Source organism: Microcaecilia unicolor, chromosome 1 (assembly GCF_901765095.1).
Source record: "Microcaecilia unicolor chromosome 1, aMicUni1.1, whole genome shotgun sequence".
In the NCBI taxonomy this organism is placed as follows: Eukaryota; Metazoa; Chordata; class Amphibia; order Gymnophiona; family Siphonopidae; genus Microcaecilia; species Microcaecilia unicolor.
This window is the reverse complement of record NC_044031.1, coordinates 765,283,222-765,427,400: the sequence shown is the minus strand read 5'-3', so window position 1 is coordinate 765,427,400 and position 144,179 is coordinate 765,283,222. Positions and strand designations below refer to the sequence as shown.

The 144,179-nt window shown below is 46.4% G+C and overlaps 2 protein-coding genes across 2 annotated transcripts; one reads left to right on the top strand and one right to left on the bottom strand.

Annotated features, from left to right (window-relative positions):
* The first annotated feature begins 20,827 nt into the window (after window positions 1-20,827).
* Window positions 20,828-41,998, top strand: SNAPC5 (small nuclear RNA activating complex polypeptide 5). The gene is made up of 3 exons (XM_030190461.1): window positions 20,828-21,024; window positions 30,906-30,992; window positions 41,602-41,998. The coding sequence occupies exons 1-3, from the start codon at window positions 20,935-20,937 to the stop codon at window positions 41,713-41,715; spliced, it is 291 nt and encodes a 96-aa protein (XP_030046321.1). The 5' UTR covers window positions 20,828-20,934; the 3' UTR covers window positions 41,716-41,998.
* An 8,822-nt stretch (window positions 41,999-50,820) lies between these two features.
* On the bottom strand, window positions 50,821-136,536 carry MAP2K1 (mitogen-activated protein kinase kinase 1). The gene is given in 12 exon segments (XM_030189790.1): window positions 50,821-52,076; window positions 53,669-53,714; window positions 58,678-58,739; window positions 67,144-67,208; window positions 77,126-77,321; window positions 78,203-78,327; window positions 84,776-84,827; window positions 92,057-92,134; window positions 97,658-97,804; window positions 107,353-107,409; window positions 107,411-107,564; window positions 136,320-136,536. Coding segments are annotated over 12 exon segments (1,176 nt in total). The 5' UTR covers window positions 136,400-136,536; the 3' UTR covers window positions 50,821-51,962.
* Between the last annotated feature and the right edge of the window lie 7,643 nt (window positions 136,537-144,179).

Genomic DNA, 144,179 nt, shown 5'->3' with positions numbered 1-144,179 from the left:
AAAAGGGATTTTTGGAGTGGGGGTTTTTTTTTTTAACAGGTGAAGGACGTCCCTGACAACTTTTTTTTTTTTTTCTTACGATTCTTTCCTTTGACCCAACGAGAGTTGTAGACCTCCTGTTAGGTTTTCCATGGTAAGGGGATCGGAAAACGGTTGTGCATCTCATTATGATAGCCTTGCAATAGCCTTTGGATCATCTGCATTCTGTTTTCCTTAGCTACTACCGTGATCGGAAAATGCCTCCGAGAAGCCTTTAGTGCATGCCACTGTTTACTACTTGCTCATTAATGGCTCGTTAAGTTTAGTGCATCTGGCCCTTAGTATATTGAGCATCAGCAGTCTGTACCAACCCTTAGACTAGTGATGTCACTGACAACTCCTACCTCCATCTGTTGGGTGGGAAGGTGCACAATTCAGTTGTGGACTGGTATGGCAGGATTCAAGGAAAGGAAAGCAACAGGTTTGAAAAAAATTCACCTTACCCAACTGTTTCCACCATGTATAATTTTTCATTTCCTTTGCTGTAGGTAGTCCTGATAAGTGTTTATATGTGCCCCTACTAATGGTTGAGTCCTGTGCAGCTGTGACCCAGCCAGTAATTCAATTCAAGCGTCTGCTACTAACCTACAAATGTACTCGATCTGCAGCCCCTCCTTACCTCTCAACCCTCATCTCCCCTTACGTTCCTACCCGTAACCTCCGCTCTCAAGACAAATCCCTCCTTTCAGTACACTTCTTCACCACCGCCAACTCCAGGCTCCACCCTTTCTGCCTCGCCTCTCCCCACGCATGGAACAAACTCCCTGAGCCCATACGCCAGGCCCCCTCCCTGCCCATCTTCAAATCTCTGCTTAAAGCCCACCTCTTCAAGGTCGCCTTCGGCACCTAACCTCTACCCAAGAAATCTAGACTGCCCCAACTTGACATTTCGTTCTTTAGATTGTAAGCTCCTTTGAGCAGGGACTGTCCTTTTTTGTTTATTTTGTACAGCGCTGCGTAACAGTAGCGCTCTAGAAATGTTTAGTAGTAGTTCTCAGTCACCCAGCAGATGATAGGTGAGCTCTGTAGCCCAGATGCCAAACAGGTTTGGGAGGGGTGGGGGGGTGGGAATGAGCTCTGTTTGGCCCGATTTAAAAAAAAAAAATTTTTTTTAATTTTTTTAAGCCCTGGTGAGAATTTGCCTTCCCTCAAAAACAAAAAAAAACTTTTGGAACAAAACCCAACTTTTTTTTTTCTCCTCTCCCTATTCTTTTTAAAGCCATCTCAAATAATACAAGTACTATGCAGGAGTTGCATAGTTTAAAAAAAAATTTTCTGCTGAAACGAATACATCTCCATCATTCTCACTTCTGATTAGAAGCAGTTTTTGATAGTGGTCCCAAAAGTACTAAGATTTAAAGTGACAGTTCCTCAGCAATCCTCCAAGACCGTTCAAGACACTTGGGTTATGCACTTCTACCAGCAGAGAAGCAGCATGGAACAACGGAGGACAGGCACGTGCGGCACCCCCCTGGGGGGGGGGGGGGGAGGTCCGTGCTGCACCTGGGGGGCGGGGCGCATCGGCGATCTGCCCCGGGTGCCAGTCCCCCCAGGAACGCCACTGGCTAGCTCAGTGGGAGTTAAGCGCCCACAGGTGCATATTTCGGAGCCTATGGAGATACTTTCTCTGCCTGGGTCGGAGGTTTGGAGTGACCCAGGAGAGGAGGATCTCTTAGTCTGAGGATCAGGATGGGCTAAGGCCTGGGGAAGATTCTTCAGTGGTTCGCATTTTTCATAAGTAGGAGGAGTTAGAGCTCATTGATCAGGTGATCTCTACTTTGAAGTTTGCTCCGGCGGTCACTCCCTCTGTGGAGGGACCCCAGGTAGATCCCTTGGTTAAGGGGATTCGGAGAGCCTCCTGTTCCTTTCCCATGAATTCAGACATTAGAGACATGGTTTTTCAGGAATGGTCTGTGCCGGAGGCTGTAAGGTGTCTAGGGCTATGGCGCGGCTGTATCCCTTGCCTCCGGAAGATTTGGCCCTGCTGAAACCACCTACGGTAGATGTGGCGGTTACTAAGGCTACGGCCATTCCAGTGGATGGCGGTGCAGCCTTACGGGATCCTCAGGATAGGAAGCTGAGTCCTTTCTGAAGCGCAGCTTTGATTTGTTGGCTTTGGCCTTGCAAGCCTCAGTGTGTGGGGGCTTGGTAGCCAGAGCTTGTTTCCGTTGGGCGGAGAAGCTCTTCGATGAGCATGCATTAGGACTGGTTTGGTTCAGGACCTGGCCAAATTGGAGATGGGGTCTTTGTTTTTGGCGGACACCCTTTATTATTTGCTAAGAATATGGCTCTGGTGGTGATGGCTCGCAGGGCTCTTTGGCTTAGGGGCTGGGTGGCAGATGCGGCCTCTAAAGCAAAGTTGTGTTCTCTACCTTTCAAAGGTTCTATGTTGTTTGGAGAGGACTTGGATAAACTGATGAGTGGTCTTGGGGATACCAAGGTCACACGGTTGGCGGAGTTACGACCTAAGGCGGCTAGTCGGGGTGGTTTGGCTAGAGGTCAGTTTAAGGACGCGTGGCGGTACAGGCCGGGCAGATTTGTATCTCCTTCTAAAAGCCGGGTTTTCCAGCGGACGCAGTCCTTTCAAGGGGGTCGTCAAGGAGGTCAGGTGTGCGGGTCCAGCCTTTGGTGAAGGTCGGGGCGCAACTTTGTTTTATCAGGGGTGGACCCAAATTACTTCAGATCAGTGCGTACTGGAGGTCGTTCGCGACGATTATGCGCTTGAGTTCGAGCACCCGCTGCCGGATCTTTCTTCCCTCTGTCACTCGAGTCAAGTTAAAGGCTATTCAAGAGACTCTGGGTCGCTTAATCCAGTTGGGAGCTGTGGTACCCATTCCTCGGCACGAGCAGGGAATGGGTTCTTATTCCATTTACTTTGTGGTGCCGAAAGAGGATCAGTTTCGACCCATTTTAGATCTCAAGAGGGTCAATGGGGCGCTCAAGGTGCCATCCTTCCGCATGGAGACTCTGTACTCGGTCATAGTGGCTGTTCGTCAGGGAAAATTTCTCACGTCACTGGATCTCATGGAAGCATGTATGCACGTGCCGATTCAAGAGGCCCTTCAGCGTTTCCTTCGTTTTGCTGTTTTAGGGAGGTACTTTCAGTTCTGTGCTCTGCTTTTTGGTCTGGCAACTGCTCCACGCACCTTCTCCAAGATAATGGTGGTGGTAGCGGCTTTGTGGAGGCAGGGAATTCTGGTGCATCCGTATCTGGGTGACTGGTTGATCCAGGCGAAGTATCGGGCTCAGTGTGGCGGCGACGGCTCAGGTGGTCGCGTTTCTGGAATCGCTCGGATGGGTAGTGAATGTAGTCAAGTCAGTTGATCCCATCGCAGAGTCTGGAGTACTTGGGAGTGCGGTTCGACACGGCAGTGGGTCGTGTTTTTCTGCCGGATTCTCAGATCGCCTCTCTTCAGCAGCAGGTCCGGCTGTTAATGTCCGTTCAGAGTCCGGTTCGAATGTATCTTCGGGTTCTGGGCCTCATGGCAGCGACACTAGGGCTCATATGCGTCAGCTTCAGGCGGCTCTATTGTCCCGGTGGTCTCCTCAGGTACACAGTTCGGAGTTGCGGTTGCCATTGAGGGGGGCTCCTCGGCGCAGTCTCCAGTGGTGGCTGTGCTCAGCCCATCTGAAAAAGGGCATGCCATTTTAACCTACTCAGTGGGTGATTCTGGTAACGGATGCCAGTCTGCTGGGCTGGGGAGCTCAGTGTCTCGGTCGGTCCGCACAGGGGCGGCGGTCGACGGAGGAAGCTCAGTGGTCTATCAACCGGTTGGAGACTAGTGATTCGGCTAGCTCTGGCGTTTCGCTCGTGTGGTCGGAAAGGCGGTAAGAGTCATGTCCGACAACGTGACAGCGATAGCATATGTCAACCGGCAGATTTCAGCGGCGCACGTGCCCGGGGTGGACAACGTGAACACGGATTTTCTAAGCAGACACATGTTGGACCCCAGAGAATGGTCTCTGCACTGGTCGGTGTTCGACCAGATAGTTCTAAAGTGGAGAATGCCAGTAGTGGATCTCATGGCGGTGTCGGCACAATGCTCAGGTTCCTCAGTATTTGGCGGCGTCGGGATCCGCGAGCAGAAGGGATCGATGCGTTGGTCCTTCCGTGGCCTCAGCAGGTGTTACTGTACGTGTTTCCCCCGTGGCCCTTGATAGGTCGAGTCCTACAGAGGGTAGAATGTCATGCGTGTCCGATGTTGTTGGTGGCTCCGAATTGGCCGCGTCGGCTGTGGTTCGGGGACCTGACGCGCTTGTTAGAAGGCGAGCCTCTGCAGCTGGGAGACTCGGTGCTGTTGAGTCAGGGTCTAATTGTCAGGCTGGGTCCAGCTCAGTTCTCTCTTACAGTGTGGCCCTTGAGAGGGAACGGTTGAGAAGGAAAGGATTTTCCCCTCAGGTGATTCAGATGATGCTGCAGTCTCGCAAACGTTTGACGTCTTTGGCATATGTGCGTGTGTGGCACATATTTGAAGATTGGTGTGGGGACCGGGCGTGTGTCCCTTCGACAGCTTCTGTGTCGTGCATTTTAGATTTCTTGCAGGATGGTTTTGAGAAGGGCCTTTCATTGTCATCTTTGAAGGTGCAGTTGGCTGCTTTGGCGTGTTTTCGGGGTCAGGTGCAGGGCAGGTCAGTTGTGTCTTCCCCGGATGTGATCTGTTTTTTGAGGGGGGTGAAGTTGCTTCGTCCTCCTCAGCGGCCGGTAGTTCCTCAGTGGGATTTTAATAACATTCTTGACTCTGGCTGGTTCTCCTTTTGAGCCCTTGGAGTCTTGTTCGATAAAAGACCTTACTATGAAGGTGGTCTTTTTGGTAGCTATATCGTCAGCTCGCTGGATTTCGGAACTTCAGGTTCTTTCATGTAGGCCTCCGTTTCTGTGGTTTTCTAAGGAAAAGGTTTTGCTGCGTCCAGTGCCTTCGTTTTTGCCTAAGGTGGTATCCTCCTTTCATGTCAATCAGGTGATTTCGTTGCCGGTCTTGGGGGACCGGATGGGGGATGCTTCTCAGCGTCGTTTGACGAAATTGGATGTGCGCAGTGTTGAAGGTTTACTTGCGCAGGTCGGAGGAATTCAGGTCTTCGGACAGGTTATTTGTCCTTCATGGTGGGCCCAAGAAGGGAGCGGCTGCTTCTAAGGCAGCTATAGCTCGGTGGTTGAAGAATGCCATCTCTTCAGCTTACATATTGCATGGCCGTACGGTGCCAGTGGGGCTCAAGGCACATTCCACTAGTGGGATGGCGGCTTCTTAGGCAGAGAGTAGTTTTGTTCCACCGGTGGACATTTGTAGAGCAGTGGTGCGGTCCTCCCTGCATTCTTTTGCCAAACATTACAGAGTGGATGTACAAGCAAGGGAGGATGCCAGTTTTGGAGCTGCCATCCTGTCCTCTGGGCTTCGCAGGTCCCACATTTAGATGTGTTTACTGCTTTGGTACGTCCGAAGCGTCTTGAACGGTCTGGAGGATTTCTGAGGAAGGTGAAATTAGGCCTTACCTGCTAATTTTCTTTCCTCTAGATCCCCAGACTGTGCAAGAGCCCACCTAGTGTATCGGACAGTTCAGGATGATATTTTCTTTAGATTTTAGTTGCTGATATTTCTAGTAGCTCCTGTGATTTGGGTCCTGGAGTTTGTGGTACCATTTGTGCCCATCTGCCGTTGAATTCCCCCGTCTTAAGAGGAGGAGATCTGAGTGTGGATTCAGTGGTTTTGTTTAGGTGGAGGTGTTTTGTTCCTCTGCTTTGTTACTGTTTTACTGGTTAGTAGAAGGTCTGCACAGGTTACTTGTATAAGAAGTTTTAGTGTTCTCAGTCTCCCTCTGCTGGTAGGAGTGCATAACCCAAGTGTCTTGAACGGTCTGGAGGATCTAGAGGAAAGAAAAGTAGCAGGTAAGGCCTAATTTCACCTTGTCCCTGAAACAGCTCAAACCAGAATAATCCATTTGTATAACTAAAATATAAACTGCTGTAAAAGAGGTGATGATTCAATGTGTCCCATTAAAGTTTTTATTTCCACTTATTTCCAATAGAATCAACAGTTAAGATGAACCCATCAGGAAATGGGATCGCACTGAAATTTGACCATGTATTCTATAGAACAATGTAGAAAAAATAGTTTTACTGTTGTTAACTAGCTCTACTACCATTTTTATGCTGTTTAACTCATATTTTATGATGGGTAGATATAGATATATTTTGGAAGCTGTCCAATAATAAAAAAAAACAGGTAGAGTTGTGTGTACTATTTTTATGTTGAATTATATGTGTTGTCATAAGCATATGAAAAAAAAGTATAGAGTGCAGAAATCCATGATACAGTATTGCAAATAGAGCAAGCGCTGTAGCACTGACACAAACATTTTGAATATAAACTTTCCAAACTTAACACCCAAAGAACATTAAAGGAGAGTAGCAAGGCTCAAGTTTTGTTCTGTTTTCTGTTCCTTGGCTGATGGAGAGGTAGCACTGCTACTGACCTGAATTAGGTGTTAAAAGTGTGAGGAAGTAGAATATTTGCATAGGGTATTAACTGCAGTCTGATTACTGAGTTTGAACTTTCTGCTACAGCCTAGAGCAGGATCTAGTTAAGTGTTCAGTCCTACCTGCCCACCACTAGCACAAGTCTTAATTTATAGTCAGTTATTCTAATTAGGATAACAAGAGAGGAGTGCTCTTGAAATGTAATTAAAACTAAGAAAATACTGAATAAATCACACTATACTGTATAAGCTAAAGAATTTTTTTTATATTGGACTAACATCCTTAATAGCTTGGTGAATTTTAAATTATTGAAAAAATAGAAATAAAACATAGAAAAGAAAATAGGATACTTTTTTTTTATTGGACATGTCAATACATTTTTTTGATTAGCTTTTGGAGGTTGCCTTTCTTCATCAGTGTGGACTAACACTGCTACCCCATCTCTCTACTCAAGATTGAAAAACTCAAAAGTACAAAGCTGGAGGTAGCAGTCCAGCAGCGTGAGGAGTGCTATCATGTCTAATGCATTGCATGTCTCATAGTTGGTGAGCAGTTACGTGTGTTTGATGCAAAGAGCACTCAAAGAGCGGGTCCATTGTCTTGAGGCTAGAGTAGTAGACTTGGAGGAGCTGAGGTAGACAGAGAGGAGTGGCCTAGTGGTTAGGGTGTTGGACTTTGGTCCTGAGGAACTGAGTTCGATTCCTGGCACAGGCAGCTCCTTGTGACTCTGGGCAAGTCACTTAACTCTCCATTGCCTGCCGCATTGAGCCTGCCATGAGTGGGAAAAGCGCGGGGTATAAATGTAACAAAAATAAATAAAAATACATAGAGGATTCCTACAACAACATTGTAGAGAAGTCCCAGGCTGGCAGCCCCGGTGCTGCCTTTGAGGATGGAGGTTTCCTAGAAGGAGAGCATCACCCAGGTGAAGTAGGAAGTACTGAGGAAACTTCAAACAGCCCAGAATACAGCAGCCAGACTCCTCTTCGGAAAACCAAAATATGAAAGTGCAAAACCCTTACGAGAGAAGCTACACTGGCTCCCACTCAAGGAACGCATCACTTTTAAAGTATGCACATTAGTCCGCCGTGAAGCCCCAGTCTGATTTAATAGACTTACCGCCCAGAAGCGCTAAAAGATCATCCCGAACTTTCCTCAACCTCCACTTCCCTAATTGCAAGGGCTTGAAATACAAGGCGCTGCACGCGTCAACCTTTCCTTACATGAGCACGCAGTTCTGGAACACACTACCACGCAAGCGAAAAAGGATCTACGAACAAACCACCTTCCGCAAACTATTGAAGACCCACCTTTTTGAGAAAATTTACGGAAAGAACCAAAACACATAAAGCCCACACTCACTGTTCAGTTATGCATCAATACAGCCACTCCTGAATTCTCATTCCCCGGAATCTCACCACACTCATACCTTTACTCGCAGAAAATGTATACCAAGGGTTTTCCAGTTATTATATATTGCCCCTTTGTGTCTCTCTTGTTTCCTTCCAATGTTTCAGTGCTTTTTCCATGATTATACTCCTTAACGATACTTCCATATCATCAAGCTGATCAATCCATAGACTGGTGGGTTGTGTCCATCTACCAGCAGGTGGAGATAGAGAGCAAACTTTTGCCTCCCTATATGTGGTCATGTGCTGCCGGAAACTCCTCAGTATGTTCTCTATCTCAGCAGGTGGTGGTCACACACAGCAGCAGCTCTGGCTAGGCCTCCAAGCCTAAGTTTTAGGTTTTGTTGAGTGCCTGGGGTTGAGGGCTCTTTTGAGCAAGTGCAAACCTGGTGGTGCCAGGTCCCTCCTTTTCTCCCCCCTCCCGCTGGCTCCGTTAAAAAAAAAAAAAAAAAAAAATTTTGAACGTCCTTAAAGGCGTTTATTTCGACGTTTATTTAAACGTTTATTGCAGCTACTCACTGGGACACCAGGTCGTTACAGCTCGGAGCGGACAGCAGGTAATTTTTACCTTTTTATAGCGGGCAGGGGGTTCCCCGATTTATCTCCACGTGGCATATGGCGTCGGAGGGCGAGGGCGTAAAGAGTCGCTCCCCGGATCGCTTGGGCGCTTCTAGAGGGGATGCGGGGGTCTTAAAGCCTGATTCGCCCTTGTTGGGTGACAGTTTCGTGGCCGATGAATGTCCCGGTCCTTCCTCCGGCGTGGCGATTTTTCCCGCCATAAATGCCCATCCCCCGCTCCTCGCCTCCGCCATCTTGGCCGGCCACGCGGCTCGGACGGCTTCTTGGGCCGCCCTTGAGGTTGGAGACATTAATGCCATGAACGCCCTTAATTTGGGCGACGGCACAAAAGCGGCTAAAGTTAAGCGCCGTTCTTCCCGCGCGGCTCCTTCGCGGAGTGTCGCGCCGGACGCCATTTTGGATGCGCAGCATGTCTCTCCCCCGCTCTTGCGAGCGCCGGTTGAGGGTGCGTCTAGGGCTGTAGCCCAGGCTGCGGAAGTGCACAGTCTGGGGGGTTTCTCCCCCGAGTTTGTTTTGCTGCTGCATCAGGCCTTCCTTATGCAAAACGCTGCCCCTGCTCCCTCGTCTGGTAAAGAGGTTGAGGTTCCCAGAGGTAAACGCCCTCGGGTTGATTCCCAGGCCTTGGAGGACTTTGTCTCCTCCGATGTAGATGAGGGCAGCGTATCTGAGGTCTCCCAACGGTCCTTTGCGGATTCCTTGGAGGAGACGGATCCCCGCTCGGATGGAGCGGATGACCCCTCTGCAGCGCGGCTTTTTAGCTCGGAGGATTTGTCCAACCTGTTGGTACAGGCCATGGACACTTTGAAGATTTCCTCTCCGGAGGACGTCTTTCCCTCAGCCCCTGTTGGCTCTGCCATTATGCTGGGGACGAAGCGCCCGCCTAGAACCTTCCACGTGCATGATGCCATGCACACCTTAATTGCGGCTCAATGGGATGTCCCGGATGCGAGCCTTAAAGTGGCTAGGGCTATGTCCCGCCTCTATCCTTTGACTGAAAGTGAACGTGAGGCCTATCTGTGGCCTACCGTGGATTCTTTAATCACTGCGGTGACTAAGAAAACGGCGTTGCCGGTGGAAGGTGGCACGGCCCTAAAGGACGCCCAAGACAGAAGATTGGAGGCGGCCTTAAGGTCGTCCTTTGAGGCAGCTGCTTTAAGTTTGCAGGCCTCAATTTGCGGCTCCTATGTGGCCAGGGCGTGCCTGACTATGGTGCAGCGGGCTTTCCCCTCGGATCTTTCCTTGAGGGCTGATTGGCCGGCCCTGGAATCGGGCTTAGCCTATTTGGCAGACTTGCTGTATGATGTCTTGAGGGCCTCAGTGAAAGGCATGGCTCAGACAATCTCTGCGCGGCGGTGGCTTTGGCTGAAACATTGGTCTGCTGACCACGCCTCTAAATCCCGCCTAGCTAGATTGCCTTTTAAAGGCAAGCTGCTCTTTGGGGTCGAGCTGGACAAAATCATGACCGATCTCGGCACGTCTAAGGGCAAGAAGTTACCGAGGTCAGGGCTCGGGCTAGTACTCGCCCTGGTACCTCCAGAGGACGGTTTCAGGAAGCCCGTCGGTACCGCCCGGGCAGGTCGGCTCCTCTGCCCCCTCTTCCTTCAAGAGGAACTTCTCCCCCAAGCAGCATTCCTTTCGCAGAGACCGCCGTCCCGGAGGTGCTCCCTCCGGTCCTCCCCCAGGGTCTCGTACCCAATGACGGGGCCTTGGTCCACACCCCAGTGCAGATTGGAGGACGGCTGTCCTCGTTTATGGGCGAGTGAACCACAATAACTTCAGACGCTTGGGCGCTGGAAGTCATCAGAGACGGCTACAAGCTAGAGTTCTGCCGACCCTTAAAAGACGGGTTTGTACTCTCTCCCTGCAAGTCTCCGGTCAAAGCTGTGGTAGTGCAGCAGACCTTGAACAATCTGATCCGCCTGGGGGCGGTCGTTCCGGTGCCAGAAAATCAGCTTGGCAAGGGATGTTACTCCTTTTTCTTTGTGATACCAAAGAAAGGAGGTTCTGTACGGCCTATCCTCGACCTCAAAGGGGTCAATTGGGCCTTGAAAGTTCGGCACTTTCGCATGGAGACCCTCCGCTCTGTTATAGCGGCAGTGAAGGCAGGGGAGTACCTGGCATCCTTGGACATCAAGGAAGCGTACTTGCATATTCCCATCTGGCCTCCTCATCAACGCTTTCTGCGTTTTGCAGTACTGGGCCGACACTTCCAGTTCAGAGCCCTCCCGTTCGGGTTGGCTACTGCTCCGCGGACCTTCTCCAAAGTAATGGTGGTCTTCGCGGCCTTCCTGAGGATGAAGGAGTTCAAGTCCATCCTTATCTGGACGACTGGTTGATCCAAGCCCCCTCTTATGCAGAGTGCGGCAAAGCTGTGAACCGGGTGGTTGCTCTTTTGAGCTCCCTGGGGTGGATCATCAACTGGGAGTAAAGCCAGCTGCGCCCGACTCAGTCCCTGGAGTATCTGGGAGTTCGATTCGACACCCAAGTGGGCAGAGTGTTCCTGCCAGACAATCGGATTGTCAAGTTTCAGGCTCAGGTGGACTAGTTCCTAGTAGCCTCTCCTATTCGGGCTTGGGACTATGTGCAGCTGTTGGGCTCTATGACGGCCACGATGGAAGTAGTGCCCTGGGCCAGGGCTCATATGAGACCACTACAACAATCTCTGCTGCTGCGCTGGACTCCGATGTCGGAGGATTATGCTGTGCGCCTTCCCTTGGACCCAGCAGTGCGCAAGGCGCTGAGCTGGTGGACGCAGACAGACAAGTTGTCTGCAGGAATGCCTCTGGTGACCCCGGAGTGGATTGTCGTCACGACAGACGCCTCTTTGATGGGCTGGGGAGCCCAATGCTTGGGAAGGACAGCGCAGGGGCTCTGGTCTCCTGCAGAGGCAAGTGGTCTATCAACCTCCTGGAACTCAGAGCCATTCGGTTGGTGGTGTTGGAGTTCATCCCGGTACTGGTGTTGAAGCCTGTACGGGTCCTGTCGGACAATGCCACGGCTGTGGCCTATGTCAACCGCCAGGGAGGTACCAAGAGCGCCCCTCTAGCCAAGGAGGCCATGAATCTATGCCAGTGGGCGGAAGCGAACCTGGAACAGCTGTCAGCGGCCCACATTGCCGGAGTCATGAATGTCAAGGCGGACTTTCTCAGTCGCCATACCTTGGAGCCCGGAGAGTGGCAGCTATCTGCTCAGGCGTTCTTGGGCATCACGAAGCGCTGGGGCCAGCCGAGCCTAGATCTGATGGCGTCATCGGCCAATTGCCAAGTGCCGCGCTTTTTCAGCAGAGGACAGGACCCTCTATCCCTGGGAGTAGATGCTCTTCTCCAACGGTGGCCGACACAAGAACTTCTCTATGTGTTCCCGCCCTGGCCCATGTTGGGCAGGGTGCTAGACCGGGTGGCAAAGCATCCCGGCAGGGTAATCCTGGTGGGTCCGGATTGGCCCAGATGTCCCTGGTATGCGGACTTGATCAGGCTCTCAGTCGGCGATCCTCTGCGGCTGCCAGTGGAGCAGGGCCTGTTACATCAGGGTCCCGTGGTGATGGAGGATCCCTCCCCCTTTGGTCTTACGGCCTGGCTATTGAGCGGCAGCGTCTGAGAAAGAAGGGCTTCTCAGACAAGGTCATCGCCACTATGCTGAGAGCGAGGAAGCGCTCTACTTCTACTGCTTACGCCAGGGTTTGGCGTATCTTTGCAGCGTGGTGTGAAGCAGGCTCACTTTCTCCCTTCACTGCTCCAATTTCTTCAGTGTTGGCGTTCCTGCAAGAAGGTCTGGACAAAGGCCTGTCGCTCAGTTCCCTGAAAGTTCAGGTAGCGGCTCTGGCTTGCTTCAGGGGCCGCCTGAAGGGTGCTTCCCTGGCTTCGCAGCCAGATGTGGTGCGCTTTCTCAAGGGAGTTAATCACCTGCGCCCTCCTCTGCACTCAGTGGTGCCTGCGTGGAATCTCAACCTGGTGCTAAGAGCATTGCAGAAGCCGCCTTTTGAACCCTTGTCGAGGGCATCTCTGAAAGACCTGACGTTGAAAGCAGTCTTTTTGGTGGCTATCACTTCAGCCAGAAGAGTTTCCGAGCTCCAGGCACTCTCAGGTCGAGAGCCTTTTCTGCAGTTCACTGAGGCAGGAGTGTCTATTCGCACAGTGCCTTCCTTTCTGCCCAAGATTGTTTTTCACTTCCATGTGAATCAGCAGCTCTGTCTCCCTTCCTTTCGTAGGGAGGTCTACCCAGAGACGAGTCATCTTCAGATGCTTGGAGGTGACCAATGATTTCCGGAAATCGGATCATCTGTTTGTCCTGTTTACAGGTCCTCGTAAGGGTCTGCAGGATTCTAAGCCTACAGTGGCAAGATGGGCGAGGAAGCCATTGCAGCGGCTTAGGTGGCCGCGGGGAAGGCCCATACCTTTGCCAGGCATTACCGCTTGACTGTGGCTGCTCGGGCGGAGGCCCGGTTTGGAGCTTCAGTGTTGCGGTCAGGGATTTCTATGTCCCGCCCTGGGTGAGTACTGCTTCGGTACATCCCACCAGTCTATGGATTGATCAGCTTGATGATATGGAAGGTAAAATTATGTATCATACCTGATAATTTTCTTTCCATTAATCATAGCTGATCAATCCATAGCCCCTCCCAGATATCTGTACTGTTTATATTCTGGTTGAATTTTAGGTTCAAGTTTAAGCCTTCAGTTACTTCAGGAGGACTTCGTGTTCAAGTTCTTCTTTCACTTGGATTCTTCAAGAGTTGAGACGAGTTTGTGTTACAGTGAGCTGCTGCATTCCTCTCCCCTCCGTTTTACGGGGCTGGATTGAGATTTAAATTCTGCCGGCACTCCCTCCCGCTTCGTGCGGCTGTAGGGCAGCTTTGTACCCCTCCCGCTTCGGCGGTGGTAGGGTCAGTCAGCTCCTCCCGTGGTTGCGGTTGCAGGATAAGCCAGATCCCCCCGCATCGGCGGGTGTGGTGTCCCTCCCCCGCTCCGCGGGGATGAGCTGGACGGATTCCCCTCCCCCACTTGTGTGGGGATGAGCTGGGTTAATTCCCCTCCCCCGTTTCGGCGGTGGTGAGCTGGGCAGAGTGTCCCTTCGTGGGTGTAATTCTCTAAGTGCTGAGTCCTGCGGATGGAGCTTTGATATCGACATACTGAGGAGTTTCCGGCAGCACATGACCACATATAGGGAGGCAAAAGTTTGCTCTCTATCTCCACCTGCTGGTAGATGGACACAACCCACCAGTCTATGGATTGATCAGCTATGATTAATGGAAAGAAAATTATCAGGTATGATACATAATTTTACCTTTAACTTTGACTCAAATAACTCATCACAATGTAATCCATAACCAAGTTGTAACAAATTGTATTTCCATGATTCATAATGTATTGTAAGCCACACTGAGCCCGCAAAAAGGTGGGAAAATGTGGGATACAAATGCAATAAATAAATAGCCAGGATCTGCCCACCAGTGAATGCACTATCCTCTCAGTGAGGATATGTCTCTCAGAACTTCTACCCAGCCGGAAAGGGTTAGGATAGCTGTTGTTGCTTTATTAGGCATGTAGATAGATGGGTGGCTGGTGGATGCAAGGATTGCCTGGTCACTTGCCTGCCTGATGCGAAGGTGGTGGACCTCATGTGTCACCTAGATGGGATCTTAGTGCTGGGGAGGAGCTGGCTGTCTTGGTACATGTGGGGTAGCAATGACAGGGAAATGTGAGAGGCAGGTTTTAGAAGCCAAATTTAGGCACTTGGGTAGAAAGCTGAAGTCCAGATCCTCCAGGGTACCATTTTCAGAAATGTGCCCTGTTCCACGCACAGGACCCAAAAAGGCAGGCAGAGCTCCAAATTCTCAATGCGTGTTTGAGACAGTGCAGGGATGAGGGATTTAAATTTGTTAGGAACTGGGCCTCATTCTGGGAAAGAGGGAGACTATTCCGAAAGGATGAGCTCCACCTTAACCAGGATGGAACCAGGCAGCACCACTTTTAAAATGGAGCGAGAGCAGCTTTTAAACTATAATTGGGGGGGGGGGGGGGGGGGGGGAAAGAAAACAAGTCACCCAGGAGTATGGTTCAGTGTGGAGAACTCTTCAAAGGTTGCTATTAAACCAGGACATTTAGGGAATCCCAGTAGAGAGGTTTCAACAATGCTGAAAGTAAGCCAGGTGTGCTTAATGAGAGAGCAGAGAAAGGATACACATTATCCCCTTCAACTTATAAGCAGCTTGTAGATCCAAAGAAGAAATCCAGTTTGAAGTGCCTGTATACAAATGCTAGAAGCCTAAAAAAATAAGATGGGAGAGTTGGCATATATGGCACTAAATTGTGAGGTTAGATATAATAGGAACCTCAAACTTGGTGGAAAGAGGACGATCAATGGTATAATGTGTTAACGGTACAAATTGTATTGCAATGATATGATCAAATTGGGGGGGGGGGGGGGGGGGGGGGGGGGGGGGGTTGTGCTATATGTTGAGGGAATTGAGTCAAATGAAATGTACATTCCCCGTGAAACAGCAGTGTGGAATCATGGATAGAAATTCCATGTGTGAAGGGAAGGAGTAATATATGGATGTACTACCATCTGCCCGGACCAAACAAACAGACAGATGCAGAAATGTTTACAGAGATTAGGAGAGCTAGCAAACTGGGCAACAGTTACACCAATATTGACTGGATAAATGTTACAGCAGGGCGATAACTGCTTTTTGGAGCAACTGGCTCCAGGAACCAACAAGGGGAAACCATTTTGGATCTGGTCCTTTGTGGCGTGCAAGGCATAGTGTGAGAGGTGGCGGTGTTGAGTCCCCTGGGAAACTGATCATATCATGATCGAGTTTGAGCTACTATCTGGGATGAACCTGCAAAGGAAATCTACTGTAGTTGCATTTAATTTTCAAAAGGGCAACTATAATAAAATGAAAAATGGTTAAAATGAAGCTAAAAGGATTGGCTGCTAAAGTTAAGACACTAAATCAGATGTGACTGTTATTCAAAAATACCATCTTGGAAGCCCAGAACAGATGCATTCCAAGTATTTGCAAAGATGGAAAGAAGAGGAAACAGCCAGCATAGTTTAAAAGATGAAGTAAAAGAGGAATATTACAGCCAAAAGATTGTCCTTCAAGGAATGGAAGAAGTACCCAAATGAAGAAAACAAGAAGCAACATAAGCACTGGCAAGTCCAATGCAAAACATTAATAAAGAAGGCTAAAAGAGAATATGAAGAAAAACGTGCCGCAGAGGCTCAAACTTGCAGTAACAACTTTTGCAGGTACAGCAGAAGCAGAAAGACTGCAGGGGAGAAGGTGGGGATAAAGATGAGCTGGTTGATTAGCATATCTAGATTTTCAGAAAGCTTTTGATAGTGCCTCATGAGCGATGCCTGAGAAAAGTTATGGGATAGGAGGCATGGTTCTGCTGTGGATTAGGAACTGGTTATTGGACAGAAAAGAGGGTAGGGTTAAATGATAATTTCTCTCAATAGAGGGGGGATGAACTGTGGAGTGCCGCAGAGATCAGTACTAGAACTGATGGTATTTAACCTATTTAGAAATTATGATGATTGAGGTGATTACATTTGCTGATGACACAAAACTAAGGTTGTTAAAAACATGTGTGGACTTTGAAATATTGTAGGAAGTCCAAATGGCAGATGAAATTTAATGTGGTCAAATGCAAGGTGATGCACATTGGACAGAATAATTTGAATCATAGTTACCTGATGCTAGGGTCCACCTTGGTGGTCAGCACTAAAAAAAAAAGATCTAGGTCTTGAAATCTGCTTTTTTGGCCACCGCCGCACCCCAAGCAGAAAACAGGGTGCTAGGAATTATTAGGAAATGGATGGTGAATAGGACCAAAAATACTATACTGCCTCTGTATTGCTCCATGATGCAACTGCACCTTCAGTATTGTTTTCGGTTCTGGTTACTGTACCTAAAAAAAAAAAAAAAAAAGATATAGCAGAATTAGAAGAGGTTCAAGGAAGGGTGACCAAACTGATAAAGGGGATGGAACTCCTCTCGTGTGAGGAAAGGCTAAAGCAGCTAGGGCTCTTCAGCTTGGAAAAGAGATGCTGAGAGGAGATAAGATTGAGGTCTACAAAATCACGAGTGGTGTAGAACGTGTAAAAGTAAATTGATTTTTTTTTTAACTCGTTCCAAAAGTACAAACACTAGGGGACACTACAGGAACCTATATGGAAAAACTTTTAAAAGAAATGGGAGGAAATCTTTTTTTTCACTGAGTGAATACTTAGCCCTGGAACTCTTTCCCGGAGCATGTGCTATTTTGTTGTATATCAACCAGTAGTAAATAGTAGAATATTAAGTGCATTTTTATAATATACTATTGCATTCTACAAAACAAAAGGAGCAAGTTCCCACAAACCATCTTTCTCTTTTGATCAAGGCACAGGGAAAAACAATGTTTAAATGCTCCCCGATTACAACATAATTCATGTTTGATGTGGGATATAAATGTCATAAATAGAAACTGAATGTTAAGCACCTGGTTTTCATAACATGATGTCAGTTTTAGTGGCCCTTTAACAGGAGGAAAAAAAAAATCTGTGCAGGAATATAACACGTTCTAGGGTGTCTGTATAACCAGCCCTTCCAAATGATACACTGATTACGATTTATAACAAACTAGTAAAAAAAGGCCCATTTCTGACAAATGAAACGGGCGCTAGCAAGGTTTTCCTCGGAGTGTGTATATTTGAGAGAGTGCATGTGAGAGTGACTGTGTGTGAGAGAGAGAGAGTGAGTGAGTGTGTGTGTGTGTGAGAGTGTGAGTGAGAGAATGAGAGTGTGTGCAAGTGCGTATGTGAGAAACTGAGAGAGAGTGTGTGCGAGACACAGATACAGTGTGTGCGAGACACAGACTCTCTGTGAGACTTGAGTGTATGAGACCAAGAGTGTGTGACACATAGAGAGTGAATGTGATACAGTGTGAGACATAGTGTGTGAGAGAGAGAAAGATATTGACTGTGAGAGACTGTGTGTGTGTGACAAAGGTACCTCCCTCCCCATCTCTGGTGTCAGCCCCCCCCCCCCCCCTCTCTCTGGTGTCTGAGCGTTACTGTGCAGGACGCTGAGCTCTGGCTGTGCTTCAAGGAACTGACCAATCCTATTTAATAGAATGCACCTCCAACATTCTGAAGCCGAGAAACCTCGTGTGGTTGGTCACTTCTGCTTGTGACGAACCCGGAAGTACGTGATGTCAATTCAGGAGATGGATACAGAGAGCAGGAATGCCTCAGCCATGCTGTCAGCTTCAGAATGTTGGAAGTGCATTTTATTATATAGGATTACTACTGTACCTATGATATTATTCTGTTATATTTCCTCTGTGTGCCCTGCACAAGCTAGCATGTTTATAAGTGAGATTAAATAAAAATGCTACCAGTAATAAAGAACGAAAACATGGATGCTGCAGCTTGTACGTTTGTTGTTTTGAGTGTATGGGGATGATGGTTTCACAGGGGAGGGGAAACTAACCTAAGTGGCTTCAGCTTTTTAATGTCATCCTGCTCCTGTTTTTATCCAACCTCCTTGGTTCCCAGCCCTGTCCCTCATCCACAATGAGGTTAGATTAAGAACAGGAGACGGTACGAGGCTATATATGGGTTGAAGCCAGTCGGTGTAGCTTGCTGGCAATAAGCAGAGTTATAAGTATACCCAAAACAATAGCAAACGCTATTGAAAGCAATAGTAAAATGATTATTAAAAACTAGTAAGAAACGCCCGTTTCTGGCAAAAATGAAACGGGCGCTAGCAGGGTAATCCCCCCCCCCCGTCCTCCCTCCCGAGTTGCAGACACCCCCTCCATGCCTCCGTTCCGAGTTGCACACCTCTCCTCTTCGTCCCTTCGTCCCTCAGTGACGTGATTGCGAGGGCCGACCCGCCCTCAACGTCATCGCGTTTTGACGCAAGGGCCGCCCCGCCCTCAACATCATCGCGTTTTGACGCGAGGGCGGAGCTACAGTGACTGGAGCCTGCAGGCCAAACCGGATATCTCGGGCGCCTCAAGTTTCCGGCTTGAGGCTTCAAAGTGCCTTTTATATATAGAGAGATAATGGCCTGACTAAGCTGTTCCAGTTGGATAAGCAGTCAAAAATGATCATTGAGGATATCCTGTGTACTGATGAGTTCATCTTAATTGTTGTTGCAATCTGCCTTGGTGTTATAAAGATTGGAAGTAAAATTAAACTCCTTTCATTGGGGCACATGGAATCACATCTTCACCTCACCTCTTTTGAACATGTTTCAGGGAGAAGTGGTTATAAGTCAAATTATATAAATATTTTCTTTCATGCAGATCTCTCGTTTGTTTAAACATAACTAAATGGGCTATAATCCCCTAATGTAGTAAATTGGTTTTCTTATATTTTGTCCTTGTGCCAAAACTGGAAATACAGTGAGACAGAATAACATTAGTAGTAACCAGTGGCGTAGCCATGAGTGGGCCTGGATGGGCCAGGGCCCACCCTATTTGGACTCAGGCCCACCCAGAATTGTGACACTCTTGCTTATGGCTGGCAGAGATCCTCAAACCCCGCCAGCGGCAGACTTTCTCCTCCTAAGGCAGTCGGTTCTCTTCCAAACAGCAGCTGGCAACACTTGCCTCGAGCTGACACCAACAGCAGCCCCTCTGCATATGCTTAGTTTTCACGCATGCACAGACTGCTGGCCTTGGCATCAGCCAGCTTGAGAAAAAGCTCCTGGCTGCTGTTTGGAAGAGTGCTGACTGCCTGAGCAGGAGGAAATCTTCAACTGGTGGGGTTTGTAGGTACCTTCCTGCTCAGGTATTTAATATTTTGGGCTTGCAGATGGAGGAAGAGACGAAGAGCGGAGCAAAGCAGAGCAGAGGGGGACCAGGTATTAGGAGGGGGGGTGAATTCTGTGCTCACCCACCTTGGACTCAGGCCCACCCAAAATTGGCTGTCTGGCTACGCCCCTGGTAGTAACATCCAAAAACTTATTAAATTTCAGTAATAACTGAGACAACGCTGTTGAAAACTGACTTGTAGAAGAAATTTGAGCACACAATTCTGGAACATAGTAACATAGTAGATGACGGCAGAAAAAGACCTGCACGGTCCATCTAGTCTGCCCACGATAAACTCATATGTGTATACCTTACCTTGATTTGTACCTGTCTTTTTCAGGGCACAGACCGTATAAGTCTGTCCAGCAGTATTTCCCGCCTCCCAACCACTAGTCCTGCCTCCCATCACCGGCTCCGGCACAGACCCCGTATAAGTCTGTCCTCCCCCATCCTAGCCTCTCAACCACCAACCCCTCTTCCCCCCGCCACCCAATTTCAGCTAAGCTTCTGTGGATCCATTCCTTCTGCACAGGATTCCTCTATGCATATCCCACGCATGTTTGAACTCCGTTCCCGTTTTCATCTCCACCACCTCCCGCGGGAGGGCATTCCAAGCGTCTACCACCCTCTCCGTGAAAAAATACTTCCTGACATCTTTCCTGAGTCTGCCCTCCTTCAATCTCATTTCATGTCCTCTCGTTCTACCGCCTTCCCATCTCCGGAAAAGATTCGTTTGCGGATTAATACCTTTCAAATATTTGAACGTCTGTATCATATCACCCCTGTTCCTCCTTTCCTCCAGGGTATACATGTTCAGGTCAGCAAGTCTCTCTTCATACGTCTTGGAACGTGCTACCGTGCAACTTAAAAACGATCCACGAACTAACTAACTTCCGCAAACTACTGAAGACACATCTCTTTAACAAGGCATACCACTCCACAGCAATGTCTCATAACATTTGCTTGCTCTACTAATATCATGCTTTTTCACTATCATGGTACCCAAAATCCTCTGTAATACTAAATGTTTATTTCTTCTACTTCTCCACCATTCATGATATATTGTAAGCCACATTGAGCCTGCAAAGAGGTGGGAAAATGTGGGATACAAATGTAATAAAATAAATAAAAAGATATAACTGCCATAAATAAATAAATAGATAGAAATCCTGCATGTTGAGCACTTGATGTTTTAGTGGCCCATTACCAGGAAAAAAAATCTCTGCACGAATATATAACCAGCCCGTCCAAATGACACACCGATTGCCAGTTATTACAAATTGCTACTGTACCTATGACAAGCCGGCGTGTTTAAAAATGTAAGTGAGCAAAAAGAAGGACAACGTGGATGCAGCAGCTGATAGGTTTGCTCGCTTTGGTTTGAGTGGACGGGGATGACGGCTGCGCGGAGAAGAGAAAACCCAGACTTTCTACGGAAGTTGCGTCGGAGGAGAAGGGAGTGGGCGGGGCGATGCGTTAGAACTTTGAAGGCAGTGGGCGGAGTTGGAGTTGGAGTTGGAGGTTAAAGGGAGAAATGGCAGAGCTCAGCAGGGAAGGGGACTTGGTATCTTCTACTGTGTTTTCCAAGTGCAGGTAGAGCTCAGAGCCAGCCCCGAGGATGCTCAGCCGCTTGCAGGAGCTGAAAAAGGAGGAAGAGACTTTATTGCGAGTGAAGGCGGCTCTGCAAGACCAGCTTAACAGGCTCAAGGTAAAAAGTGCTCCAGCATTTCTGATTATTTTGACTACATTTTATAAAGAGACATTTTCATGGGGAAGTTGAGCCACATTCATTCATCCAAGCATTTTGTAATAAAATTACATTTATGCTAGAAGAAGTTGTAAAACAGGGTTGGGATGCCTGCTCTCCCCCTAATTTCACCTTTTCCTGTAAGATAGAATAGCTGTTAGCTTGGTTGGGGTTGCCCCATATGTGTTACATCCTAGATGTATTGTGGTGTAGAGTCTTACTGTAATCTGCTTTGAACTCTATGCAAATACAACTAGGGGGAGCTTATTGTAGGTATTTGCAGGAGAAGAGGGTGTCTGATCTTCAGCTTCTCTTTACCCAGTGGATCTAATGAAGGTACTCATGAGGATGCATAAAAATCTCTTCAAGAAACAGGCTGCTTTCAACCCTGGTGAGCTCAACCATATAGCGAACAAGCTCAATCACAAGTACCACACGTGCGGTCCCTCAACAATTTATTTGCATTAGCTCTGTTCAAGACTTGAGGCATTTCCATTACACGTCTGTTCACTTCAGAAACCAATACAGTTGCCCACTGTTTTGTTTTAGGAAACCATTGACAGTATCTCACAACACTTTCTTGATCCTTCTGGAAGAACAGGTTACTCTTCCTTCTCCTGTGTTTTCTGTTAATATCTGGAGACATATGAAAGATCATTTGGGAGGAAGCAAAATTAATTCTCATATTGCTTTATTGGCCCTATTAGATTTAGTTCCTGTGATTGATAGCTGTAGCATTAGATCATCATCTAGTTTTTTTGAGAATCAACCCTGATAGGACAAATAAACAAGGAGTAAATGGGATGGAGTGGCCTAGTGGTTAGGGTGGTGGACTTTGGTCCTGGGGAACTGTGTTCGATTCCCACTTCAGGTACAGGCAGCTCCTTGTGACTCTGGGCAAGTCACTTAACCCTTCATTGCCCCATGTAAGCTGCATTGAGCCTGCCGTGAGTGGGAAAGCGTAGGGTACAAATGTAACAAAAATAAAATAGATACTATTTGAGATTCTACATGGAATGTTGCTATTCCACTAGCAACATTCCATGTAGAAGGCTGCGCAGGCTTCTGTTTCTGTGAGTCTGACATCCTGCACGTACATGCAGGACGTCAGACTTGCAGAAGCCTGCGCAGCCACATTGGTGATCTGCAAGGGCCGACTTCTACATGGAATGCTGCTAGTGGAATAGCAACATTCCATGTAGAATCTCAAATAGTAGCAACAGTGGAGGAGTGGCCTAGTGGTTAGGGTGGTGGACTTTGGTCCTGGGGAACTGAGGAACTGAGTTCGATTCCCACTTCAGGCACAGGCAGCGCCTTGTGACTCTGGGCAAGTCACTTAACCCTCCATTGCCCCAAGTAAGCAGCAGTGAGCCTGCCATGGGTGGGAAAGCGTGGGGTACAAATGTAACAAAAATAAAAAAATAAAAATCTTCTAATGTACCCCCATTCTGACTTTCTTAACATTAATAAGATGGATATTTAATAAATACCAAATCTCTAAGTTGTCTGTTCCACAAAATGTTCAGCTTCTTTTGGTTTCCAGGAAACCTTCAAGTATCATAACCAGTCAAAGTGCTTTTCACACTCGTTTTGTGAACTGGTGCCAAACAAATTGTCGCAGTCCTTTGTTGTGCCCAGTATAACATAGTAGATGATGGCAGAAAAAGACCTGCACGATCTATCCAGTCTGCCCAACAAGATAATTTCACGTGTGCTACTTTTTGTGTATACCTTACCTTGATTTGTATCTGCCGGCTCTGCAATTAAGGTAAGGTGCAATTAAAATTCTATATGGTCCGCTAAAAATTAGGAACTAAGCTCCAGTTCTATAATGTCAGATTTGCACGTCGGATCCATTATAGAAGACTAGTGTTAGCAGAAACACATCTAAAGATAGGTACAACCATTTACAGCATCTCTGTGGCAGTTTAAATGTGGCACCTTGCGTTGCTTAACTGATAGTATTTATAAAGGGCCTGCTAGAATAATTGAGATGGCCAAACTTAGTTACACACTAGGTATAGAATGACACGGGGACAAAGTTTGTCCCTGCCCCATCCCCGTGGATTCTGTCTCCCTCCCCGTGGGTTCTGTTCTCATCTGCAGAAGCCTCAAACACTTATGATTTTATATATATTGATTTTTGTTACATTTGTACCCTGCGCTTTCCCACTCATGGCAGGCTCAATGCGGCTTACATGGGACAATGGAGGGTTAAGTGACTTGCCCAGAGTCACAAGGAGCTGCCTGTGCCGGGAATTGAACTCAGTTCCTCAGGACCAAAGTCCACCACCCTAACCACTAGGCCACTCCTCCACTGTTGCTACTATTTGAGATTCTACATGGAATGTTGCTATTCCACTAGCAACATTCCATGTAGAATCTCCAATAGTAGCAACATTCCATGTAGAACCTCAAATAGTAGCAACATTCCATGTAGAATCTCCAATAGTATCTATTTTATTTTGGTTACATTTGTACCCTGCGCTTTCCCACTCATGGCAGGCTCAATGCGGCTTACATGGGGCAATGGAGGGTTAAGTGACTTGCCCAGAGTCACAAGGAGCTACCTGTGCCTGAAGTGGGAATCGAACTCAGTTCCTCAGGACCAAAGTCCACCACACTAACCACTAGGCCACTCCTCCACTGTTGCTACTATTTGAGATTCTGCATGGAATATTCCACTAGCAACACTCCATGTAGAAGTCGGCCCTTGCAGATCACCAATGTGGCAGCGCAGGCTTCTACATGGAATGTTGCTAGTGGAATAGCAACATTCCATGTAGAATCTCCAATAGTAGCAACATTCCGTGTAGAATCTCCAATAGTAGCAACATTCCATGTAGAATGTCCAATAGTATCTATTTTATTTTTGTTACATTTGTACCCTGCGCTTTCCCACTCATGGCAGGCTCAATGCGGCTTACATGGGGCAATGGAGGGTTAAGTGACTTGCCCAGAGTCACAAGGAGCTGCCTGTGCCGGGAATCGAACTCAGTTCCTCAGGACCAAAGTCCACCACACTAACCACTAGGCCACTCCTCCACTGTTGCTACTATTTGAGATTCTGCATGGAATATTCCACTAGCAACACTCCATGTAGAAGTCGGCCCTTGCAGATCACCAATGTGGCAGCGCAGGCTTCTACATGGAATGTTGCTAGTGGAATAGCAACATTCCATGTAGAATCTCCAATAGTAGCAACATTCCGTGTAGAATCTCCAATAGTAGCAACATTCCATGTAGAATGTCCAATAGTATCTATTTTATTTTTGTTACATTTGTACCCTGCGCTTTCCCACTCATGGCAGGCTCAATGCGGCTTACATGGGGCAATGGAGGGTTAAGTGACTTGCCCAGAGTCACAAGGAGCTGCCTGTGCCTGAAGTGGGAATCAAACTCAGTTCCTCAGTTCCCCAGGACCAGAGTCCACCACCCTAACCACTAAATGTTTTTATTAACCTATAAAAAGGAACAATATGCTGTGCAACTGTTGTGTATAAATTATAAATAGAAAACAATAATAACAACGAGCAGCTATAATAAACCCTCCCACCACCACCACCCTCTACCCTTCCAACCCCAACAATAGCTGATTTCTACTACCCCAAGGAATCCTAATCCACCCTGTTAAAATGGCCAGGGATACTACTACTACTACTACTATTTAGCACTTCTATAGCGCTACAAGGCGTACGCAGCGCTGTACAAACATAGAAGAAAGACAGTCCCTGCTCAAAGAGCTTACAATCTAATAGAAAAGCTACGAGAATGGTATGGGATTTGCGTTCCAAGATGTATGAGGAGAGACTTGCTGACCTGAACATGTATACCCTGGAGGAAAGGAGGAACAGGGGTGATATGATACAGACGTTCAAATATTTGAAAGGTATTAATCCGCAAACAAATCTTTTCCGGAGATGGGAAGGCGGTAGAACGAGAGGACATGAAATGAGATTGAAGGGGGGCAGACTCAGGAAAGATGTCAGGAAGTATTTTTTCACAGAGAGGGTGGTGGATGCTTGGAATGCCCTCCCGCGGGAGGTGGTGGAGAGGAAAACGGTAACGGAATTCAAACATGCGTGGGATATGCATAAAGGAATCCTGTGCAGTAGGAATGGATCCTCAGAAGCTTAGCCAAAATTGGGTGGCTGAGCAGGTGGGGGAAGAGAGGTTGGTGGTTGGGAGGCGAGGATAGGGGAGGGCAGACTTATACGGTCTGTGCCAGAGCCGGTGATGGGAGGCGGGACTGGTGGTTGGGAGGCGCGGAATACTGCTGGGCAGACTTGTACGGTCTGTGCCCTGAATAAGGCAGGTACAAATCAAGGTAAGGTTTACACATATGTTTGTTTGTCTTGTTGGGCAGACTGGATGGACCTTGCAGGTCTTTTTCTGCCGCCATCTACAATGTTACTATGTAGACAAAAAATAAAGTAAGCAAATCAATTAATGTGTACAGGAAGGAGGAGGGTAGGGTACAAAATACAACCCGTTCTATATGCCGTAGAGGGGAGAAATATGCCCTATGAAGCACAGTCCCTCCTGCAATAGAAGTTGTCTTCTTAGAAGATGTGCTGGTAGCGGGATGTACAGGATCCCCTATGCAAATTTTGCTAGTTGTGGCCAGCATGTTTGCTGCTTTTTCCAAAAAATCAAAATATCATTGTAGACATCACTCAAACATAAATAACAGTGCAGTTCATTAATAGGCTTCAAAGTAGAAAATGGCGATCTGTCCCCGCCCCCTTGTCATTCTCTAGCACTAGATAATTTACATGCTCCCCTTTGTAGAAAAACAATACAAAATAACCTGCATTCGGATCGCTTTAACCAAAGACCTCAGCGATGCACCTCACTGGATCCATAGACTTGTACACCCACCTGCTCATTGGCCGTTTGGTATAAATACAAACACTGAATCAGCTGGGGGGGGGGGGGGTTAAACTTAAGTAATTGAGTTACGTGCGTAAGTGGTGCTATTCTATAATTATGGGGCAAAAGTACTATCTCATCTCATTTGCTTCGTTTGTCTAGTTGTGAATTAGAGAAACGGTACAACGCATAGGTGGCAAACCAGTATCTCTCGGTCCCTTGATCTCCAGGTTCATGCAAAGCCTCATGAATACAAAAGCACCAATTAAAAAGGCCAGTTCCATGCCTCTCTCCTTGGAGTCTCTAGCACACGCGCCTCTTAAATATTTCACTTGGACGACCTTATTCTTCTTTCTAATAACTTCTACACGTAAGGCTCCAGTGCATTATTCTTCATGTACTCAGTTCTTCCCCAACCAGGCCAGCACTTCGCACACACTCAAAATTTGTACCAAAAGTTGTCTGAAAGTTCCATCTGAATCAGACCGTCATTCTTCCAATATTTTTCCCCAAACCACATTCACACAAAGCAGAAGAACCACTTTATCTATAGAGCTGCATTTCTGAAGTAGGCTGTGAAAACTGAGGCTGTTTTACATTCTTTAACTTGTATTTTGTATTTCTTATCCTTTCATTACTTTTTATTCTTTAATGTTTTTAGGGCTGCATTCCAATTACAGTTTATCAATAGAAATCAAACAAAATAAAACATGGAAAAGAAAATATGATGATACCTTTTTTATTGGACATAACTTAATACATTTCTTGATTAGCTTTCGAAGGTTGCCCTTCTTCCTCAGATCGGAAACAAGCAAATGTGCTAGCTGACAGTGTATATAAGTGAAAACATTCAAGCATTACTATGACAGTAAAATAGATACCATTGGAGATTCTACATGGAATGTTGCTACTATTGGAGATTCTACATGGAATGTTGCTAGTGGAATAGCAACATTCCATGTAGAATCTATAGAAATCAAACAAAATAAAACATGGAAAAGAAAATAAGATGATACCTTTTTTATTGGACATAACTTAGTACATTTCTTGATTAGCTTTCGAAGGTTGCCTTTTTTATTGGACATAACTTAATACATTTCTTGATTAGCTTTCGAAGGTTGCCCTTCTTCCTCAGATCGGAAATAAGCAAATGTGCTAGCTGACAGTGTATATAAGTGAAAACATTCAAGCATTACTATGACAGTCTGACAGGGTGGGAGGAGGGGGGTGGGTAGGAAGTATGCATGGGGACATCAAAGCATATCATTGATATTCTAACAGGATGGGTGTGGATAGGGGAGTGGATAGGACAGTTTGAAATTGTGCGATTTAAGGTATGCTATTTATTCTTTTCCCCCATACTGCAGTTCCTTGTGACTTTATTTTATTTATTTGTTGCATTTGTACCCCACATTTTCCCACCTATTTGCAGGCTCAATGTGGCTTACATAGTACCATCAAGGTATTTGCCCAGTTTGGGCAAGACACTTAATCTTCCACTGCTCAGAGTCCCAAGAACCTGCATGGCAGGGGTGGGGGGGAAAATAACATACAATTACATAGTAAATGACGACAGATAAAAGACCTGTAAGGTCCATCCAGTCCGCCCAACAAGATAAACTCATTTTACATGGTATGTGATACTTTATACCCGAGTTTGATTTGTCCTTGCCATTCTCAGGGCACAGACCGTAGAAGTCTGCCCAGCACTGTTGTACTAAAGGTTCTGAAGATTCTGGAATCCTAAAGAGTTACAAGATTCCGGAATCCCATTTAGTAGCAACATTCCATGTAAAACCCCAAAGAGTAACATAGTAAATGACGGCAGATAAAGACCTGAACGGTCCATCCAGTCTGCCCAACAAGATAAACTCATTTTACATGGTATGTGATACTTTATACCTGAGTTTGATTTGTCCTTGCCTTTCTCAGGGCACAGACCGTAGAAGTCTGCCCAGCACTCTTCTTGTACTAAAAGTTCTGAAGATTCTGGAATCCCAATTAGTAGTAACATTCCATTTAGAACTTCAAAGAGTAACATAGTAACATATAGTAACATAGTAAACGATGGCAGATAAAGACCTGAACTGTCCATCCAGTCTGCCCAACAAAATAAACTCATTTTACATGGTATGTGATACTTTATACCCGAGTTTGATTTGTCCTTTCCATTCTCAGGGCACAGACTGTAGAACTCTGTCCATCACTGTTCTTGTACTAAGTTCTGGAGCTAACGTCGAAACCCCTTAAAATTTACACTCCAACCCATCCATATCTATTCAGTTACGATCAGGGCGTAGACCATAGAAGTCTGCCCAGCACCGGTTTTGCCCAATTACCGGCATCGCCACCCAATCTCCACTAAGATTCCGTGGATCCATTCCTTCTAACCAGGATTCCTTTGTGTGTCGCAATTACATTTTTAATTGAAATGCACCCCCAATTTTGGACTATAAAAATTGCTTTGCAGCGCTATCTTCAAGATACAGAGCATTTTAGGAAATCCTCTCGGTTATTTGTTACCTTTAACCCTGGTGATTCCGGGTTACAAGCTCTCAAAAATTTCAAAATGGACTTTTGCTATCCCGCTGCTAAGTTTGGCTCTCCAGGCCGGGTCAGTGTACACCATCTCCAAGGAACAGCTGCAGCTGTTAACCATCTACACTTTTTCTCACTATAATATGTTATTTTTAAGATGTAAACCGTTTTGTTTTGTGAATGCAATTAGAAACGGTATAGTAACATAGTAGATGACGGCAGAAAAAGACCTGCACGGTCCATCAACAAGACAAACATGTGTATACCTTACCTTGATTTGTACCTGCCTTATTCAGGGCACAGACCGTACAAGTCTGCCCAGCAGGATTCCCCGCCTCCCAACCACCAACCCCTCTTCCCCCTACCTGCTCCACCACCCAATTTCAGCTAAGCCTCTGAGGATCCATTTCTTCTGCACAGGATTCCTTTATGCATATCCCAAGCATGTTTGAATTCCGTTACCGTTTTCATCTCCACCACCTCCCGCGGGAGGTTTATTTATAGTAAATAAATAAACGATAAGAATTTCAGAGAAGCAACGTGGTATCAGTTTGCAGTTTTACAAAACACTATTATCTGGATACTTCGTCAAGACTCCACAGTGCGGTTGGACAATCGTTCTTTAATAACTTGCCTGTTTGTTTGTTTAGGCGACCGTACTAAACATCCGATTTTCTTCCATCTTTGGAGTCACTGTTCGTGATGATGGCTGAACGAGTTCCTTGTACACGGCAGGGAAATGCGGCCACACTGAACCCCCGACCCAACTTGCTCACGCTTCAGCTGTAGCTGTGACATGGAGTGTTGAAGGAAGGCTGTTTCTGCCATGGGTTTGTGCAACAGTGTTTTCAAGAAGTAAACAAAGTAGCTTATCTACAGGCTGTTGTCACGGAGAGACATCGGCGTTAGTGCGGCTACATTTTCCTGCTGTCTACACAGAGCTCCCATTGCAGGTCAGCAATTGCATCCTGTCAAATTAAGTTGGGGTTCAAAATACCTCCAGACCGTAGCCAGCACTGGCCCTCTTTATAGCGACCATTCTCCGCAGCCTCTCAGATTCCCAGTGCCTGTTTGGTTGTTTTGTTTTCTTTTTGTTACATTTGTACCCCGCGCTTTCCCACTCATGGCAGGCTCAATGCAGCAGGCAATGGAGGGTTAAGTGACTTACCCAAAGTCACAAGGAGCTGCCTGTGCCAGGAATCGAACTCAGTTCCTCAGTTCCCCAGGACCAAAGTCCACCACCCTAACCACTAGGCCACTCCTCCACTCATTTGCTCACTGATTCCTGCACATGTGGGTGCTTTGATTTTTATTTTGAAGGTTGCACACTTGAGTGGGCCAACCTGAGCTTAAAAACACTAGAGGTTAACAATACATAGCAACAACCATCAGTGGCGTTCCTGGCCTGGATGGCATCTGGGGCGGAGCGCCGATGCGCCCCCCCCCCTCCCTGCTAGATGACACCTCCCCCCCTCTGGCAAAATGACACCCCCCCCCCCCGGGTGCACGCCTGCTCCTCCAAGTTCGCTAAACTTCGTTTGTTCGCTGCAGCTCTCTCTGCCCCGGAACAGGTTACTTCCTGTTCCGGGGCAGAGGGAGCTGCAGCGAACGAACGAAGTTTAGCGAACTCAGAGGAGCAGGCGCGCGCCGCGGCACCCCCCAGTGGCATGCACCCGGAGCGGACCGCCCCCACCACCCCCCCTTGGTACACCAGTGACAACCATCGCTGCCACTTCTTCTCAGATGCCACCGGCCTGCCGACTTTGGAGGAATATCTATGCGTGGGTGGTGGTTCCACCTCTTATTCTGAATGAACCTGCATAGCAGGCCACAAATGACAACATGGTCTGTTTCCTGCTCAGGGCCCAGGAAGAGCTGAGTTAAAGCATAGCTGACTTGGCCTCCTCAGGGCGTGTGCCTAGTTTGCCTGTGCCTTAAGCTTGCCCTGTGTACAAGGCTTTTCTAGTTACACTGTTGTCGTTATGCAGGAATGACTGGGAAGGATGTGCTTTGACAGAGTTCTGTGAAATACTGAGTGGAGTGGAATGGGTAGATGTAAATCGCTTGTTTACTCTTTCCAAAAGTACTAGGACTAAGGTGCACATAATGAAGCTACTAAGTAGGAAATTTAAAACAAACCGGAGAAAATATTTTTTTTTTTCACTCAATGTGCCATTAAACTCTGGAATTTGTTGCCAGAGTGTGGTAAAAGCAGTTAACTTAGCAGGGTTTTAAAAAGTTTTGGATAATTTCCTAAAAGTCCATAAGCCATTTCTTTTTGGGATAATCCACTGCTTATTTGTAGGATAAGCAACGTAAAATCTGTTTTACTGTTTTGGGATCTTGCCAGGTACTTGGAACCTGGATTGGCCATTGTTGGCAACAGGATGCTGGGCTTGATGGATCTTGTGTTCTCGCCCACATGTCTGTAGGTAGAAGAAATGGCACTTCAGTCGATGATCAGAACAAGAGAGACAAATGGGCCAATTCCTTGCTCAGCTGAAGAGGAGGCTCAGAAGGTAAGTGGTTCTTTGGTCTAGTTGTAGACTTTAAATCAGTGGTTTTCAACCCAGTCCTTGGGGACCACCAGGCCAGTTGTGGTTTCAGGATTTCTACAATGTATGAGATTTGCATACCAAGAAGGCAGTGCATGCGACTAGATCTCTTGCATCTTTGTTGCGGAAATCCTGAAAACCCAAGTGGCCAGGTTGTCCCTGAGGATAGGGTTCAGGACCACTGCTTTAAATGATGCCTTAGAGCAGGTGTGGGCCACCTCGCATCAGTTCTGTTTGCATGTACTGCCTCCATTGTATGCAGATAGATGTCATGCATGTTCATTGTGGAAAACCTGACTTAGTTGCGGCCCTCAAGGACTGAGGTTGCCCACGCCTGCATTAAATAGTAAAAGCCATTATCTGCGTTAAGTAGAAATACTTTCAGCCACTAACAAGTGGGAGAAAAATCAGAACCTAGGGCAAGCAGGCAGTAAATGTACTCGTGCGTGGCCCCATTTTTGGAGCTTGTTAAAATATCAGAGCCCCCAGTAATTTCTCTTGGGCTTCGATCCTCTACAAAAGTTTGCAGTTGCTGCAGCTGGACTTTTTGACAGGGGCTCAGCGCTTTGACTCTATTACTCCAAGCCTGTGTACGCACACTTTATACTTAAATTCAGTTCAGTGCTATTCACAGTTGGTCCATAATGGTGGCAACACATTAGCTCCTTTGTAATAGCATAGTAACATAGTAGATGACGGCAGAGAAAGACCTGTAGGGTCCATCCAGTCTGCCCAACAAGATTTATTTATTGCACTTGTATCCCACATTTTCCTACCTATTTGCAGGCTCAATGTGTCTTACAAAGACCTGTTATGGCATTCCAGGTAAACGATACAATTGGTGTTACATAGATATCAAGGATAACAAAAAAGAACTAAGCAAACAATTATAGAAAGACGACATTCCGAATCAGGGTGAGGTGGTGATAAACTCATATGTGCTACTTTATGTGTATGCCCGACCTTGATTTGCTTCTGCTATTTGGGCAGTAGGTTGCTGCCTTTGCATGAAAACCTATGAGGCTTTCCTCCATCTTTCCACATTTTTGAGTGCGCGTTAATTGGCCATAATCCACTTCTTGGTGTAAATAGTGCACCCAGACATGGATTTTGTTCCGACACATGAGTGGAGTGGAACCGGCCAAAGAGTCGGTTGGGACGCTGGACGAAAATGGTGTTAAAGGGGCGATCAAGGAGGACAAAGCCGTAGCGGAGAAATTAAATGAATTCTTTGCTTCGGTCTTCACCGAGGAGGATTTGGGGGGGGACACCGGTGCCGGAAAGAATATTTGAAGCGGGGGAGTCGGAGAAACTAAACAAATTCTCTGTAACCTTGGAGGATGTAATGGGTCAGTTCAGCAAGCTGAAGAGTAGTAAATCACCGGGACCTGATGGTATTCATCCCAGAGTATTAATAGAACTAAAAAATGAACTTGCGGAGCTACTGTTAGAAATATGCAATCTGTCCCTAAAATCGAGTGTAGTACCGGAAGACTGGAGGGTAGCCAATGTTACTCCGATTTTTAAGAAGGGTTCCAGAGGAGATCCGGGAAATTATAGACCGGTGAGTCTGACGTCGGTGCCGGGCAGATGGTGGAGGCTATTATTAAGAATAAAATTGCAGAGCATATACAAAAACATGGACTGATGAGACAAAGTCAGCACGGATTTAGTGAAGGGAAGTCTTGCCTCACCAATCTAATGCATTTTTTTGAGGGGGTAAGCAAACATGTGGACAATGGGGAGCCGGTTGATATTGTATATCTGGATTTTCAGAAGGCGTTTGACAAAGTGCCGCACGAAAGACTCCTGAAGAAATTGCAGAGTCATGGAATCGGAGGTAGGGTATTATTATGGATTAAGAACTGGTTGAAAGATAGGAAGCAGAGAGTAGGATTGCGTGGCCAGTATTCTCAGTGGAGGAGGATAGTTAGTGGGGTCCCGCAGGGGTCTGTGCTGGGTCCGTTGCTTTTTAATGTATTTATAAATGACCTAGAGATGGGAATAACTAGTGAGGTAATTAAATTCGCCGATGACACAAAATTATTCAGGGTCGTCAAGTCGCAGGAGGAATGTGAACGATTACAGGAGGACCTTGCGAGACTGGGAGAATGGGCGTGCAAGTGGCAGATGAAGTTCAATGTTGACAAGTGCAAAGTGATGCATGTGGGTAAGAGGAACCCGAATTATAGCTACGTCTTGCAAGGTTCCGCGTTAGGAGTTACGGATCAAGAAAGGGATCTGGGTGTCGTCGTCGATGATACGCTGAAACCTTCTGCTCAGTGTGCTGCTGCGGCTAGGAAAGCGAATAGAATGTTGGGTGTTATTAGGAAGGGTATGGAGTCCAGGTGTGCGGATGTTATAATGCCGTTGTATCGCTCCATGGTGCGACCGCACCTGGAGTATTGTGTTCAGTACTGGTCTCCGTATCTCAAAAAAGATATAGTAGAATTGGAAAAGGTACAGCGAAGGGCGACGAAAATGATAGTGGGGATGGGACGACTTTCCTACGAAGAGAGGCTGAGAAGGCTAGGGCTTTTCAGCTTGGAGAAGAGACGGCTGAGGGGAGATATGATAGAAGTGTATAAAATAATGAGTGGAATGGATCGGGTGGATGTGAAGCGACTGTTCACGCTATCCAAAAATACTAGGACTAGAGGGCATGAGTTGAAGCTACAGTGTGGTAAATTTAAAACGAATCGGAGAAAATTTTTCTTCACCCAACGTGTAATTAGACTCTGGAATTCGTTGCCGGAGAACGTGGTACGGGCGGTTAGCTTGACGGAGTTTAAAAAGGGGTTAGATAGATTCCTAAAGGACAAGTCCATAGACCGCTATTAAATGGACTTGGAAAAATTCCGCATTTTTAGGTATAACTTGTCTGGAATGTTTTTACGTTTGGGGAGCGTGCCAGGTGCCCTTGACCTGGATTGGCCACTGTCGGTGACAGGATGCTGGGCTAGATGGACCTTTGGTCTTTCCCAGTATGGCACTACTTATGTACTTATGTAGGTGGATGTGAGGCATCTGTTCATGCTTTCCAAATGCCGGAGAACGTGTTGAAGGCGGTTAGCTTGGCAGAGTTTAAAAAGGGGTTAGACGGTTTCCTAAAGGACAAGTCCATAAACCACTACTAAATGGACTTGGGAAAAATCCACAATTCCAGGAATAACACGTATAGAATGTTTGTACGTTTGGGAAGCTCGCCAGGTGCCCTTGACCTGGATTGGCCGCTGTCATGGACAGGATGCTGGGCTCGATGGACCCTTGGTAAGGGAGAATCCAAGTGGGGTGTGGGTGGTGTAGTCAGGCCCGTTCTGACTTAGTCTAGTAAAAGGTCTAATTTTTCCAAAGCATTGTTTGATGTAACCTGAACTGGGTCACAATCCTGGGATCTGCATTCCCCTGGCCCCACAGGTGGCTGCATTTTCATTGTTTTTATTGGAAATTAACTACCGAAATGGAGAAACAGGATCCACTGCGATCAAGATAAGGTAAAAGAGGGAGTAGCGTGACTAACAAAACTTCTTCCAGTGAAGCCCAGGAAATGAAGAAAATTTTAATTGGCGTTATTCTATGAACAATTGAATGGACTCAAACATCGTGAGTCTCTCAAATCCCGATTCCGGGTTTATTGTCAAGATTTGAAAGACTCCAAAGAGCATTACATAGTAGTAACATAGTAACATAGTAGATGACGGCAGAAAAAGACCTGCACGGTCTATCCAGTCTGCCCAACAAGACAACTCATATGTGCTACTTTTTGTGTATACCCTACTTTGATTTGTACCTGTGCTTTTCAGGGCATAGACCGTATAAGTCTGCCCAGCACTATCCCTGCCTCCCAACCACCAGTCCTGCCTCCCACCACCAGCTCTGGCACAGACCGTATAAGTCTGCCCATCACTATCCCCGCCTCCCAACCACCAGACCCGCCTCCCGATCTCGACTAAGCTCCTGAGGATCCATTCCTTCTGCAAAGGATTCCTTTATGCTTATCCCACACATGTTTGAATTCCGTTACCGTTTTCATTTCCACCACCTCCCGCGGAAGGGCATTCCAAGCATCCACTTCTCTCTCCGTGAAAAAATACTTCCTGACATTTTTCTTGAGTCTGCCCCCCTTCAATCTCATTTCATGTCCTCTCGTTCTACCACCTTCGCATCTCCGGAAAAGGTTCGTTTGCGGATTAATACCTTTCAAATATTTGAACGTCTGTATCATATCACCCCTGTTTCTCCTTTCCTCCAGAGTATACATGTTTAGTTCAGCAAGTCTCTCCTCATATGTCCTGTAACGCAAATCCCATACCATTCTCGTAGCTTTTCTTTGCACTGCTTCGATTCTTTTTACATCCTTAACAAGATACGGCCTCCAAAACTGAACACAATACTCCAGGTGAGGCCTCACCAACGACTTATACAGGGGCATCAACACCCCCTTTCTTCTGCTGGTCACACCTCTCTCTATACAGCCTAACAACCTTCTAGCTACGGCCACCGCCTTGTCACACTGTTTCATCGCCTTCAAATCCTCAGTTACTATCACCCCAAGATCCCTCTCCCCGTCCGTACCTATCAGACTCTCACCACCTAACACATTACTCCGTACTGAGGCACAAAGACGCAACAGCTCCATCTCCACATCATTTACCGGACAACGAAGACAGCGAGTGAATTTTAGGACACACAAGACTCCTGATGCAGGCCCATTGAGCTGAAATACAGCTGTGCCAAGTCGTATTCATCAATCAAATTTTCAATTTTTTCATTTTTACCTGGAGCGTCTTTTATTTTTTTAGTCCTCGTCGCTGTTTGTTCTACCTTCTATACCCTTGCGAAAATTTGTTTCTTCTGTTTTTGTATCATTATCATATGTCATCTTAATTGAATGGACTCAACACGGCACTGTGTTTCGGCAATACTGCCCTGCCCGAGTCTAAAATTTACAAACAAATATATCAACATATATGTGCACAACTATAAATACAATTGTTATTAATTTCTCCACCAATCACCAAAGGTGATAATTGCAATAAATTAAATAAATTAAATATATATAGCTTCAATATACTCAACACAAAGAGACCGTATTTTTAGCTTCAATAATAGTGATTTAATATACAATTGCACACGAGAGGTAGGTTTTTAAGAGATCTTTACAGGTAATCTGTGCATAAAATAGAACAAAGTAGCAGGTAGGTTAACTTACAAGTCCTTGTTACAAGCATGCTGTGGTCCAGCTGATTGATGAGCACATGTTGAGGGGCAAGGCGTCAGCAGACCCCAAAGAGAGCAGCAGGTCCCAAGAGGAGGCAGGTTCCAAGAGGAGGCAGGTTTCAAGAGGGCGAGCTGGGCTGTTTCCAGGCCTTTTATAATGTTAGCAGAGAAGCATGGTGTGTGCATGTCCTGGATATTTTGCAAGGCATTATGGTTAATGTAGTCTGTTCACATGACCACATTATAAGTCCTTCCTTTCTGCACATGTCTGAAAGCTGATGGGAGGGGCAGGTATACCTTTGACAAGCAAATGTCCTGTTTATGGTCTCCCCTCTGAAGTCTTTGTCTTCAATGGGTTCTCCAGACTCTCTGTCTCTTGGGTCTTTGGTTTTCAGAGATGTCCTGATGAGCGTCCAGGTACCCACCTTTTGTTCAGTCTTTTTAGGTGGGAGGGCAGAGGAAGCTCTTTTGTTTAAGGAATGAGAAAAGGCAAGGTGAGGTCCCTGCCACTGCAGCAGTACCTTTGTCTTGTAAATATTCTGCAAAGGGAGAGGGAAGAGGGCTTTTGGAATGAAAGCCAGTTCTGCTGCATTGTATTTTTAAGAGCTGCACAAATATATTGGTGTATATATATGTATCTGATCCAACACAACATCATGCTACACATTTAAGTCTGATGATTGGCTTATACCATAACACAATAAACAAAGTATCAATCATAAATAGAAACATTGCAAAAACAAGGAGCAAAAGAAATAGTTAAAATATTAGATTCAAAATTAAACAATTTAAAAATAAATGTATACATTACATATAATATACATATATGTAAGTAAGAAGTATATACATAATGTTTATGGATTTAATAGAAAGAGATGAACATATACAAATAGTGATAAAATAGGCGAACTAACCTGTATTTTTTGTTACTGCACCCAAATGTAGTAGTGACTGATTCGAAAGGGTCTGTTCACGCTTTCCAAAAATATTAGCACCAGGGGGCATGCGATGAAGCTACAATGTAGTAAATTTAAAACGAATCGGAGAAAATGTTTCTTCACGCAACGTGTAATTAAACTCTGGAATTCGTTGCCAGAAATGTGGTAAAGGCGGTTAGCTTAGCGGAGTTTTAAAAAGGTTGGGACGGCTTCCTAAAGGAAAAGCCTGTAGACTGTTATTAAATGGACTTGGGGAAAATCCACTATTTCTGGGATAAGCAGTATAAAATGTTTTGTACATTTTTGGGATCTTGCCGGGTATTTGTGACCTAGATTGGCCACTGTTGGAAACAGGATGCTGGGCTTGATGGACCTTTGATCTGTCCCAGTATGGCAATACTTATGTATAATAGAGAGAAATATTAATGATTGTGATTTCATATCTATCAGATAATATACATATAGAGATGAGAACACGAACAATGTAAGTTAAAACTAAAACATTCATAGAGTATTACTGAGAAAAGGAAAAATGTGTTTTCATCATGTGTAAAAAGGGGGAACAGAAGTGAGAGTTCCATAAAAGTAAAAAAAATATATTTAAAAAAACTAAAACCATGTATAATTCTGGAGGATATTTAATGAAGAGAACGTGCTAATTGTTAAGTGTGGTGATTGTCTTGAAACGTACATATGACAGGATTGGTAAGACAGTGCTGGACAAGTGCACATAAGAATGACACGAACAGAGATGCATGGAAAAAAAAAAAAGCTAAATACAGCTAATAGTGTGTACATTACATAACATCTTTTTAAAAGTGGCAAATGCACGGAAAAAAGGGAGAAATGTGGAAAAACTGACAAAATCAAAAGTGACCACCAATAATATGTAAAAATAGGGAAGGTGCTATAAACAACATGAACTAAATGTATCTTATTGGTGCTGGCACAGTGAGGGTATAAACATGACAAAATGAGTGTTCTGAAGATGTGGCTCTTACCTTAAGTACACCAAGGCAATACCCTGCTATAATATTGATGGTATCTGTAAAGGCGCCAAAAAATAAAGATGGTTAAAACGGCAGTACTGGCGATTAAGAGCTGGTGAGAAGTAAACCACGCTCGTTTTATTGAACATTTTTGGGGATTCTCCGTGGTTAAGACCTGTCGTTTCTTTCTTTACAACATCCGTAAAATCCACCCCTTTCTTTCCGAGCACTCTACCAAAACCCTCATCCACACCCTTGTCACCTCTCGTTTAGACTACTGCAATCTGCTTCTTGCTGGCCTCCCACTTAGTCACCTCTCCCCTCTCCAGTCGGTTCAAAACTCTGCTGCCCGTCTCATCTTCCGCCAGGGTCGCTTTACTCATACTACCCCTCTCCTCAAGTCCCTTCACTGGCTCCCTATCCGTTTTCGCATCCTGTTCAAACTTCTTCTACTAACCTATAAATGTACTCACTCTGCTGCTCCCCAGTATCTCTCCACACTCGTCCTTCCCTACACCCCTTCCCGTGCACTCCGCTCCATGGATAAATCCTTCTTATCTGTTCCCTTCTCCACTACTGCCAACTCCAGACTTCGCGCCTTCTGTCTCGCTGCACCCTACGCCTGGAATAAACTTCCTGAGCCCCTACGTCTTGCCCCATCCTTGGCCACCTTTAAATCTAGACTGAAAGCCCACCTCTTTAACATTGCTTTTGACTCGTAACCACTTGTAACCACTCGCCTCCACCTACCCTCCTCTCTTCCTTCCCGTTCACATTAATTGATTTGATTTGCTTACTTTATTTTTTGTCCATTAGATTGTAAGCTCTTTGAGCAGGGACTGTCTTTCTTCTATGTTTGTGCAGCGCTGCATATGCCTTGTAGCGCAATAGAAATGCTAATAGTAGTAGTAGTAGTTAAAGGGAAAGGGTGTTAGTGTTAGCAGGAAGAGGGTGCTGGAGCTTCTATGTCAGGGCTGCTGCTGGCCACTGAGTGCAGGTGAGCAGAGCCATCCTTGAGGGTATGTGAAAAACAAACCAGTCGCTGGCATTTCCAGCTTCTCGTAGTCTTTCATGTTTGAGAAACCAGTATGAAGAATGCATTTGTGAACCCCGTTTATCACGGTTTGTACTCAAAATGTGATTAGATTCTAATTTAAACGCTGATGAGAGAGATCCTTTTGTCTGAGTTATTCAAAAGGTTATGTTGATTATTTGTTCAACAAAAATAACAGTATCCTTGTGTGAAAGTGTGGCAGTAACTTTAACTTCAACTAACATTTCCTGTAACTGTTGATCCTTGAGGAAATGCAAAACTTCAGACCTGAACTGTAAAAGTGGATTATACAAATTCACGAAGCCGCTCTGACTTTGGAGAAGACTGGAAGCCATGCTCACTCCTGTCGCTGTGGGGTGAGTGGGGAGTAAGAAGCAGCAGCATTTCTCATAAACCTCGGTATGGCAGCTCTTGTCTTCTTATGAATTTAAAGCAGGCATAGAGCATGCTCTGTAGAGCACCGTGATTTCACTCGGTCTGCTTTACAAGGGACTGTCTTCCCTATGAAGAAAGACTAAGGAGGCTAGGGCTATTCAGCTTGGAGAAGAGACGGCTGAGGGGAGACATGATAGAGGTATATAAAATAATGAGTGGAGTGGAACAGGTGGATGTGAAGCGTCTGTTCACGCTTTCCAAAAATACTAGGACTAGGGGGCATGCGATGAAACTACAGTGCAGTAAATTTAAAACAAATCGGAGAAAATTTTTCTTCACCCAACGTGTAATTAAACTCTGGAATTCATTGCCGGAAAATGTGGTGAAGGCGGTTAGCTTAGCAGAGTTTAAAAAGGGGTTGGACGGTTTCCTAAAGGACAAGTCCATAAACCGCTACTAAACGGACTTGGAAAAATCCAAAATCCCAGAAATAACATGTATAGAATGTTTGTACTTTTGGGAAGCTTGCCAGGTGCCCTTGGCCTGGATTGGCCGCTGTCGTGGACAAGATGCTGGGCTCGATGGACCCTTGGTCTTTTCTCAGTATGGCATTACTTATGTACTTATGTCTTCCCCAAGCCACAAGTGGTTTGTTTTATTTGAATTCTACCCCTTTAGTCAGTCTGTATAAATGTGTGGCACATAAGAGCACCCCCTAGTTCCTGTGCTCCTGGGGATTGAGGATGCAGCATTTCCCCCATGTGAAAACACAGGTGAGCCTCCATAGGAATGGTCTCCAGAGCACCGTGCCCCCAACATGGATCTCAAGGAAGCAAACATTGCTACCAGGCAGTGGCAAAAGCCAAAGGGGCATAGTGAGGTGCATCACAAGTAGAACAGAGGAGGTAAGAACCCCTCGGTATAAGTCTCTGGTGAGACCTCGTCTGAAGTATTGTGTCTGTTTCTGCAGACCTTATCTCTGAAAAGAGAGGGACAGTAGTGAAAGATGATGCAAGGACTGTGCCAAGAATCCCCTAGGGAGTGTTTGGTGTCACCCTTTCCTTTCTGAGCACACTACCAGAACCCTCATCTACACTCTTATCACCTCTCGCTTAGACTATTGCAACTTGCTTCTCACGGGTCTCCCACTTAGCCATCGCTCTCCTCTTCAATCTGTTCAAAATTCTGCTGCACGACTAATATTCCGCCAGTGTCGTTATGCTCATATTAGCCCTCTCCTCAAGTCACTTCACTGGCTTCCTATCCGTTTCCGCATACAGTTCAAACTCCTCTTATTGACCTATAAGTGCATTCACTCTGCAGCTCCTCAGTACCTCTCCACTCTCATCTCTCCCTACATTCCTCCCCGGGAACTCCGTTCACTGGGTAAATCTCTCTTATCTACACCCTTCTCCTCCACTGCTAACTCCAGACTCCGTTCCTTTTATCTTGCTGCACCATATGCCTGGAATACGTCAAGCTCCATCTCTGGCCATCTTCAAATCTAAGCTAAAAGCCCACCTTTTTGATGCTGCTTTTAACTCCTAACCCTTGTTAAGAACCCTTATTTTATCATCCTCACTTTAATATTCCCTTATCCCTTATTTGTCCTGTTTGTCTTAATTAGATTGTAAGCTCTGTGGAGCAGGGACTGTCTCTTCATGTTCAAGTGTACAGCGCTGCGTACGTCTAGTAGCGCTTTAGAAATGATAAGTAGTAGTAGTCTTTGGGATTCCGGAATGTTGCTACTCTTTGGGATTCCGGAATCTTGTTACTCTTTGTCCTTATCTCTTGTTTGTCCTGTTTGTCTGTCCTATTTAGATTGTAAGCTCTGTTGAGCAGGGACTGTCTCTTCATGTTCAAGTGTACAGTGCTGCGTATGTCTAGTAGTGCTTTAGAAATAAATAGTGTTAGTAGTGTTCCAGAGGTCCAAGGCTTTAATATTTATGTCTTATGGCTGACACTTTAAAATGATTTTTTTTTTGTTCTTACTCCAGGCAATGCTACAGGTGGATAATGAGGCAACTATTAATCTGACCGAGTTACAGCTGAGCACCAGCAGATACGAGCAGGATCAAGAGGAGATGGAAGATGAGGAGTCCGAGTCTTGAGCATTTAACAAAGAACTGTTCCTCATTTGCTGGGCTTAATCTGTGAAGACTTCCTGTTGGAATAGTCGCAGGCCCCAAGATGTGACCTTCTGCTTAGTTCAGCTCTGCAGAACCTGTGGTGAAAATGTCACTGTGTAAAAAGTCAACCCACTTGTCCCCCCCCCCCCCCCCCCCCCGGTTTAAATTCTGATTGATGTGACAGGAACAGCTATCAAACATAAACGGCGAGTGACCATACTCACTCGCAAATGCGCAGTAGACTTCCCTCTGTGTCCCGCCCCTGCGTCAATACGTGATGACGGGGGGGCAGGACAGAGAGGGAAACTGCGCGAAGGGGAGGGAACTGCCAAGGTCGCCACCGCTCCCCCTCCTCCCCTGAGGTCACCGCCACTGGCACACACACCCCCACCCCCAACGGAGTCACCGCCGCCACCCCTCCACCCGGCCCGTCTCTTCGCTATTCAACTTACATCTCCAGAGCAGCTGAGCTGCCGTTGGCCTTCCTTCCCTGCCTGTGTCCCACCCTCGCCGACGTTACGTCACACGAGGGCGGGACACAGGCAGAGAAGGAAGGCCGACGGGAGCTCAGCTGAATAGCGAAGAAACGGGGCGGCGACGCGGGGGGGGGGGGGAAGGTAGTGGCGAACGTGGGGGGGAGGGGCCAGCGGCGACCCAATAGCCCGTTTTAACGGGCTTAACGGCTAGTTGGGAAATAAATATCCAGCTGCAATGTTAACACACATTTTCCGTTAAGAGCCAGTATTTTGGACTTTAGTCTGCTTTTTGCAAACAGGGTCTGTTGTATCGAGGGAGAGCTGGATTTTCGTAGTAATTAAAATAAAATAATTGCAGCCCCTACTTTGAATGTAAAATATGTAACAGTTGGAAGTTGTGGAATTTCATTTTGTGCTAGTTTCCATTGTAGTTCGGAAAAGAGATGAACATCCCAGTGAACAGCAGAAAGTACATGAGTCTGGGGAAAGGGATTGGAGGGAGATGCCAGCCTCAGCGTCTGTTTTGCTACACCTAAGCTTCCGAAGAGATGGGAAGTGTAATGAAAAAGAAAAAAAAAAAAGCACACTTTTCATGAGATTATTGTTTTATCCACATGGATTTGTCAGGCTTAAAGCAGAGCTTTCCCTTTCGCCCACTCCTTGAATTAGTTTCTGGCCTCACTTTTTTCTGATGTGCCAAGTCTGCCACGTTTCATAGCAAAATATCACAGTTGTGTTCAGAGGTTTAGACACCCTGGGTGCAATTGTACACTTTACATCCCAACCTCTGGAAATATACTGTTCAGTTTCAGTTCTTTACGGATGCAAAACGTCAGTCACCCTTCCAGTCAGTGCATTGTAACCTCTCCTCTGGCAGATGTAGCAGCTTCCAAACATTTCCAGCAGGCAGGCTAACCAGCTCATTTTCGAAAGAGAAGGGTGCCCATCTTTCAACACAAATCGGGAGATGTGCGTCCTTCTCTCTGAGGCGCCCAAATCGGCATAATCAAAAGCCGATTTTGGGCGTCCCCAACTGCTTTCCATTGCCAGGACAGCCAAAGTTCCCGGGGGGCGTATCAGAAGGGTAGCGAAGGCGGGACAGGGGTGTGCCGGGGCGTGCTTAAGAGATGGGCGCCCTCGGATAATGGAAAAAAAAGAAGGGCGTCCCTGGCGAGAATTTGGTCCACTTTATTTGGTCCCTTTTTTTTCAGGGCCAAGTCCCAAAAAAGTGCCCGAACTGACCAGATGACCATTGGAGGGAATCAGGGATCACCTCCCCTAACTCCCCCAGTGGTCACTAACCCCCTCCCACCCTCAAAAATACAACTTTAAAAACTTTTTATACCAGCCTCAGATGTCATACTCAGGTCCATCACAGCAGTATACAGGTCCCTGGAGCAGTTTTAGTGGGTGCAGTGGACTTCAGGCAGGCGGACCCAGGCCCATCCCCCCCCCCCTCCTGTTACATTTGTGGTAGAAAATGGGAGGCCTTTGAAACCCACTCTACCCACATGTAGGTGCCCCCCTTCACCCCTTAGGGCTATGATAGTGGTGTATAGTTGTGGGGTGTGGGTTTCGGGGGGGCTCAGCACCCAAGGTAAGAGAGCTATGTACCTGGGACCAATTTGTCAAGTCCACTGTAGTGCCTCCTAGGGTGCCCGGTTGGTGCCCTGGCATGTGAGGGGGACCAGTGCACTACAAATCCTGGCCCCTCCCATGACCAAATGTCTTGGATTTGTTTGTTTTTGAGATGGGCGCCCTCGGTTTCCATTATCGGCAAAAACCGAGGGCGCCCATCTCTTCTTACCTACAGATTTTGCATGGGTGTAGTATTGAGGGGGGTGGGGGGAAAGGAGCACAATACCTTGCTTCCCCCCCCCCCCCCAAAAAAAAAAAAAAAAAAAAAAAGATACTGGGGTGGAGTGGAGGAGTGGCTTAGTGGTTAGGGTGGTGGACTTTGGTCCTGGGGAACTGAGTTTGATTCCCACTTCAGGCACAGGCAGCTCCTTGTGACTCTGGGCAAGTCACTTAACCCTCCATTGCCCCATGTAAGCCACATTGAGCCTGCCATGAGTGGGAAAGCGCAGGGTACAAATGTAACAAAAATAAAATAGATACTATTGGACATTCTACATGGAATGTTGCTACTATTGGAGATTCTACATGGAATGTTGCTACTATTTACACGGAATGTTGCTATTCCACTAGCAACATTCCATGTAGAAGGCTGTGCAGGCTTCTGTTTCTGTGAGTCTGACGTCCTGCACGTACGTACGTGCAGGACGTCAGACTCACAGAAGCAGAAGCCTGCGCAGCCACATTGGTGATCTGCAAGGGCCGACTGAGGAACTGAGTTCGATTCCCTCTTCAGGCACAGGCAGCTCCTTGTGACTCTGGGCAAGTCACTTAACCCTCCATTGCCCCATGTAAGCCGCATTGAGCCTGCCATGAGTGGGAAAGCGCAGGGTACAAATGTAACACAAATAAAATGAGGGCCTCTGTCCTGGCCATGTAATCCAGGGATCTATCTACCTATCAAATCTTGTTCCCTGTTGCGTCTGTGACAGCATTAGCAGTGATTAAGGGACTGCAGATCCTCTGTGACCAGGCCCTCACCCCCTACAGTCACAGGTAATGTGTGGTACAATTACATCAGCGCTCGTGAAACTGGAAGAGTGAAATATAAGCATTTGAGACAGTTCTACTTAAATATTTAAAAAAATTAATGTTTTGATCTCATTTGTACCATATTGCTCAATCCATGTTTGCAAGCCCTTCTGATATATTATCAATCAATTTGGCACAAGTTTTTATAGCTTTATTTGATTGTATTTCTATTGTCCCCGTCTTAGAAGTGGGGGTTTGTTTGTTTTTTAACGAACAGTTTTTAATATTTAAGTAACGGGCATATTTTCAAAGTACTTAGCCTTCCAAAGTTCCGGAAGGCTAAGTACTTTGAAAATATGCCTCGATGGTCTCCAGAACGCTTTTGTTTCATAGTGCTGATATAATTGGGATACAGGTGCAAACTGTGGAACATTTTTCTTGTTTTGGACATTTTTTTTATCTGCTGAATGTAATTTTGCTGTATAATCTTTGGGTGTCAGTGGGTAACAGCACTGGAATGAAATCTGGACGCCCGAGACTCTTTACTTTGTTTCTTTATTGTTAAAAATATTTAGAAGTACTTGGTTTTAGCTTTGGTTAGAAATATGTTTGTTTTATCAACAAATTAGTATTGTTATTTATTTTCTATGGATATTTTATTATTTAATTTTGGAATTGTGTTGTCTACAGAACACGGTCTATAAAAGCTTGATAGCTAACAGGCTAGTTAGATCCTGAGGCTCCATGCTGCATACTGCCACCTGTGTGACGGACTGCCTTGCTGCTTGCGGGGGGGGGGGGGTTTGAACCTTTCCTGAGCATCTTAAGTGTATGTTATCACATTAGTGGTACAAACTGATTTATTTTGTACATTCTTGTAGCTCTTACAATTTGAACCTTCTTTGTATGTGATCAGTATTTTCATTTAGTCAATATGCATGTATTTTTAGTTAGTGTTCTTGTGAATTGATTTTATTATATTAACAGTAACCCCTGATGCAGCCCAGTGGTGATTGAACCGTGGCTATGTGGGGCACTTTTAATATATATCTGTTTTTTTGTTGAAAATAAACATTTTTATTCTTTGGAAGTGGGGTCTGCTCTTCTTGTCCTCTTGTGTGTGATAGATGTAGCTCATCGGTCTTCTCTTGATGTCCAGTCTAAAGCTGTTTCTGACACTTGAAATTGCTACCTGGAAACCTTTAAGCGATTTTTTTTTTTCTGGGGAATTTGCCAATACTGCCTGTACTGTCTGTATCCTTTCAGAGGCACCAAAAAAAGCTAAATATTTTCTTTTGCTTCTTCCGTTCCTGAAGCTGTTCTTCACACACAAAACTTTATAATTCAGACACATTTCCTATAAATGGCACTCCTTGGCATCTCTGGTTTGCACCACAGGTTGTGGAGGTGAAAGTGATTTGCTCAACTTCCCTGGTTCTTAGTCCATTACTCCAGAGCTGCTAAGTTACCCAGTTCCTGGAGGGAGACTCTTTGGCCACTCTGGTTGTTGAACTTGCATCCCAATCCAGTGTGCTATTTGTCATCCAAGATTCAAGCTATTGAGATCAGCACTCTAGAACCCCTAATGTAATGGACATTAACGTAACTCTTCCTCTCTATGATTCCCATATGTGTCTAACGCATGAACCTTATTCTACCACAACATCACAATGTATTTGTTCTTTACCGGAGTTGGCGAACACCTTTACGGTACTATGTAAGCCACATTGAGCCTACAAATAGGTGGGAAAATGTGGGATACAAATGTAACAAATAAATAATTAATTCTCCAGGACAGAGTTATCAAAAATCCAAGGCTGTCCTTGAATCTCCCTCCAAGAACTAACACAGCAGCTCTCCAGCTCTAGCCATTAAGCCACTCTCCATTTAAACCATGTGCTTGAATAGTCCCCCATGATTAAACCATTACAGCCTCTACGCCCACAGCTAGGCTCTTCAAGGTCTCAACAAGCATGTGGATAACAATGAGTTGGTTGATACAGAGGCGTATTTTGAAAGCATTTAGACATAGAAAGTTACATAGGTTACTATAAGCCTGTAATGAGCACCATAATGTATTTGAATTTTCAGAAGGTGTTTGACAAAGTTCCTCACAACAGTTTCCTTCAACATCCCAACTATAGTTTGGAAATGAGGAGTAGACCTAAATGGGTAATGTTCCAAACAGGTCACTAGTGGAGTGCCCAAAGGGTCTGTACTGGGGCCCTACGCTATTTTTCAAAAATGATCTGAAGAGTAATGCATGTAGAGAAAAATAGTCCCAACTACAGGTAGTAAACGCTGGCACCCGAGTTAAGAGTCACTATCCAAGAAAAAGAGCTTGAAGTCACTGGGGGTAAATATTCTGAGGGATCAGAGGCACAGTCTTATACGTAACAAGGACAAATTTCAAAGGAGTCCAGCTCTGTTAAAATGGACTAATGTGCCTCAGTGTTATCCACAGCCTGATTCCAGAATTGGGAGCATTTTGAAGAGTGCTACCCTGGAGGTTCTCTCAGTTAACTTCTTCCCTAAAATCCTAAATACGGCTTCCAGAAACTGTCATTGGCAGCATTCTGTACAAGCCTACCTGGTGGACACTTGAGCTGTACTTGACAGACATGTTAGTAACTGGTCCTTACTCTCATCAGCGCTATGCATGCCTAATGACTGATTTGCAATAACAGCAGCAGTCCTAACCCATTCCATCCTCAGGGTAAGAGGTTAATGCATCAGCTGGAAGGCAGCTCCTAGGCAGAGGGCCACTTCCTGCCATATCTATGCAATGCATTCTCTTGCTCTAATGCAGCACAGGGCTGCACTGGCAGAATAAGGTCACCAGCAAGACATCTTTCCCTATTGTTTCTCATACATGCGTGGGATAAACATAAAGGAATCCTGTGCAGAAGGAATGGATCCTCAGGAGCTTAGCTGAAATTGGGTGGTGGAGCTGGTGGTGGGAGGTGGGGCTGGTGGTTGGGAGGCAGGGATAGTGCTGGGCAGACTTATATGGTCTGTGCCAGAACCAGTGGTGGGAGGCAGGGCTGGTGGTTGGGAGGAGGAGATAGTGCTGGCCAGACTTATACGGTCTGTGCCCTGAAAAAGACAGGTACAAATCAAGGTAAGGTATACACATGAGTTTATCTTGTTGGGCAGACTGGATGGACCATGCAGGTCTTTTTCTGCTGTCATCTACTATGTTATGTTACTATACAGTTAAGCTGCCAAGCAATCACAGAGTTTGTTGCATATCCTATATAATAATTTGCACCTCCAACGTTCTACATCTGGATGCCTGGGTTCGTTAACACAATTCCCATTGGTCTGCCTTCGTATCGGAATGTGATGACATCAGAGGATGGATCAATGAGAGTGAAGGGAAACCAGGACCAGCCAACCACAGAACGTTGGAGGTGAGGATTCAATCCTGGGAGAATCACTCCCCCTGTCCTCAGAGTTCGAGGCCCCCCCTCCTCTGAGTTCCAGGCCCCGCGCCTCCCACCCTCTCCCCTCCGAGTGGCAGCCCAATCTGCATTGCCCGCCCTCTTCTCCCAGTCCTCTGCGCTGGCCTGAATTTAAAAGTTCTTACCTTGGGGTCCGCCGGCACCAGTAAAAGGCAAGCAGGCACGGCACTTCAGCCTGCCCTCCCTTCTGTCCCCTCCTCATTTCCTGTTTCTGGAAGGGTGGGACCAGAGGCAGAGCTGAGACAGAAGGGAAGTGCCGTGCCTGCTCGCCTTTTACTGCTGCCAGCAGGAAAGCGAGGGGCAGGCGGGCAACATGTCAGGCTGCCACTCAGAGGGAAGGAGAGAGAGGGAGGGAGGCACGGGGGGGGGGGGGGGGGGTCTGGAACTTGGAGGAGAGGGAGGGGGGCCAAGATGGAATTCGGAGGATAACCTTGCTAGCGCCCGTTTCATTTGTGTCAGAAACGGGCATGTTTTACTAGTATGCAATAAATAGTGGCCACTATATGTTCAAAATTAAGCCTGCTATTTTGCAGGTCTGATTTTTGTTTGCATATTTTTATTAAGAGATTTATCAATTACAAAGAAAGGAGACCAAAGCTTAAAATACAACAAAATGAACAATTAACAATGGCTTCAATAATATTCAACAAGTACATATGCTTCACCGTGTATAATATCTAAGAAAAGAAATGAGTATGTAAGAAATTCAAATTCAACCTTGATACTGAACTTGAGTTTGAAGACAAAAAGAATCCCAAGGAGCCCAGATCTTAGAGGCAGGTATGATTTTTAACGTGCAGTTTATCTATTCAGTGGCTGCATGTCGTTACTAAATTCATCAACACCAGCCCCCTCTTTTACAGATAAATTTCCTGTTTAGTGGTGAGAAATCCTGATTTTATCGATATAATTATTATTATTATTTATTGCATTTGTATCCCGCATTTTCCCACCTCTTTGCAGGCTCAATGTGGCTTACAATACATCATGAATAGTGGAAATATGTGAGAAAGTCAACGTTTAGTATTACAGAAGAATTTTGGGTAACATGATAATGATAAGCATGATAGTAGAGTAACAGCAAATATTATAAGACAATTCTAGATATGTGTGGAGGAGTTCACATTTGTTGATCTTTGTGGTATGCCGTGTTAAAGAGATGGGTCTTCAGTAGTTTGCGGAAGTCAGTTAGTTCATAAGGGCTGAAAATACATGAATAAGCAAGTTTGCATTCACCACCTGCCAGCAAATGCTTAATTTGCTTTGATTTGTCAGCCCCTCTAGAATGAGGTTCCTGCAAGTGGAGTCCTAGACAACACGGCCTGATGGAGGCAGGGAACCTGATAGCCCACCGAAGGCAGGAGGCCAGGGAGCAACAAGAGTAGAAGTGATGTGGCCAAGCTGGGGAAGAGTTCAGGTGCTTGGTGGAGGGTGGCAAAATGGAGTAACTAGTGTGGCCTCAATCTCCCTCTTCCTTGCATCTTGCCACGTCACAAGGAGCTGCAGTGGGAATTGAACCCAGGTTGCCAGGATCAAAGCCCGTTGCACTAACCACTAGGTTACTCCTCCACTAGCAACATTCCATGTAGAATCTCAAATAGGGAAATGGTACTTGATTTATTGCCTTTCTGTGGTTACAATCAAAGTGGTTTACATATTATATAAAGGTACTTATTTGTACCTCAGACAATGAAGGTTAAGTGACTTGCCCAGAGTCACAAGGAGCTGCAGTGAAGTTCCCCAGGATCAAAGTCCACTGCACTAACCACTAGGCTACTCCTCCACTAGCAACATTCCATCTAGAAGCCTGCCCTTGCAGATCAGCAATGCGGCCGCAAAGGCTTCTGTTTCTGTAAATCTGACATCCTGTGATGTGAGTCTGACGTCCTGTCCTGCGTGTATGCGCAGGCTTCTGTTTCTGTGCAGGACGTCAGACTCACAGAAGCAGAAGCCTGCGCGGCCGCGTTGCTGATCTGGGACTTGACATGCCGCCTTTCTGTGGTTTTTGCAACCTACATTCAAAGTGGTTTACATAGTATATAGAGGTACCTATTTGTACCAGGGGCAATGGAGGGTTAAGTGACTTGCCCAGAGTCACAAGGAGCTGCAGTAGGAACTGAACTCAGGTTACCAGGATCAAAGCCCACTGCATTAACCGTTAGGCAACTCCTCCACTCCCGTCATATCACAGCAGAAGGACACACACGCGTGAAAGGGCCTACAGGCTCTTTTCACAGCTCTCAACCTTTCAAAAATGTAAGATCAACTTGGACAGCAGGTGATTGATCATCTTTCATCCCCATTCTAGTCAGGGCTGTCCTATTCTCTTAAAGAGAACATTAACACTTTAAACAAGGAATGAATGCAGGACACGATGATGGTATTATGTGCCCTGTGGAAGAAAGTCCTGTCTGAGGAGAAGGGTAGGGCATGGCACTCACACACAGGAAAAGTGTCATCATACATCTGCTTCTCCAGATACTTCAAAACCTGCGGCACCTTCTGCTCCCAAACACACCAAAAAAAGCAAGGAGTGCCTCGAAATTCTGTAACGTCTTTATTAGATTACACAGGTCAACATCTGAAAGAGGCTTATTTCTACACATAAGCAGTCCTTTACCCATGACTAGAACAAAGTTAGCCCTAGACCTGACAGGACCTTTGAGAGGAAGAAAAGGAAATGAAATGAACATTGTGAAGAAAGACTGTATCAAGTTTCCAAAACAATACATTTCAATAATAAATAAGAACGCAAGAGGGAGGGAAGGGAGACTGTTCCCCTTTCACCCGCACAGCACACACGGGCATTTACAAGAGGAACACGAGAAGGTTCACCTCTCGGTGCCAGCAGCACATTGAAAGTTAGAGAACCAGGGGCTGGACCCTCATTTCCCCTGGAAATGTTCAGCACTGTCTCCTAAGGCCAGTTAATACCACACATTTCTTTACAAGCAAGTTGCACTCATCAGCTGGCCGCAGGGACAGCCACAGCCTGTGTCTCGTCTCCTGTGCACAGTTTACTGTCTGCTCCTGCTGTGGAGCAGGAAAACCTGAGAAGCCGCAGCACAGTAAGCGGCTGACCCAGGACCAATGTGAGGCCTCTACAGCCCTTAAGGAGTCAGTGAGAATCACATCACAATGCCCACTTGCTAAGCATTGCCTTAACTTGCTCCTTCCTTGTTTGTTTTTTTTTAAATTAAGGAAGTCGGTCAAAAAGAGGTACAATCTGCTGTTTAAAAAAAAGGAAGCAATGTACACGCGAGTAGCTCAGTGGTGTTTTTTTTCATCCCCTGGAGGTGGCACCCATATAACAGCCTCTGGGGACACAGTTCAGCTTGCTGGTTAGGTGAGTGGTAAAAGGTGTGCGGGTATAATTAGAGACTGGCAGTGAAAGTATAACTCAGGAATAAGGGACAAAGGCTGTCAGCAGTTAATAAGCCACGGTTCTTACAGAACCTGCCACCGGAGACTAGGGCAAGTTTGCATCTTGGCTTCCTTCTCTCATACACTGAGCAACTGAACACTTTACAGCTGGATCAGCACAATTTAACTAAACAAAAACAAGCATAACAAGTTCTGAAGGAGATCAGTGGAAAGGTTTGGCACATGCTATGGCTCATTATCCTCCCGGAGGGAAAGAGGGGCCGGGGCCCAATGCTGCCCACTTTGCCCTCGCTCCCTTTCAGACTCCAGCAGCATGAGTTGGGGTGCCAGGCTGGTTAAGGCCAATGGTAGCGCACAGCCAGCCTGCAAAATCCACTTCCTCCACTTCCGACCTCTTAATGAAGGTGTGAACCTGTCGCAGAAGAAAGCAGAAATCAGGACACCAGTCACAGCGCATCTTAACGTATTACTGAAGAGCGGAAATGACAGGCTGTAACTTTTTATTGTTCTAATTAACGGTACAGGCGCACTAAACACGAAAACAATTTAAATAAATCCTTACACTGTAATTAAATTAATATTGTGATAGTGTGCTCAGGTCAAACTCTTGCAGTCCTATAGTGTGACGCGTACGACCAGCCACATGAAACCCTTATATCACGACACACCCCGTGTTCCTTCGCCCCTACATAGCACCGAAACAATTACTCTCCTAATTAAATTCAAGCAGGAAATAGAGGAGTGTGGTAGCCGTGTTAGTCCACTCTTAAGGTTATCAATAGAAATCAAACAAAATAAAACATGGAAAAGAAAATAAGATGATACCTTTTTTATTGGACATAACTTAATACATTTCTTGATTAGCTTTCGAAGGTTGCCTTTTTTATTGGACATAACTTAATACATTTCTTGATTAGCTTTCAAAGGTTGCCCTTCTTCCTCAGATCAGAAATAAGCAAATGTGCTAGCTGACAGTGTATATAAGTGAAAACATTCAAGCATTACTATGACAGTCTGACAGGGTGGGAGGAGGGGTGTGGGTAGGAAGTATGCATGGGGACATCAAAGCATCTCTGTTGATCACCCTCCCCTTACCTATCCACACCCACCCTGTTAGAATATCAATGATATGCTTTGATGTCCCCATACATACCTCCGACCCACCCCCATCCTCCCACCCTGTCAGACTGTCATAGTAATGCTTGAATGTTTTCACTTATATACACTGTCAGCTAGCACATTTGCTTATTTCCGATCTGAGGAAGAAGGGCAACCTTCGAAAGCTAATCAAGAAATGTATTAAGTTATGTCCAATAAAAAAGGTATCATCTTATTTTCTTTTCCATGTTTTATTTTGTTTGATTTCTATTGATAAGCAGGAAATAGCAAAAGGTAAAAGCATACTTCTCCTCCAATTCGACATGTCTAGTGCTTTTGACATGGTCAACCATAAAATACTACTAAGACTCCTAGATTACTTCGGGATTGGTGGAAACACACTTAAATGGATCAAGGGTTTCCTAACCACTAGAACATATCAACTGAAATCAAACTCATCACCGTGGAAAGCAGACTGCGGAGTACCACAAGGATCACCATTACCACCGATCCTTTTCAACCTTATGATGACCAAGTCCTTATCCAACCAAGGCCTCAACCCATTCATCTACGCAGACGACGTCACAATATACATCCCTTACAAACAAGATCTGGCAGAAATCACCAACGAAATCAAGCTCAGCTTGAACATCATAGACTCATGGGCAAATGCATTCCAACTAAAACTCAACACAGAAAAAACACACTATCGTCATCACATCTCAATACAATACGTATCCCAATACAATGGGTATCCGCTGAAGGGTGAAGCGGAGTTCTGGACGTGCCCATTAAAGAGCAGTTCCTGAGCGTGTTGGCCTTCCTGACAGATCCACTAGGTCACTTTTGGGACGGTGGATACATTGAAGGAAGAGGTGTTCTCCTCTTCCAGTCTATGCTACTCACCATTAGTTGCTTCAAGTCTGCTCTCTCCGCTGGATTCTTGATTAAACTGAAAAGACAAGAGGATAATAAAAGTTTGTTAAAAGTTGGTTCTTAAACTGCAACAACTGAGCAGTACAAGTTACCAGTCCAGGAAACACTGCACACAGCAAACAAAATGTCCTTATACATTAAGTTCGATTCCAGGCACAGGCAGCTCCTTGTGACTCTGGGCAAGTCACTTAACCCTCCATTGCCCCATGTAAGCCGCATTGAGCCTGCCATGAGTGGGAAAGCGCAGGGTACAAATGTAACAAAAATAAAATAGATACTATTGGAGATTCTACATGGAATGTTGCTATTCCACTAGCAACATTCCATGTAGAAGGCTGCGCAGGCTTCTGTTTCTGTGAGTCTGACGTCCTGCACGTACGTCCTGCACTCACAGAAGCAGAAGCCTGCGCAGCCACATTGGTGATCTGCAAGGGCTGACTTCTACATGGAGTGTTGCTAGTGAAATAGCAACATTCCATGTAGAATCTCAAATAGTAGCAACAGTGGAGGAGTGGCCTAGTGGTTAGGGTGGTGGACTCTAGTCCTGGTTAAGTGAGAAACTGAGTTTGATTCCCACTTCAGGCACAGGCAGCTCCTTGTGACTCTGGGCAAGTCACTTAACCCTCCATTGCCCCATGTAAGCCGCATTGAGCCTGCCATGAGTGGGAAAGCGCGGGGTACAAATGTAACAAAAAAAAAAAAAACCAGTGCTCAGAAAGGAAACATCCCAGGCCCAACCAAGAAGCTCTTCCTGTACAACAGCAAATCCACAGTTACAACCATCGACCCTGCCCTTTATCTCTCTAGAGTGGCACCTTGTATTTTTAAAAAACTTAATTTTCTTTCTAAACATTTTGTTATATTCAAAAAGAACAAATTTCAAAGGGAGTCCAGCTTGCTGTGTGGACCCGAGTAGAACTCCTCTGGTTCCCTGCACCTTATTAACCCCCCCTCCCCCCACAAAGTAAACTTTTCCGACACAACCAGAGGGACACAAGAGGGTGAATAACACCCAGATACCACTGCCGGTGAGGTATTTTGCACTAATGTCTCACGTGCTTGTGGGTAAGAGGAACCCGAATTACAGCTATGTCATGTAAGGTTCCGCGTTAGGAGTCACAGACCTAGAAAGGGATCTGGGAGTCATCGTGGATAAGACGTTGAAAACTTCTGCTCAGTGTGCTGCGGTGGCTAAGAAAGACCACAGAATGTTGAGTATTATTAGGAAAGGGATGGAAAACAAACACGAGGATGTTATAATGCCGTTGTATCGTTCCGTGGTGCGACCACACCTAGAATATTGAGTCCAATTCTGGTCGCCACATCTCAAAAAAGATATAAAGGAATTGGAGAAGGTGCAGAGAAGGGCAAAGAACATGATAAAAGGGATGGAACGACTTCCCTATAAGGAAAGGCTGAGAAGGTTAGGGCTCTTCAGCTTGGAGAAAAGGCGGCTGAGGGGTGATACGATAGAAGTCTACAAGATAATGAGCGGAGTAGAGCGGACAGATGTGAAGCGTTTGTTTACACTTTCAAAGAACAACAAAACCAGGGGACACAAGATGAAGCTAGATTATGGTAGATTTAAAACAAATAGGAGAAAGTTTTTCTTTACTCAGCGTGTACATAAGTACATAAGTATTGCCATACTGGGAAAGACCAAAGGTCCATCGAGCCCAGCATCCTGTTTCCAACAGTGGCCAATCCAGGTCACAAATACCCGGCAAGATCCCAAAAACGTACAAAACATTTTAAACTGCTTATCCCAGAAATAGTGGATTTTCCCCAAGTCCATTTATTAATGGTCTATGGACTTTTCCTTTAGGAAGCCGTCCAAACCTTTTTTAAACTCCGCTAAGCTAACCGCCTTTACCACATTCTCTGGCAACAAATTCCAGAGTTTAATTACACGTTGAATGAAGAAACATTTTCTCTGATTCGTTTTAAATTTACTACATTGTAGCTTCATTGCATGCCCCCTAGTCCTAGTATTTTTGGAAAGCGTGAACAGACGCTTCACATCTACCCGTTCTACTCCACTCATTATTTTCTGGACCTCTATCATATCTCCCCTCAGCCGCCTTTTCTCCAAGCTGAAGAACCCTAGTTGGACTCAAACTCATTGCCAGAGAATGTGGTGGCAACGGCCAGCCTTACGGAGTTTAAGGAGGGTTTGGACAGATTCCTGAAGGAAAAGTCCATTGAACATTATTAATTTTTTTTTGTGGGGGGGGGGGGGGGGGGAGGTTGCCAGGTTCTTGAAGCCTGGATTGGCCGCTGTCGGAGACAGGATGCTGGGCTTGATGGACCCTTGGTCTTTTCCCAGTATGGAGGTGCTTATAAGTGACCTGGATTGGCCATTGTTGGAAGCAGGATACTGGGCTAGATGGACCATTGGTCTGACCCAGTATGGCTACTCTTATGTTCTTAAGTGCTGAAAGTCAAAGCAACTCCCATTATCAAAGCCAGATACTGGGATGGAAGTAGGACAAGAAGTCCACCACCTCCAGCAAAAAAATTAAAAAAAAATCATCTGTGGCCTGTGCGAGTGTGTTAGCTATGATCCTGGCGGAATTGAGAGCAGCCAAATCGCAGATTGCAGAGGTGGCCGTAGCCCACCTTGAAGAAACATTAGAGGGGTTTAAGGAAGGGATGGACATGATGGAAGGCCACATACACGAGTTAGCAGTGGGGAAAGAAAAGGAGCAAAAGTGGGTTGAGGTACTTCCAGAACAGTTGGAAAACCAAAAAAACCTGAACAGGAATTCTAAGTTGTGGATTTTTGATCTACCAGAAGAGGATAACATGCACAAGCTTTTGGATCATTCTTTCCCAGGATCTTATACACAGCCTTCTTCTGAAACAGAGAAGGCCCACGGGGAATTATGCCCCAAACCAGGTCCTAGGCTGTCATCCAGAGCAGTGCCAGTAAAGTTGCCCCGTTTCCCCAAAGCTACTCACACACTGAACTTGGCTAGACAACAAAAGATCATCAAATATGAGAACTGAATTGAAAGCGTTTCCTGATCTAATTTCAGAGACAAATCCGGAGAAAAGACGGCTGAGGGGAGATATGATAGAGGTCTATAAAATAATGAGTGGAGTTGAACGGGTAGATGTGAAGCGTCTGTTCACGCATTCCAAAAATACTAGGACTAGGGGGCATGCGATGAAGCTACAAAGTAGTAAATTTAAAACCAATTGGGAAAAAACATTTCTTCACTCAATGTGTAGCTTAGCGAGGTTTAAAAAAAGGTTTGGCTATGTTCCTAAAAGAAAAGTCCATTAGCCATTATTAAAATGAACTTGGGAAAATCCACTGCTAGGATAAGCAGCATAAAATGTTTTATACTTTTTGGGGATCTTGCCAGGTACTTGTGACCTGCATTGGCCACTGTTGGAAACAGGATATTGGGCTTGATGGACCTTCGGTCTGTCCCAGTATGGCAACACTTATGTACTTATGTGCTTGGGATTCTGAATGGAATCTTGCTACTCTTTGGGGTTCCACATGGAATGTTGCTACACTTTGAAATTCTGCATGGAATCTTGTTATTCTTTAGAATTCTAGAATCTTGCTACTCTTTGGGGTTCTACATAGAATGTTGCTACTGTTTGGGTTTCTGCCAGGTACTTGTGACGTGGAGTGGCCACTGTTGGAAACAGGATATTGGGCTTGATGGACCTTCGGTCTGTCCCAGTATGGCAACACTTAGGTACTTATGGGAATTGTAGGACATAAAAACAAGCACTGAACAAAAGAGGGCTTGACGCAGGGATATGATACACGGGGAAATTGGTCATTTCTACTGAAGGCAAGAAGAGATTTCTGAAGTCGAGGCAAGAGAGAGAAGCTTTTCTGAAAACACTGGACTATACTAGGAAACAAAAATCTTAACCAGAGTTCCCACAGGGGACCAAGGATACAAGTGACTTACATTCACCAGCTACTAAAAGGAATAGGCAGCTTCAACAGATGGTGGCTTCTGGGAGAATTACCGATGTCCGGAAGTACAGACTGTTGTGAAGGGAGGAAGGGCATCTGTTAACCCGAGTCCCTGACGAAAATGTTGAAACCCGCGGTGTCGGGCGTTATTTAGGGAAAGCCAAAGAGGACTCCAACAGTACATTATACGGAGAGAAACTTAAGATAAGTCTTTTAAACAGTTTTTGATTTAGAGCACTTGTAGCTGCGAGCACATGTAGCTTTGAGCACTTTTTGTAGTATGTGTGTTTGCAATAGCACTATGAAAAAGTCACCTAAGGGATTGTCCGATGAGGAGACGCTATGCCACTAGGCTAAAAACTATATATGAATGTGCCGTTAGTGGTGTCTTCTGAGGACTCCCCAAACATATTCTAGAACATATTCATGTTATTGAATTTTCAGATAGTTTGGGTTAAAGGATCCCTATAGGTACATGGGGTGCGTATCATCAGTTCTTTTTCTTTGGTTTGGTGTTATGGCTATTCCACTAGCAACATTCCATGTAGAAGGCTGTGCAGGACGTCAGACTCACAGAAGCAGAAGCCTGCGCGGCCACATTGGTGATCTGCAAGGGCCGACTTCTACATGGAATGTTGCTAGTGGAATAGCAACATTCCATGTAGAATCTCAAATAGTAGCAACAGTGGAGGAGTGGCCTAGTGGTTAGGGTGGTGGATTTTGGTCCTGGGGAGCTGAGGAACTGAGTTGGATTCCCACTTCAGGCACAGGCAGCTCCTTGTGACTCTGGGCAAGTCACTTAACCCTCCATTGCCCCATGTAAGCCGCATTGAGCCTGCCATGAGTGGGAATCACTCCCTCCCCCCAGCTAAGGATCCTCTGGTGCTTATCCCAGGCTTTAACCCTCATTCTACCACAGCCGAGGCTAAGGGTTCTCTCTACTTGTTCCAGGGTTGCTTGACTCTTCCCACATGTGAGGAAATACCTGATGCTTTCTCATTCCCAAAGTACAATAACAGCTGGAGATACCTACCATTTATTCACAAAATCTTGAAATTCTGGACCAAAGACTCCATTGGGCAACTTTGGAGGTGGCTAAAAAATAAATAAATAAATAAATGAGAGCTTAGATCATCAATGCAACAAACCGGGTTTGAATTTAAAAAAAAATTCCTATAGAGGGCCGCAGTGAGGGCCAGAGAGGTTTGGATCCCTTCTGTCAGAACCAAACGGATGTGGCTGGACCTGGAAGTGGTGCGTTTGAGTCCAGGCTCAGAGGTGAAGCAGAACCACTGTCATATTTGGTCAGGGTTACTGGTATTGTCCAAGGACAAGGGATGGCAGGCAAATATGGAGGGGAAAAAAAAAAAACACATTTAGGATGTGACTTACTTAACAGAACATCAGGAGAATGTGCAGAGGGAGTAAGGCATTAATATTAAAAAAAAACAAGTCTAAGTATTTTCCACGTGTGATGGAGAAATTATCTTCTGCTTAGATAGTCCAAAGAAGGCGAATAGTACAAAACTCTGGACTAAGCCTGAACTCTTGTAAACTGCCTCCTCGCTGTCCTACAGAGGAATTAACTGATGTAGTGGCTCTTGACTGGCAAAAAGGGCTGCTGAAGGATCAAGGGGTTCATGACTGCACTACTCCAGCCCCCTCCCACCCACCCCCAGGGCAGCGTAACTAGGTTATCAGTCTTCATAGCAAAACTATGCAACATCCTCACTTGGTCACTAGTAGAACTGCCTGAAGTCCACTGCACCCACTACAACTGCTCCAGGGACCTGTATAGTGCTGCGATGGACCTGAGGATGGCATTTGAGGCTGGCAAAAAAGTATATTTAACCTGTTTTTTTATGGTGGGAGGGGGTTAGTGACCACTGGGGGAGTAAGGGGAGGTCATCCTCGATTCCCTCCGGTGGTCATCTGCTCAGTTCAGGCATCTTTTCACAGCTTGCTAATGAAAAAAAATGGACCAAGTAAAGTCGGCCAAGTGTTCGTCAGGGCTGCCCTTCTTTTTTCCATTATTGACCGAGGACGCCTATCTCCTAATCATGCCCCAGTCCCGCCTTCGCTACCCTGCCGACACGCCCCCATGAACTTTGCTCATCCCCGCGATGGAAATAGTGGCGTAGCCAGACCTGACATTTTGGGTGGGCCCAGGGCTAATATGGGTGGGCACTGTGTATATTGGTATGAGTAGTGTTTCTTGGGACACTACAAAATAATGCCTTAGAATGAACTTGATGATGAATTTCTAAGTAATCTGCCCAACAGCTGCCCTGCATCAATATAAACCATATACATACTTAATGGAAAAATAAATATTTTTAAATATAGCTACATTCAGAGGGGCATAATCGAACGAAAACGTCTATCTCCATGGGCGTTTATCTCCGAGAACGGGTCCGTGAAGGGGCGGACCGAATGGTATTTTTGAAAAAAAATAGACGTCCATGTTTTATTCGACAATTTGTGAGCTGGGCGTTTTTGTTTTTCAGTGAGAATGGAAAATGAAAGCGCCCAGCTCAAAAACGAATAAATCCAAGGCATTTGTTCGTGGGAGGGGCCAGGATTCGTAGTGCACTGGTCCCCCTCACATGCCGGGACACCAACCGGGCACCCTAGGGGGCACTTTAAAAAAAAAAAAAAAAAGGTAAAAAAGCTCCCAGGTGCATAGCACCCTTCCCTTGGGTGTTGAGCCCCCCAAATCCCCCTCAAAACCCACCGCTCACAAGTCTACACTATTACTATAGCCCTAAGGGGTGAAGGGGGGCACCTACATGTGGGTACAGTGGGTTTGGGGGGCGGTGTGGAGGGCTCCCATTTACCAGCACAAGTGTAACAGGTGGGGGGGGGATGGGCCTGGGTCTACCTGCCTGACGTCCACTGCACCCCCTAATAACTGCCCCAGTGACCTGCATACTGCTGCCAGGGAGGTGGGTATGACATTTGAGGGTGAACATAAAAAGTTGTGAAACGGCATATGTTTGTGGTGGGAGGGGGTTAGTGACCACTGGGGGAGTCAGGGGAGGTCATCCCTGACTCCCTCCAGTGGTCATCTGGTCATTTAGGGCACTTTTTGGGGCCCTATTCATGGAAAAACAGGGTCCAGGAAAAGTGCCCTAAATTCTCGCTAAAAACGCATATTTTTTTTCCATTATCGGCGAAAGGCGCCTATCTCTGATCGGCCGATAACCACGCCCCAGTTCCGCCTTCACCACGCCTTTGACACGCCCCCATCAACTTTGTCCGCATCCGCGACGGAGTGCAGTTGAAAACGTCCAAATTCGGCTTTCGATTATACCGCTTTATTCGTTTTTGTGAGATAAACGTCTATCTCCCGATTTGGGTAGCAATATAGGCGTTTTTCTTTTTCAATTATAAGCTGGTAAGTCTACTATAATGGCAAACATCTCAACACACATGACAGGATTCTGCAATATAATTACAGCAATATATACTTCAAACTTTGCAAACTTTAACACCATTTCCAATAACAATACCTTTACAAAGGCAGCAGTGAATATACACAACAGCACTAGGCATTCCATTGGAAAAGTCAGACAAGTCACTCATAGATCCCCACACAAACCACATACCAGCATACTCAGTCAAATGAAGAACACAAACCAACCCTCATCAATTACAGAATAAAGGACCAAAATTTAGAAATTGTCCTGTAACCTGACATCAGCCCTTCCCTAAACCCCCTCCTATCCATCCCTATAGCCCGTCATCAGCTTTTCCCTTCCCTACCCCCCCCCCCAACCAACCAAAGCCCAGCATCAGCTTTTCCCTACCCCCCCCCCCCCCCCCCCCCCATCCATCCCCATAGACTGCCATCAGCCCTTCCTGAACAGATTTGAAGAAGCATGGTTTGGGCAAAAGTTAAAACTACATGTGTTTCCTAGGCCTGGGTGGGGGCGACAGAGACACTGATGGCAGCCTCAGCCGGCACAGAACATTTCCCGTTCAGCTCAACTTCGGCGCTGTGATGCACACGCATTGGGGGCGGGGAACAAAGAGCAAGGCAAAGCACTACTACTACTACTATTTAGCATTTATATAGCGCTACAAAGCATATGCAGCGCTGCACAAACACAACTGCTGCACAAACATAACTGCAGCCAACTGGGGGAGGGGGTACAGGCCATCTCCCACCCCACCACCCAGGATCTCCCAGCCAGCCACCCCACCACCACCACCCAGGAACTGCAGCCACCTGGGGGGGGGGGGGGGGGGGGGGGGAAACAGGCCATCTCCCACACCACCACCCAGGATCTCCCAGCCAGCCACCCCACCACCACCACCCAGGAACTGCAGCCACCTTCACAAGGGCAGCAGGAAAGAGCAGAGAGCCGAGGAGAGGGAAGGAGTTTTGGCCACCATGTCACTGGCATTCGGCTGCCTTCACACTCTCACTCGCCGAGCACCCCCCCCCCCCCCCCCCAACGCCTCACACGCATTCGGGGCAACCGGTTTTGCCACCTCTCTCCCTCTGTCTTTCACCTCCTTGTAGGCTACCCGGCATCTCTCTCCCCACCCCGTCGTCAAACTCATACCTGAGGTTGCCCACCAACAATTCCACAGCTTTCCTTCTCCAGTGCCCCATCCCCTATGACACAGTTTCTCTCTCTCTGAGGCATCCCGCCTTGCTGGAAACAGGAAGTTGAGCACAGAACCGGATGGGGAGCGAGGAAGGCACTGAACTATGACGTGCAGGCTGCAGCTGTAGCACAACCGCTACAATGACAGACCTGCCTACAACTTCCGTATCAGGACTCGGGAGGACGAGGACTGGAGAGCTGCCGGCTGTCTGGATGGGCCTGAGCCGAGATTGGGGTTAAGTAACTGTCTTTCTTCTATGTTTGTGCAGCGCTGCGTACGCCTTGTAGCGCTATAGAAATGCTAAATAGTAGTAATAGTCTCTTGTAACCAGAGCTAATATTGTGATGTCATAATGCCTCAGGCCACCAATAAGAGCCAACCTCATCAGTGATGTCACAATGGCTTGATTGTCCTATACTTGGCTCACTTTTATTACATAGCTCTTTGAGCAGGGACTGTCTTTCTTCTATGTTTGTGCAGCGTTGCGTACGCTTTGTAGCGCTATAGAAATGCTAAATAGTAGTAGTAGTAAGTAACATGGAATCTTGCTACTCTTTGGGATTCTGCATGGAACGTTGCTACTAATCAGGTTTCTGGAAGGTACTTGTGACCTGGATTGGCCACTGTTGGAAACAGAATACTGGGCTAGATGCAGTGGTGATCCTAGCCTGCATGACACCCGGGGCGGATTGCCGATGCACCCCCCCCCCCGGGTGCACGCCGCTGGGGGGGGGGGGTGCTGCGGCGCGCACCTGTCAGCTGAGTTCGCTAACTTCGCTGCAGCTCCTTCTGCCCCGGCCGGAACAGGAAGTAGCCTGTTCCGGGGCAGAGGGAGCTGCAGCGAAGTTAGCGAACTCAGCTGACAGGCGCGCGCCGCGGCACACCCCAGCGGCGTGCACCCGGGGCGGACCGCCCCCACCTTGGTACGCCACTGGCTAGATGGGCCACTGGTCCGATCCAGTATGGCTACTTTTATGTTCTTAGATGCCTTGGAAACTCTGTGTTCCACTTTCCCACAGGAGTAGGAATCCCTACCCTTGTTAGAATAGGTCACTGCATGGACAGATTTATTAACAGAGCAGGTAGATCCATGCATCAAATTTGACTAAAAAAGGCAAGGGAACCTCCTCCTCCCCCCCCCCCCAGAGGCCTAGTTAAGGACAAGACAGCAGAAGCCCTGCGCACTAGTGCAATCCCAAGGTGCTGGATGAAGCACCGATTACAGAGCTCACCGATTCGGCGATCAAGGTGTTGGCCAGCAAGTTTGACAAAATCTCACACCAACTGGAGTCTGTGTCACAAGGATGTTACAGAGGAACTAGCATATGTGTGAGATGGAGCAGCGGATTTCATCAGAGGACGACAGGCTCTGTGAGGCCTTGGCAGAAATTGCCACCGTGGAAATGATACTGGTCTTTCAAGATGAGAAGCCTGAAGATCTATAGAACCGATCCTGGCACATAAGTACATAAGTAGTGCCATACTGGGAAAGACCAAAGGTCCATCTAGCCCAGCATCCTGTCACCGACAGTGGCCAATCCAGGTCAAGGGCACCTGGCACGCTCCCCAAACGTAAAAACATTCCAGACAAGTTATACCTAAAAATGAGGAATTTTTCCAAGTCCATTTAATAGCGGTCTATGGACTTGTCCTTTAGGAATCTATCTAACCCCTTTTTAAACTCCGTCAAGCTAACCGCCCGTACCACGTTCTCCGGCAACGAATTCCAGAGTCTAATTACACGTTGGGTGAAGAAAAATTTTCTCCGATTCGTTTTAAATTTACCACACTGTAGCTTCAACTCATGCCCTCTAGTCCTAGTATTTTTGGATAGCGTGAACAGTCGCTTCACATCCACCCGATCCATTCCACTCATTATTTTATACACTTCTATCATATCTCCCCTCAGCCATCTCTTCTCCAAGCTGAAAAGCCCTAGCCTTCTCAGCCTCTCTTCGTAGGAAAGTCTTCCCATCCCCACTATCATTTTCGTCGCCCTTCGCTGTACCTTTTCAAATTCTACTATATCTTTTTTGAGATACGGAGACCAGTACTGAACACAATACTCCAGGTGCGGTCGCACCATGGAGCGATACAACGGCATTATAACATCCGCACACCTGGACTCCATACCCTTCCTAATAACACCCAACATTCTATTCGCTTTCCTAGCCGCAGCAGCACACTGAGCAGAAGGTTTCAGCGTATCATCGACGACGACACCCAGATCCCTTTCTTGATCCGTAACTCCTAACGCGGAACCTTGCAAGACGTAGCTATAATTCGGGTTCCTCTTACCCACATGGATCCCAGATTTGGTGAGTGACTGCAGTTGCCAGAACGGCTGGAGACTTGGCTGGTAGTCTAGAGCAGTTGCTTCATGGCAAACCTGGGAGAACTGAAAATTGAGCGAGCTCATCGCCTTGGCCCAAAAAGGCCGACCTTAAACATGGTCACTGTTAAAATTACTCTCATAAAAGCAGCCATTCTGAGGGCACACAAATGTAATCAGGAGTTCTTCTCTGAGAACGGCTATGCACTGTTTCAAGATCACTCAATCAAGAGCTTGCTACGAGGTGTCAGGAGTTTACAGGCCGATAATTTCGGTTTCGGTGCTGAAACTGGCCCAAAATGTTCTCTAAGAGGGGCAAGCAATTAAGCAATGTGAAGCAAAGTTCAGGTTTTGCTAGAAACGTAATTTTTCTCCTCTAAACCAAATAAGTCCAATAAATATGGCAGTTTCTTTACTGTAACCTCTAATTACAAATTAAATCAGTGGTGGAGATGAAAACGGTAACGGAGTTCAAACATGCGTGGGATATGCATAGAGGAATCCTGTGCAGAAGGAATGGATCCTCAGAAGCTTAGCTGAAATTGGGTGGCGGAGCAGGTGGGGGGAAGAGGGGGTGGTGGTTGGGAGGCGAGGATAAGGGAGGGCAGACTTATACGGTCTGTACCAGAGCCGGTGATGGGAGACGGGACTGGTGGTTGGGAGGCGGGAAATACTGCTGGGCAGACTTATACGGTCTGTGCCCTGAAAAAGACAGGTACAAATTCAAGATATGAGTTTATCTTGAGCAGACTAGATGGACCATGCAGGTCTTTTTCTGCCGTCATCTACTATGTTACTATGTAAATCAGTTGAAGATTAAAGCTACTCTTAATCTAGGCCTGGCAATGGAAAATAAACCTTGCAGAGCCTGTAGACAGGAAGTTGAGAAATTATTGAAGTTCTTAGCAGTATTATGGTTCGGGCATGGGAATAGTTTGACAGTTTCATTTGGGGGGGGGGGATGTATCTCTCGATCTCCTTTGAGCTGCCACCCACCGCCACAGCACTAGAGTCTTCCAGTGGCGCCCGGTATTACCCTCCCCCATCTTCCAATCCCCCGAGCCGACGACAGCCTCAGCGAAAGCAGCACACACGCTCCTTTTAGACCTGCCCCAGAGGTCATTCTCTCTCCTACAGCTTCCCGCCTGCACGGTAACAGGAAGTTGAAGGAGAAAGAAAGACTTCCGGGGGCAGGTCTAAAGCAGCATGCGTGCTGCTTTCTCTCAGAGGCTGCCGGCGGCCCCCGGGGGTTCAGGTCTAGCACATGGAATGCTTCAAGCAGTCTGTGTTTCCCTATGCAGAAACTAGCCCCCCTCCTCCTGCTGTGCTGGTGATTACCTCCCAGTGAGTCAGCCAAATCCTCTATCAAAAAGTTTTCTAGGAGAGGCAAGGAATGACATGGGTTGATTACACAATTTAATTCAGTTTGGTACAACAATAAAATTCAGCTAGAAACTCACTGTTCTCCAGTTTGAAAAAGCCTATCCTCTCTACAAATCAGAACAAGGCAGAAAGGGAAGGGCTTTTTTGGGGGGGGGGGGGTCTATTTGGGGGGTCTGGGTTAGAAGACAGAGAAGTACACCACAATACAGATTCACAGGACAAATTAATTAAGCAATAAAAAGTCTAGATATATCAGGTAGCTAAACCTGTAGCCAGAAAGTTGAGTTATTAAGAATAAACTATCTTAAAACACTTAGCAGTATTATGGTTCAGGTCCAGAAGGTTCACAAGGTAACTGTTCATGAATTTAAGGTCTTTGGTGCAGATGTACGAGAAGCCTGGTTGTGTATGTTGATTTGTATTTTAGACCTTGGCAACTAGGAAAATGGAGGGTAAGGTAGGATCGAGTTTTTTTTTTCTGCGTTGTGAATTGGTAAGTCTATTAGGATGGTTATGTAGCCTGGCGAGAGGCCGAAGATTATTCTGTAGGCCAAGGAACAGATCTTGAAGGATATATGTGCTTTGATAGGAAGCCAGTGTAGTTTCAGAGTACAGGTCTAACGCTTTCGAATCTTTTTTTCCAAATGAGTCTTTTTGCTGCGTTTTACGCTGTTGTTTTTTTTTTTACATCCTGTGTATATTCCATTGCGGTAGATGGCATGGACAAGGATAATGGTTTGGACAAGGGTGCAGAATATGTCTCTTGGGAAGTACTATTTTGGGCATTTGAGTTTCCATATTGTGTGGAACATTTTCTTCGTACTGTTTGCCACCTGGTCAAGGGATAGATTGCGATCTATGATTTCCTAGGATTTTCAGATTGTTTGCTGTTGGGAGGGAAGCTCCCATGACTTTGATGGTTTCAAAGTTTTTGGTATTGTGAGGTGATGTAAGTATCAGGCATTGTGTTTTTTTCTCTATTCAGTTTCAGGAAGTGAGGAAGAATTTATTCCAGAGGGAGAGGAATCAGAGGAAATTAAGTCTGGGTATTGAGTACAGATGGGTTTGTAGTACTGGAGGGGAGAGAGAGAGAGGGAGGGGCGAGATCACACACACATTTGTAGGTAAGAATTAGGACCATCAACTGTGCCTTAATTTCATCCTCACCTCGTTCACAATATAATCCAGCAGTTCAAATATTGCCATAGGAGGTCTGGTGTCCGGGCCATATGCTAGCAATGAGAAAGAGAGAGAAAAACAAGGATTAGATTCAATGAGCTGCCATGCAGAGGTCTTGCCACAATTGCAACATCAATTCTAAGTGAAGTTTGGACACCATGTTTTCCAGCTTCCTCTGGGATATCTAAGATTGTAACATTCCGCAGTGTCATTGGTCAGAAAGCTACTACTCTGTGCCCTGATTAGTCCTTCATTGAAGAGAACCACCAAATCTTCTAGAACCCTCCAGTCTTAGTTTGGGAGTCCAGAAGCCTACCTGTGCCTAGGTCCTGTCTCAGTACTACACAATGTAGAGAGCGCAGCCTGTCCTCAGACACTGGCTCAGTGCAATGGTGTCACGTGACGGTTTTATTGCACTGAGCCAGTGTCTGAGGACAGGCTGCGCTCTCTACATTGTGTAGTGCTGAGACAGGACCTAGGCACAGGTAGGCTTCTGGACTCCCAAACTAACGTTAGTCTGTGCTCCTCCGGCGCCTTAGCGGACTCCTACGAGTTTCCAAGACCATCGGACCTCAGAAAAAATAAAACTGACGTGGCAGAGAGGATTAAGTTCCGGGCTTAAATGGTGTACGGTGTGAGATTAATGGTGGCGAGAACGGCACACAAGGAGAAGGCAAGGCATAGAGCGGGTGAAGAAAAAATGGCGGCACCCGCGAGTCCGGCCGGCCCATCGATCTCGTCGGCGTGGGTCACAGAGATTACAGCAGAAATGACAGTGGTGTTAGACAGATGATTATCACCAACAGATTCTAAGTTGGAACGCCTGCAAGAGCAACTGGGAGACCTGTCTAAGGAACGTGTAGCGTTTCAATCGAGAACGAGCGCAGTGGAGGATCGAGTTACAGTGGTGGAAGAAGCACAGGGAGGGGGGGCCATGCATAAAAAAAGTCTCAATGCTGGAAGCGAAGGTGGAGGACCTGAAAAACAGGCCCAGAAGAAATAACCTGAGGCTGGTGGGGCTCCCCGAGGCCATTTCGGATAAAAGTTGAGAGCTTCAATTGCCTGATATTAGTGGGCCGCTGAGAATCGAACGTGCTCACAGAATGGGATCGCAGCAATCCTCGTCTCAGAAACCCAGAGTGGTTATCCTCCGTGTTTTAAACTTTGAAAACTCAAGCAAGCTATTCGTATGGGAAAATCTCTTCAATATGAGAACCAAAAAGTGTTATGCTTTCAGGAGTACTCGGCTGGAGTGGCTGCACAGCGGAGAGCTTTTGCCCCTATCTGTTCCAAGTTGTTTGCCAGCAAAGTCAAATTTGCGTTAATTTACTCTGCCATTTTAAGGGTAACACATGAAGGTACACTTATACCACCGTGGAGGAAGCGCAGCCCTTTCTCAATCGTCTGGAGGGCAAGGAAGTTGAGAGCACAGGGACAGTAAAGTGACTGCTAATGTTTGAAGTATGAAGAGTTTTTTGGGGGGGTAATTAGGGTGTTGAGAAGGGGGAACATTGCAATTAACATGAAAGTCATTCAGAACAGTAAGAATGAGACATATAAGTTAAAGATTGTTGTTGGGGGTGGGGGGGCGGCCTGTTGTTGTGGGGGTAACTTTGGAGTAAATGTAACTGTCACTCATAAAGGATATGTACGATTGGATGGGTTCGGGTCAAATTAATGGGGTCTGGTGGCGATATAATTGTTTGATGTTGATCAGCGGGGAGCCTGGGGCGGTGTTATTGCGTGACTGTTTCCCGTGGGAGGAAGGTGGGGGTGGAGGAGGGAGAAAGGGTGGTCTAGGGGTATGGAACCAGGTTGGGAGTTATTACATGAAGTTAAAGAGGTGGAGGTTGCTGGGAGTTGGTTTAGGGAGTATGGATGTTGGGAATATCCTGGAGTTTTGTGAGGGGGGGGGCACTGGCTGGGACATCTCTGCTCATATAACGTTTTGAGATTCATTGTTTTGGAGGCTGCAGGTTTGTTGTCGCCATGGTGAAATTAATAACGTGGAATGTGGGAGGGATTAATTCACCGGTAAAGAGGTAAAAAATTTTTACAGCATTTGCAAAGACATAAAATTGATATTGCCCTGTTGCAGGAGACACACCTTAATGCTTTGGAACACGCAAAGCTCGAGACCTGGTGGGTGGGAGAGTGTGTGGCAGTGGCAGCTAGGGGAAAAAGGGGGGAGTTGCAATTTTGTTTCAAAAGGGAGTTGTGGAGAGTGTGCAAATTTTGACGGCAGACCCAAGGGGGAAGATACATATTGGCCAAAGTAGGGATTAATCACTGTACGGTGTACATTTGCAAGGTATATGCCCCAAATTAGTATGATAAAAAGCTTTAACAGGCAGTGATTGGTCCTCTGGTCTCTTTGGACTCTTCCTCATTGGTGGGGGGGGGGGGGGGGGGCGGATTTTAATGCTGTATGAGACCCGAAGGTAGACAAGTCCTTGCTGGATCCCCCCACTTCCTATCATGCTAACAGGGGTCTGCTCCAGATGGGTCATCTGCTGGATCTGGTGGACATATGGAGGGAGCTGCATCCATCTGATAGGGATTTTACTAATCTTTCGAGTGCGCATGGTACTCAAGCGCGAATAGATTATTTGATGGAGTCTCGGGGAGAGTTTGGACAAGTGCGGAAGTCGGAAATAGGGCCCTACGTTATATCAGATCATGCATGGGTATGGATGGAGTGGGCTCTTGGACCCTCAGAATTGAGACGTAAATGCTGGAAGTTCCCACTGGATCTATATAACGATCCTACACCTTTCAGGAGCGTATTTTGGGCTGCTGGGAAGATTTCAAGCGGTTCAATGCAGAGCATATGTCAAACCCGGCATCGTATTGGGAAACAGCAAAAGCGGTGCTCCGAGGGGAAATTATGAGTTACTCCCATTTTGTTAAAAAAGCCAGGGATGGGGAAATTCTGAGAATGGGTGCTCTTCTTCATAGAATTCGGCAACGGTATGGCGCTTCTCACGCAGGCCTACATCGGCAACAGCTGTTAGATCTCCAGGCGGCGTTGAATACTCTTCTCCACCAGCTGGGCCTTAAATCACAGATGTATTATCGATACCAGTTATACAAGTATGGTAATAAGGCGGGTAGGTGATTAGGCCAAAGGGGAGTCAGGAGAAAGTACTCACACTTCGGGATGAGGCGGGAAATACTGCTCATGCAGATGAGGCTATATGTGAAATCTTTCAAAAGTATTTTAGTAGGCTTTATGCAGAACCCCCTGACGAGGGCTTGCCGAGAGACTTGTACTTAGATACAATCACTTTGCCGTCAGTAGGTCCACAGGATAGAGTAATGCTAAATGCACTAATAACATCGGACGAGGTTACTTTAGCTATTGATGACAGCCCTTTACTTAAGTCTCCTGGAGTGGATGGTTTCAGAGCGAAATTTTATAAGATGATGGGAGCAGATATAGTTCCCCATTAACGAATCTCTTTAATGGGATTGTGGAGGAGGAATCTCTGCCACCATCTTGGGAGACGGCACAGATTATTGTATTACCCGAGCCAGGTAGGGATCCTACAAAGCCGGAGTCTTAACGCCCCATTTCACTTTTGAATTTTGAAGTCAAATTATTTGCGAAAATAATGGCCAAATGTCTGGCTCGGGTCTTGCCTAATCTCCTTCACGAGTCACAGGTGGGTTTTGTGAAGGGGAGAACGGTGGCTAAGAATTTGCGGAAAATTTTGGCTTCATTGGAATATAGGCGGCGAAAGGAGCTTGAGTCTGTGCTTATCAGTTTTGATGCTGAGAAGGCTTTTGACCGGGTACGCTGGGACTTTCTTTTTGCCTCGTTAAGTAGAGAGGTGTGGTAGCCGTGTTAGTCCACTCTTAAAGGTTATCAATAGAAATCAACCAAAATAAAACATGGAAAAGAAAATAAGATGATACCTTTTTTATTGGACATAACTTAATACATTTCTTGATTAGCTTTCGAAGGTTGCCCTCCTCGCCGATCTGAGGAAGAAGGGCAACCTTCAAAAGCTAATCAAGAAATGTATTAAGTTACTCATTAGGTGTTTCACTGGTATTATGCTGACTTTGCATTATATTTACGTTATCTGAATGATCTTCTATGCTGTCTATTATGGTGCTGTTTGTATTGTACCAACATTTATCATTTTTGTGTTATATTATTGTTTTACAGTATTAATCCGCAAACGAACCTTTTCCAGAGATGGGAAGGTGGTAGAACGAGAGGACATGAAATGAGATTGAAGGGGGACAGACTCAAGAAAAATGTCAGGAAGTATTTTTTCACGGAGAGAGTAGTGGATGCTTGGAATGCCCTCCCGCGGGAGGTGGTGGAAATGAAAACGGTAACGGAATTCAAACATGCGTGGGATAAGCATAAAGGAATCCTGTGCCGAAGGAATGGATCCTCAGGAGCTTAGTCAAGATCGGGAGGCGGGGCTGGTGGTTGGGAGGCAGGGCTAGGGCTGGGCAGACTTATACGGTCTGTGCCAGAGCCAGTGGTGGGAGGCGGGGCTGGGGGTTGGGAGGCGGGGATAGTGCTGGGCAGACTTATATGGTCTCTGCCAGAGCTGGTGGTTGGGGGGCGGGGATAGTGCTGGGCAGACTTATACGGTCTGTGCCAGAGCCGGTGGTGGGAGGCAGGGATAGTTCTGGGCAGACTTATACGGTCTGTGCCAGAGCCGGTGGTGGGAAGCAGGACTGGTGGTTGGGAGGCAGGGATAGTGCTGGGCAGACTTATACGGTCTGTGCCAGAGCCGGTGGTGGGAGGCAGGGATAGTGCTGGGCAGACTTATACGGTCTGTGCCAGAGCCGGTGGTGGGAGGTGGGGCTGGTGGTTGGGAGGCAGGGATAGTGCTGGGCAGACTTATACGGTCTGTGCCCTGAAGAGGACAGGTACAAATCAAGGTAAGGTATACACAAAAAGTAGCACATATGAGTTTATGTTGTTGGGCAGACTGGATGGACCGTGCAGGTCTTTTTCTGCTGTCATCTACTATGTTACTATATTTTTTATACTGTTTCATGTTAGTCCTATTACTGTGTTTACAAGTTTACCTCATTAATTGTACTTATGCTTATATTAGATCATTTTACTACTGTTATGCTGTTAACAAAATTACTGTAAAAGTTTAATGTTAAACTGTACCTCCTGTACACAAGTCTTGGGTGAATCACTTCATAGATATGGTTAATAAATCCCAATAAATAAAATAAAAGCGGGATTGTAGTCCTCATCCCTGTCTATCCCTGTAGCAGACTTCTGAGTTCATTAGAATCTTCCAGGACTTGTTCCCACATCTGTAACTTAGTAACAGAGTAAATGATGGCAGATAAAGACCTGAACGGTCCATCCAGTCTGCCCAACAAGATAAACTCATTTTACATGGTATGTGATACTTTATAGGATAAAACAAAACAGTGATGTCAGCTTGTCCCTGGTTAATAATTTCCGACATGCTGATTTTGAGCACATCCTCTTATAGAAAAGCTCTAACACATCTATTTTTTCCCAGCAGGGTTAGTTTCTGAGCCTGCCTGTTTTATGTTTTTTTTTTTTAATGAGATAACCTTTCTCCTCGGGATGGCTCTGCAAGTCTCCATTAGCAAGGCACACATTGTAATCACCGGATAAGTTGCTTTGTTGAAGCTGACTGTCACCTCCGAAATCAATCAGAAAGCTGCAGCACGACTAATAGAAGGCTGCAAGCGGCAAGACCACATCACACTCTTCCTGCAAAAGCTACACTGGCTACCAGTACCTTACAGGGCTAAACTTAAAACTCTATATTTGATTTTCAAGATCCTCAGACAAAATGAACCAGAGTATTTAAAAAAAAAATAGAAAGGCATTGGAGAAATAGGTTTCATGAATTGATGCTATGGGAGGCCAGGGAAGCCCAGGGCACTTCCAAGAAAAGAAAGAAGTTTATCTCCATCTGGACCAAGTATATACAAAGTATATCCCATAAAGCGAGAAGTGCAATATTAAATAAATTTTCCACATAGGGGATCATAAAGGTGGGAGAGGATAATGGCAAATAGAGTTCAATAACACAACATAAGGCAGAGCACCTTAACCAACACTGTAACACAAGGGTGAGTGGGTGAAGTAACTGAATTGCTCATGAAGTGAAGGTGGAATATTTCATGATAAAGGGGGGAGGGGGGAAAGGGATGGAAGGGAGGGAGATATTAGATAAGGGGTTAACCGCAACGCAAATACAAGTTATTATTCTTGGAAAGTGCAGATAGTGGACAATGTTTATTGATGTTTATTACTCTATTTTGATATAAGGAATAGGTTACAGACAGTATTAAGGGGGGGAGGGGGGAATTGGGAAGAAAACTGTAAATCAATTTGATGATAATGACCGCGGATTAATGTATATATGACTGACAAAGTTAAAACTGTTATGTATTTAATCAAAGAACTGTATTAATCTGTGGCATCATCAATAAAAACTTTGAAACATAAAAAAAAAAATAGAAAAATGTAGGTAGAGAAAGACCATATAGGGCGGCTATCCAGCCTGCCAATCCATGCCTTCTACTCTCCCTATCAGTCTCTTAGAGATCCTGTGTACTTGTCCCAAGCTCTCTCTTGAAATCAGATACCCCCCCCCCTCCTGTCAAAAGACATTGCTGGTCAGCAAAACTTCATCTGGTGCTGTGCTCCAAACCCAACAATAAGGCCCCTTTTGATGACTGACCAGCAGTCTTCTAAAGATACGTTTTGCAGTTGTGAAGAAATATTTGTAAGGGTTTTGGCTGCTTTTTTTATTGCTTGGTGCTGGGCATCTTTTGTCAGTTGGACAACTGTTTTTCACTAGATAAGAGTCACCACACACCATATATTGAGTGCAGTTTTTTTCCTGCCTTGTGCTTTTTTTCTCCATGTTTTTTTTTGTTTTGTTTCTGTGGTTAGGTTGCCAGTGATTGTAATTGCCGTATCCCTTGTGTTTGGACATTAGTCCTGTTTGGGGTGTTTAGCACTGAGGCATTACCTTCCACTTTTGCAGTTATTTGTGACTGTTGTGTTATCTAATGATAGCTAGTAGGCGCTGTATTGAGTTACCAGTAAAAAAAGGCCCCACAGTTGCAGCTTGGCCTCCTGCCTCACTCCCTGTCATGTGAATTCCAGGCCCCCCTCCCTGTCCTCAGAGTTCCATGCTCCCCTCTCCTTGGAGTTCCAGCTCTCCGTCCCTCGGTCTCTGTCTTTGGAGTTCCATACCTCCACGTGTCCGTCCCTTTCTGTCCTCGGAGTTCCAGGCCCCTTCCCCTCCAAGTTCCATGGCTCCTACCTTCCGCCCTCCCTCCCTCCCTGTCCTCCGCGTTCCAGGCCCCCCCTCCCCACCTCCCGTTCCAATTCCAGGACCTCCTCCCCACCTCCCTCTCCTCCCCTCCGAGTTACATGCACCCCCTGTCGTCTGAGTTCCACACCCCCGCGCCTCCCTCCCTCTCTGTGCCCTCCGAGAGGAAGCAGAGCCAAACAGGCAGGATAACATAGGCTGTTGCTGAAAAGGGGAGGGAAGGCTCTCAGCCGAGCACAGCGCAGCTCTGGCGCTTAACTGCAGCGCCCCTGGGGTTGTCCCCTCCATTGGATCTTAGTGCTACAATAAAACCACAATTCCCTACATGCAGTGTTTCAGTGTCGAGCGTGCCACATCCCTGCGTCTCCTGGCGAGGTGTTAAGGACAGGGAGGTTAGATTGAGAACTGTTGACCACATGTATGATGATCTAGGTGAAGCTAGTAAGTGGAGATTGCCGCCACACTGGGGGGAGGGGGGGCAGGACTGCTGAACTGGGAGGGGATGGAGATGGTGGTGCGAACTCGTCATGGTTTTCCAGGCAACACGGTGACGTTAACGGAAGGCTTCAGACATTACGAACCGGGCTTCAACTTCCTGGCAGTCAGCTTCAGAATGTTGCATTGCAAATTATTATAGTACTAGTAAAAAAGGCCCGTTTCTGAACACAATGAAACGGGCACTAGCAAGGTTTTCCCCCAGGTCGACGCTGCTCCTCCCCTCCACCCCCCCCCCCCGAAGTCGTCACCGCTCCCCCCCTCCACCCTCCTGAGGTGATCCAACAGCCCCCCCCCAACTGCCTCGTGCATATTTCACACACCTTCCCAGTATCTCCCTCCCTCCGAGTGTCAGGGTCCCCCTCCCTCCCATATCCCTGAGTTTCAGGGTCTCCCTCCCACTTCCAGGATCCCCCCCCTCCCAGTTCCAGGGTCGTCGTGCCTCCCTTCCTCTCTCCCGTCCACTGCCTGTCCCCCTCCTTACAAATTTTTGAAGTCTCACTTACCCAGTCGGGGTTACGTCGTACGGCGGCAGCAGCATTGGTAAACGGCATACAGGCTCGGGCCGTCTCTGTCTCTCGGCTATGGTCCCGCCCTCATTTCCTGTTTCCGCAAGGGCGGGACCAGAGCTGAGAGACAGAGACAGCCCGTGCCTGTACGCCATTTACCGATGCTGCTGCTGCCGTCCGACGTAACCCCGACTGGGTAAGTGAGACTTCAAAAATTCGTAAGGAGGGGGGCTGAGTTATCGAGTTACCCTGAGCTGGAGATTTTGACAGTAAATAGAATGAAAAAGTGATTTGTTGCAGTTGTTCAGGTCTTCCCACATCCTGAGCAAGTGGAACTGACATTTCAGCCATTGTGCTGTGGCTTTGTTCAGGGTGTGCTGTAAGGTCCGATCTTTGCCTTATATAGTGGGTTCTCAAAGCTGATTGGTTGGCGTTTGAGGTGGGAAATGGAGGCACCCAAAAAAAACCAAACAAACAGGATGCTAGGAATTATTAGGAAAGGGTGGTGAATAAGACTGAAAATACTACAATGCCTCTGTATCGCTCCATGGTGCGTCCACACCTTGAGTATTGCATTCAGTTCTGGTCACTATATCTCAAAAAAGATATAGCGAATTAGAAAAGGTTCAAAGAAGAGCGACCAAAATGATAAAGGGGATGGAACTCCTCTTGCATGAAGCAAGTCTAAAGAAGTTAGGGCTTTTCAGCTTCAAAAGAAGATGGCTGAGGGGAGATAGGATTGAGGTCTACAAAAGGCTGAGTGGTGTAGAATGAGTAGAAGTAAATCGATATTTTACTCATTCCAAAAGTACAAAGACTAGGGGACATTCGAGGAAGTTACATGGAAATACTTTTAAAATAAATAGGAGGAAATATTTTTTCAATCAACAAATAGTTAAGCTCTGGAACTCTGCTGGAGGATGTGGTAAAAGGGGTTAGCATATCTGGGTTTAAAAAAGGTTTGGACAAGTTCCTGGAGGAAAAGTCTGTAGTTTGCTATGGAGACAGACATGGGAAGCAACTGCTTGCCCTGGGATAGGTAGTATGGAGTGTTGCCACGATTTGGGTTTCTGCCAGGTACTTGTGACCTGGCTTGGCCACTGTTTGGAAACAGGATACTGGTTAGATGGACCACTGGTCTGACCCACTATGGCTACTCTTATGTTCTTATGAGTTCAAACATCCTTTTCACGCTCCCAGAGTTTTAAAAACGCTACCTAAAAGAAACTCCCCACCGAGTAAGAACTGTTGCATAATTTTTTTGGCTAAAATTTAAATTTGAGACCAACGAACTTTTCCACCAGAATTCAAATTTGTAACCAACTTACTTTCCTGCCAAATTCTCCCGACTTCCTGAGAAAACCGCCCACCTTAAACCCCAACCAATCAGGTTTGATGACCCACTATACAAAGACAAGCTGCAGACCTCACAGAAAGCCACAGCACAACGGCTGAAACATTGGTTCCACTTGCTCAGACATAGCAAAACCCAGACAACTGCCACAACCATGACACCAGCTGTGGAAGCCTAAGAGAACAAAATGTACGGTGTTAGGACAGGAAAATGTTACACATTCAGTGAAGAATAAATGGAGAAGCTTCTTCTTGCACCAAGTCAATGCATTTCTCTGCAAAACAAATGCTGATACTTACTGCTGGCAGGCCGGCCTGGGGGTCTGGGTCTCGAGGACGTCTCTGCTCCTTCCACAGCACATCCAAAGAGAAGTTCCAGCTCCTTGGCGTCGGGTGGGGGGATAGGATACCTACCAATCGCCATCTCCACTAGGGATAGCCCCATGCTCCAGATATCCGACTGAACTGAGTAATGGGTGCCCTGGAGTCTCTCTGGCTGCCAAGACACAAGACAGCAGATAAAGTGTCTTTACTTTCCAGAGTCCTGTCCCAGGTCCCAGAAGTTAAATGTACAAGAACACTGGCATATAAAAGCATTTGGTGCTTCTCAACTGAAAGGTATTTCAGGACTGCAAAATATCAGGGTTTATTGGAACCAGTGGCGTAGCTACCTGGGGCCACGGGGGCCTGGGCCCCCGTAGATTTGGCCCTGGACCCCCTGCCGACAACCCTCGACCCCCCTCCCACCGCCAACCCTCCCCCGCCGTGGCCTACCTTTGGTGACGGGGGATCCCAATCCCCGCCAACCAAGGAGGTCCTCATCTTCCCACGAAGGCTTTGTTCTGACAACGTGCAGGATGTCAGACTCACAGAAACAGAACGAAGCCTTGCAGATCAGCCAGTGGCTGCGTTGCTGGCTGATCTGCAAGGCTTCAGACTCACAGAAACAGAAAGATGCCGGAAAATTAAGAACAGATGCCAGTCCATTAGGTTTCGGTGGGGGGGGGGGGGGGGGGGGGGGGAGGGCTATCAGAGTCCAGGCCCTTGGGAACCACTGTGCTGCGGCTTACTTAGGGAAGGGGGGATGAAGGGGGTTATAGGGATTTAGCTGATAAAATATTTCATATTCATGTCGGATTGTTTGTTATATCCCATTGAATGTACAAATTTCTGTGGGCAAAGGGGGTTATGGGTTGGGGGAATAATGTTAAAACAAAAAAAGTTGATGATGGTTTTCCAATTGTATGTTTAGTATTCTGGATATTTAGTTAGTCATATACCGGATGCATGAAATTTTGTGTGTACTTTGTTTGACTGTCATGAATAAAAATTGTTGAAACATAAAATGCCTGGCAGATTGTGGCTTGTTCTACTCACAGACATGTAGGAACGGGTGCCCACAAAGGAGTTGGCCATCGAATCGATAAGCTGTCCGCTGACTCCAAAGTCACAAAGTTTGATCTCGCCCCTGGAGTTTACCAAGATGTTTGATGGTTTAACGTCTGTAAACAAGAAAAGGATGACCTGAATGTCTGAGGCACACGTTAACAGTGGAAATTTCTTTCACACATCACTGAGAAAACATTGCACACATCCCGTTTTCAAGAAACCTTTTGGTTTGGGGTTGGCTAATGCTTGCAGGTACAATTGGAGATCAATTTTTAAAAAATCTGCAGGCAGACAAGTGGGTCTGCACCAGTGGCGTAGCTACAGCTGGGCCTGGGTGGGATCTTGGACTCAGGCCCACCCAAAATTTTGGCACTGTTACTGTGGCTGACTGAGATCCCTAAACCTTACCTGCTGAAGATTTCCTCCTCCTTGGGCAGCCAGCATTCTTCCAAAGAGCAGCCGACAGCACTTGCCTCGAGCTGACGCCAACACTGGCCCTGAAGCGTATGCTCAGTGTTCGTGCATGCATAGCCTGCTGGCGACAGCGGTAGTTCAAGGCAAGTAACATAGTAGATGACGGCAGAAAAAGACCTGCACGGTCCATCCAGTCTGCCCAACAAGATAACTCATATTTGCTGCTTTTTGTGTATATCCTACTTTGATTTGTACCTGTGCTCTTCAGGGCACAGACCGTATAAGTCTGCCCTGCACTATCCCCGCCTCACAACCACCAGCCCCACCGCCCAACCACCGGCTGTGGCACAGGCACAGACCGTATAAGTCTGCCCAGCACTATCCTCACCTCCCCAGCCCTGCCTCCCAACCCCGGCTCTGGCACAGACCGTACAAGTCTGTCCAGCACTATCCCCGCCTCCCAACCACCAGCCCCGGCACAGACCGTATAAGTCTGCCCAGCCCTATCCCCGCCTCCCAACCACTAGCCCCGCCTCCCGATCTTGACTAAGCTGCTGAGGATCCATTCCTTCGGCACAGGATTCCTTTATGCTTATCCCACGCATGTTTGAATTCCACCACCTCCCGCGGTGCCGTTTAGCACAGTGTTGGCTGCTCGAAGAGGAGGAAATCTTCAGCTGGTGGTGTTTGGGGATCCCTATCATCTCAGGTATTTAATATTTTGGGTTGGCAGGCGGGTGGGTGGGTGGGAAGGGGTAGAGAGTTGAGCCGGGGGGGGGGGGGGGGGAGACAAATTCCATGCCATCCACCTTGGGCTCAGGCCCACCCAAAATTGGCCATCTGGCTACGCCCCTGGTTTGCACCAAATCTCAAAGGGAAAGTACGTGACCACCTTCTCTTTGAATGCTGCCAAGAAAAAAAAAAAAAAAAGCACCCAGAGATCTGCACCTGCTTTTTATGCCTTATCTGGGGGGGGGGGGGGAGGAGAGAGGGGAGATTCCTTGTTTCGTAGTCTTTCCTGGTCCAATCCTGCCCCTAGGAACACCTCTGTGAACATGGAGATTCCCTCAAATCCTATAAATAGCATCTTAAGTTGTGCACGCTAATTTGGCCGCATGGTCAAACTGCGCACACAACTTGATAAATGAGCCCTATCAGCGCTGTTAATTGTTACTTAACCAATTAGCAGCACTAATTAGCTTTAATTAGAATTTATGCGCACAGCTTTCTAGGTGTATTCTTATAACGTGGTGCATGTAAATTCTAATGTGCACAGCCGAAAAGGTGGCGTAGCCATGGGTGTGGAATAGGCGGGTCACGAGCGTTTCAAAAGAACTATGAACGCTATTATAGAATACACTTGAGCCGAGCCTAAGTTAGGCGCAGGTATTTAGGCCTGGTTTTAGGTGGCCTAAATGGGTACGCCTACATTTTAGTCGCATGAATGGACGCTAAGCATCCTATATAATAAAAAGCACCTCCAACGTTCTGAAGCTGACTCCGTGGCAATGAAAGTTTGAAGGGTTCGTGCTGCCTCTCACGCTGTATCCATCTCCTGAATTGACGTCACATACTTCCGGGTTCGTCACAAACAGCACTGACCAACCACAGGATAGCAGCATGAGGCACAACCTCAACGTCTATAGCCTTCCCTTCGAGTTCGTTCCCTCAGAGTCCTGCCCTCGCGGAAAGAGGAAATGATGTCAGCAGGCGGGACTCAGAGGGAACAAAGTCGAAGGGAAGGCTACAGACGGGCAGGGCTTTCAAAGACGCGGCCACTTCGACGGAGGTAAACAGGGGAACGAGGAGAATCTCTGGGTGGCTGGAGGGGGAGCAAGGGAGAGAAGACAATTGCTGGGTGGCTTGAGGGGGGCAGGGGAGAGAGAAGAATCACATCGGTGGGTGGCTGGAGGGGGGGGCAAGGGAAAAAGGAGAATCGCATCGGTGGGTGGCTGTAGGGGGGCAGGGGAGAGAGGAGAATCGCTGGGTGGCTGGAGGGGGGGCAGGGGGAGAGAGGAGAATCACTGGGTGGCTGGAGGGGCAGCATGGGACAGAGGAGAGATGAGAATCACTGGGTGGCTGGAAGGGGGGCAGGGGACAGAGGAGACACACTCGCACCCAGCGGTCTCACTCTCTCTCTGTCACACACACACATTCACTCTCTCTCACACACAGTCACACTCACACATAATCTCTCAAACATACACACTCCGAGAAAAACCTTGCTAGTGCCCGTTTCATTTGTGTCAGAAACGGGCCTGTTTTACTAGTATTCTATAAACTGCGCCTAACTTCAGGCGTAGTTTATAGAGTTGAGCTAAGTGCATGGTTTTTCGGCACCCGGCCATTTATAGAATTTGGCCTGTTGTGAACACATGTACTTCAACTGCATATAAGAGGTGCAGTTTTCAACGAGCCCTTTTGTGGGTAAATGGCTTTCAAATATTGTCATATTGCTTTCAAACACTGGTGTGGGATGTTACATATATGTATGTGAGCCGAATAGGTAAAGCCAGTCAATGATTCTGGGATATGAATTGCTAAATGTATCCACTCAACTGAAAGAAGAAGCGTCTGGTGAACACAGTGTTACGGAGGAGACAGGGCTCCACAGCCTGGACTAAGAAACCCTAAAGTATTGGGGTTTTGCGAAAGAGTTGGGCTCTGTAGGCGTGAGGGGAATGAAGTTGCTGTCAAGAGGGGAACAGGAGATCCAGAGCTGGGCTGTGGAGATGAAATTAAGACTCAGCTACTGGACCGGGTTCTGGTTCATTCCAGAGATTGCTACGCGTCTACCCTTCATCTGGCCGGTACCCACAGGCCAGGGTCACTGAACCAGCCCTGTACCCGTGGCCATTTTTGGTCTAACTAGGTAACATCCGAACGAGCACCTAAAATGCGTGGTAGACGCACCGATGGTTACCTACCCTGCAATTAAACTGTACGGACTTGGATCGGAGCTGACGGACGAGAGCCCTCGTACTTTACCTCGGGTGAACTGCTCTCATCACATGCCTGTCTCAGGGAGCTACTAAAAACCCTCAGAAATGAAACCTACTTCTGAAATGCTAAAGTAATCATTAACAATTATGTAATCAGGGAAAATTGCTTCAGATTAAATTCATATGCTGAATGTGCTCCATCCTCTACTTCTAAACAGAAAGACTGGAACAAAGTTGAGCAATTAGATCTTCCATTTCTTTCTTTCTGACAGTATAATCTGTATTTGTACTGTAACTGAATACAAATGAGGCAGTGAATACGGGAGCCTCTCATTTTCCCCTTGGAAATACTGACCAGGAAACCCCCTCCTCCTCCTCCCCCCCCCCCTCGTGTTTCTTTCTGTCCCTTCTGCTCCTCATAACACCTTCACATTTTACATGGTCATCAACGTTTGCATTTCACAGTGGGGCAGATCTTTCTCTCTCGTAAGCACCTGAATTTTTGTGGGTTGGGGCAGGTTTGTGCGTTTTAATGCAAAGTGTCTTACAACGAGTTTAAAGAGGTTCCTTTAGCACCTACCACACTGTGCAGCAAATTACTAAAATTAACCACTGGACATGGTCCTCCTCGACGGCAACCCTGAGATTGGTACATCCCCTGGGCCCTGGCAGGGGTCCTACCTCAGGGTATACAGGGGCTTTTCTTTCTTTTTACAGCTGAGCATTTTCAACACTTCAGCAGGTTTGTCAGCGCAGTGACATGGTTACTCTCTCAGATGTAAGGACACAAAATCACCAAAAAAACTCTTACATGAACTGCAAATTTACTTAATAATACGCTATATCCCTGAAGTACAAATTCCTAAGAAAGGGAAAAAGCCTCTGTACCCCCAACCTCCACCCAATCTATACTTTTTGTAGGGTATAAAGGAAATAACATGGGTCACAGTTTCTTCATCAACACAAAAAAACCTCTCTCTCATTTCTCTTTTTGCTAAAAACTTCACAGGAAGATCATGTTTCTCATGGATCAAAAAAAGAATACTTAACTTAAAACTTCTAAATTGGTGGTTAACGCAGACGTATAAGAAGAATCAATCACACCGACTAAGGCCAAAGTTTCGCCATCGTGGGCTTCTTTTTTGGATCCATGAGAAATATGATCGTCCTGTGAAGTTTTTAGCAAAAAGAGAAATGATAGAAGGGTCTTTTTGTGCCGATGAAGAAAGGGTGACCCATGTTATTTGCTCTATACCCTACAAAAAGTATAGATTGGGGTACAGAGGCTTTTTCCCTCTCTCAGGAATATAGTATATTATTAAGTAAACGCAGTTCATATAAAAGACTTTTTTTTTTGCATTTTGTGTTCTCATAACTAGATACTCTCTTATCCTCTTTTTCAAGTATTGCTCTCTCAGATAGAGGAGTGTGGTAGCCGTGTTAGTCCACTCTTAAGGTTATCAATAGAAATCAAACCAAATAAAACATGGAAAAGAAAATAAGATGATACCTTTTTTATTGGACATAACTTAATACATTTCTTGATTAGCTTTCGAAGGTTGCCCTTCTTCCTCAGATCGGAAATAAGCAAATGTGCTAGCTGACAGTGTATATAAGTGAAAACATTCAAGCATTACTATGACAGTAAAATAGATACCATTGGAGATTCTACATGGAATGTTGCTACTATTGGAGATTCTGTTGCTACTATTGGAGATTCTACGTGGAATGTTGCTATTCCACTAGCAACATTCCATGTAGAAGGGTGCGCAGGCTTCTGTTTCTGTGAGTCGACGTCTTGCACGTACGTGCAGGACGTCAGACTCACAGAAGCAGAAGCCTGCGCGGCCACATTGGTGATCTACAAGGGCCGACTTCTACATGGAATGTTGCTAGTGGAATAGCAACATTCCATGTAGAATCTATAGAAATCAAACAAAATAAAACATGGAAAAGAAAATAAGATGATACCTTTTTTATTGGACATAACTTAATACATTTCTTGATTAGCTTTCGAAGGTTGCCCTTCTTCGTCAGATCGGAAATAAGCAAATGTGCTAGCTGACAGTGTATATAAGTGAAAACATTCAAGCATTACTATGACAGTCTGACAGGGTGGGAGGATGGGGGTGGGTAGGAGGTATGCATGGGGACATCAAAGCATATCATTGATATTCTAACAGGATGGGTGTGGATAGGTGAATGTTTTCACTTAGATACACTGTCAGCTAGCACATTTGCTTATTTCCGATCTGACGAAGAAGGGCAACCTTCGAAAGCTAATCAAGAAATGTATTAAGTTATGTCCAATAAAAAAGGAATCATCTTATTTTCTTTTCCATGTTTTATTTCGTTTGATTTCTATAGATTCTACATGGAATGTTGCTATTCCACTAGCAACATTCCATGTAGAAGTCGGCCCTTGTAGATCAGCAATGTGGCCGCGCAGGCTTCTGCTTCTGTGAGTCTGACGTCCTGCACGTCAGACTCACAGAAACAGAAGCCTGCGCAGCCTTCTACATGGAATGTTGCTAGTGGAATAGCAACATTCCATGTAGAATCTCCAATAGTAGCAACATTCCATGTAGAATCCCCAATAGTAGCAACATTCCATGTAGAATCTCCAATAGTAGCAACATTCCATGTAGAAGTCGGCCCTTGTAGATCACCAATGTGGCCGCGCAGGCTTCTGCTTCTGTGAGTCTGACGTCCTGCATGTATGTGCAGGACGTCAGACTCACAGAAACAGAAGCCTGTGCAGCCTTCTACATGGAATGTTGCTAGTGGAATAGCAACATTCCATGTAGAATCTCCCATAGTAGCAACATTCCATGTAGAATCTCCCATAGTAGCAACATTCCATGTAGAATCTCCAATAGTATCTATTTTACTGTCATAGTAATGCTTGAATGCTTTCACTTATATACACTGTCAGCTAGCACATTTGCTTATTTCCGATCTGAGGAAGAAGGGCAACCTTCGAAAGCTAATCAAGAAATGTATTAAGTTATGTCCAATAAAAAAGGTATCATCTTATTTTCTTTTCCATGTTTTATTTTGTTTGATAACTCTCTCAGATGTACCCAGAAAGTGCAGCAATCTTCTCAAACCAAACCTCCCCCCCCCCCCCAATTCAGTGTTTTCATCAGAAGTTCTGCGCAAATGAAGCCCTGCTGTGCTTGTGAAGAGAAGAGAATCCCCCTACCTCTGTGCATGATCTTATGCTTTTCCCTCAAGTAGGTCAGACCTTTTATTACCTGTAGTACAGAGAGAGAGAGAGAGAGAAAGAAAGAGAATCATCCAATCAGTCGCAACAGGCTGATACAACTGCAGAAGCCTGAAATCCAAGGTGATCCTTGCATGGAAACTGAATTCATGTGGCTTAATAAGAACATTTTCAAGCATCAGCTGACAAGATCAGTGTTTCAGCTGCTCCCAGTGATTTCCTCCCAACCTCCAGGGGGCAGCCATATGCCTGAAAGTGTCACGAGCTCCTGCAGTGCATGTGATGTCACTGATGATGTCATAGCCCATACAAACCAATTAGATGGAATGTGTGGAGGTGACTTGGGAAATCAAAGAGCAGCAGCTTGACATAGTACTGCCGACACAAAGGCAACACAAAATGATCATTCTGTTACAGGCAGGGCCGCCGAGAGACTGAGCCGGGCCCGGGCCACTCCCCCCACCCGCCGTAACTCCAAAATAGATCTTGGCTGGCAGGGATCCCCAGGCCCCACCAGTAGAAGAAGTCTTCACTCCACCGCACTGCCTGCCTGCCCCGTGGCTGCTTTTTCTCTCATGCCGCGCGTGCTCGGTTTCAAAAACGAGCATGCGCAACCTGAGGGGAAAAGCAGACGCTTGGCAGGCAATGCGGCAGAGTGAAGAACAGCGCTGGAGGAAGACTTCTTCTACTGGTGAGGCCTGGGGACCCCCGCCAGCCAAACCAGAGGCCCCGGCCTGAAACCCTGTCCTCTCCAGCCTCCAAGGGGGAGGGGGCAGCACCATACTTTTCTCTGTCCCACAGGGGGGAGAGAGAGAGAAGAGAGAGACCCTTGCGCAGGGCCCCCCTTTTGGAGGCCGGGCCCGGGGGGGGAAGAGGCAGCCTTAGAGAGAGTTCCTCAGGCAGACACTGGGCTTCCTGCTGCCAGCACAAGAGTGAGGTGGGAAACAGAGTTGGGCTGATATTACTGATGTGGTGGAAACGGTCTTTCTGGTGTAAAGCGGCCATGAATTCCCCTGCGACTGAGCAGCTCACTCAAGTCTTAGTGCAACAGGAGGAGGGAAGGAAGAACACTCTTCTTCCCCAGTTACAGTGCCATGGAAAACCCTTCATGCTCTGTCGAAAGAGCATCACAGTAGGAGCTGTTCACTGATCTACCTAATGCTCTTCCAACATTATACAAATATCCAAAAGGTAATAGCATAAGAAACCATTGCATAAGTCTTCACACCCCCTTTGCAGAATAACAGCCACGACCATTTAGGGCGACTGTCCACCAACTTCGCACAGCACAATGCTGCACAACAGCTCAACCTCTTCAGGCCACGGATTATCTGTGGACTGCAGTCTTCAGGTCTTGCCACACAGTTTCTACTGGACTCAAGTCTGGATTTTGACACTCCATTTTCTTGCTTTATGATAAAGAATCACGGTCCCAGTCCTATCATTTAGAACTGAAAACAAGACTGTTTCTTGGACACCCCCCCCCCCCCCATATGTAGTGTACAAATGTACATGGCCCACGATAGGGCTGTTAATCAGCAGTGGCTTCCTTCTTACCACCCTCCCACTTAGGCCACATTTGTGAAGTAGATGATGGAAGAGAAAGACCTGTACAGTCCATCCAGTCTGCCCAACAAGATAAACTCATATGTGCTACTTTATGTGTATACCTGACCTTGATTTGTATCTCTAATGATTTATAATTCACTCAAGCTTATAAAATAACTGAAAATCTAAACACTCACCCTGTCAATTATTGCAATTATGGATGGAGAAAAAACGGAAAGGGAGGAGTTTAACTTCCATAAAACGAGGGCGGACATTCCGCCGTCTGGTACCCATTCGTGTTAAGTTTTTCGGATACAGTGGAGCGAATATTGGAACGAATTTGGATACTATTGGATATTGTGATATAACCCAACAAACAGTATGGGCTGTTCTTGCTTACGTAACCAAATACCACAGTACTAATGAACAGCCAGATGTAGACCCAAAGGGTAAAAATCTGCAATTCTTTATATATGGGTACAGCCCTCAGAAACCGAGGATTTACCAGGGTCTGACCCGCAAGACTCCAATATCTACATGAGATTGTAGTGTCTGCAGTCTAGTCTCTTTCAAAGGGCAATATTATTCCCATGTTTACACACATCTGGCTGTTCATTAGTACTGTGATATTGCGATATAACCCCTGAAGCAGCACTAGCGAAACAGGTTAATCAGCTGGTGGTACCGATGCGAGCAGAACATTTTGGCGTTTTGGATTAAAGCTAAGTGATATCTGGCGGAAACACCGGGACTGAACTTTAGGACACATTATTAAGGACTAGTAAAAAAAAAGGCCTCTTTCGGTATAAAATGAAACGGGAGCTAGCAAGATTATCCCTCCCTCCCTCCCTCTGTCCCCTCCAAGTCCCACGGCCCCCTTTCTTCCCTTCCGATTTCCAGGCTACTATTTACTACTACTTAGCATTTCTATAGCGCTGCCAGGGTTACGCAGCGCTATACAAGTTTAAACATGGGGAAGGACAGTCCCTGCTCAAGAGAGCTTACAATCTAAAGATCACCAATGTGGCCGCGCAGGCTTCTGCTTCTGTGAGTCTGACGTCCTGCACGTACTCACAGAAACAGAAGCAGCCTTCTACATGGAATGCTGCTAGTGGAATAGCAACATTCCATGTAGAATCTCCATTAGTAGCAACAGAACCTCAAATAGTAGCAACATTCCATGTAGAATCTCCAATAGCAGCAACATTCCATGTAGAATCTCCAATAGTAGCAACAGAACCTCAAATAGTAGCAACATTCCATGTAGAATCTCCAATAGTAGCATCTCAATAATAGCAACATTCCATCTAGAATCTCCAATAGTAGCATCTCAATAATAGCAACATTCCATCTAGAATCTCCAATAGTATCTCCCTCCCTCTCTCTCCCTCTCTCTCCTCTGTCCCTCCCCCGAGTTCCAGTCCCCCCTCCTCTCTGTCTCACAGACCGCGGCCCTCCCTTCCCTGACACTGGCCCCGCCCATCCCCCTACATGCACGTCGCCCCCCCCTCCGCTACCCTCCCCCCTCTTACCAGGGTCCCGGTGGCAGCAGTGAAGAGCCTCGCGAGTCTGCTGCCTTCCCTTCTCTTCGCTCTCACCTCTGACTCTGGTCCCGCCCTCATTTCCTGTTTCCACAAGGGCGGGACCAGAGTCAGAACTGAGAGCGAAGAGAAGGGAAGGCAGCAGACTTGCGAGGCGCTTCATTGCTGCCGCCGGGACCGCGGTAAGAGAGAGGGGAGGGTAGCAGAGGGGGTTGGCGATTTTGGAGGGGGGGGGGGCCACGTGAACTTAGGGACGCCTCTGCCCGTTCCCGCTGTTCTTCAATGCGCGTCTCTCACTGGGATCGTAACCCCCTGCTGACGTCAGGCAAGCAGGGTTCTACTGCTGGCCAGTGACGTCAGCAGGTGGTTACGATCCCAATGAGACACTTTAGAATGTTCACATAGGAAATTATTATTAAGGATTGTATCTGAGAAATATTGTAATAATTGTTCCAAATAACTTTAAACACACATATCTGCCACTGGAGTTTGAGAAGTATCTTGAATGAAGTAATTAGCATTTAATAGATGGAGTTTTTTTTTACGCTAAATGATGGCACGCCGTACCTACGCCTTATAGCCTGCTATGTTGGGCTGGCTGGGTGGCGACACATTCTCTATCCATAATTGCAATAACTGATAGGGTGAGTGTTTAATATTACATATACACAGTGAGTGTGAGACTGTGTTTAGATTTTCACTTGATTTGTATCTGCCATTTTCAGGGCACAGACTGTACAAGTCTGCCCAGCACTAGCCCCGCCTCCCAACCACCGGTGTCTGTAGTCCTTTTAAAAAAATCTTATAAATATATAAAGTGACAGAGATAAAGACGTCCAGCCCATCTAGTCTCCCTATCTTCCTCAGAGGTCCTCTGTGCTTCACCATGCACTGTTTCAAGCCATATAGGAACTTTCTGGGGAAGGTGGACAGTATCCCGAGATTTGAGTAATCACCATCATGGGTGGCTAAGCATTTGTTCCTTTCCGCCTTGCACCATACCGTACCATATTATGCTAAGGGGGAGGGGAGGAATGAACTGGGGTGAGGGAGGGGAGGGTTTATGTTGCAGTTTGTGTAATGTTGGTTTAATAAGAGATCCCCCTGTGCTCATCCCATGTTCTCTTAAAATAATATTACTGCCTCATCTCCACCGCCTCTGCTGGGAGGTTGTTTCACACATACTTCACCCTTTCTGTACATAATACCCTCGAGTCTGTTCCCTTTCACCTTCATCCTATGCCCCTCGTTCCAGAGCTCCCTTACGCTTGAAAGAGCCTTGCGTCCTCTGCATTTATGCCACGGAGGTATTTAATCGTCTCTATCAAATCTTCTTCTCTCCTACCTTTCTTCCAAAGTACACAGACTGAGGTCGGTAAGTCTGTCCCCATATGCTTTATGATGAAAACCATTGACCATTCTACTCACTCCATTTTTACAAAAGTGCAGTTTCCAGAATTGTACACAGTACTCTTAACTGGGGCCTCACTACAGACTTCTACAAAGGCATCATCACCTCCTTGGTTCCTACTGGCCGTTTCTCTCTCTACGCATCCAACTATCCTTCTGACTTTATTCGATACATCAGAAACAGCTTCACTCTTCATCCAAGGGCTCAGCTCCCATGACTGACCGACCATAGGTGGCCATACTTAACTTATAGACCTTGATAAGGAAGCTCTTGGAGATGGATTTGCTATCACAAAGGTTGTGAAGACTTTCTAGTCTTTATTGAATACACCGTAGACTCTGTATGTCGACATTGGGATTCAAGATATTTTACCACATTATATGAGATCTATAGCGAGATATGTAAAAGCGATAAAAGGTCTAATTCTTGACCACTTTGCATTTTACTGAGCGGCAATATATGGTGTCCACAGTGTATGGCATTTACGTTACAAAGGACAGACTTGCTGACCTGAACATGTATACCCTGGAGGAAAGGAGGAATAGGGGTGATATGATACAGACGTTCAAATATTTGAAAGGTATTAACCTGCAAACGAACCTTTTCCGCAGATGCGAAGGCGGTAGAACGAGAGGACGTGAAATGAAATTGAAGGGGGGGCAGACTCAAGAAAAATGTCAGGAAGTATTTTTTCACGGAGAGAGTAGCGATGCTTGGAATGCCCTGCCGCGGGAGGTGGTGGAGATGAAAACGGTAACGGAATTCAAAAATGCGCGGGATAAACATAAAGGAATCCTGTTCAGAAGGAATGGATCCTCAGGAGCTTAACCGAGATTGGGTGGCAGAGCAAGTGGCGGGAGGCGGGGATAGTGGTTGGGCAGATTTCAACAGTCTGTGCCCTGAAAATGGGGCTAGTTCTGGGCAAGACTTCTACGGTCTGTGTCCTGAAAATGGCAGATACAAATCAAGGTCAGGTATACACAAAAAGTAGCACATATGAGTTTATCTTGTTGGGCAGACTGGATGGACCGTGCAGGTCTTTCTCTGCCGTCATCTACTACGTTACTATGTAACATTGCAGGTGTACAGTGTGTTAAATTGATCAGTGAAACAAACTCTTTTTAAACAGAAGAATATGAAAAACGTACAAAGAAGAATTTTGCACAGCAATGTGGGGGTAATTTTATAACTCATGCTGCTCTGGTATGTGTGTGTGTGTACCCGCAAGATCGTGCATCCTTTAATGGCGTGAGTAGGCACTGGCGGAGGCACCATTTGGGGGGTTAAGCAAGAGCAAAGTTATAAAATGTTCACATACATTGCAAAACATAAGAACAACCAATGGTCCATCTAGCCCAGTATCCTGCTCCCAACTGTGGCCAATTCAGGTCACAAGTACCTGGCAGAAACCCAAATAGTAGCAACATTCCAGAATCTTAAAGAGTAACAAGACTCCGGAATCCCCCAAAGATTAGCAACATTCCATGCTACCAATCCCAGGGAGAAGCAGTGGCTTCCTTAGGTCTATCTTAATAACAGACTATGGACAAGTTCCTGGAGGAAAAGTCCATAGTCTGTGTTCAGTACTGGTCTCCGTATCTCAAAAAAGATATAGTAGAATTGGAAAAGGTACAGCGAAGGGCGACGAAAATGATAGTGGGGATGGGACGACTTTCCTATGAAGAGAGGCTGAGAAGGCTAGGGCTTTTCAGCTTGGAGAAGAGACGGCTGAGGGGAGATATGATAGAAGTGTATAAAATAATGAGTGGAATGGATCGGGTGGATGTGAAGCGACTGTTCACGCTATCCAAAAATACTAGGACTAGAGGGCATGAGTTGAAGCTACAGTGTGGTAAATTTAAAACGAATCGGAGAAAATTTTTCTTCACCCAACGTGTAATTAGACTCTGGAATTCATTGCCGGAGAACGTGGTACGGGCGGTTAGCTTGACGGAGTTTAAAAAGGGGTTAGATAGATTCCTAAAGGACAAGTCCATAGACCGCTATTAAATGGACTGGAAAAATTCCTCATTTTTAGGTATAACTTGTCTGGAATGTTTTTACGTTTGGGGAGCGTGCCAGGTGCCCTTGACCTGGATTGGCCACTGTCGGTGACAGGATGCTGGGCTAGATGGACCTTTGGTCTTTCCCAGTATGGCACTACTTATGTACTTATGTACTTATGTTATTGAGATAGAAATCACACAAAGTTGCACCAACAAGCATAAAACAGACATTTTTTTTGTTTTGTTAAATTTGTACCCCGCGCTTTCCCACTCATGGCAGGCTCAATGCGGCTTACATGGGGCAATGGAGGGTTAAGTGACTTGCCTGAAGTGGGAATCAAACTCAGTTCCCCAGGACCAAAGTCCACCACCCTAACCACTAGGCCACTCCTCCACTAAGATTAACCTATGTCTAATGTCTACAGCATTTTGGGACATTAAGAGTACAGATTCCTGGTAACCACACTAGTCTTAGGAAAACTGGAGTCTCAGTAGGCCATAGGTCTTTTTAAGGAACCAGGACAGACAGACAGTATAGGAGTCAGACCTCACAGGTCCCTTACTCAGCTGTGAAGAAGAGATTCAAAAGTTCAAACACACCAGCATCTCTGATGCTGGTTCTTCAAGAATTTTCGCAAGCTGTAAAGAGCTGGCGATGAGCACAGGCCAAAGCAGAGATGTGAGCTCCAATCACGCTACTGCCTCTTACCCAAACCTGCTGCTCCATCACCAGTGTCCAGGAGAAGATACTCACCGCAATGCTAACTTTGCCCAAAATCTTCTCAGGGATCTTTCCAGCTTTTTTCAGTACTTGATCCAAAGACCCACCATCCTGCAAATAAAGATTTGAACACTTGAACGTTAACACACTTCTCTGCACCTCCCCCCTTTCAGGCAGCAGTACAGAATGAGAATAACGAGGCACTAAATTATCACCTGCCATGACCTGGGATAGTCAAAGCTGGGGAATGTTACAGGGGCATCTTCCTAGGGTTTCTTAAAGTCAGATTGGATTGATTGGTGGGGGAGTGGGGGAATGAGAGATTCACAGTTTTGGTTAACATTGATATGTTTAATTTAATTCTGGCATTTATAATCTGCTTAATCATCAAGTTTGAGGCAGAGAACAATCACACATTACGAGAAGGTACCTTCTCTGTCCTTAAAGGCTCACAATCAACGTTTTTGTACTCAAGGCAATGGAGGTTTAAGTGACTTGCCCAAGGTCACAAGTAGCTGCAGTGGGAATCGAACCCAGGACACTAACCATTAGTGCCAATCCTCCCTGGGCTATCTGTACCTTTCTTGTACATATTCATAATGGTTCACGGTTCATGTATTCAAGTACGTAAGTATTACCACGCTGGGACAGACTGAAGGGCCATCAAGCCCAGCATCCCGTTTCCAACAGTGGAAAATCCAGGTCACAAATACCTGGCAAGATCCCAAAACAGTACAATATATTTTATGCTGCTCATTCTAGAAATAAGCAGTGGATTTCCCCCAAGTACATCTTAATGGTTTTACCATGGTTTAGCAAAGATAAACCGTGCCAAATGAATTTGATTGACTTCTTTTTTTTTTTGTTACATTTGTACCCCGCGCTTTCCAACTCATGGCAGGCTCAATGCGGCGGGCAATGGAGGGTTAAGTGACTTGCCCAGAGTCACAAGGAGCTGCCTGTGCCTAAAGTGGGAATCAAACTCAGTTCCCCAGGACCAAAGTCCACCACCCTAACCACTAGGCCACTCCTCCACTGTTGCTACTATTTGAGATTCTACATGGAATGTTGCTATTCCACTAGCAACATTCCATGTAGAAGTCGGCCCTTGCCAATCACCAATGTGGCCGCGCAGGCTTCTGGTTCTGTGAGTCTGACGTCCTGCACATACGTGCAGGACTTCAGACTCACAGAACCAGAAGCCTGCGCAGCCTTCTACATGGAATGTTGCTAGTGGAATAGCAACATTCCATGGAGAATCTCCAATAGTAGCAACATTCCATGTAGAATCTCCAATAGTAGCAACATTCCATTTAGAATCTCCAATAGTAGCTAGCAACATTCCATGTAGAATCCCAAAGATACTATTGGAGATTCTACATGGAATGTTGCTATTCCACTAGCAATATTCCATGTAGAAGTCGGCCCTTGCAGATCACCAATGTGGTCGCTCAGGCTTCTGCTTCTGTGAGTCTGACGTCCTGCACGTATGTGCAGGACATCAGACTCTCAGAAACAGAAGCCTGCGCAGTCTTCTACATGGAATGTTGCTAGTGGAATAGCAACATTCCATGTACAATCTCCAATAGTATCTATTTTATTTTTGTTACATTTGTACCCTGCGCTTTCCCACTCATGGCAGGCTCAATGCGGCTTACATGGGGCAATGGAGGGTTAAGTGACTTGCCCAGAGTCACAAGGAGCTGCCTGTGCCTGAAATGGGAATCAAACTCAGTTCCTCAGTTCCCCAGAACCAAAGTCCACCACCCTAACCACTAGGCCACTCTTCCACTGTTGCTACTATTTGAAATTCTACATGGAATGTAGCTATTCCACTAGCAACATTCCATGTAGAAGTCGGCCCTTGCAGATCACCAATATGGCCGCGCAGGCTTCTGCTTCTGTGAGTCTGACGTCCTACACGTACGTGCAGGACGTCAGACTCACAGAAACAGAAGCCTGCGCAGCCTTCTACATGGAATGTTGCTAGTGGAATAGCAACATTCCATGTAGAATCTCCAATAGTAGCAACATTCCATTTAGAATCTCCAATAGTAGCTAGCAACATTCCATGTAGAATCCCAAAGATACTATTGGAGATTCTACATGGAATGTTGCTATTCCACTAGCAATATTCCATGTAGAAGTCGGCCCTTGCAGATCACCAATGTGGTCGCTCAGGCTTCTGCTTCTGTGAGTATGACGTCCTGCACGTACGTGCAGGACGTCAGACTCTCAGAAACAGAAGCCTGCGCAGTCTTCTACATGGAATGTTGCTAGTGGAATAGCAACATTCCATGTAGAATCTCCAACAGTATCTATTTTATTTTTGTTACATTTGTACCCTGCGCTTTCCCACTCATGGCAGGCTCAATGCGGCTTACATGGGGCAATGGAGGGTTAAGTGACTTGCCCAGAGTCACAAGGAGCTGCCTGTGCCTGAAGTGGGAATCAAACTCAGTTCCTCAGTTCCCCAGAACCAAAGTCCACAACCCTAACCACTAGGCCACTCTTCCACTGTTGCTACTATTTGAAATTCTACATGGAATGTTGCTATTCCACTAGCAACATTCCATGTAGAAGTCGGCCCTTGCAGATCACCAATATGGCCGCGCAGGCTTCTGCTTCTGTGAGTCTGACGTCCTACACGTATGTGCAGGACGTCAGACTCACAGAAACAGAAGCCTGCGCAGCCTTCTACATGGAATGTTGCTAGTGGAATAGCAACATTCCATGTAGAATCTCCAATAGTAGCAACATTCCATGTAGAATCTCCAATAGTATCTATTTTATTTTTGTTACATTTGTACCCTGCGCTTTCCCACTCATGGCAGACTCAATGCGGCTTACATGGGGCAATGGAGGGTTAAGTGACTTGCCCAGAGTCACAAGGAGCTGCCTGTGCCTGAAGTGGGAATCCAACTCAGTTCCTCAGTTCCCCCCACCCTAACCACTAGGCCACTCCTCCACAGAATTGGATCAAGCACGTGTGCTAGATGTAATCTACTTGCATTTCAGCAAAGCCTTTGACACAGTCCCTCATAGAAGGCTCTTAAAAAAAATTAAAAGGCTGGAGTTAGGACCCAAAGTGGTGAATTGGATTAGAAACTGATTGACGGACAGACGCTAGAAGGTGGTGGTCGATGGAATTCACTTGGAGGAAGGAAAGGAAAGGCGAGTGCCTGATGGATCGCTGTCGGGGCCGATTCTGTTCAATATATTTGTAAGTGACATTGCTGAAGGATTAACAGGTAAGGTTTGCCTTTTTGTGGACGACACCAAGATTTGTAACAGAGTGGACACCCTGGAGGGAGGGGAAAACGCGAAAAGGGATCTACAAAAGTTGCAAGAATGGTCTAAGATATGGCAATTAAAATTCAATGCAAAAAAGTGCAAAGTGATGCATTTGGGGAGTAGAAATCCAAGGGAGCAGTGGCGATCCTAGCCGGCATGACACCCAGGGTGGATCGCCGATGTGCCCCCCCCCCCCCCGGCGAAATGACACCCCCCCCCCCCCGGGTGCACGCCGCTGGGGGGGGTGCCGCAGCGCGCGGCTGTCAACTGAGTTCACTGACTTCGCTAACTTCGCTGCAGCTCCCTCTGTTCCAGGGCAGAGGGAGCTGCAGCGAAGTTAGCAAAGTCAGCGAAATCAGCTGACAGGCGCGCGCCACGGCACCCCCCCAGCAGCGTGCACCCAGGGCGGACGCCCCCACCCCCCTTGGTACGCCACTGCAAGGGAGACATATGTCCTAGGAGGCAAGAGGCTGATTTGCACAGACAGGGAGAGGGACCTTGGGGTGATGGTGTCTGTGGACCTTAAAGTGAAAAAAAACAGTGTGACAAAGTGGTGGCCGTAGCCAGAAGGTTGCTAGGCTGTATAGAGAGAGGTGTGACCAGCAGAAGAAAGGAGGTGTTGATTCCCCTGTACAAGTCATTGGTGAGGCCCCACCTGGAGTATTGTGTTCAGTTTTGGAGGCTGAATCTTGGTAAAGATGTAAGAACATTTGAAGCAGTCCAGAGGAAGGCGACAAAAATTATATGGGGCCTGCACCATAAGACATATGAAAAGAGACTGGAAGACCTGAATATGTAAACCCTAGAGGAAAGGAGGGACAGGGGAGATATGATACAGACGTTTAAATACTTGAAAGGTATTCAAATAGAAACAAATTTCTTCCAGAGAAGGAGAAATGGTAAAACTAGAGGACGTTAGCTGAGGTTGTGGGGAGTAATGTCATGAAATTCTTTTTCACGGAGAGGGTGGTTGATGCCTGCAATGACCTCCCGAGGGAGGTGGTAGAGACAAAAATGGTGGTGGAATTCAAAAAGGCGTAGGATGAATACAGAGGAACTCTATTAGTTGGTAGATAACAAAAATACATTTAAAAACATTAAATGGCTGCAGGGGGTGGATGTGTGAGCCAGGGGTGTAGCTACGCGGGGCCATGGGGGCCTGGGCCCCCCTGCCGATGACCTTCTCGATCCCCCCTCCCGCTGCCAACCCGCCGTCGCTTACCTTTGCTGGCGGGGGACCCCAACCCCCGCCAGCCGAGGTCCTCTTCTTTCTTCGTTCTGTCTCTGAGTCTGACGTCCTGCACGTACAACGTGCAGGACGTCAGACTCACAGAAACAGAACGAAGCCTTGCGCCGGAAGAAGAGGACCTCGGCTGGCAGGGGTTGGGGTCCCCCGCCAGCAAAGGTAGGCGACGGAGGGTTGGCGGCGGGAGGGGAGGGTCAAAGTTGGTGGTGGCGGCAGCGGCGGGGATCGGCAATGGAGAGGGGGGGGCTAAAATGTGCCCCCTCACCTCGGGCTCTGGAACCCCCTCCCGCCGAAGTCTGGCTATGCCTCTGGTGTGAGCGACACTTGGACGGCTACTCCGGCTGTGAAGAACTAAGGCCGGTGCCAGGCAGACTTTGTAGGTCTGTGTCTGTATTTGGCAATCCAGTTTAGGATAAGCTGGAAAGGGCTTCAGTGGCAACTTCAGTAGCTGGAACCGAGGACAGTGCTGGGCAGACTTTTACGATCTGGGTCCTGCAAACGACAAGCTGGATGTGGACAGACAGGAGTGAGCTTTGATGGCAACTCCAGTAGGTGGAACATAAGGACAGAGCTGGGCAGACTTCTACAGTCTATGTCCCAGAAACGGCAAAGAAAGACTGGTGATAAAAAATATAATATCACATTCATTGTTGATTTAATCATGAATCGATAATGAGTGTGACTGCGTATGCTTTGTAGCGCTATAGAAATGCTAAATAGTAGTAGTAGACTGTTGGGCAGACTGGATCTGCCGTCATTTTCTATGTTAATAATGACTTATGGACTTTTCTTTTAGGAAGCCATCCAAACCTTTTTTTAAACCCTGCTAAGCTAACTGCTTTTACCACATTCTCTGGCAACAAATTCCAGAGTTTAATTACACATTCAGTGAAGAAATATTTTCACCGATTTGTCAAATTTACTACTTGGTAGCTTCATTGCACGGCTTGTATCACGGATACTTGGAAATTTATACTTGTGATCAGTTATGTTAAAACATTTTTCAATAAAACCAGAAGTTAAAAAAAAAGGTCTAAATACAAGTAGCTGTATTTAACGGTGCCGAGTGTGTCATGGGTTCCCATCACACTCACCATATTCTCCATGCAGATGGAAATCTCGCCGTCACTGTAGAACGCTCCGTAGAAGCCAACGATGTAGGGGGAATTACATTCATGCAGCACCTGCAGCTCACGGATAATCTGGTTGCGAATGGCCGGTTTGATCTCCAGGTGAATAAGCTACAAAATAAAACAAGGAATCATTACACATGAAAAAATATATATATTGGAAACCACTGCCAGTCGTGAATTAAATTCATATGCTGAATGTGCTCCATCCTGAACTCAAAGTGCCCGCATCAAGAGATGAAAATTAAGAGACTTCTAGAAAGTCTACTTCCTCTTAAAAGTTCACTAAGAGGGGCATAATCGAAAGGGGCGGCAAGTTTTCCTGAAGACGTCCTCGCAGGACGTCCCGGCGAAGGGGCGGAGAAACCCGTATTATCGAAACAAGATGGGCATCCACCTTTTGTTTCGATAATACAGTCGGGGACGCCCAAATCGCAAAATTTAGGTCCACCTTAGAGATGGTCGTCCCCGATTTTCGGCCATAATGGAAACCGAGGACGCCCATCTCCGAAATGACCAAATCCAAGCCATTTGGTCGTGGGAGGAGCCAGCATTCGTAGTGCACTGGTCCTCCTCACATGCCAGGACACCAACCGGGCACCCTAGGGGGCACTGCAGTGGACTTCAGAAATTGCTCCCAGGTGCATAGCTCCCTTACCTTGGGTGCTGAGTCCCCCAAAACCCACTATCCACAACTGTACACCACTACCATAGCCCTACGGGGTGAAGGGGGGCACCTAGATGTGGGTACAGTGGGTTTGTGGTGGGTTTTCAAGGGCCCACATTTACCACCACAAGTGTAACAGGTGGGTGGGGGGGGGGGGGCCTGGGTCCGCCTGCCTGAAGTGACCTGCACCAGGGACCTGCATACTGCTGTCATGGAGCTGGGTATGACATTAGAGGCTGGCAAAAAATATTTTTAAAGTTTTTTTTTTTTTAAGGGTGGGAGGGGGTTGGTGACCACTGGGGGAGTAAGGGGAGGTCATCCCCGATTCCCTCCGGTGGTCATCTGGTCAGTTCGGGCACCTTTTTGAGACTTGGTCATAAAAAAAATGGACCAAGAAAAGTTGGCCAAGTGCTTGTAAGGGACGTCCTTCTTTTTTCCATTATTGGTCGAGGACGCCCATGTGTTAGGCACGCCCCAGTCCCGCCTTCGCTACGTTTCCGACATGCCCCCGTGAACTTTGGCCATCCCTGCAATGGAAAGCAGTTGAGGACGCCCAAAATCAGCTTTTGATTATGCCGATTTGGGCGACCCTGGGAGAAGGGCGACCATCTCCTGATTTGTGTCGAAAGATGGGCGCCCTTCTCTTTCGAAAAGAAGCCTGTAAGGGAGCAAAGCCTAGGTCAGCTGAATCTGCCCCGAGTAGGAATTAACTAGGTAAGAAATTTGAATGAAAAGGACAAATGAATCCACCTGCTTTCTACATAATAACATAGTAGATGACGGCAGAAAAAGACCTGCACGGTCCATCTAGTCTGCCCACGATAAACTCATATGTGTATACCTTACCTTGATTTGTACCTGTCTTTTTCAGGGCACAGACTGTATAAGTCTGTCCAGCAGTATTTCCCGCCTCCCAACCACCAGTCCCGCCTCCCATCACCGGCTCCGGCACAGACCCTGTATAAGTCTGCCCTCCCCTATCCTAGCCTCTCAACCACCAACCCCTCTTCCCCCCCCCCCCACCCCCCCGCCACCCAATTTCAGCTAAGCTTTCTCTTTCTTTAAATCACACTCCTAAGACTTGTTGGTGCAGTTAACCTTTTCTTTCTTGTTCAGAGGCCGGAGAAAGTCTGGAGTCCATACAAGATGCAACAAAAGTCTGATCTAAACCTTGCATCTTCAGTTCTGTAGTCACAGAGCCTCCCCCTGAGCAGAACAAAGGAGGTTTTTTCCCTTACAACACCTCATTATGCAAAAACATACAAATTCTGGTGTCACCTCAGTAACAGCAACACAGGGCATATTGTAAAGTAATATAAAACCTTGCCAAAAAAGGGCATTTAGCACCTACATAGCAAACCCATCATACCCTAGCAGACAGCAGACTAACTGCAACAAGTCTACTTATGAAAAGGCAGCATTATAAAAATACACCTCCTGCCAGGAAAACAGGGTCAAACATATGCAAGCACAATACCCTAATCAAATGGAGAATAAGAGTGGCCACAAATTAGAAAACAGACCTGGGCATTAGAGGGGAACAGCAAGGGCTTCAGTCCTGCGGCCACCTAGAGCAGTGGGACACGACTGAACTGTAGGCTGCAAATCTTTTGCTCTGCATACTGCACCCAGATGTCTGCAACCCTGGACATCCACCAATTATGTGTATTCAGAAAGCCAGGCTCACCCAAATGCAGCTACTGAGAACATAAGAACTGCAATACTGGGTCAGACTAAAACAGCCATCAAACCTGGTACCCTGTTTACAAGAATGGCCAACCCAGATCATTAGATCAAAGAACGGATCATCTTCAAAATCTGCACTTTAGTCCATAAAATCATATACGGCGTAGTCCCAGGATACATGATAGACTTCATAGATCTACCACTAAGAAACAGAGTCAGGTCGTCAAGATCCTACCTAAACCTACACTACCCAAATTGCAAAGGACTGAAATACAAAACAACTTATGTAGCCGGCTTCTCCTACATAAGCGCACAACTATGGAATGGCCTCCCAAAAGCTGTAAAAACAATCCACGACCACCTGAACTTCAGGAAATCACTAAAAACCAACCTCTTCAAAACGGCCTACCCCCAACGACCCCACATAAACCTCTTCACCCAGAAACACATCAAGACTATTTAGTCTGACCCAGTATTGCAGTTCTTATGTTCTCAATAGCTGCATTTGGGTGAGCCTGGCTTTCTGAATACACATAATTAGATTGTAAGCTCTTTGAGCAGGGACTGTCTTTCTTCTATGATTGTGCAGCGCTGCGTACGCCTTGTAGCGCTATAGAAATGCTAAATAGTAGTAGTAGTACTATGATCGTACTGGACAACACGCAATCTTTATCCCTTCCGACCCTCCACATATACCTCATTCGATCACTATACAACTTTGTATTTGCTATCAACTGGGCAAACGCCTTGACGGTAAGCCACATTGAGCCTGCAAATAGGTGGGAAAATGTGGGATACAAATGCAACAAATAAATTAATTAGCACCTGTCACGATTCCAAAATGTAGACAGATTCCCTGCTACTAGTAAACTTATGTGTCCCCAGGGATAAATGTGGCTTTCTCCAAGTCTATCTTTACAAGTTTATGCACCTGTGACAAACGGGTTTCAGAGCCTGAAAACTGAATTATTTCATGAAGTGTATTTTTCCTAATTGGCCGGCAGATGGCACTTGTTTTGAGTTTTAAAGCTGTTGCAGAAAAATACTTTCTCTCTTCCAGTTTCAGCTTATGGAAAGGCAACCTGCAGTACCATTGATGCCCTGAGCTCTGATTGGCCCTGGATTTCAAATCTAGCCTGAAGGCACTAGATTTTCCCCACTCTCAGCCAGAGAGCGGAGAGTGAAAGATCTCTTTACTGAGACCATGTGAGCAGTTATATGATATAACCTATGAGCAGCTATATTTCCAGTACTCCCCAAGTACTAAACAAATGTTTAGATAATTTTATAATTGATCCATAATCAGTTACCTGTAATTGTTCGCCGAGTTCACCTTTTTTCCGTTCACTGTTCAAATTCTGTGACAATAAACATTATTTGTTTATTGACTCAAGTTCTGGACTGACTAAGAATCCTGGTTCATATTTTAGGTCTGTGGGGGCTTTCTGGTAACTGTGGGATCCCTGGAGTGTGGCCCCAGTGTCCTAGAAATCACAGGGAATAACCTGAGAGTGGAAAACTAGCCCAGAGGCAAGCGGGACCCAGTTGGTGGGAGGAGGATGCTAGTATAGAGCACATACCTCTGTGCAGGTGGGCCTGGGCAATGCTGGCAGACCCTTCAGGTGGCTGCAAGGTTAACCCCAGGCGGATGCAATTGCTAGGCGTTTCATGACAGCACCTTTCCTCCTGAAATTTAACTAAATCCCTTTGAAACTCAGCTACACTATCACATCTCCCAGCAATTAATTCCAGAGCTTCCTTAATTGTTGAGTGAAAAAATATTTTCTCCGATTTGCTTTAAATGCATTATTTAGTAAACTTATGTGTCCCCTAATCTTTGTATTTTTCTGAATGTGCAAACCGTCTTTTCCTCTTTTATAAACTTAAGTTGTCGGGGGTCACGTGATGCTGTGAGCGGCGGAGGACGCGAGTCACATCAGCTGCTCAGGGACCCACCCGCAATCCGGCCTTTTTATATAACCCCTGGAACTTAGAAATTTGATTTTTTTTTTTTTACTCATGAGTTGGTAATAATCATATGGACAAATATTTAACTCGAGCTGCGATGGCGCAGGCTCCTAAATGCTCGAAACGGAAAGAGGAGCGGCAGAAGCACCCGGATCTCAAAATGGCGGCTGCCTCCCCAGCGGCCTCGTTGTCTCACTCACCTTCAGACAATATGATCTTAGAGCTCATTGACTCAGTGGTGTGCGAACTGGACCCCAGATTCACGCAGTTATCGGAACAACTTACAGGACTAAAAACTTTAACTTTGAAACTAACCTGCAGAACTGGGGAGCTGGAGACGCGGGTGTTGGAGGTGGAGGATGTGGAACAGGCCCACGCAGGGTACTTAGAGAAGCTGGAACGCTTGACACAAGAATGCCATCAGAAACTCAAGGACTTGGAGAATCGCTCCCGCTGCGATAACTTGAGGTTTGTCGGGTTTCCAGAATCCACAGCTGAAACAAAACTTAAGCAGACGTTGGAAATATGGCTCCTGGCGACTTTCCCAGTTGTGGGGGGGGGGGGGGGGGCGGAGGAAGGGCAATCCACCTAGATCGGGCCCATCGTATAGACCAAATGCCTGCACGACTAATAGTCCGCCAGTGTCGCTATGATGAGATTAGCCCTCTCCTCAAGTCATTTCACTGGCTCCCTATCCATTTCCGCATACAGTTCAAACTCCTCTTATTGACCTATAAGTGCATTCACTCTGCAGCTCCTCAGTACCTCTCCACTCTCATCTGGGTAAATCTCTCTTATCTGCACCCTTCTCCTCCACTGCTAACTCCAGACTCCGTTCCTTTTATCTTGCTGCACCATATGCCTGGAATAGACTTCCTGAGCCGGTACGTCAAGCTCCATCTCTGGCTGTCTTCAAATCTAAGCTAAAAGCCCACCTTTTTGATGCTTCTTTTAACTCCTAACCCTTATTCACTTGTTCAGAACCCTTATTTTATCATCCTCACTTTAATATTCCCTTATCTCTTGTTTGTCTTGTTTGTCTGTCCTAATTAAATTATAAGTTCTGTCGAGCAGGGACTGTCTCTTCATGTTCAAGTGTACAGCGCTGCGTACGTCTAGTAGCGCTTTAGAAATGATAAGTAGTAGCAGGTGCGTCGCTGCTATGGGGCCACGGGGGCCAGGTAGATTTGGCCCTGGACCCCCCCTACCGTCGACCCCTCCGCCCACTCGCCTGCCCGCTCACTCGCCGTCACATTCCTGGGCTGGCGGGGACCCCATCCCCCGCCAGCCGAAGTCTTCTTCCTTCCTTTCAGGTTTCTGAGTCTGACGTGCAGGACGTCAGACTCAGAAACCTGAAAGGAAGGAAGAAGACTTCGGCTGGCGGGGGATGGGGTCCCCGCCAGCCCAGTTAGGCGATGGCAATGGCAAGCGAGCGGGCGGGCGGGGGGGGTGTCGGCAATGATGATGGCGGCGGGGGGGTGGGGCTAAAATGTGCCCCCTCACCTCGGCTCTGGCCCCCCCCTACCGCTGAAGGTCAGATACGCCCCTGAGTATTAGCAGTAGTAGTAGTAAAAGCCTATGAGAGATTTACGGCCACGGGTGGTGATCGTCAAATTTCACAGTTACTCTCAGAAAGCAACATTGCTGCGACTTTTCAAAAACTGCAATGAGGATACTAAATTCCATGGCGAATTGATAAAAATCTTTCAGGACTGTTCTGCAGTTCTGACGGTTAAGCGCCGGGCGTTCTCTGCAGCCTGTACTAAACTGGTTGAAAAGCAGGCTTCGTTTTAATCTACACTATCCGGCTACCTTGAAAGTGCTGATTAATGGTACCTGGAAATCCTTTGTAACGCCTGAAGCAGAGTCGGAGTGGCTTAATCAACCAGTGGCAGAACAGGGTGGATGCCTTGCTCCTAAGTGGAGTGGAGGAGTGGCCTAGTGGTTAGGGTGGTGGACTTTGGTCCTGGGGAACTTCAGGCACAGGCAGCTCCTTGTGACTCTGGGCAAGTCACTTAACCCTCCATTGCCCCATGTAAGCCACATTGAGCCTGCCATGAGTGGGAAAGCGCAGGGTACAAATGTAACAAAAATAAAATAGATACTATTGGAGATTCTACATGGAATGTTGCTACTCTTTGGGATTCTACATGGAATGTTGCTATTCCACTAGCAACATTCCATGTAGAAGGCTGCGCAGGCTTCTGTTTCTGTGAGTCTGACGTCCTGACGTCAGACTCACAGAAGCAGAAGCCTGCGCGGCCACATTGGTGATCTGCAAGGGCCGACTTCTACATGGAATGTTGCTACTCTTTGAGATTCTACATGGAATGTTGCTACTATTGGAGATTCTACATGGAATGTTGCTATTCCACTAGCAACATTCCATGTAGAAGGCTGCACAGGCTTCTGTTTCTGTGAGTCTGACGTCCTGCACATATGTGCAGGACGTCAGACTCACAGAAGCAGAAGCCTGCGCAGCCACATTGGTGATCTACAAGGGCCGACTTCTACATGGAATGTTGCTAGTGGAATAGCAACATTCCATGTAGAATCTCAAATAGTAGCAACAGTGGAGGAGTGGCCTAGTGGTTAGGGTGGTGGACTTTGGTCCTGGGGAACTGAGTTCAATTCCCACTTCAGGCACAGGCAGCTCCTTGTGACTCTGGGCAAGTCACTTAACCCTCCATTGCCCCATGTAAGCCGCATTGAGCCTGCCATGAGTGGGAAAGCGCAGGGTACAAATGTAACAAAAATAAAATAGATACTATTGGAGATTCTACATGGAATGTTGCTACTCTTTGGGATTCTACATGGAATGTTGCTACTATTGGGGATTCTACATGGAATGTTGCTATTCCACTAGCAACATTCCATGTAGAAGGCTGCGCAGGCTTCTGTTTCTGTGAGTCTGACGTCCTGCACATACGTGCAAGACGTCAGACTCACAGAAGCAGAAGCCTGCGCGGCCACATTGGTGATCTGCAAGGGCCAACTTCTAGTGGAATAGCAACATTCCATGTAGAATCTCAAATAGTAGCAACAGTGGAGGAGTGGCCTAGTGGTTAGGGTGGTGGACTTTGGTCCTGGGGAACTGAGTTTGATTCCCACTTCAGGCACAGGCAGCTCCTTGTGACTCTGGGCAAGTCACTTAACCCTCCATTGCCCCATGTAAGCCGCATTGAGCCTGCCATGAGTGGGAAAGCGCGGGGTACAAATGTAACAAAAATAAACAAAAATAAAATAAGGTTGTGGTGTGCTCGGGACAGCACGTTCGAGGCAGGTTTGCCTGTAGAACAGTTGGTTGAGTTTGGAGTTTTGATTGAATCACCCGAGTTTGAAATTGGACTATATAGCATGAACGCTGGACAGAGAACATCGTCAGTTCGCAGGAACTGTTTGATAGGCCCAGGCAGGGATTGAAGACCTGCACGCAGGAGATACTACGATGGATGTGGACCAGCAAGACAAGGCCTAAGTGCAGTGAGTTGCCACTGCGGAGAGAGACTATTACTAAGTAGTATCCAGGCATTGGTTCTACGTTTGCAATTCCGGGAGAATATGTGATTTGTGCTCGTTTTTTACGCCCAGGGCGTGTTCAGGGGAAGACGAAAGGCCGGACACTCATTCATTCATTCATAGCTACAACAAGCTGTTGAGAAGATAATGTGAAAGAACAACACAGATAAGTGTCCATTGATTTTTTGATAACAACTGACAAAGATCGTCACTGATGAGTATTGGGGTTATGTTGAACCTCTACAATTGGTATATATAAGGTCGGTTTGGTACAAAGTTTGAGAAAAATTATACCAGTCTGTTAGCACTTATTCGGTGTTTTATCATGCAAAAAACGAGCAACCCGATGAAAAAAGTGCTACACCAGTAAGCAACAGAAATTTTCTGTGTGCGCTAAACAAAATATGTTATAAAACTGCATTCTATTTAATATATTTTGTAGAACTTTTGTGCAATTGTATTTGAAATAGGTTTCTCATATCCTGGTTCCAGTAGTGTGTTACATCATGAAAACCAACATCAGTAGATTTGAAAGCACAATCCACGGGTGTTATAATCAGGGCTGTGGAGTTGGTCCACTCAGGGCCATGCCTAGGGTCTCCGGCGCCCCCCTGCAGTTGGCCCCCCCCCAAAAAAAACGATCGCTACACTACCCGCCCTCTTCTCCCCAGATCCTTTTCCTTTTTTTTTTTTAAATTTACCTCTGTCCGGCGGCAGCGTAGCGTTAGTGAGAAGGAGGCGGCGCTCCCCCGCCCCGACGTGTCAGTCTTCCCTTCGCTCAATTCCCGCCTTCTTCTGATGTCATTTCTGATGTCAGAAGAAGGTGGAACTGAGCGAAGGGAAGACTGACACGTCGGGGCGGGGGAACGCCGCCTCCTTCTCACTAATGCTATGCTGCCGCCGGACAGAGGTAAATTTAAACAAATAAAAAAGGAAAAGGATCTGGGGAGAAGAGGGCGAGGTAAGCATGGTGCGGCAGGGTGCCCCCCAGAGGATGGCGCCCCCCTGCCATGCTTACCTCGCTTACCGTGTTGGCACGGCCCTGGGTCCACTAAACCTTCCATGTCAACTCTTCTATTTTTCTACTGTCCCACTCTGATATTAGGCTTAAAGGGGCCTTTTTTTTTACTAAGCTGCGTAAGCATCGCGTAAGCGTCTACACGTGCCAAAATGGAGTTACCGACCGGCTACCACGTTATCAGACGCGTGCCAAGTGGCATTTGACGCGAGTAGGTCATTACCGCCCGGTTACCGCACGAGACTTAACCACCAGCCCTTTGACCTAGCGGTAAAGGTCACACACCCCAAAACGGACACGCGGCAATTTTGATTTTGCTGTACGTCTATTTTCAGCAAAAAAGTTTTAAAAAAGGCCTTTTTAAACAGGCGCACGCCCCAAACCCGCACCTACACTACCGCAAGCCATTTTTCAGCGCACCTTAGTAAAAGGACCCCTAAATTTTTTTTTTTTATCTAAAGTACTGAGATCAAGAGAAAAATGTATATATAAGTATAAAATGATAAATTTAGTATACATTATAATTTTTTATTTTTTGTTTTTAATTTTGAAGGTGGGTCGGCACATTTTTACCAACTCCAACTCCACAACCCTGGTTACAATCTTCCACCTATTAATGCCCCCCCCCCCACCCCCTTTCCCCAGGAATGCTCTCTCTAAACATTTTCAGTCACCTTAAAAGAGCACACTTTTTCACTCAGCCGATTTACATGCGTAAATGACTTAGAAAATCGCTGTTATCGGATGTTTTAAGAGGAGAGAAACTCTGTAAGAGTGAGAGGGGGGCACAGTGGATCTCACCTTTCTTGCCATGATGAGACCAGATGGTTTGTGGGACACCTTGAAGACCACGCCCCCCATTCCCGGCCCCCAGTTCGCTCACTTTCTCAAAGTCATCATCCTTCAGCTCGCCAACCTTCTGTTTCTGCGTCAGAAAAGCCTCCAGCCGTTTGCGCTGCTGTTCGTCCAGTTCCAGCTCTTCCAGCTTCTTCTGGAGAGCCTCCAGGTTGGTGCTGAGGGTGGAGAGAAGAAAAGATTAGTTCAGAGAGACCAAGAGACCCACTGGACACTTTTCTTGAGGTCCACGGGAATCCACAGAAGTCTCTCGGCTATTACTGTGTTCTTAATGCTTCACCTTCCCCTGGTTAACAACATTTATATGGCACTGTTAAGACATAAATATGAAATATGGTAAATTCAAAAGAGTCAGTTGGTCCCTGCTCTTCGGAGCTTACTATCTAATCAAGACAAGAGGCAAACGCATTATTACGTCTATCTACTAAGTCCCGAAATATTTCCTGTGTGCAGAGTTGTACACATCTCCAGGCTCAAAGCACCCCTGGCCAACAGACCTGCACTAGAAGGCTGGTCCAAGGGTAAAGGATTGTAACAAGGTTAACAAAGTTCAGCGCCACAGTACAGCCAACGTATTAAAATGCTTTACGGAGAGGCACATCTGCACGACTAATATTCCGCCAGTGTCGCTATGCTCATATTAGCCCTCTCCTCAAGTCACTTCACTGGCTTCCTATCCGTTTCCGCATACAGTTCAAACTCCTCTTATTGACCTATAAGTGCATTCACTCTGCAGCTCCTCAGTACCTCTCCACTCTCATCTCTCCCTACATTCCTCCCCGGGAACTCTGTTCACTGGGTAAATCTCTCTTATCTGCACCCTTCTCCTCCACCGCTAACTCCAGACTCCGTTCCTTTTATCTTGCTGCACCATATGCCTGGAATAGACTTCCTGAGCTGGTACGTCAAGCTCCATCTCTGGCCGTCTTCCAAATCTAAGCTAAAAGCCCACCTTTTTGATGCTGCTTTTTAACTCCTAACCCTTATTCACTTGTTCAGAACCCTTATTCTATCATAGTAACATAGTAAATGACGGCAGAAAAAGACCTCCACGGTCCATCCAGGCTGCCCAACAAGATAAACTCATATGTGCTACTTTTTGTGTATACCTTACCTTGATTTGTACCTGTCCTTTTCAGGGCAAAGACCGTATAAGTCTGCCCAGCACTATCCCCGCCCGCCTCCCGCCACCGGCTCTGCCACCCAATCTCGGCTAAGCTCCTTAGGATCCATTCCTTCTGAACAGGATTCCTTTATGTTTATCCCACGCATGTTTGAATTCCGTTACTGTTTCATTTCCACCACCTCCCGCGGGAGGGCATTCCAAGCATCCACTACTCTGACTTTAATATTCCCTTATCTCTTGTTTGTTTCTCTTTTGTCTGTCCTAATTAGATTGTAAGCTCTGTTTGGGCAGGGACTGTCTCTTCATGTTCAAGTGACAGCGCTGCGTACGTCTGAGTAGCGCTTTAGAAATGATAAGTATTAGTAGGAGATTCCTTCCATTATCCGACATTCACTGGAAGCCTGTCCCCCCCAAATAATCTAATGCTTGCAGCATGTGCAGATGGAGTCACTCCTCATGTACAGTGCAAGAGGGTTCCCAAATTTAGTCGAGTACCAGACAGTGACCCAAGCTGAGAGCGAACCCCACATTTCTTCCTTCGTCTGCACAACCATAGAGTAGAGTCCAGTTCAACGGACCCTACCCATTACAAGGTCTGCATGCAGGTTTTTTTTTCATTATTTATCTGGTTTCAGCTCAAACCTTTTAGAGTAGTGGCTCATGGTCCTTGTCCCCGGATGACTTACAATCTAAATCTGTAAAGTACATATTCAAAAAAACAAACAAAAAAAAAAACAGAGCAATATGATGAAGACTTGAATCATAGGTTGCCCGGTATAAGAGGCTTGGGAAGGCTAAGCCTTCCCCGCTGCAAGCCTCAAGCGTCTCTCTCTCTCTCATCCCCCACACCCACGATGCAGCATCTATCCCTCTCACTCCCTCCCTGCAGTCCCTCTAGTCTTGAATCTTACTCTCCCGACCCTCCATCTCCAGAGACCTCACCCCCTTTCTCTCCAGATTAAATGGATACTTTTCTGCTCTTTTTTCTTATTGCAACTGTATTCTGCTGAAATTGTAATATATTTATTGAGTTTAAAAATGTTGTAAGCTGAGTATTTAAAGAAAACCCAGCAAAGGGAATTCCAGAGACATCACACACCAGAACGACAGCAATAAACAGTGAGCTCCAAAAAAGCCCCATAAGAAAGCCTATCCCCCAAAATAGCTGGTAACAATCCCCAATAGGACACAGCCTAACTGAGAGGAATCCACAACAGGAATGGAGAATAAAGGTGTGGGGGCTGATCTCACATCGTATGCTTTTAAGGTGGCAGGAAAAAAAATGCCAATGCCTGGCCTAAAATGGCGGCCGATGTGCCTGGAGAGATGTAGGAGAATGAGAGTGGCATGGAGGTGGTTGACTGTCAAGAATGTAGCAGTGAAGTAGCCCAGCTCAGAAAAGAGGATAACAGGCTGCTTTAGTGAAATAAAAAGTGCATAAGTACATAAGTGTTGCCATATTGGAAAGACCAAAGGTCCATCAAGCCCAACATCCTGTTTCCAACAGTGGCCAATCCAGGTCACAAATACCTGGCAAGATCCCAAAAACGTACAAAACATTTTATACTGCTTATCCCAGAAATAGTGGATTTTCCCCAAGTCCAATTTAATAATGGTCTATGGACTTTTCCTTTAGGAAGCCATCCAAACCTTTTTTAAACCCCCGTTAAGCTAACTGCCTTTACCACATTCTCTGGCAACGAATTCCACTGTTTAATTACACGTTGAGTGAAGAAATATTTTCTCCAATTCATTTTAAATTTACCACTCTATAGCTTCATCACATGCCCCCTAGTCCTAGTATTTTTGGAGAGAGTAAACAAACTATTCATATCTACCTGTTCAATTCCACTCATTATTTTATAGACCTCTATCAAATCTCCCCTCAGCCGCCTTTTCTCCAAGGTGATAAAGACCTGCACGGTCCATCCAGTTTGCCCAACAAGATAAACTCATATGTGCTACTTTTTGTGTACCTTACTTGATTTGTATCTGCCATTTTCCAGGACGCAGACCGTAGAAGGCTTACCCAGCACCAAGCCCCCGCCTCCCAACCACCAGCCCCGCCTCCCCCCACCAGCTCTGCAATAGTAAGCAATATTCTGGCTTTGTGCAGTATTTCTGTTGTAATACTTGTTCTACCAGTTCACGCTAGAGTCCATATGATTGAGCCAAAGCTGAAAGATTTTGACCGGGTGGGGAGGGGGGGGCGGGGGGAAAGAGGCAACGTCACACACTAAAACCACTCAGAAAGTACTAGTGTGGGGGAGGAGAGTTCAAGATATGATGCATCAAGGAGAGGAGTTTATCCAGATAGCCACACACAGGACCAGACGGTACCCTACCACAAAACAAACTCATTCCGAACAGGGCTAATCCAGCTCTGCTTTGGTCCACTGGGTTTCCATTCGGACGGTGCCGTTCGGTTTCCCTTTATTAACCAGAAACTATGAGTCAGGTTTGGAGCAGCCAGTTCAGGCTGGGCAAGCTGAGAAACGATGTTCACAGCCTTCGTTTTTGGCTACATCCAAGAACCGGTCTGAGGTCAGCTCGGCTCCATCTGGCACTCGCCCAGCTAGAATAAGAATTTGGTGCACTATTGGGGGGGTGGGGGGGCGGGGGGGTGGAGAGAAAGGGTTAATATCCAGCCACCTACTTGGGGACATTAGGGCTTAGATGCCACTAACGTCCTGGGAACAGCCCTTCCCTTACCGATTCCCTAGCGAATCGGTTAGGAACGGCCATGCATCAAGGAATGGAATGCAAATGAGCTGGCTCTGTTTGTAGCTCACTTGCATTCTATATCCCTCGGAACCCAGTCGGCCAGTCGAGCTGTGCGCACGAGCCAGCCAAGCGTTATGCTGGCCTGATCTGTGCATGCCCAACGACGTCCACAAAGGACGAGCACCTTGTCAGAGCCACGGGCCGCTGAGCGCAAGCTGCAGCCGACGGTACAGCCGGTGCTCCCTGCCGCCCCACTCTCGGAAAGAAGGGGGTGGATTGCGGCTGACCGTGCAGACCCTCCTCCCTGGGAACGCGCGGCTCTTGGGGCGATGGGGGGTGAGAGTTGCACCAAATTACCACCACCGGCATCGGGACGTGCGAGGACCTTCCCTTTCGATTTATGCCCCCCTCCAGGTCTCTCTCCGCAATCACAGCGTGTTTAGCTGACACCGGTGACAGCTAAACGCGTTCTGATTGGCTAAGAGAGACCTGGAGGGGGCATAATCGAAAGGGACGTCCAATAGTTTTTTTAATTGGACATCCTCGCAGAAGAAACACCCGTCACAAAAAAATCTGGGGAAAAACGACCAATTGCTCATCAGGGCCGTCCTTTTTTTTTTTAATGTTTCAGTGAAGGACGTCCATGTTAGGCACTTTAGAAGGACGGTTAGGCAATCGGAAAACGGTAATGCATCTCATTACAATACGATTTATACACATTGGGGTACTAATTTGCTCATCTGCATTCTGTTTTCATTAGCTGCTACCGTGATCGGAAAATGGCTCAAAGCAGCATTTAGTGCATGCCACGGTTTACTACTTGCTCATTAATGGCTCGTTAAGTTTAGTGCATCTGGCCCTTATTCAGACTCCTGGCTAAGCAGGAGGATTAATCTAGGTCAGAATGATGCACTATTAGGGGAGATTAAAACATCTAACAGGGTGGAGTGGGGTTAAGTAATATTGAGCCGGGTGAACTACACCCCTCAGTCTTCTCCTAGAAGAAGATAAACCCTGAACTTTGTTATATAAAAGGGGCAGTGGCAACAGATTCCCAATTTCCTGAGCAGTAATGAGTTAAAGAACCACAAAGAATCCATAAGGATTCAGCAGTGGCGTACCAAGGGGGGGGGGGCGGAGGGGGCGGGTCCGCCCCGGGTGCACACCGCTGGGGGGTGCTGCGGCGCGCGCCTATCGGCTGCGAGTTGGAATCGCTACGCTAAATTCTCTCGTTCGCTGCAGCTCCCTCCCTCTGCCCCGGAACAGGAAAGTAACCTGTTCCGGGGCAAAGAGAGGGAGCTGCAGAGAACGAGAGAATTTAGCGTAGCGATTCCATCTCGCAGCCGACAGGTGCGCGCCGCGGCACCCCCCCTAGCAGCGTGCACCCGGGGGGGCACATCAGCGATCCGCCCCGGCTGTTGTCGACGCTAGGAACGCCACTGGGATTCAGGGAGGAACAGGTCACAAGGCCCCTTCCCTTACAGGCTTAGGAAAGACGACTACTGAAAAGGCCTCAGACAAGTGACCAAAGGTCTGGCAGTTTTTAACACAGGAGTTCCAAATCCTCACAACACTGGTTGACAATTCAGTACCTCACAGCACTCTGCAAATCACCTTTTACAGTGTGGAGAGCAACAAAACAGGGAGAACAAAGACCACAGTTAAGCTACAACCACCAGCTTGAAATAAAACACCAGAGGTGATGCAAAACAGTGTGGTGTGGAAACTAAATCCCCAACCCCCCTGGCCTAATGCAAACTTGCTAGAATATGGGAAACAGAGGACAAGGTGCAGCACAATGGAACAGACTCCCAGGAGCCCAGCTATTAACAGACAATGTGAAAGGATGGGTAAGAGACAAGGGCCTGCCTGGCTGTCATTTGGGTGAAACCACCCCCCTCCCATCATCCTATCATGGAGGATTCTCATGCACTCAGCTGTGCTGGAAATACAGGCTTCCCTAACTTCCCCCATCCTGTGGGCTTTCTGGGGGTGGCAAGTACTGACAGGGCCTCTTTGAAGGCACCCACACACCTGTCAGACTGAAGGGAGTGTGGAAGATGACTCCGCCTCCAGGATTTCCATTGTAAACCGCTGGGGAATTATCACATCACTCATCTCTACAAAGCCAAGCACTCCAGTAACCTAGCCAACCTGCAAAGGATGCTGCGGGCTCCGGCTCCCTCGTTAGCAGCATTCTAGATGGTACCAAGGCAATAACTGAAGCCACTGAGAGTGAGGAACTCCTGGACGTTGTTTAACAGTGACACCTACTGTTTACCTCAAGGGCTGCACCAAGTGCTTTTTTTTTTTAAGGGAGCAACTCAGCCAGTCACTGTGGCTAAGGTGGTGGCTGGGTTTCAATGGGATGAATCCCAGGTACTCAGCCATGAAGGCCCTAGAACCACCATTAATGGTAACGAGCAAAATTAGAACAAGTTCTAAACACTCTGATGAAACGGAGGAAGGAGTGTGATGATGGACAGAGGCTCCCAAGTCAGAAACTCCCAACTGTAAAACCCTAAAAGGAAATATTCCTGAGGTTTCCGATATACAATGCTCCTTGTGGCCCTTAAGATTACAGGCCTCAGAGTCTGTGCCTCCTTTACAGTGGGCATAATCCTCTTGGTTAATGTTGTACTGCCCCCCACCCAGGATCAGTTTTTCCCTCATGTGACAGGCCGTGGACTTTGTCTCCCCATTGTAGTCTCTTATGTAATGGGACCCTGGGTCTCTGTCCCCTATGTGATATACTGTGCAAGGCCCCTAGGGCATACGTGTCCCTTGCATGACAAGACACCTTGAGTTTGTGTCCTACTCAAAAGAGACCCCTGGAATCCCCATCCAAGTAGTAAATCCTCTCTTTTCCACATGGTCATTTCTACATGATCTAATTTCTGCTCTTTGCTCACTCTCAAATGGAACCCAACACCCACTTCCCCTCCCCCCCGTGCCCCAACTTAATCTTAAAGAGACAGAGACTGGGCAACAATTAGGATGGAAAGCAAGACTGGTGGGGATGTAGTCCATGAAGCAAATAGGTGACTGCCTCTTTCTTCCACCCTTGAAGGGGGTGTCATCACTCTTCTTCAAAAGGGCAGGATGTTGACTTCTGCCAGACATGTGAAGTGCTACACTGAGGGACCCTTTGACACAATTAGAAAACTAGCTCTATCGAGCAGGAACTGTCTCTCCATGTTCAAGTGTGAAGTGCTGCGTACGTCCGGTAGCGCTATAGAAATGATAAGTAGTAGTAGTTTTGAGAAAAGCTGCTGCATGCATTGAAAGTGGGGGGGGGGGGGGGGGGGTTGGGTTGAGGAGGAAGCGCCATCCTTTTGGACATGGAGAAATCGATTATATGCCCTGATGCTTCTAGAGCACCAGAACGCTAGACAAACCCCTAAAAGATTAAAACATTTTCACACAGTATGGGATGTGTACGTTGAGTCCCTTCCGCATAGGGCCAGGAGTCTGCTTCTGAACTCTCTTTAGTCTGGTGGTTGAGAAGGCAGGGTTGAGATGCTCCATTACAGTCAGAATGGTAAGGTATTTGAATTGGAAGATTGTAGTCGTGAGGGTCCTGCCCTGGTTGGGTCCCTTCTTCTCATTTATTTTTTTTCCCTCGTTTCTGGAAAGCTGAAGTAGGGTTTGGGGGGGGGGGGAGGATTTTGGAGGTTTGGAATTGTTTGTATTAAAAACCTTTGATGACAGCTATCAGTTGGTAATATCCACAGTAGTTTGCCAAACGGACTGTATCTATTCAAACGCTACGCTATTTGCTGTATGGTGTATATTGCGTAGGTGTCATCAATAAAAATTGTTGAATCATAAAGTGTGTTAGCGTTTTTAATGCGACTACAATTAGCGAACACGCTAACCGTGGAGGTGCCTATAGAGATAGCTAATGCATGTACATGGTTAATGCGTGTTAAAAACGCTAACACGCCTATAAACACTGCTTAGTCAACATGGCCCTTATTTTTTAAAGCGCTTCACTCAGTGGTGTAGCTAACATACTTGACACCCGGGGCCGACCTATTTTTTAACCCCCCCCCCCCCCCCCCCCCCCAATGAAAAAATTATATTTACCAATAATCTCTTCTGCCGACGATCCCGGTGGCTCAGCGGGGGTGGATTGTAATAGTAGTGGTCACACCTCTCCTTAAGAAGCCTTCACTTGACCCTACTTGTCCCTCTAATTACCGACCCATCTCCCTCCTTCCTTTTCTCTCCAAATTACTTGAGCGTGCTGTTCACCGCCGCTGCCTTGATTTTCTCTCCTCACATGCTATTCTTGACCCATTACAATCTGGTTTTCGCCCTCTCCACTCAACTGAAACTGCGCTTACTAAAGTCTCCAATGACCTATTACTGGCTAAATCCAGAGGTCAATATTCCATCCTCATTCTTCTTGATCTTTCCGCTGCTTTTGACACTGTCGATCACAGCATACTTCTCGATACCCTGTCCTCACTTGGATTCCAGGGCTCTGTCCTTTCCTGGTTCTCTTCCTACCTCTCCCTCCGCACCTTTAGTGTTCACTCTGGTGGATCCTCTTCTACTTCTATCCCTCTGCCTGTCTGTTCTTGGTCCCCTCCTCTTTTCTATCTACACTTCTTCCCTTGGTTCATTAATCTCATCCCATGGCTTTTCCTACCACCTCTATGCTGATGACTCCCAAATCTACCTTTCTACCCCTGATATCTCACCTTGCATCCAAACCAAAGTTTCAGCGTGCTTGTCTGACATTGCTGCCTGGATGTCTCAACGCCACCTGAAATTAAATATGACCAAAACCGAGCTTCTCATTTTCCCCCCCAAACCCACCTCCCCGCTCCCCCCCGTTTTCTATTTCTGTTGATGGCTCTCTCATTCTCCCTGTCTCCTCAGCTCGAAACCTTGGGGTCATCTTTGACTCTTCTCTCTCCTTCTCTGCTCATATCCAGCAGACCGCCAACATCCGTAAAATCCGCCCCTTTCTTTCCGAGCACTCTACCAAAACCCTCATCCACACCCTTGTCACCTCTCGTTTAGACTACTGCAATCTGCTTCTTGCTGGCCTCCCACTTAGTCACCTCTCCCCTCTCCAGTCGGTTCAAAACTCTGCTGCCCGTCTCATCTTCCGCCAGGGTCGCTTTACTCATACTACCCCTCTCCTCAAGACCCTTCACTGGCTCCCTATCCGTTTTCGCATCCTGTTCAAACTTCTTCTACTAACCTATAAATGTATTCACTCTGCTGCTCCCCAGTATCTCTCCACACTCGTCCTTCCCTACCAACCCTTCCCGTGCACTCCGCTCCATGGATAAATCCTTCTTATCTGTTCCCTTCTCCACTACTGCCAACTCCAGACTTCGCGCCTTCTATCTCGCTGCACCCTACGCCTGGAATAAACTTCCTGAGCCCCTACGTCTTGCCCCATCCTTGGCCACCTTTAAATCTAGACTGAAAACCCACCTCTTTAACATTGCTTTTGACTCGTAACCACTTGTAACCACTCGCCTCCACCTACCCTCCTCTCTTCCTTCCCGTTCACATTAATTGATTTGATTTGCTTACTTTATTTATTTTTTGTCTATTAGATTGTAAGCTCTTTGAGCAGGGACTGTCTTTCTTCTATGTTTGTACAGCGCTGCGTATGCCTTGTAGCGCTATAGAAATGCTAAATAGTAGTAGTAGTAGTAGTAGTAATAGTAGTGCACTGAAGACGGCAGGTGGCCACGAGCTGGGATGAAGAGAAGAACCAGGCACTGGGCAGCCACCCGTAGGAGACGTCACAGCTGCAGGAAGGGCGCACTGGCGTGATTGCTGCACAGGGTGCCGCAGGGGGGAGGAAGACGTTTAGTCCAGATGGGCTGGAGGCGGAGCAAACTTCCTTGGGCGGGAGAGAGGAGCTGATGCAGTGAGGGAGGCAGTGAACAGCAGCACGTGGCAGAAGTGGAAGGTGCGCGCCGGCGCCGCGGAATAACTGAGGGGAAGGGAACTCAACTTGGAGGAGGGCAGGCCGCTCCAAACAAGAACGGACGGCAGGATGAAGATAGGACACTGCGTGCGACACCCCCCCCACCGGTTGCACCCGGGGCGGACCGCCCCCACCGCCCTTGCTACGCCACTGGCTTCACTTATGTTCACATATTTCCCCAGAAAAAAAGATAAGTGAAGCGCTTTAAAAATTAAATATCTGGGGGCAGTCGTCAGGCGTTTTTTGATAAGTTCAGTGAGGGGGGGGGGGGGAAATGTCCTTATCAGATTTATATAAGGTGGTGCAGGCTATTTTACCTGCTCCGAGTTATGGAGACCTTACTGCTAAAAGGAGTCGAGAACTTGGGGGGGGGGGGGTTGGGGATCCCATAGGGGATCCACATACTCTTGTTAAACGTATCCCAGAGATTTCAGTAAGTGCGGAATTGAGGGAGTGTCAATATCGTACCTGACCTAGAGCATACCTCACGTAACAACAACTTTTTAAGATGGGTGTGATACAGTCCCCAACTTGCCAGAAGTGTAATCAAGGTCAGAACTCATTCTTTCATGCATTTTTGATTTGTCCGAGGATAAACAGGTTCTGACCTGATGTCGCTAGCTATTTGACTAAGCTGTTGGTGCCGAGCGTTGCCATGCTCTCCAGTTGGATTCTTGTTGGATAGATATCAAGCTCTCCATATTTCAAATCACTCTCAGGGTTTTGTTTGTTCACAAGGCAGGAGCTATAGGTAAGATAATAATCCTGAGGGCCTGGGTGGGGGAGGAGGCTCCTTCTTTCTGGGCTTGGAGGAATCGTATGCGTGCATTAATGCTTTTAGAGCGTCAGTACGCCAGGTGCTCCCCTAAACGCCTGAGGGTGTTTCGTGCAGTGTGGGATGTGTACATTTGGTCTTTGCCGCATAGAGCCAGGAGTCTGATTCTTAATCTAAATTGACTTTTTGGGCCTTGACTTTTCAGAAAATGTGGGCTGATTTTGAGGACTCGGGTTATATGTAGTGAATACAGTGAACAGCAAACACTTCTCCCCCCCCCCCCCCCCACCTTTTATTTTCTTAGAATATGATTTATGAGTGTTTTATTATCGGTGGGGAGAGAGGGGGAGGGTTGGAGGTGGATGGGGGGGGGGACGGGAAGAACGTCTGTAAATGTCTTTCATGACTACCCAATAATTTGTTTGTACTTCCTTATGGGAAATCAAAGCTGTGGGTTTTTGCAGCTGACTGGTTGTTTTTTATGTTATGTCATCATTACAGTTGTTGAAACCAGTGGCGTAGCTACGTGGGGCCACGGGGGCCTGGGCCCCCATAGATTTGGCCCTGGACCCCCCTGCCGACGACCCTCTCGACCCCCCCCCCCCCCGCTGCCATCGGCTACCTTTGCTGGCGGGGGACCCCAACCCCCACCAACCGAGGTCCTCTTCTTCCAGCGCAAGCCTTCGTTCTGTTTCTGTGAGTCTGACGTCCTTCACGTTGTATGTGCAGGACGTCAGACTCACAGAAACAGAACGAAGCCTTGCGCCGGAAGAAGAGGGCCTCGCTGGCTGATCTTCAAGGCTTCGTTCTGTTTCTGTGAGTCTGAATTACTGCATGACGTCTGACTCAGAAACAGAACGAAGCCTTGCACCAGACAAGGACCTCGGCTGGTGGGGGTAGGGGTCCCCCGCCAGCAAAGGTAGGCGACAGCGGGTTGGCGGCGGGAAGGGGGGGGGGGTCAAAGTTGTTGGTGGTGGCGGCAGCAGCGCCAGTGGGGGGGGGGAGGTAGTCAGTGGCGCCAGGGGGGGGGGGGGGGGCTAAAATGTGCCCCCTCACCTCAGGCTCTGGGCCCCCCTCCCGCCTAAGTCTGGCTACACCCCTGGTTGAAACATAATAATGGAACAGTAGGGCTAGATGGGGGAAGGCCAGAGTCCAGGCCTCCCCTTCTTCTGAGTAATTGCTATATTGTTATCCTAGTGACTTTTTTTTCTTTACTGCTTCCATTGGAACATACACGATTATGACTATTTATAGGGGGGGGGGGATGGGGAGGAGGGGGGGATGACATACATTGAAAATTATGAACAACTCACGAATGATATTTGGATTGTTATTGTTTGTTCAATAAAAATTGTATAACCATAAAAATTAAATATCTAAGTGCACTGAGTTAAAAAAAAAACCAAGGACAAATGTATAAAAATTACAAATTAAAGTATAGTATGGACTGATGATGATATAGAATGATATCTTCTAAAGTTTTAATGATGGCCCATCATTATAAAATAGAATTATGTTCAAGATACAAAACCATGAGTGAACTGATCTGTGCATATAAAGTTTTAAAATAAACCACAACATAACTTTTGGAAAGTATGAACTCCCCCTAAAAATCACAGGTCAGGAATCTTGGGATACTGCTAACGGTAACGGAATTCAAACATGCGTGGGATAGGCATAAAGGAATCCTGTGCCGAAGGAATGGATCCACAGAAGCTTAGCTGAAATTGGGTGGCGGGGGGTTGGTGGTTGAGAGGCTAGGATAGTGGAGGGCAGACTTATACGGTCCGTGCCAGAGCCGGTGATGGGAGGCGGGACTGGTGGTTGGGAGGCGGGAAATACTGCTGGGCAGACTTGTACGGTCTGTGCCCTGAAAAAGGCAGGTACAAATTAAGGTAAGGTATACACATATGAGTTTATCTTGGGCAGACTGGATGGACTATGCAGGTCTTTTTCTGCCGTCATCTACTATGTTACTATGTTACTGCTAGCCTCATCATTCACTCTGATCCCACAAATTCAAACAACCTTCAAAAATTGACAAGTCTGACCACAGTGGTCCATGCCATGATAACATCATGCCTAGACTACTGTAATGCCCTGTACACTGGCCAAACCATAAAGACCTTTTATCAGCTTCAATTCAAAATGCTGCAGCACGACTGATAGAAGACTGCGAGTGGTATGTCCGCAGTACACACTTCCTGCAAAAGCTACACAGGTCTAAATTTAAAACTCTCATATTTGATTTTCAAGATCCTCAGAGTACTTAAAGAATAAGTTAGTCCTTTACACACCTTTACGATCTCTAAGGTCGTCTCAAGGATCATCACTATCTGTACCTTCCGTCAAAAGAAACAGTACAACCGCCAGCGAGCCTTAAACAGGAGTAGCCCCCACGCTCTGGAATTTACTCCAGAGGGCTAACGTATAACTCGAGACTGCCTCTACTTCAGGAAGCAGGTGAAAGCCTGGCTCTTCTCACAAGCCTTTAATACACAGGGTGACTGACTATACACCCATTCTGCACCTGGACTAGCTTAATACACACACTGTAACTTAGATCAGTTCCTTATCTCTCACTTAACTATACAACGAACTTGCCTTGAATTTAACTAACCATCAAACTATCCCAACTGACTCTGTACCATGCATCTTGTTCCCATCATATATTTCAACATTTTTATTGATGATTCCACAACATGACAACATCTCACAAACTCATTTTACAGTGCATTGCAAACACAACATAACATCTGATTAAACTCAATGATTCTTTTCCTCATCAATCATTTTTTTAAACCTTCCCCCCCCCCCCCCCAAGCTTAACATTCAACTGCTCCGTGACACCTGCTCCGAAGATCCTGTTGACAGTACACCTTCTCTGAGCATCAGCAGTACAACTATTTCACAGGGTCATGGTTTCTCCTATTTTGCCCAGCTTTATGATTCAACAAAAACCATTTTCCATGTCCTGATAATGTATAAATTTGTGCTCCGTCAGCTATATGGTAAGCTATATTGTGGAGAACCTTTAGCATCATATCTATGTTAGTTGAATATTCTAATGCATTCTTATTAGGTATATCCTTAGTATTATGCTAACATTGTATTATATCTCTGGTATTTGAATTCCAGTGCTGTTCAATATGTATATTTCTTGTATTGTTTCATGGTAGTTCTATTGTTAGGTTTCAAATTACTGTTTTCAAGTTTACCTCAATTATTGTATTTACGTTTATTCTTGGTTGTTTTACTATTGTTATGCTGTTAACAAAATTATACGTTTTTATGTTAAACTGTACCTGCTGTAGAGATTCCTTGGGTGAACCTCTTCATAAAGCCGATTAATAAATCCCGATAAATAAAATTAAACAAATATATAAATAAAATCAGAGTGGTTTACAATACATTTAAAAACAAACAAAAAAAAAGAACACCATAACTACTACTACTACTAAACATTTCTAAAGCGCTACTAGGGTTACGCAGCGCTGTACAGTTTAACAAAGAAGGACAGTCCCTGCTCAAAGGAGCTTACAATCTAAAGGACGAAATGTCAAGTTGGGGCAGTCTAGATTTCCTGAGTAGAGGTATAATGGTTAGGTGCCGAAGGCGACATTGAAGAGGTGGGCTTTAAGCAAGGATTTGAAGATGGGCAGGGAGGGGGCCTGGCGTATGGGCTCAGGGAGTTTATTCCACGCATAGGGTGAGGCGAGGCAGAAAGGTAGGAGTCTGGAGTTGGCGGTGGTGGAAAAGGGTACTGAGAGGAGGGATTTGTCCTGTGAGCGGAGGTTACGGGTAGGAGCGTAAGGGGAGATGAGGGCAGAGAGGTAATGAGGGGCTGCAGATCGAGTGCATTTGTAAGTAAGTAGGAGAAGCTTGAACTGTATGCGGTACCTGATCGGAAGCCAGTGAAGTGATTTGAGGAGAGGGGTGATGTGAGTATTTCGGTCCAGGCGGAAGATAAGACGTGCAGCAGAGTTCTGAACGGACTGAAGGGGGGATAGATGGCTAAGTGGGAGGCCAGTGAGGAGTAGGTTGCAGTAGTCAAGGCGAGAGGTAATGAGAGAGTGGATGAGAGTTCGGGTGGTGTGCTCAGAGAGGAAAGGGCGAATTTTGCTGATATTATAGAGAAAGAAGCGACGGGTCTTGGCTATCTGCTGGATATGCGCGGAGAAGGAGAGAGAGTAGTCGAAGACGACTCCGAGGTTGCGGGCAGATGAAGCGGGGAAGATGAGGGTGTTATCAACAGAGATAAAGAGAGGAGGGGGAGGAGAAGTTGGTTTGGGTGGAAAGACAATAAGCTCGGTCTTAGCCATGTTCAGTTTCAGGTGGTGGTTGGACATCCAGGCAGCAATGTCAGATAGGCAGGCTGATACTTTGGCCTGGGTTTCCGCAGTGATGTCCGGTGTGGAGAGGTAAAGCTGGGTGTCGTCAGCATAAAGATGATATTGGAAACCATGGGATGAGATCAGCGAACCCAGGGAAGAGGTGTAGATTGAAAAAAGGGGTCCAAGGACAGATCCCTGAGGAACTCCAACAGAGAGCGGGATGGGGGTGGAGGAAGATCCTTGAGAATGTACTCTGAAAGTACGGTGGGAGAGGTAAGAGGAGAACCAGGAGAGGACAGAGCCCTGGAATCCAAATGAGGACAGTGTGGCAAGAAGTAAGTTGTGATTGACAGTGTCAAAAGCGGCGAATAGGTCGAGGAGGATGAGGATGGAGTAATGACCTTTGGATTTGGCAAGGAACAGGTCATTACAGACTTTAGATAGTGCCATTTCTGTCGAATGTAGAGGGCGAAAGCCGGATTGAAGCGGATCAAGGATGGCATGAGAGGAGAGAAAATCAGGCAACGGCTGTGAACGGCGCGTTCAAGTATCTTGGAGAGAAAGGGTAGGAGGGAAATGGGGTGGTAGTTGGAGGGACAGGTAGGGTCAAGTGATGGTATTTTGAGGAGTTGTGTGACTACAGCATGCTTGAAGGTGTCAGGGACAGTTGCAGTGGACAGAGCGAGGTTGAGGATATGACAGATGGGGGGGGTGGGTGACAGTGGAAGTGATGGAGTTTAGTAAGTTGGTGGGGATGGGATCAGAGGAACAGGTGGTGCATTTCGAGGAGGAAAGAAGGTGAGCGGTTTCCTCCTCGGTGATATCAGGAAAAGAGGAGAAGGAGGCCTGGGTTGGTTGGCTGAGGGAGTGGATGTTTTTACATAATTGACAGTAAAGCCAATTCAACAAGCAAACAAATCTAAAACCATGCATGCACAATTTTTTATTTATTTTTTTTAACAGATTATCAGCCACTGCCCTCTTCAGACAGCCCATTGGTCCCGAAGACCTTTTTGTAAACGCGTTAAAAGAGGTTTTGCCCCTTAAACCCAATGAAACTTGATTCATGCCAGAAAAACGAACCCTCCCCAGTAACTTTCCGACACGCCTGTAAAGAATTGGGAAGAGCCAGCAAAAAGGCATTACCGGACCGCAAGGGGAAGCAGGGTTAACCAAGTGTTTGTTTTCTTCCTAAACTAGGAACTGCTAGTTCCCCTAACTTGAGAGCAAGGGAAATGCACAGCAAAAGATCTCTAATATGCAAAGGCAGTGTGACGCTTAGACAGACACCTGAGAATAGAGACATCGCAAGCTTCTGCCAACATGATCTCAGAGGGCGACCGGGTACATGAAATTGTCAACAGCTGTACCTGGCTGACTAAAAGAACTTTGAATTTCACTCTAGTCTTAATGTAACCTGCAAAAAAAGAGGGGTGAAGGAATCAGGCGACTGCACCCCTGTGAAAGGTCTAGCTGCAATATTCTGTATCAAAGCTAATCGATTGATGCCAGACTTCAACAGTCCATAGAACGAGGAGCTGCGGTAATCCAACTGTCCAACAGTGTTTGTTTAAAATGGATTGTACATTTCTGAAAATCACAACGAATTCCCTAAGTACCAGTCTTAGAACTATTTTGCTGTAGCTCTGCTCGGCAGCTGGGCCATTTTCCAGTGCTGCTGCTGCTTTCTGGGAGCACGCTAACTTTCCATGTATGTAATTAGGAAAATCTCTCCTGCTGAAGCTTATAATTAAGAGTGCATGAGACAGCACCAAGATACGGCCTCATTTCATTTGGTTAGAGGAGTTTCTGCCAAGCCCTTACACATCTAGCGCAGGGATGTTAGAGACATTCTGCAGTGTTCTCTTCGCATGAAAGTGAGGGATAGGCACCCTTTGTTTCTTTATGCGCTCGTGAAGTTTTTAAGTCACGCATTCAGTTTTATGCACATAACACAACAAAATAAAAAAAAATAACAAAAATAATTTGTTGCCAGAGAATGTGGTAAAAGCGGTTAGCTTAGCAGGGTTTAAAAAAGGTTTGGCCGGCTTCCTAAAGGAAAAGTCCATAGTTCATTATTAAAATAGACTTGGGGAAAATCCACTGCTTATTTGTGGGATAAGCAGCATAAAATGTATTGAACTTTTTCGGGATCTTGCCAGGTGTTTGTGACCTGGGTTGGCCACTGTTGGAAACAGGATGCTGGGCTTGATGGACCTTTGGTCTGTCCCAGTATGGCCATACTTATGTAAAAACACACAAGGGGGTTTCCTGGATCAAATTTAAGGTAGGATCCAGGGCCGGCCCAGTGAATCACAAGATAGCCATTCCCAGGCCAGTGGGGGTTTCTATGGAGACAGGGAACCTTAGCCATCGGGAGCCACCTAAAGGCCAGATCTAGGGCCTGTGATTGCAAGCTTCCAAAAGGAACCCAGCTACGAACTCCACAGCAATGCAAGAGCTGGACACAAACGATGACTCTCTCTCTCTCTCCCACTCTGCCATCCATGACAATACAGGACCTGGGCAAATCCCGACTGCCACAGCAGGGAGAGGATGTCATTGTCCTTGCTTGATTTCTGATGTCTCTGTCTAATCCCTCAATACAGCCACTGTGCACATCTAATTACGCTGGAACGGCAGAATATATTGTGGGCTCTGCAAGTTAGCAACAGCGAAGTTCCTTAGCAACAAAATAAAAGCCTCAACACCTACGTTAACAAGATTATCGTTGGATTCTTGTCAACGATTTTTAAGTAGAAACTATGCTAACCAGTATATCTAGAGGTGAAAGTGAGCAGAAGCTCCAGTGAGGGCAGAGGGTACTCCTAATTGAGAAACGCTCCTTGCCTGGCATCCAGCTCTTCTCCACTCCTAACTTCTTGTGTAGGTGGCAGGGCTTCAGTCCACAATAAGTAAACTGACATCACCGCTTTCACCTTCCTCCTGAATCTGCCTCGTGTCCCTCTACTGAAATGCTAGCATTAGCCTTCCAAAGTCTCACTTGCAAGCTTACTGAATACGAGCAGGCAGGAGCTAGTACTGGATTACAGGCGAGAGGAGAAGCAAAAGCCAGGAAAGTAGGGGACCAAAAAGCTGCACAATTTGGACGGGTCTGTAAGGTAACATCCAAGTGTGGTGCTATCTGAGAGGGGTGTGCTCTGTGGTGGCGAGAGACAGGAGCAGGCAGCTTGTGCAAGTAAATCACGTGGAATTCTTCAGAACTGGTTCTACACCAGCTCCAACACAGAGGCTGGTGGCATCTTAGACCAACAGATTATCGAGGGCACAGTCCACACAATCTAATGCATCTCATGAAGTGGACTCTGGTCCTCGAATATTTATGTCTCAATAAATCTGTTCTGTCCCTTGGCTGAACCCATGCTGATGGAGTCAGCATGGGTTCAGCCAAGGGAAGTCTTGCCTCACCAATTTCCTTCACTTCTAAGGCGTGAATAAACATGTGGATAAAGGTGAGCCGGTTGATGTAGTGTAACTAGATTTTCAGAAAGCTTTTGATAAAGGTCCTCAAGAGACACTCCTGAGAAAATTCAAGAGTCATGGGATAGGAGGCAAGGTTATGGTGTGGATTAGGAATTGGTTATAGGACAGAAAACAGAGGGTAGGGTTAAATGGTCATTTCTCTCAATGGAGGACGGTGAACAGCGGAGTGCCGCAGGGATCTGTACTGGGACTGGTGCTATTTAACATATTTATAAATGATATGGAAATCGGAACGACAAATGAGATTATTAAAATCTGCAGATGACACAAAACTATTCAAGGTTGTTAAAATACATGCGGACTGTGAAATATTACAGGAAGACCTTAGGAAATTGGAAGACTGGGCATTCAAATGGCAGATGAAATTTAATGTGGGCAAATGCAAGGTGATGCACATTGGAAAGAATAATCTGAATCATATCTGATGCTAGGGTCCACCTTGGGGGTCAGCACGCAAGAAAAAGATCTGGGTGTCGTCGTAGATAATACGCTGAAATCTTCCGCTCAGTGTGTGGCGGCAGCCAAAAAAGCAAACAGGAATTATTAGGAAAGGGATGGTGAATAAGACCAAAAACACTATAATGCCTTTGTATCACCCCATGGTGCGTCTGCACCTTGAGTATTGCGTTCAGTTCTGGTCATCGTATCTCAAAAAAAGATATAGTGGAATTAGAAAAGGTTCAAAGAAGAGCAACCAAAATGAGAAAGGGGACGGAACTCCTCTCGTACGAGGAAAGGCTAAAGAGGTTAGGGCTCTTCAGCTTCGAAAAGAGATGGATGAGGGGAGATATGACTGAGGTCTACAAAATCCTGAGTGGTTTAGAATGAGTAGAAGTAAACTGATTTTGTACTCTTTCCAAAAGTACAAAGACTAAGGGATACTCGAGGAAGGTGCATGGAAATACTTTTAAAACAAAAAAGGAGGAAATATTTTTTAACCCAACAAATTGTTAAGCTCTAGAACTCTTTGCTGGGGGGATAAGTAGAGAGGTATGGTAGCCGTGTTAGTCCACTCTTAAGGTTATCAACAGAAATCAAACAAAATAAAACATGGAAAAGAAAATAAGATGATACCTTTTTTATTGGGCATAACTTAATACATTTCTTGATTAGCTTTCGAAGGTGGTTAGCATATCTGGGTTTAAAAAAGGTTTGGACAAGTTCCTGGAGGAAAAGTCCATAGTTTGCTATTGAGGCAGATGTGGGGAAGCCAGTGCTTGCCCTGGGATTTGTAGCATGGAATGTTGTTACTATTTGGGTTTCTGCCAGGTACTTGTGACATGCCTTAGCCACTGTTTGGAAAACAGGATACTGGGCTAGATGGACCGTTGGTCTGACCCAGTATGGCTACTCTTATGTTCTTGTATGTTTTTATTACTACAGACAGCACTGTCCTCTGAAGATGTTCTCCCAACCCTACTTACATTACATCAAGGCTTGGTGCCTGCAAACACATCCCAGGATAGGGATTTGGTTACTAAACTCTCAAGATCTGAACATGTGGCTTTCCAAGGTAATGCCCTGCCTTCTTCCCTCTTGAATTTGCTTTAAGCATTACAGTCTGTGCATGACAGTGTGTGTAACTGTATTGAGTTCCATCTCTACAGTGGCCTCTGGTCCTTTTCAATGTGGAGCTGGAGGGGTCCTCTGTCCTCCTGCTCGTCCACCTTTCCTTCTGCTTTGTGACAGATACGGTTTCTGGATTTGTTTTTTCTCTCTTTCAGTCAACGGATAACACGGAGAAGCAGAGAGAGAAGGAGACCCCCCCCCCCACCACCAGCAGAAATGGAACATAGTAACATAGTAGATGATGGCAGAAAAAGACCTGCACGGTCCATCCAGTCTGCCCAACAAGATAAACTCATATGTGCTACTTTTTGTGTATACCTGACCTTGATTAGTATCTGCCATCCTCATGGCACAGACCATATAAGTCTGCCCAGCACTATCCCCGCCTCCCAACCACCAGCCCCACCTCCCAACCACCGGCTCTGGCACAGGCACAGACCGTATAAGTCTGCCCAGCACTATCCCCACCTCCCAACCACCAGCCCTGCCTCCCACCACCGGCTCTGGCACAGACCACATAAGTCTGCCCAGCACTATCACCACCTCCCAACCACCAGCCCCGCCTCCCACCACTGGCTCTGGCACAGACCGTATAAGTCTGCCCAGCACCATCCCCGCCTCCCGCCACCGGCTCTGCCACCCAATCTCGGCTAAGCTCCTTAGGATCCATTCCTTCTGAACAGGATTCCTTTATGTTTATCCCACGCATGTTTGAATTCCGTTACCGTTTCATTTCCACCACCTTCCGCGGGAGGGCATTCCAAGCATCCACCACCCTCTCCGTGAAAAAATACTTCCTGACATTTTTCTTGAGTCTGCCCCCCTTCAATCTCATTTCATGCCCTCTCGTTCTACCGCCCTCCCCTCTCCAGAAAAGGTCCGTTTGCAGATTAATACCTTTCAAATATTTGAACGTCTGTATCATATCACCCGTTTCTCCTTTCCTCCAGAGTATACATGTTTAGTTCAGCAAGTCTCTCCTCATACGTCTTGTAACGCAAATCCCATACCATTTTTGTAGCTTTTCTTTGCACCGCTTCAATTCTTTTTACATCCTTCGCAAGGTACGGCCTCCCAAAACAAATATAGCAAATATAGCAAACTGAAATTTGCAGAAAAATATGAATATAGGTGAGCTCTCATTTCTTGACCTGTGTAAGAGAGTGTATATAACCCTGGTAGCGCTTTAGAAATGTTAAATAGTAGTAGTAGTAGGGTACAGCATATGTACGAGACAAGGATGAGGCGAAGGGCTATTAGGCTGGTTCTTTAGACGCAAGGCTGATGCTGGGTGAAGTTAAGGCACCCGGGGCAAGGCATCCCCTCTTCTTGAAGGCCAACTCAAAAGAGCAGTGCTTGGGCATTCCCTTGTGACAGCCATGGGTGCACGACTTCAGTGCCACCCTTCCCTCCCCCCACCAGCAAGAGAGCGAGCATGGCACAGATCTAGGCACCCTCCGAAATGTGCCCACTGCAGCTAATGGGAAATCCAGTCCTGGCAACTGGCAGGATCTGGCAAAGTGCTTTTAGAAGTGCAATTACCAAGCTCTGCCGGGCAGGGGTAATGCATTACTATACTGCCTTTCTATCATACAACCAAAATGGTTTACAGATCGGACTAGATTCTGTAAACGGGGCACGAACTTGGGTGCCAAAAAAATAAGCACTAACCGCTATTCCACAAACAGTACTCCGAATTGGGTGCCGTTAACAGAATAGCCCAGTGGTTCCCAAACTTTCTCAAGTCACGGTGCCCCTAGCCCCCCCCCACCGCCCGCCTCCATCAGCATCGAGTCCTACTTTGCTGGTGGGGAGGCCTAAGCCCCACTGCCCAAGGTCTAAGCAGCAAATCGGTAGCATGCTTCAGCCACCAACACTTGCATTCTCATGCGTGCCCTCCTTCTGTCCCCCTTTCCATCCAGACTCTGCCCTCCCCCTCCCACCTCTCCCTCACTCACCACTTTCATCCGGCCTCACCCCTTCCATCCAGCCTCTGCCCTCCCTCTCTCCCCCTCCCACCTCTCCCCCACTCACCACTTTCATCCAGCCTCACCCCCTTCCATCCAGCCTCTGCCCTCCCTCTCTCCCCCTCCCACTCACTCACCACTTTCAACCAGCCTCTCCAACCTCTGCCCCCTCACCACTTTCATCCAACCTCTGCCTTCTCTCCTCCTTCCATCCAGCCTCTGCCCTCCCTCTCCCCCGCTTTCATCCAGCCCAAGCCCCCTTTCTGTTTCTCCCCCCCAATCCAGCATCTACCTCCTCTGTGCTCACTCCCCCCCTCCCCCCCCCCCCCCCCACTGCTGTTGCTGCTTTTCTAGATGAGCAACGGCAGCGGCAAAACAAGCTACGGCCACATGGGACCAAATTCTCCACACACACGGCTTCTGGTTGTGCCCTGGAAGTGATGTTTGAGGGGGCAGAATCATCAGCCGCATGTAAGAAGAGTGGCGTCGCACGGCTGCGGTTTGCTTTGCCGCTGCTGTTGTTCATCTAGAAAAGCAGCAGCAGGGATGGGTGTGTACGCGGGGGGGGGGGCAGGGACAGAGAGGAGGCAGATGCTGGACTGGGAGGAACAGTAGCAGTTCATGTGGTGGCGGGAGGTCAGGATTTTCCACGGCATGGCATGGCACCCCCCCGAGTGTGGAACCAGTTCCTAGTTTGGGAACTGCTGGGATTGGATACAACGATTTAGACCAACTGAAACCTGCTGTGGATCTGCCATATTCTATTCAAATAAAAACAAAAAAATGTGAGCAAATTCTAGAATTTCCCTGACCCGCCATTCCCCTCCCATGGCCACACCCCTTTTTTAAAACCCCGCGGAAATATTTATGTACTCATATAAAATACAGACTACAAAGACGAGCAAATACATCCTAATTTTTGCCAATTCAGAACCAATAACTGATTGCTGGCATTCATTAGCGCTAATTGTCTTGTTATTCCATTGAGCACGCGCACAATTTCGAGCGCCATATATCAAATTTGGAGGGATTGTGTACAAGAAAAGCACTTTTCCTAGAGGGCGGTGCAATTGGTAGATTTCAAACTAAAGCAGCCTTTTGTCCTTTTTTCCTTCTCATATCACATGATAAGAGTAAAACAGCGCAGCTCATCTGTGGTAAAGTTCACAGACTGACCATAAAAGTTAGACATGACAAAATCCCCTCCACAGACTGTAATAGAGCAGTGGAAGCAAGGGAGCGTCTGGAGATGACCCAAATATACATTCAGAAATGCGAATAGTGGTGTACGAATAAAACCTACACTAGTGTGTGGGGAAAATAAGCCTTCACGAGCGACAAAGAGGACATTAATCGAGTCTCGGATTCTGCGCCCCGTCTATTTTGGAACACCTTAAATACCTCAAAATGTCCCCTCTAAAAACTGCGGCTACTCAGTAAAACCCAATTCTCCAGAGGATTCACTCACTGGCGTCTGAAACAATCAACACCTATCAGTTGATGCTAAATCACAGACAGGGACACTACACCCAGACCAGATTTTTCAGGCATCTCCAGCAGGTCAATAATGACCACTGGGACACAGCAAGAACTGGAATCACACCTTTAATTTCTATAGATTGAATTCTGTTCATTTTCTAATCGGTCCTCTAGCTTCTCCACAGGCTGCGACAGCTATAATCAGACCAACAAGACAATTATCCAAAGACACTGAAGCATAAGAGCTTCCAAGACCACAAAATGATGCTTCTTCAGAGAGTTGCATGACCTACAAGGATGCTTACAGGAGGGTGGACAATTTGCATTTCCTTTCCATCTCTTACCCTCCAACTTCCCAGCCATGCACACTGCAGGTGGGGGGTGGAGGGAGCAGCCCTGTGGCTCTCAGCTCCGCCGGTTCCCTGCTCCCTCTGATGTTACTTCCTCTTCCGGGGCAGAGGGAGCAGAAAACCGGTGGACCCAACAGCCACATGACTGCTCCCAGCACCCCAGGAGGTAAGAGCAATGCAGGAGGGAGGGTTTGGAGGTGATGCGCCGGGGGTGGGGATGACAACACTGCACTGGGGGGGGGGGGACAACGCTGCACCCTGGGGGGTGCGCAGTGGCGATCCGTCCCTGGTGACTGCTGACCAAGGAACACCACTGGCTGTACTGACTCAGATTAACGACCAATGAGCCAGTGGCCAGACCGGCTCACTTAGAAGCACAAGAGACAGAGTGAGAGAGAGAACCATGGAATGACCCTTTCATGCACAAGTAGGATATCTCTCTGGCAAATTCTAAAGGATCCATCAGGCAGAAATGTGTTCAAACCATGTTTTTAAACTCAGCTGTATTATCAGCCTTGACAACATCCTCCACCACCAAATTCCACAGCTTAACAGTGTGTATGGTGGGAAAAAAAAAAAAAAATCTTAAATGCATTTTAAATTTAAGATCATCATTTATTATACCTGTCCCACCCCACTCATTTCATTGACCTCTATCATATCCCCTCTTTATTATCTTTTCCAAGTCAAAGCAGATTAGGACTGTTCAGCTTTCTTCTTAAAGGATGTGCTGCCTTTCTTGAAAACTTTTTCTAATTTCATTGTATCTTGTTTGAATTTATTTTCTTTTGGATTTAGCTCAGACCTTTTCAGTGATCGCAACAATAGCCATACCAGGTCAGACCAATGGTCCATCTAGCCCAGTATCCTGCTTCCAGCAGCGGCCAATCCAGGTTGCAAGTAACTGGAAGAATCCCAAACAGTAGCAACATTCCAGAATCCCCAAAGAACAACAAGACTCCGGAATCCTCAAAGAAGTAAGCAGAGCGAACGGCTTGTCCGGAGCCCGCCCTTAATGAGGGGACGAGCCAACCCGGCTTTTCCGGCGCTGTGCTCAGGCCGGATCTTTCAGGGCCAGAAAGGACAGGTTAACCTTAACTCGACCTGTGTTCAGAGTGCGGGGACCTGGTTAATCCTGATTGGCCAGGCATATTTAAAAATCTTCATGGCGGAAAGCACCTGCCAATGGAATGTAATCTTGTTAAGGGGAGGGAGGGGCTTGGTAGCACTAACATAAGACCGGCTCCTCCGGGGACCAGGATCCTTCCTGCTCCCCAGAAGCGGTTTGATCTCCCGCCCATCCCACCCCTTTTGCTTTTGAGGGGACCGCAAGATGCGTGTTGCTTTGCTTAGTCGCAACTTTGGGGGAGGGGGTTACCCAAGCTATAGTCTGTGCAGGAGGTGGTCCTTCTGGACGGGGAGGGGGCCTTAATGTTCACCCAGCGGTGTTCATTGGGCCACAGCGCAATTACAGATGTGGAGGTCCATGTCTTGATGGTTAACCTTGCTGGCATGGTGGGTTAAAGCAGGGGCTTCAAGGTTCACCCGGCGGTGTACATTGGGCCCCAACTCAATACAGACGTGGAGGTCCACGTCTTGAGGGTTAAGCCTTGCTGATATGGTGGTTAAGGATTTGGGTTTCTAATGTTTTGGCTACGACTCCTTGCTGTTAAATGGCAGGCAGTCGAGTGTTGCTTCTGAATAAATCATGGTATCTGTTCCTATTAGCTTGGGGTTCTATATGTCACCAATAAACAAATCTGCAGCCTGTTTTTATAGCAAAGAAAGTTGTTGGTCTCAATCGTTGATGTATTGGTATTACATTTAATTGTATGCTATAATTATATCAAAGGAAAAGGCAGGTGATAGGTCTCGTATCCCTCCATTATAACAAGACTCCACAATAGCAAGGAAGTGCAAGGTGGGTTACATTCAGGTACAGTAGTCATTTCCTGTCTCCAGGGAGCTTACAAACCAATTTTATACCTGAAGCTCTGGAGGGTGAAGTGACATGTCCAAGATCAATTAAGTGGAAGTGGGATTCTCAGCCACTGCTGTAACTATTAAGCTACTCTGCATGATACTGTAGGAGTGGTCCACACCATGGATCAAGAGAGAGACATTATGATACTCTCTGTTCCTTTCTGAATAATTCTTGTTTGACCATCTCCACACAATGCACATAAGTGTTGCCATACTGGGAAAGACCAAAGGTCCATCGAGCCCAGCATCCTGTTTCCAACAGTGGCCAATCCAGGTCACAAATACCCGGCAAGATCCCCAAAAAGTACAAAACATTTTATACTGCTTATCCCAGAAATAGTGGATTTTCCTCAAGTCCATTTAATAACGGCTGTCCAAACCTTTTTTAAACTCCGCTAAGCTAACCGCCTTTACCACATTCTCTGGGAACGAATTCCAGAGTTTAATTACACGTTGAGTGAAGAAAATTTTTCTCTGATTCGTTTTAAATTTACTACATTGTAGCTTCATCGCATGCCCCCTAGTCCTAGTAGGAGCTGAGGATTCCAATGTTCTGTCTACAGGGACTCCAAGATCCTTTCCCCGGCTGGTCATGAGAACAGCATAAGTATGTGCATCACTTTCCACTTGCCCACAATGAACCCCATCTGCCATTTAGATGCCCAATTCCTTTGTATTTTCCTACTTTTAAGTCCTTTGAAAAGTCTGTGTCATCTGAAAAATTTGATTGCTCACTGATTGATTCCATTTCCACATCAGTAATTAACATATTTAACGATGCTGGTCCCAGTAGAGATCCCATCCCAAGGGCCCTTCAGTTTTCCCAATGGAGAGAGATGAATAATGATCTTTCAATCCCACTTCTCACCATTCCACCACAGAATACTGCCTCTTATCTCTGGACCTTTCAACCTGCTCATGTCAGTGACTAGTGAGGTAACACAAGAAAGAATATCCCTTACCACAATCAGTCTAGTATCTTCCTCTGAGTCTCTACCATCCTGGGCACCTCAGACTACCTTCTGGCCAGTACTTTTCAGTCATTTTATTAGGTGACGCTTCGGAAAGCCTTACAAATGTTACTGTTGGCAGACGTCAAAGAATTCTGGGAGGCAGGAGAGATGGACAGAGAACCCGAAGAAACTAGAGATAATTTAGGTTGAGTGTGGAAGCTGGATATCAAAGTGTCAAATTATACATTAGAGAAACAATTTTACCACTTTTCAACTAAAAGGGTAAGAAGACCTCATAGCAAGCATCTGACAATATAAACCAGGAAATGGGAGGTAATACTGTCCTGCTACAGGACTCTACTGGAACTCTACCTGCAGAACTGTGTTCTCATCAGAGCCTGCCCCTTCTGCTTTCAAAAAGAAAGATATTATCAAGAATACAATAACTCGGAAAGAATACATAATGCTTAGTGCAGAAAGTTGAGAACATGGGGAATCAGGTTTAATTCCCATCGAAGCTCCCTGTCACTCTGGGTAAGTCACTTAACCCTTCAATGCCCCAGGTACAAAAACTTAAGATTGTGAGCTCACCAGGCACAGAGGAAGTACCTGCATATTATTATTATTATTATATTACTGTATTACTATCATGTATTCCATTACCATGCAACCCAAAATCCTTCTGTAATACCAAATGTCTATTCTCTTCTTATTTCCACTATCCATGATGTATTGTAAGCCACATTGAGCCTGCAAAGTGGTGGGAAAATGTGGGATACAAAAGCAACAAATAAATATACGTAAACCACTTTGGTTGTATCGCAGAAAGGCAGTATATAAAATCCATGACGAAGAAATGTGCAGGAAAGGGTGAGTGGCTGCAAAGGGGAGGAGAATGCATGGGAGAACGCGAGAGAGGGAGGGATTGGGAGCTTGAGTGAGTGCATGGGGGACCAGAAACACTGTCCAGTACACACACACACAATCCCCACCATATATCACCACTGGTACACACTGCAATAGACAAATATACAATCCCCTCAAAAACAAAAAAACACAGCCTGCACTACATTATTCAGATCTCCTGCCACCAGTTTCTCCTCACAGATATCCCTGAATCTGTGAAAGGGGGAGATGGGAACACAATAACTTGTTATCCCTTTAAGTTTATAATTATTTATTACATTTGTACCCCGCGCTTTCCCACACATTGCAGGTTCAGTGCGGCTTACATAGAAATTGAATTACAAAGTCTTGAAGGAGAGTATTACAAATTGTAATAAACGTAGTAATAAGGGTTTTTATAAGGATATGTAAATTGAACATGGAGCGGTAAAACAAAGATAGGATGACTATGGTATTGATTATGCATTATTTTGGTCCCATTATTTAGTTGAATTTATTTTTCTTGCGATGCTTACAGGATTGTTTTGTATTATGAAGCTGCCATAAATATATCAAGAAATAGATCATGCTGCCAAGTTTGAAGATCAGAGGAAACGGATGCCCAGAATAGTCACCATCAGAACCTCATCGAACATGCTAAAACTTGGGATAGACCAAGGACAGCTTTAAGGCTGAGGGAGGGCACAGAGGATTAAGTCTTACCAATGACAGCAGAGTGGGGCAACCGGGTAAAAACACAGGTCATTACTTGCCAACAGCTATGTTAAAAGCAACACCTCTCAATGATTGTATATAAACTCAGCCAAAACGTTTCTTTTGTAGATCAATACACACGGGCTTGAGGGTCAACAGCGCATCTACAAGTCCAGGGCAACGCGGGTATTATTAGCACTGCGCGGGCACTGTCCCTCCCCCCCTCCACCAGGCTTGGTATCTCTTAAGGCTGGGCTGCTAGACTTAAGCGAGGGGGCTCTAAAGTGGTTAACGCAGCTGCCTGAGAACCAGGGTTCAATTGCCACAACCCTCCATCGTCCCAGGTACAAAATAAGTACTTTGATTGCACGCGCAGAAAGGTGATCTATCTGCGATCCCACCCCATCCCTTTCCCTCTTCCTGACAGTCACGTTCTTGTGCCCCTGGAGCAAGTTTCTCCGCACGCATTTCATCCCCTTCCCCCCAAAGTCCATTTTTCATCCCCAGCAGCTCTTGCCCCCTTTTTTGCAACCGGTGCTGGCTGCAGTCCGTCTTGCAAAGGGAAAACGGGGGCAGCTGCTCACTTACTCCGTAGGCGCTGTGCCATTGATGGCAGATCCGTCCGGGCTGGGATTCAGCTGAATGGGCGTCGGCTTCTTTTTGGGCATTTGACGGCCTCAAGCGAACTCAATTGCCCGCGGACTTTTGCTGGAGGCACGAGAGCGCCCTGACCACGATCTCCGCACAGCGCTTCCTCCTCGCGCGCACCCACCACCACCACCCGATGATGTCCGTCTACCCTGCAGCTCCGCCCCCCGCGCTTCTCTTCCACGGCCACGCCCACTCCGCGCTCAAGGACGCGACGTGACGTCAAAACGTGGAAGCCCCCTTTCCCCTCGTAGCCGTCATCCCCGTACACTCAAAACAAAGCCAGCAAACCTAGGAGCTTGCTGCTACTGCTACTGCTACTGCTACTACTACTTAACATTTCTAAAGCGCTACTAGGGTTACGCAGCGCTGTACAGTTTAACATGGAAGGACAGTCCCTGCTTGAAGAGCTTACAATCTAAAAGACAAATGTACAGTTAATCTGATAGGTCCGACACTCCGACAGATTGGGGCAACCTATAGGTTCGAAAGGTTAGGTTCCGAATGCAACATTGAAGAGGTGGGCTTTGAGCAAGGATTTGAAGATGGGCAGGGAGGGGGCTTGGCGTAAGGGCTCAGGAAGTTGATTCCAAGCATAGGGTGAGGCGAGGCAGAATGAGCGGAGCCTGGAGTTGGCGGTGGTGGAGAAGGGTACTGAGAGGAGGGATTTGTCCTGTGAGCGGAGGTTACAGGCGGGAACGTAGGGGAGATGCAGCAGTTTGAGTGCATTTGTAGGTAAGGAGGAGAAGTGTGAACTGTATGCGGTAACTGATCGGAAGCCAGTGAAGTGACTTGAGGAGAAGGGTGATATGAGTATATCGGTTCTGGCGGAATATAAGACGTCTGCTTTGGCATTGGCAGTCTTTAGTACTGTATTTTTAAACACGCAATGGACATAAACATTTAAAATAACTCTTCCTCTCTACGATTCTTCACATACGAATCTTATTCTACCTGTCACTACCTGTATTTGTTCATGCCGGAATTGGTGAATGCCTTTTACGGTTATGCGTAAGCCACATTGAGCCTGCAAATAGGTGGGAAAATGTGGGATATAAATGCAACAAATAAATACATAATAAATCATTGCGGAATAACCTTTCATAGGTAAAGTAATCATTTGTTATAAATCGTAATCGGTGTGTCATTTGGAGGGAACACCTTATATTCAGACATTTTTATTCTCCTGCTAAAGGGCCACTAAAACAGACATCATGTTATGAAAATCAGGTGCTCAACATTAGGAGTTTCTGACTATTTATTTGTTTACTTATTTATGGCAGTTATGTCCCACATTAAACATTTTTTTCCCTGTGCCTAGATCAAAATAGAAAGATGGTTTATAGGAACTTGGTCCTTTTGTTTTGTGGAATGCAGTGGTGTATTATACAAATGGAAAACAAAAATGAGGATGTTATAATGCCTTTGTATCGCTCCATGGTGCAACTGCACCTCAAATAGTGTGTTCAATTCTGGTCGCCGCATCTCAAAAAAGATATAGTGGAATTAGAAAAGGTACAGAGAAGGGCGACAAAAATGATAAAGGGGATGGAACGACTTCCCTATGAAGAAAGGCTAAAGCAGCTAGGGCTCTTCAGCTTGGAGAAAAGACGGCTGAGGGGAGATATGATAGAGGTCTATAAAATAATGAGTGGAGTTGATCGGGTAGATGTGAAGCATCTGTTCACACTTTCCAAAAATACTAGGACTAGAGGGTATGCGATGAAGCTACAATTTAGTAAATTTAACACAAATCGGAGAAAATGTTTCTTCACTCAACGTGTAATTAAACTCTGGAATTCGTTGCCAGAGAATGTGGTAAAGGCAGGTAGCTTAGCGGAGTTTAAAAAAAGGTTTGAACGGCTTCCTAAAGGAAAAGTCCATAGACTGTTATTAAATGGACTTGTGGAAAATCCACTATTTTTGGGATAAGCAGTATCAAATGTTTTGTACTTTTTTGGGATCTTGCCAGGTATTTGTGACCTGGATTGGCCACTGTTGGAAACAGGATGCTGCTCTTGATGGACCTTTGGTCTTTCCCAGTATGGCAATACTTACGTACTTATGAAAATGTATCTATATCGGAGTAATATACAGGTCACCCTATAGGTGACTTTAATATGCATGCCCTTTTTAAGAAGTTGTTAAAGACATTCCTCTTTGCTAAGACTTACCCCTCAACTTGTCATGTCGATTAATGTATCCCTTGCCCCCTACCCTACATAGTTCACGCTGTTAGATGCTTGCCTAACCTTTCAGTTTGTATTCTTATTTAACTTTCTGTAAGCCACATTGCGCCTGCATGAGTGGGAAAATGTGGGATATAAGCAACAAATAAATAAATAAATAAATAAATAAAAATGTTGATTGGGGTGTCCCTGCTGTGGGGTCATCTAGAAGCAAAGGGATCTTGGATTCCCTACAGGAAGAATTGTCTCAGCAGTGGGTAACGGAACCAATGCAGGATGGAGCTATTCTGGACCTGGGGTGCTTGTGAATGAAGAGAACGTTTCTGACATTAAGGTGGGATACCATTTGGTATCTAGTGATCATTGAATGTTGCGGTTCAATATTAAAACAGGGGAGAAGGTTGATTTGAGATTGAAGGTCTTAGATTTCAAAATAACTAACTTTGCTGAGATGGGGGAATTTCTCAAGGAACAGTTAGTAGGATGGGAACTGCTGAAGGATGTAGAACAGTAATGGACAAGGCTGAAAGAAGCTATATTAAAAGGCAACTAACCTTTACGTTAGAAAATTACATACAAGTAAAAGGAAAAGAAGGCCACTCTGCTACTCAAATGTAGTAGATGAAAAGATAAGGGAAAGGACATTAACCTTCACACATTATAAGATGACACAGAAAGATTAAGACAGGCGAGAATACCTGGAAAAGCTGTCAGAAAAGTGAAGAGGCGAATGGAAGAAAAGATATCTAATATGGTAAAATTGGGGGATAAGACCTTTTTCAGATATGTAAATGACAGGAGGAAGTGCCATAATAGCATTGTGAGGCTCAAAGCTGAGGGACAGAAATATGTGGAAGATGATAAGGATAAAGCTGAACTGCTTAACAATTATTTCTGCTCTGTGTTCATGGATGAAAGGCCGGGGGTAGGACTGCAGAAAACAAAGGCTAAAGGGGATGGATGTATGGTAGACCAAGACCCATTTACGGAGGACTGTATTTGTGAGGAGCTAGCCAAACTAAATAGACAGAGCAATGGGGCCTGATGGGTACACCTGAGGGTGCTCAAGGAACTTGGAGAGGTTCTGGCAGCTCCGCTGTCGGACCTCTTCAGTGCTTCCTTATAAACTGAAGTGGTCCCAGAGGACTGGAGTAGGGCAAATGTGGTTGATTTCCACAAGAGTGGAAGTAAGGAGGAGGTTGGGAATTACAGACTTGTCAGTCTGACCTCAGTGGTGAGTAAGCTAATGGAAACGCTACTAAAGCGGAGGATTGTGAGATTTCTCTAACTGAATAGAATGTAGGACCCGAGGCAGCATGGCTTCACTAGTGCCAGATCGTGTCAGATGAATCTGACTGATTTCTTTGACTGGGTGACCAAACAGTTGGATGTGGGAGGAGCACTTGATGTGGTATACTTGGATTTCAGCAAAGCCTTTGACATGGTTCTGCATAGGTGACTGATAAATAAATTGAGTGCCCTCAGTATGGGACCTAGAGTAACTGACTGGGTTCAAAATTGGTTGACTGGAAGGAGACAGAGGGTAGTGGTAAATGGAGCTTGCTGTGAAGAAAGGGATTTTTTTTTTTTTTGTTACATTTGTACCCCGCACTTTCCCACTCATGGCAGGCTCAATGTGGCAGGCAATGGAGGGTTAAGTGACTTGCCCAGAGTCACAAGGAGCTGCCTGTGCCGAGGGAGAGAGGAGATATGATAGAGACATTTAAATATCTCAAGGGCATTAATATACAGGAAGTGATCCTTTTTCAACTGAAGGAAAACTCTGGATTGAGGGGGCATACAATGAAGTTAAGCGGGAATAGGCTTAGGAGTAATCAGTGTCATAGCCAGAAGGAAAGTTTTGGGTGGGGCAACAGGTTGGGTGGATGGGCACTAGAGAAACACCTGCCACCTGATATGCCCTGGCCAGGCCCTTACTCCTACCACACACCTACCCCGGCCACTCCCAATAACTTAAAAGGGAGTAGCACTGCTGGCCATATTGAGAGCTAGGGGAAATATAAGAGGTGCACTCTTCATCCTCCACTGAGCCATGGTCCACCAACACACATATGGTTCCCCCAAATATTACAGTGGGGCCCTAAAATATCAATACATTTATCAAGAAAATTGAACATATCCAAAGTACTATAGAATACTACATAGAAAATTGATGCTAACAGAATACTTTTGTCACCCACACAGAACACAAATGCCAAATACAGAATAAGTGACCACAAACCATAAACAAATTAAATACAAATTCCAAGAGGCCAGACCTTGCATTTAGCACAGCACAGAGAAATACAAAGAGATGCATTTTCTCCTATACTGTGCAAAATATGATAGCACGTGCAAGAGACAGTGTTAGCGGAGGTACAACTAGGGCAACTGCGTTTGTCCGCCTAGCCAGAGAGAACCCCAGGCCAGCTGGAAGCTGAAGAAGGTGCAGCCTGTTAGTAAGCTTTTGTGTCCTCTCCCAAATTTTTGCCTTGGGCCCCAGCCATATCTAGCTGGATGTACATTTCAAATCTGACATATTCTAGTCACAAAATAGAAAAATAACATTATTTTTTCTACCTTTTGTTGTCTGCTCATGTTATTTAATTGAGCCTACAAATAGGCTGGAAAATGTAGGGTACAAATGAATTAAATAAATAACTAAATACATTTTCAAGTCATGTTGGTCCCAGGTTCTGGTTTCTACATCCTTCTGTCTTCTCTTAACTCACTCACCAAGGTCTCATGTCCATTTGATATTTCTACTCTCTCTCCATGTCTGCTATCCATCTTCTTCCATCTCTGTACCTCTATGTACCTCTATGTTTAGTATCTCCTTTTCTCTGTGTCCCTATTTCCTTGGTCTGGTATCTCTGTTTCCCTTCCCCTTGTGCTATACTAGCAGTTCTCTCCCTTCCCGACATCGCTGCCTGGATGTCCAAACGGCATCTGAAATTGAACATGGCAAAGACTGAGCTCCTTATCTTTCCACCCAAACCCTCTTCTCCTCTTCCCCACTTGCCGTCTCTGTTGACAACACCCTCATCCTCCACGTCTCTTCAGCACACAATCTCGGAGTCATCTTCGATTCCTCCCTCTCCTTCTCTGCCCATATCCAGCAGACAGCTAAGACCTGTCACTTCTTCCTCTATAATATTAGCAAAATTCGCCCATTCCTCTCTGAACAGACCACCCGAACCCTCGTCCACTCGCTCGTTACCTCTCGTCTTGACTATTGCAACCTTCTCCTCGCTGGCCTCCCATTTAGCCACCTATCCCCCCTTCAATCTGTCCAAAATTCCGCCGCACGTCTTATCTACCGCGTGAACCGATACTCTCATATCACCCCTCTCCTCAAGCCGCTTCACTGGCTCCCAATCCACTACCTTATTCAGTTCAAGCTTCTCCTATTGACCTTCAAGTGCAGGGGGTAACGATACGAGGGCCGCTTGATAACAGTGATCATAATATGATCGGTTTTGATATTGGCATTGAAGGAAGTGAAACTAGGAAATCAAGTACGCTAGCGTTTAACTATAGAAAAGGTGATTACGACAAAATGAGAAAAATGGTGAAAAAAAGACTGAAGGAGCAGCTCGCAGAGTAAAAAAACTTGCATCAGGCGTGGATGCTGTTTAAAAACACCATCCTGGAGGTTCAGGACAAATATATTCCACGTATTAGAAAAAAGGGAAAAAAGACTAAACGTCAGTCGGCGTGGCTAAACAGTAAGATAAAGGAAATAATTAGAGCCAAAAAACAATCCTTCAGAAAGTGGAGAGAGAACCAACTGAAAGTAACAGGATAGATCATAAGGAATGCCAAGCCAAATGCAAAGCGGAGATAAGGAGGGCAAAAAAGGACTTTGAGAAGAAATTAGCGTTGGAAGCAAAAATACATAGTAAAAATTTTTTTAGATACATTAAAAGCAGGAAACCGGCCAAAGAGTCGGTTGGGCCGCTGGACGAAAATGGTGTTAAAGGGGCGATCAAGGAGGACAAAGCCGTAGCGGAGAAATTAAATGAATTCTTTGCTTCGGTCTTCACCGAGGAGGATTTGGGGGGGACACCGGTGCCGGAAAGAATATTTGAAGCGGGGGAGTCGGAGAAACTAAACAAATTCTCTGTAACCTTGGAGGATGTAATGGGTCAGTTCAGCAAGCTGAAGAGTAGTAAATCACCGGGACCTGATGGTATTCATCCCAGAGTATTAATAGAACTAAAAAATGAACTTGCGGAGCTACTGTTAGAAATATGCAATCTGTCCCTAAAATCGAGTGTAGTACCGGAAGACTGGAGGGTAGCCAATGTTACTACTCCGATTTTTAAGAAGGGTTCCAGAGGAGATCCGGGAAATTATAGACCGGTGAGTCTGACGTCGGTGCCGGGCAAGATGGTGGAGGCTATTATTAAGAATAAAACTGCAGAGCATATACAAAAACATGGACTGATGAGACAAAGTCAGCACGGATTTAGTGAAGGGAAGTCTTGCCTCACCAATCTAATGCATTTTTTGAGGGGTAAGCAAACATGTGGACAATTGGGGAGCCGGTTGATATTGTATATCTGGATTTTCAGAAGGTGTTTGACAAAGTGCCGCACGAAAGACTCCTGAAGAAATTGCAGAGTCATGGAATTGGAGGTAGGGTATTATTATGGATTAAGAACTGGTTGAAAGATAGGAAGCAGAGAGTAGGATTGCGTGGCCAGTATTCTCAGTGGAGGAGGGTAGTTAGTGGGGTCCCGCAGGGGTCTGTGCTGGGTCCGTTGCTTTTTAATGTATTTATAAATGACCTAGAGATGGGAATAACTAGTGAGGTAATTAAATTCGCCGATGACACAAAATTATTCAGGGTCGTCAAGTCGCAGGAGGAATGTGAACGATTACAGGAGGACCTTGCGAGACTGGGAGAATGGGCGTGCAAGTGGCAGATGAAGTTCAATGTTGACAAGTGCAAAGTGATGCATGTGGGTAAGAGGAACCCGAATTATAGCTACGTCTTGCAAGGTTCCGCGTTAGGAGTTACGGATCAAGAAAGGGATCTGGGTGTCGTCGTCGATGATACGCTGAAACCTTCTGCTCATGTGCTGCTGCGGCTAGGAAAGCGAATAGGATGTTGGGTGTTATTAGGAAGGGTATGGAGTCCAGTGGTGCGGATGTTATAATGCCGTTGTATCGCTCCATGGTGCGACCGCACCTGGAGTATTGTGTTCAGTACTGGTCTCCGTATCTCAAAAAAGATATAGTAGAATTGGAAAAGGTACAGCGAAGGGCGACGAAAATGATAATGGGGATGGGACGACTTTCCTATGAAGAGAGGCTGAGAAGGCTAGGGCTTTTCAGCTTGGAGAAGAGACGGCTGAGGGGAGATATGATAGAAGTGTATAAAATAATGAGTGGAATGGATCGGGTGGATGTGAAGCGACTGTTCACGCTATCCAAAAATACTAGGACTAGAGGGCATGAGTTGAAGCTACAGTGTGGTAAATTTAAAACGAATCGGAGAAAATTTTTCTTCACCCAACGTGTAATTAGACTCTGGAATTCGTTGCCGGAGAACGTGGTACGGGCGGTTAGCTTGACGGAGTTTAAAAAGGGGTTAGATAGATTC

Coding starts and splice junctions, on each gene's coding strand:
- SNAPC5 (XM_030190461.1), top strand. CDS start 20,935: ATGCTCAGCCGCTTGCAGGAGCTGAAAAAGGAGGAAGAGACTTTATTG. Junction 21,025..30,905: donor ACCAGCTTAACAGGCTCAAG/GTAAAAAGTGCT, acceptor ACATGTCTGTAG/GTAGAAGAAATGGCACTTCA. Junction 30,993..41,601: donor CTGAAGAGGAGGCTCAGAAG/GTAAGTGGTTCT, acceptor TTCTTACTCCAG/GCAATGCTACAGGTGGATAA.